The sequence below is a fragment of the Carettochelys insculpta genome, chromosome 7, assembly GCF_033958435.1.
Source record: "Carettochelys insculpta isolate YL-2023 chromosome 7, ASM3395843v1, whole genome shotgun sequence".
NCBI lineage: Eukaryota > Metazoa > Chordata > Testudines > Carettochelyidae > Carettochelys > Carettochelys insculpta.
Window position 1 is genome coordinate 39025805 of NC_134143.1, and position 144179 is coordinate 39169983.

The window sequence follows — 144179 nt, forward strand, 5'->3', positions numbered from 1 at the left end:
GGCCACCGCAAGCAAAGAAGGGCCCTCACCAGATCCACGTGACTCCAAAGGGAAGTAGCTCCGTCATGGCGGTAAAGTGACATATGCTTCCGCCACCCTGGGGCCTGCTCGCCGTTTGCTCCCGGGGTCGGCTCTCCCAGCCCCCCAACACAGCCGCCGCGTTTTCCAGGGGTGCAGGAGCGAGCCGACGAGCAGGCAGCGCCGGCGAAGGAAGGATCGGCGGTAATGGCGGCAGCGGGACGCTGATGTGGCGGAACTATTTCTCCTCGGCGGCGGCGGAGGAGGAGACGGGGGGCGGAGCCAGGCCCCTCTCCTTTCGGAAGCTGCAGCCATGATGGAAGTTTGAGGCGCTCAGTGTCGCTGGGGCGCGGAGGAGGTCGGGGCCGATGAGAGCGGGCCGCCTGCAGCCCCGCACCGCTTGAGCCCGCGCGTGTTCGCTTCTCTGAGCTAGCCACGTCCGGGCGCGCTGTCTTCTTCTCCCGGGAGGCAGGGAGCGCCCGCCCGCTCGGCTGCGCGGCCCCATCGCGCGGGCTCCGCCGCCGCCCCGGGCGGGGAGCTGAGCGGGACGGGGGGGCCCGAGCCGCTGTCACCATTTCTGGGGCCCGGCGCGCTGGAGAGTTCCCCTCTCCGCCTTCATCGCCTCAAAGACGGCGGCGGCGGCGGCGGCACATTCAGGGACCTGGGCCGACTCTAAACCCTTCCTTCGCCGCCGCCGCCGCGGCTCCGGCGCCACTCCGGGCTGTTGGGGACAGAGGGAGCCGCCGCCGGGAGCAGCCGCCGCCGCCGCCGCAGGGGGAAGCGGGTTTGCCGTTTTCGCCATCCTCGGCCGCCACTCGCGCTGAGCCGCAGAGGCAGGCCCTGTCCACGGTGCCATCCAGCAACAGCCATTACCCGGTCGCCGTCCAGAGCCCAGCGGCCGCCGCTGCAGCAGTGGGGACAAGGGAAGCAATCTCAGGTGAGCCCAGGGCCACCTGCATCCCGCAGCCGCAGAAGCCGTCTCCGCTGCCGTGCTTGTCCTCGCTGTTCCTGAGCAGCCCCCGGCTCCCAGACATGACCGCCATCATCAAAGAGATCGTCAGCAGGAACAAAAGGCGATACCAGGAGGATGGCTTCGATTTAGATCTGACCTGTATCCTCAGCCGTGCCGCTCCGGCGCTTGGCTCGCCGTTTCTCTGGGAGGTGTGATCATCTCCCCAGCGAGCTGTCGTCTTAGAGCTGAGCAGGGATACGTGTCTGGTCTTCCCTCATTCCCTGGGGCTGCCATGTTCCTGATTGAATCTGCTGTAGTCGCCAGTACAGTCTGAGCCCCGTCGGGCAGGCTGAGCGTTTGGCCTAGGCCCTGCACCCAGGATAGAGATGAGATTAAAATGAAAACGAGTACTGCACGTACAGCTATTGCATCAGACCCTGAGAGCAATTACCTGATGTGCCTGCTGGTGTTATCTGTGTAGCTGTGGCCATCATAATTATTTTGAGCAAAATCAAGTTAAAAAGTCAAATGTGTGGTTAGGTTGGAAGTTGGTCAGTGTTTAGCAACCATATTGCTTTGTTTTGTGAGGCAGTATGTTGTAGAAAAAGCATATCCTAGGTTAAACGTTGTCTTGTTCTTGATTGGTGTAGGATTGGGCATGAACATTAGAAAGCCTACGGTTGTGTTGGGGGTGTGTGTGTGTGTGTGTGTGTGTGTGTGTGTGTGTGTGTATCTCGAAATAGAGGTTGAGTAGCTTTTTGTTCCCAAGTGATGGTGTCATGCATATTATTGTATTTTATATTTAGCAAATGGTGGTTGCAGACATTAACACTGGTGTTCCTTTGAAATTGAAGCATTCTAGTATGGCTCTTTTTGACACTTCTCTTATTTAGGTGTCTTGTCCTACTTACAGTGATGTCATTGCTCGTGTTCAGAACCATGCCTCTTGATGTTTGATTTTGGTTTTGGTGTAAAAGATAAGTGTTCTGCTGTGCTGCATGTAGTTGTCCTTTTTTCAATTAGTAACTCAGCTATTTGAATTGCACACGGTTTGTTGTTTTAACTTGCTATTGCCTGGGTTTTTGTATAGATAGCTTGTTCTCTGTCAGTACATATGCTGTATCTATTTCCAGTTTTAATTAAAATATTTCACTTTTGAACATAAACCAGACAAGAATATAAGAAAATAACTATTCGTATGAATTTTAAAATAGGTCTCTTAAAGATCAGTTTACTTATTCAATGATATTTTACATTGGTAAATCATACGTGCATTAATATACCTATGGTTAAGGATGTTAAGATGTTTCACAAACACAAATAGGGGATGAGGTTCTTGTATGCTGCCTGATATTTTAGGAACTCTTGAGAAACGTTGCGTTGAAGAACGTATAATCTGGATCCGTTAGGGCAAACTGTAAAGCATCAGAAGAACTGTGTAGTCCTTTGAACAGATGTAAAATATAGCAAAAGCAGAAGACAGATACGGGATTTTTAATATATGATGCAAATAATATATAAGGTTGGATTGTAACAATCAGAATACAGATTCTGTTAACTAAACAGAATTATCTGTTTTATAAAGTAGTTTTAGTGCATAAGTAGTGGAAAAGGTATCGCTTTTCTGAAAGAGGTTCTGATTCAGAATAAGTTTACAGTAAGGTCAAGATCCACTTACTGCTCTTGAGAATGAGCAGAATTGCATCATAGGTACCAGATTTCTTGTGTATGGAGAGAAGTGTCTAGTACAGAATGTTTGTATTGATTTGGATCTCAGCCTAAAAATTTGAAGACTGAAACAAAATGTGTGATTCCAGGAAGTGGACATTTATTTTTTTTTAAAACACTAGTTACTACTTAAAGTATTCATGGTTTTCAGTAAATATTTTTTATTCTATTTTTAAAAAATATTGATCAGTTATAGGTTGCTCTCATTTCAGAATTTCATTTTTTTTAAACTTCTTGTTTCTTTAAGATGTGTATAGTAATATCAACAAACATGCATTTGTTAAGATGTAGGCTAGTATTTTAGAACCTGGAAGGTGAATTTCCTGCTCTAAAATATAGCTTCCAGACTTCACCTTTATTGCTATTCTAAATGTGTACTTGAGTGACAACTTTCCTAATGTTGGTACAAGTGGAAAACCAATAGAAATAAAGCTAATTTCATACTTTCGAGTTCTAGGGTTTGTCCGTAAAATATTTTTTTCTAAAACAATGTTGTAAGCACATGCTATAACAAACATTTTCTGTATATTTTTGGCTTCTTAGTGCGAAGATTCTTGAATTACAGTTAGTGATTATTTTTTCCCTTACCCAGCTCAGAGTTTTGAATGATGCATTGAATATTGTAAAATTTGTCTGTTTTATAGTTTGTGGATTTAAGTCTATGAATTTTTTTTTCTTTACAGGTTTGTGGTAAGGGAAAATAATTCCGATTTAGCCAATTTCTGGTTTTAATTAGCTTAAATTTATAGGAAAGATTATGAACTATTGGTAAAAACAATATTTCATGGAGGAGTGAATGATCAAATAATATGAAATGTTCTTCTATTATGTTCTATATTTAACGGTAGCAGATTCTGAACAAAGGAAGAAAGCTCCACGTATTAAATGACAACGCGTAACTAGATGTATTAGAATACTAAACCTGATAAATTGGCGAGGTAACTTTTGTGAAGGCTGCACAAGGAGGCCCTTTGACAAAGTTGCTAGTGGGGTAGTTGGTCCTGTCTGGCACCCAACATTTTATATTAAGTTTTCCCTTTAAGTTAATCATTCTTTATACATGTAGTCTGGGGGCTCATCTTCTTGGAGCTGACTTCTTTGTGGTTAGAGAGACTGGTCGTAAGTTCCACAAGTGAAGACTAGACTTCTAAGAGTAGCACAGGTGGTGTATGAGCAAACATTTTGGAGTTTGATTGTTGTTTTTAATATGTATAGTTATTTTAAAAGTAATGTAGGCTGCACGTTCCTAAACACATTTTAAAAACAAGTTCTTTTGCACTACAACCTTTTTAAATGGTCTTTTGGATGTGGGTTGGAATTGTCGAGATAGTGGTCACATCCTAGGATGAATACAAGAGATGCTTTTGTATGTTCGTCTTATGTTACATCTTGAAAACATTATAAACTAGTCACTTGAGTGTGGATGAAATCAGTTTAAATTATTTATGCAGAAAAAAGAATCTAACATGACTACGCTGATTTGCTTTAAAAAAAATAAAGGAACGGCTAAGCAAGTTTCTTGTATGTCACATTTCGTGCACCATTTGTAACAGTTCTGTACATCCTTGGAATGGCTCTAGTAGGGGATTCCTTCAGCATTATATCCAACCATTTTGATAAAATTAAATGTAATATCAAATATTTCACTTGCCATTTATGTATACTTCAGTGGGAATAGTGTTAAATATGCTTTGTGAAAATAACAGGTAGAGGTGGGGCCAAGGGCAAACATAACTTTTTTTATATTACTGGTGTCCCTAAAAGGTGCAGTGATGCCTTAACTATACTTCTGAATAATTTTACAATACTTGAATACCCAGTATATTTAAAATTTATGTACTTTTTTGTTTGTCGTGGTTGATGACAGTTAAGTGGTAGCAACTGCATACTGTAATCTCATGTAAATTGGATTGAATGCGCATGTTTTATATGTAGGCCGTAGAAAGGTACTTAAATATTTTGTGGAACTTTCAGTCAATTAAAAAATGAAAATAGATACCTTTCTTATACACCAGTTCACAGCTTCAGTGAGGCATACCAGAGTTCTTCCTTGCATTGAAATCAGCTAGTAAGGACAACTGGAATGATCCTGAAGCAGAGCTAGGACCCTGGTATTATGAATAGTGACTTCTATCAATATTAAGGTCAATGAACTATACATGTTGACTTACTATTACGTTTTGATTTAAATAACCAATACATGTGCAATTATTTTCAAAACTCTGAAGTTTTACAATATATAATAATTTTTCTTGAAAGTACCATCAGATCGTTGTGCATTTTTCAGTGGAATCTTTAAATGATTATATAACTTTACTTTCTCTGTTTTAGGAAAATAAATCTGAAGTAATCATGTCATATTAACCATTGAAAAATCTAATAGTTTACTAAAAAATAGAACTGATATTTAAGGTTGCCTCTAGTTAGACATTCAGTCTAACAGAAGTATAACCTAGTGATTTTCACTAAATATTTTGTAATGGAAGGTTTTAATTGATCTACAGGTACAAAAAATCCTCATTATTTAGGATTCTGTAATCTACTAGTAAACCATTGCATTTGCTAAATTTACTGGTGAAAAATATTCCAGTGTTTAGGTATTCGTTGTGTTTCTTTGAAATATTTAAAGCCTGACAGGGTGAAATAGCTCTTGGAGAGTTGTCTAGGAAGTTACATTTGGTCATGAAAGATCAGTGTACTCAGGAAACCTAGGTTTAGTTTTCTGGTCCACCAGATCTTTTGCCTGACTTTGGGCAAATCACTGCAGCATTTTCTTTTATCTGTAAAATGTGTTAGTAGTACTTCTTACTTCACAGTAGCATGTGGATGGTGAAAAAGGCAAGCACTATGGTAATTTGGACACACTACTTAAAATAGGAAGTAAGGCACATAGATGTAGATGTTTGTGCTTTAAAAAACACCCCCCTGCACTGATGAAGTGAGTTTTCTGTAAGAAAGATTATTTAACTTTGATGCTTTTGATGCTGTTTTGGCATCAAATCCATAAAAATATGCTTTTCGTTAGTTTTTGCTTGTGCAAAAAATACACTTTTGAGGTCAGAATTTTTGTGCTTTATTAGTCAAAAGCGAGACAGAATATTTTCATTAAATAGCTTGAGATAGTTCCAGCCTTATGAGGGACTACTTGATCTCTGCATTGTTTAGCTGTTTTAGTCAGTATGTGCAGCGTTGCTTAAGGCTATTTGCACAAGCTAGACATAAAGTTAAAAATTAACAAATTACTTGTGTACATTTTTAAATAGACAGAAGCTGCCAGCTTTTCTTTCATACATTCACTTGTAGCTACTAGTCAAGGGATGGCTAGATGTTATGTTTGAATTCTCTTGTTCAAGTAGAAAAGAAATAAGTACTGAAAAACAGTGAATAAATTGTAGATCTCACTCAAAAGGAATTGTGATTTTACTTAAAGTATAGAAATTCAAATCACTTGTCCAATGAAATTTTTGTATGCTCTTAAATAATTAAAATGGAATCTTAGCTGGACAAGTAGTTTTGGAATATGTAAGGGGTTTTTATTATAATGAGTACTGCTCTGTAATGTGCAAAATATTTTGGGGTTTTGTAGAGCAAATGTACACTAAAATTAGGATATGATTTAAATAGATTAAGGAAACTTAAGGTCAAGGCTGTGACTGTTAAACATTAACTGTATATTCTAGCACACAGCAGAATCTTGAACTTCTGGCAAATAACTGCAATACTGTCTGAGTTGTGCTATTAGTTGTCTTAATTCTGACTTGACTTGCTTTTGAAAGGTTAATAAAACCATTTTATTACATAGTGGAATTTTCAGAAGTGCTGAGTATTGGTGTTGCATCAGTGCCTTCAGTGGGAGTGGGGTCAGACCTATGCTGAGTAAGACTGAAAATCCCACCTTTTATACCTGTGCTTTTTAAGGTCGATTTCAGTCTAGAACGTCAATGGGTTGGGTCAACATTATCCTTTGATAATGCCATCATTATGGATGAACCTGTCTAGCAATTTGTGCTCATCACACTAATGTCTGAACCTTAAAGCCTTAGTGCTGTCCTGAAATGGTCACATGCAACTACTATTATTGATTTCAGTGAGCACATATTAACCATGTGTTTTGGAAAAGATTATAGGCCTGTATGGAGCTTGTGAAACATTTGAGCTGGTTAGTATTGCTGCAGCATGGCATACATAGAAATATGAGCTTCGTAGTTGTCAATCATTGGTAAAGAGATTTTACTTAAAGATTTTTTATCTTTGCATTGTTGTGTATTTTCAGTATACTAAATGATCTTGTAGAAACTCTATTGCAAGTTACCAATGTGTAATATTTGCAGTGTGGGTAGCAGTTATTTAGAAAAATGTGTAACTTTTGTTGCATGCTAAATGCATTTTAGAAACTGAAGTACGTTTTGATTTATTGTTGAGTAAGACATAATTTATATGTATTTCTGTATTATCTTGGTCTGTGGCAATTTTGGTGCAGAAATTCCTCTATCTTTATGAGCAATTTGTGGGAGTGACCTCTGTGACAATGTTGTCTTTGAGAAAGCAAAAATACTCGAAAGGGAAATTTTCAGCATATATGCTTATATCACACCTTTCACAACATTATAAATTAATATTATTCTCAGGTACAACTTTTGTACATGAAGTTTCTGCCTAGACTGTTTTGGTACATGCTGATGAACTTATTGTCTATAGTGGAATTATGGACTTTTCCTGAATAAGAGCTGTCAGGCACCACATGAATTCAGCTGGGTGGTGGTGGGGAATCAAATTAAACTTGCTGCTAAAAAAACTCACGTTAATGTTTTTGAACTGTATAGTTCCTTTGCACTATCTGTAAAGTTACCACACATACTTTAACAGACTGCATCCCTGACCAATGCAAGCCATAAAAAGCAAGGCCATAACCTTACATATGTTCCTTTTGAGTTTGTCGTCTAAACCGTCACTTTTTTCTATCTAGTATATGTTGGTAGCTCAGTACAGTAATCTTGTTCAACTACTGGTGTATAGATTTGCTTTCACATAGATTTGGTGTTATGTAGTTATACTGTGTGTAGTTCTTTTCAATTTGTGTAAATCATACTGTAATGAATTGCAAATAAGACTGGCAAGATGCCTTTCTGTAATGTTTAGGAAGTGATGTTGGGGCACTCAACTCTATTTTGGTATATATACATAGAAATTGCAGAATTGAAATCAGTTTGTATGCAAATAGAATGAAGTTTGAAGCTTAGGATCGAGATGTGGACTATGCAGAAGTAGTAGTTGAGATCAAGAAGAGGAACTAGTGAGTAGCATGTACCTGAGATATTGAATGATTTGATTTTCTCTTTTTATGGTGTGCATGGGTTCAATATGCAGTATACAGGAAAAAACAAACTTAGATTACTTTTTTTTGGGAGCGGGGCGGGGGGATTTTCCAGTTTTTAATCTATATATCAATGTGGCTATTTATGTAGTTTGGCCTCAACATTAATAGGTATTGCAGAACCCACCATATGTGACAGGATTAAGGTTGCTTTTTCCTTTTCACTTTTCTGTCCCCTTGTGTGCATGATTATCAGGCACCTGATGGGGAGTGGGTTACAGCCCACAAAATCTTATGCCCAAATAAATCTGTTAGTTTTTAAGGAGCCACAGGACTCCTTGTTCTGTTGAAACAGATGGACGTGACTTTCATTGTGAAACTCATTACCCTTGTGCTGTCTACAGGTTGAACCTCTCTAGTCTGGCACCCTTGGGACCTGACCAGTGCCAGATGAGAGAATTTGTCTAACTACAGGAGGTGAGTATTGTCTAGCAGCATTACCAAGATTTCCAGTGCTTACTGGGCTCCTAAAAAAACTTTTGGGGTAAATTAGAGCTAAAGAACAGAACTCTGATAGCCAGGTCTGGTGTCTGTAAATAAACTTTATGGGACTGCAGAAAAACTTAGTCATCCAGCTGACTACAATCATGCTGAATTATGGATGTTGCTGGAGGGGAGTGTACTCGATTAGAGAAGTTCAACTATAGTATTCCATATGGAGACCTGAGGAAAAGCCAGCAATAGAATCCATTTCTGCTGGGTTTTACAGCTTGTTTGTGGCCTGATGTGCCGTGGGAAAATTGGTCAATATAACATAATTTAGGTATGAAAAAAGTTTACCCTCTTGAGTGTCGCAGATAACAGCCTCTTCACCAGTACAGCACAAGTTTAACAGGAAGATTCTCCCCTTTATCTGGCGACCACCTTTTGTAGAGGGGGAATAATACATAGACTATCAGGAGGCCTCTTAGCATAGGTAGCATACCTAGCATGGGTAGCATCTTCACTGAAGAACTGTGTAGTGGTGCTTCTGCAGTATTTAAAGTGTACATACATTTTCCTGAGGAGTTTGTTCCAGAGTAGCTATTCTGCAATAGCTCCATGTGTAGGCATGCTTTTACTTGGCAATCTGTGTATCTTGTTCTGCTTTATTTTAATATGCTTTGGTAGAGGATTCATGAATAGCTTCTGTGCTTTAAATTCATTCCCTACCTTAATCTGGTATTAATTTCCAAGGGTAGACAGTTTTCTAATATAGATAGTTATCAAATGGTAGAAATCTGTGCTGTGATGTGAAGATTCATTATTCAGATACTAGTATGATGGAGGGGGCAATGGCATACTTTTTTCATCTTCCCTTTAAAACAAAAAAATCTAGGAAATTGCATATGGAAACTGTTAGAAGAATATTATTTAGTTTTCAAAAAAAGTAGAAAAACTTAAGTACCAGAGTTTATAGTAGCTCAAGCAATCTTAATTTTACTGTTTGGAACATATGCAATATAATATAGTTTTAAATTATAAGGTTGCATACGTTTTTATCACAAGACCCCTGCATCATTTAATACATGAAATGGATGCATAAAGTTGCCTAGAGTTGTAAATCATGCCTTTCCTAAACTGAGTGGGTGATTCAGCAGCTGACATAGTTTGTTTTTGATCTAGTATTACTAATATTATATAAAAAAAACTATAAATCATTGTACTTTATTAGAATCATAGAATGCTAGGACTGGAAGGGACCTTGAGAGGTCGAGTCCAGCCCCTTGCCCTCGTAGAAGAAAGCAAGTGTGTTGCACCCCAAATCTGGTATTGCAGATAGCTTATGTTTTTTGGATTCCTCCTTCCATCTAAGTATTCACAATCTACCAGAGAAGGTTATGGTTTAGGATGTTAATAGTAGGAGGTTACAAGAATTTTCAATTTTTTAATTTGGATTTCACAGAACTCTTTAATACAAAATGTGTGTATCCTCCAGGCTTATACGCTTTTATGTTTCTCCCTGTTTATGCACATCTTGGGTAGCTCTTGGGAGTCTATAAAACTTATTCTAGTCCTTGCTAAGAATAGTGATGCAAAGTGTGGATGCATTAACTTGAAAGCAGCCATCAGAAAGATGCAAGTCTACAACTTAAATTCTTTTTGGCTAACAAGAAATAGAATGTAGCTCATTCTTAGCTGTACTGGTCTTGCAGGATAAAATGAGTAAATATTAGAACATACTGTTCTTGAATATGACCCAAAGAGATTCAGATTCTTGACTGTACATATGTGCTCAGTGTCTGCCAGAAATGTCTACACAGGCTTTGCATAGTTCCTTGTGGACCTGAACAGTTGGACCTGAAGTTACATAAGAAATTTAGGCTCTACATTTCTTTCCAGGTATTTCAGTATTTAGTTAAATCCTTCTAGCAGCTTTTATCTTGGCCATTTTTCTTAGTGAAACTATGGCTTATTACAGTTTTAAATAGTGTAGTCATGCTTTTGTTTGATTTGTTGGATTTTATTTTCTTACTGTTCATTTATCTTGGTGGTATATTTTTAATGTCCATGAATCTGTACATGATGATACAAGTAGAAATTCAGCACATCTTTAATTTTTCTTCAGATTTATTCTGAAGCATTTCTTCTGGAGTAAACTTGACCCAATGCATGTGAAATGAAGAAATTGTTGAAATAACTGTTTCTGACATTACTATCAAATAGAACTTTTTGTAGTCTTTTTCTCTTAGATGTTTTTGTTTTCATGACATTTTGTTAATATAGGATTTTCTCCCCTGCTCCTAGCATAAACAAACAGAAATGCTTGCTGTGCTTAAATTACATGTTATAAACTTCAGTTTAAAATTTACGATAGATGGGAACCGAAAGCATAAGACACTATAAGCTTAAAACATGTTAGGACAATTCTAGTGTTTTAGGGGTATCTCTAACCTGCATCTGAGACTCCTTGTCCTCTAAGTAACAGATGGTAGAGCTTACCAAGTATAGCTGGCTGCCTACATGGAATTCTCCTTTACTATCTGAAGAACTATTTTTCCTCTTCACTTCCTGAAGAACCAAATTCTCAGAAAAATAGCACCTGATGGTATCCCAGCCCAACTAATGGTAAAGCAACGTGTATATAAATAGGGAGTGTGTGTACAAGGTAGTACTTACTAACTGACAGATGTCATGTATTATCAGGCTTCTGTAGAGATACACACCCAGTGTATTTTTTTATTAGGAATGGCAAAGAAAACAAAAGTTAGTTGGCTTGTGAGGTTTGGCTAAACTTCTTAAAATCTGCTTTGGAGAATGCTTGTGGACGTCAGTATAGGGGTAAATTCTGTGCTCCTACCACCCCTGTAACTGAATCAGTGGGATTTAGTGGAGCAGAGTTTGGTTATAAAATTATGGTAGCTCATGTACAAGATTTTCACACTTCGTGTTCTGTTGAGGTCCCGCTATGCAACCCTGTGTACCTCATGCAGCAAGAAGTTGGTGGTAATCAGGTGTACATTTCCTTTAGAGTTGAGCAAAAGAGAGATGGAGAATATTCCAGCAAATGAGGAATGGTGACTGCTGCTGAAGAGGGGTAGCATGGGGATTGACTCCTGCCACATTTGATTTGATTAGGAGATGCACTCTAAGACTGGGTGTTTGGCAGATTATTGCTTTATCTGCAGACTTAAGACCACCCATGAAAGCCAAAAATACAGACCACCTCCATCCACCCAAATAGAAGCTTAAGATGTAAAAAGCTTAGTGAGATGTCTTTCACTTGTGAGGAAGATGACTAGTGTCCTTTGAAATGCTAGGGTCTTAAGGTATGTGTGCCCAGCAGCTGGGAGGCGTAATGCTCAATACATATACCCATGTTAGAGCTTTGCAGCCTAGTGTCCAGAAATACCCGTTTGGCAGCAACAGCACAGGTAGCACAGCTCAAGCACCTCCCCTGGATTACATGTTTGGCTCAGCTCTTGTGTTAGATGGACCTTTAATTTGAAAGGTTGTGCTGCCTGTCTATATAGAGACTAAACGAAACTTAAGAATTTTGCTTTTCCTCCTTATCCTATATTCTAAGGAAAAGTTGCATTGATATGTTAGAGGATTTTCTATATCTGGATATTTGTAAACTGACAATTTAAAAAAAAGTCAATTGAGAGAGTAAACTTTCTGAGATCTCTGGAGTGGTTTATAAATACCATACAAAACTTGTTTGCCACTTGTTGCATAGCTAATTGTTACTGCCTGTGAAAGAAAAGGTTTAATAGTGTGTATTGTACAAGAATGATCCTCCATAATTTTTAGATAAGCTAGTGGTTTTAAACCTGTGGTTTTGTTGATTTTTTGAGAATGTTCTCTGTTAGACAAGTTTTAGTTGTGTATATGTTTCTAACTCATCTGGGAGTGGATTTAAGAGCAGCTTAATCATTGGAAAATATTTCAGGGTAACTTACTAAATCTATTTACATTTATTGTTCATAACAAAAATTCTATTCAGTAATTTACCTTTTTTTCTGACCTGACTTGTAGTAAAACATGTGTACATGCTAACTAGAGTCTCTCAAACAAATGTATTAAATACTTGAAAACAAAAGTGTACCACACATCCTTTAATTGTTAACTTAAATGTAACCACAAAGGAATACATGACCACTCTTCTTGAATTGATTATATCTGTTCCTGATTGGTATATTTGTTTTGTTCTTCTAGAAATAACATACGTTAACTTTCTAAAAATAAGAGTGATCTTTTGTTTTGGGGGTTAACTTCAGGGTTAGAGAAAAGAGAAATCTACATGCTGTCAAATCCAGAAATACCATTACAGACTAGTACTCTGATGTACAAATATCTGACTTGTTTCTGTTTTACATTTTATCTTGTCTGCCTTCACGATCAAGGAGTCTATGTTCCGTTTAATTCTATTGTGCTGTTTGATTTACATATATTAAGTTTTCTCCTGTTCATTCAGGTGATACGGTTGCACATTTTGAACTTGCAGTAAATTTCGGAGGTTTTTTAATCCAAAGAAATATGTAAATTATAAGGCTGTCAAATGATTAAAACTAATTAATCAGTTCTAATTGTATTGTTAAACCATAATGGAATGCCATTTATATCAGTTTTTTGGAGACACTTTTTTTTTTAATATTTTTAAATATAGGATCAGCACTCAGAGCTCTGGGTTCTGGAAAATGTTGCTCAGCATTGGCCCTTGCTGCTCATAGAGATCTTGAGCTGGGGACGCATCTGATGTCTGTGTCTCTCTCTCTCTCTCTATGTCCATCTCTGTTCGGATTTTTGTTGTTGGGTGGAGGAGGAAGGGGGGAGGAGTAAAGCTCTGCCAAATGGTACAAAACCAGAATTTCCCTAAAAGCTAACTTCAGCTGTTGTTTTAAGGCACGTTATTTGCCTTCCTGTTTGTGTTTAAATAAAGTTCCCTAGCTCACAGTTAAAAAGATTGTTCATCTTGTAGATTCAGTAGTTTTGCTTTGCAAAGTGGTAATGTTTTCTTTCTGTTCTAAAAATGCATTTAAGCTGGTTAGGCCTTGAACTTAGAATTTTGCATTGACGCCAACTCCCCCCCCCAGTCACCTTAGGAATAAGTATCGTGGGTTCAGGAGAGATTTTTGGAAAATTCAAAACAAATTGGATGTGTGTCTATTAGTGACTGCATGCAATTTGTTTAATTTTATGAGATTCCTTTGCAAAAGTGTTAAGTTGCTTTGTATATTACTATAAGCAAGTACATGAAATTTTGTCTCTTCTCATTACTTCAGAAAAATCCCTTGTAATAGGAGTATGCATGTGTCCAAAGTTATTTGACTGTAACTTTCACCAGATTTATTTAGTTCCTACTTCTCACGTTAGAGTTCTTCAGTACGATTGTTTACTGAAAGGCATTTCCAGGAATAATAATCAATATTTGAAATGTATGAAAGCTAAGTTTTTACATCTTTAGATTGATAGTTTCTCTTAGTTTCTTAAGAGAGCTTCAAAATTCAGATAGAACTTGGATTGCAATGAATTTCACTAATTCTAAGATTTTTAGATTAATTGTTAAATCAGTTTGGCATGGAAATCTGGCACAGGTTTCTTGCAGTGCTGTGGTTGTAAAAGTGTCCAAGCAGTATGAAGATTTAGTAAAATCATATGATCAGTAATAACACTGCTCATATGGGAAAAATTCAAATACTTAGGTTGATCCTCATGTAACCCACTTAGTTTCCATGGGGCTACTTGCAGAGTGAAGTACATTTAGCGTGACTAAAAATGATGGTATTCAGCCTAGAGATGGAAAAACTCTACTGTAATGTATGAAACCTCAGTCAGCGTTCTTTGCTGCTTAAAAATTGGTTTATGGCATTAGTCTTAAGATAACAAAGTAGTTTTAAATTTAATCGTAGTTAATATTGTACACATCTACAACTATCTTGGATATTGACGAAACTCGTGCTGCTTGGATTCTATAAGGTCAGTCTCGCCACTTGGGCTGGTTGTTAAAGTAATGGTATAAGGCAGTGGGGGCAGAATAGGTCTAAATTGGAAATCTGTAAATGGTCTAATTCAGTTACAACTTTCCTTCCTGTACCTGTGGTTTTTAAGACCCTAAGATTGGTTGAAACAATATATTTATTAGCTTGCACATTTTAAATACTGTTGCTTGTTTGGTCTGTTCTCTTTAAGGCCTGTAATCTGTTTTTATCTGTAAATTATTCTATATTGAAATTATGGAAAGTATTGGCTTTAATATAATTAAGAGAACAGAACGGAAGCTTCTAATGGTTGGGATATTTTTCCTTCTGTAGACATATAGCTGAGAATAGTGGCATTGTGATTCTGTGGATGAATATTGTCATGTGTTTTTTAGAGTAGCAGAAACTGGATTTAACTGAATTTGCTAATTTTCTGAAGTGTGTTTATTAGGATGTGTTAATTACCTGTTGTAGAGGAATTACTGTGTATAAGATTGTTGCATGCAATATACTGCCACACTGAATTTACTAAATATTTTTTTAATTTTTATCAAATGTTTTATATATGCTCTTGAGATGGAGAAAGGAATTGATTAATAGAAAGCCTGTTATGTAGCAAAATGGCATACTAATAATTTGATTTAGCAGGTGTTGCTAGTGCAATTGCTTACTCTTTTTATAAAGGCAGCTGTGTTATACATTTACTCATCATCTTGTTTTGGAACAGTCACTTGGAACAGAACTTTTTAGTGCAGGATGTCCTATAAATGTTTTTCTGAGCAAAAGCATAATTCTGGAGCAGGAATCTGGTTTTATCAGATGCTTCTGAATCCTAGGAATACAATTTTCAAAGAATTTGAATACAATAAAATGAAGTAAAATGTAGTACAAAGGTATTACTGTTCTGCAGAGAGACCTGGTTTCATGAAGGACTTAGTGCATACAGGTCAAGGTTTCTGTGCAGTAGAGTACTTTACTGCACAGCATATCACTAGGGGCAGTGTTCGTCCTACAATTAAATTGAAGTATACAAAATATAATTTAATCTTTGATTCAGAAGGCATGTGAGGATTTTGCAGTGCCTCAGAGTCGTCATAATCAACATTAGTTATCATTGTAGATGTGGAAGGTGAGGGAGGTCGGTCTGAAATCTGCAATGACATTGACCCAACATGGAATAGATTTTAAAATAAATCCCTGATTTCAGCTTTCTTGTTTTCTGCCTCTTAGCAGTTGCATAACATGCTGGGCAGTATACTAGTCCTGGTTACTCAACTGAAGGTTTTATACTGGGAAATATCGGAAAAGTCAGTTAATTGAGTGCTAGATAACTGACCTTTTACTGTGTTTTTGGAGTGCCATATAATATCAAAAAATATAAATCGCTGGTCTGAAAGTAAAACAGCTTAATGATTTAAATAATTATTTTGTAACTTTGGCTAAAACTAGAGATTTAATAAAAGAAATAGCTAATAATTACCCATTATAAGAGATTGAGGAATGCCAGACTAAAATTAGCACTGATTTTAAAAACTGTTGTGTATATATTTAACAATAATATTGGTGATCAACTTGTTTTGAATAATTAAAATAGATATTGCTCTATAATAGGATAACTGTGTATGAAATGTTTGATTTTTGTTGATTGTTTAATATATTGAATTCTTATAAACTGTTTTAATGCTTCATTGTACTTTCTGGAACTTGTTAAATAGCTTAGTTAACACAGTTTGTAACTACACAGATGTCTAATTTATTACTTCTGTACAAGCAACATGTGTGGCAAACAGACTTACGTGGAGTTGGGTATGGTTAACTGCTTAACTGTTATCTCTTGACAATCTGATATTGGAGTATTACTGGGTAACTTACATAAACTGACTACATTTTTAGAAGATATGACAAATCATTTCTATCTAAGGTTTGGTCTACACTAGAGAGGTATGTTGAGTGCTGGTACGCAGTTCTAGCTACTGCAGTTGTCACTAGAATGGACTATCTGCAGTCAACTTACCTGCCATCTACACAGAGGGAGGTCGACGGGAGAAACTCTCCCATTGACCTCCCTTATTCGTTATGATACTTAGGGGTACAGGGGTCAACGCTGGACCCCAAATAGTTCGATTTCATGCATTTCCACTATGCACTCTAAATCGGACTCCAGAAGATTGACCCTGAGTGGGCTGATCTTCCTAGTAGTGCAGATGTACTTTTGGGGATTACTTTAACTTTTTTTTTTTTCTTTGTATAGTGAGGGTAATTTTTTTAGCTTTGAACGAATTAATTTATTGTATTTATAGTTCATTTATCTTCATGTAATCTCATCTTTCTATATGTAGTGTAATAACTGAAGGACTGCAGTATTACATTCAGAAGTGAAGAAAATGGAAAGATAAATCTTTGAAATTAATGGTTTCAGTTGCAGTAAAGTTTCTTTAGTAGATTGCTGTATAACCCTATGTTTATCTAACCTGGGTTGGGCAATAGTTTTTGATGGAAAGGGCCACTCCAAGAATTTGTAAGTGATCAAGAGTAGCACTCTTCTGTATTATTAAGAGGGAGGTCTGGGAAGGGGATTGGAGTGCAGGGGTGGGTGTGGGGTCTGGTGGAGAGCTTGGGTGAAGGAAGGGGCTGTGATCTGGGGCAAGGGACTGGGATATGGAAGGAGGTGCAGGGTCCAGGAGTGGGTATGGATGTAGCAAAGGATGCTGACCTTGGGAAGGGGAAGACATAGGTGGTCCAGGGTCAAGGAGGATGATGTGACCTGGGGCACAAGTGCAGGAGGGGATGCAGGGATTTGGGCTGTGACTTAGTGTGGGGGGTGCGGTGTTTCGGTTTTGACCTGGGCAGGGGGTTGGTGGTGTAGAGGTGGGATGCCAGGTGCAGGCTTCAATTAGGAGGTGCTTACCCCATGTGGCTCCCAACTGGGAGTCCAGGGACCCTCAAGCAGGCTCCCTGTCTGCTGTGTCCCACATGTCACTCAAAGCAGCTGGCATGAGGGCTATATATGATTTACCTTCTGTGTGCTGTGTGTGCCTGTTGGGCCCTCTGAGTGCTGCCTGCACTGGAAGCACAGCCCAGGTAGCTGTCTTTGGCTGGTTTCCAAGCTGGAAGCTGTGAGATTGTGCCAGAGACAGGGGCAGCATGTAAAGCCCTCTCCCAAGGGGAGGCTGTTTTGCAGAGGTGGACATGGCCTGCCACAGCTGGCTGCTTTGGGCGGTGTGAAGGTGCAGTAGACAAGGATGCCTGTGCAAGGGTCCTGCTGGGTTGTGGAATCATGGGTGGGCCGGATCCCAAGGTTTTGGGCCTGAATGCTATGGATGTAGAAAAGTATAGCACTCTTCCGTACCGGGTTCCATTTCTGATGAGTGTTAGTATTTTGTCCAACTGATGGATTGTCTGAATTTGCAGCAAGTTTTGTGTGAGAGAGACATTCAGAGCACTCTGGCATCAATCTAGTATACAGAATTTCTCCTCCCTCCCCCATCTCCCGCACCCCAAAATAGTCTGGAAAGAATCATCACTTTAATTTATTGCTGAATTTAATTTGTGCCTTAAGTCGTGGTTCCTAATTAATTTTGAACTGTTACATTTAATTCTGGTAGGTAAAGAAGTGGTTTGGACATTTCTCTTTACCTTCATTAACCTATTTAATATTAATATTATGTTGGAATTTTTCTTATTTTACGTCATTTTTCAAATGGTTCCTTAACTTGAATATTCAGATATTTATCCAAACATAATTGCAATGGGTTTTCCTGCTGAGAGACTTGAAGGAGTATACCGAAACAACATTGATGATGTAGTAAGGTAAGATTTATATTTTTGCTGATTCTCCAAATTATTTACTTTCCTTTTTTTTTTTTTTTTTGGTACCACTAATTCAATCTGTATTTTTGAAACTTTAAAGCCTGTTATAAGTAGATTGACTAGGGGCACACATTTTGTTCTGCTTAGATGTACGTGGGGAGGGGAAGTTTGGTGTAAAAGTGGTGTTTCAGACTATTTCTATAAAAAGATGTATTCTTAGGGATTGTATACCAGGCCAGGGTTTATGAATAGGATGTGTACATATAGTGCAGTCATGTTCATAACATGGAAAAGTGATTTGGGATAGTTGATTTGGGATAATTGTGTAGAAAAGAGAGGTTTTTGAGATTTAAGAAGTGTGAAGCAGTGGCTTTTGTACCCATAGTGTCAAGATTTTTATCAGCTAGACATTTCAGAATAGATGTTAACTTGTAGTTTCTCTTACTCAAATGAGTGCCTAAGTGTAAAGATAAGTGAATGTTGATTTCAGGTATTGAGCAGTAAGAAATTTCTGGATGAGCAGTTTACATCTTGCATAAAACATGAACAGAGAAGGAATGAAAGGGAGCTTTAAGCTCTTCAAAGCTATTTCATGTTATGTTTTTGTAAGTTTTCTCTTTTGTATTTTTACGTTAAAAATGTCAGGTTAGCTGCTCTGGAATATTGTGTGTGAGAATTTCAGAGGTGCCTAAATAACTGAAGAGCATATATTTGAAAATCCCATTGATTTTTTTTTTTTTTTTTTTTTTACAAAGCTAAGAGCACAAGTTGTGTTTAAAAGTTGATGGAACTCATGTTCATAAATCACTTCAGCTGGTTTTGAAAATTCCACTTTGTGGCAACTGGAGAATAAGTGAAATTATGTCACACGAGTTAAATCAAGAAATTTACAGGGAAGCACAATTAGTTACTTAGAATATTTATTTTTCCTCTCTGTTTAATTCCAGTGTCTAAAAACCACTTTGTTTAAAAAAAGTCTTAATTAAAAACTTTGTATGATCATTTCCTGTTTGTCTGAGCTGGGGTGGGTGGGGTTTTTCAGCAGAATCATGGGAGACCTGGTTAGATAATGTGGTATTTCCAAAATGTAAAAGGCATTAACCACCTAAAGTCCTCAGTATCTTTGGATGGGTGGGGAAGACAGGATGAGAAACTTGTGACTGTTTTGCAACTTTTCAGAGATATGTAGGATGGACAAAATTAAAAATTCCTCATTGATATTAAAATGGGATTTTTGAAGTATTGGTTCAGAATATTGTCACTCTCTACTAAATAAAAGGCATTGTACTCAATACTTGCATAGTAGTTTGGCCTTGTCTCTGTTACAACATAAATCCATGATGCATACAGTTGTCAGAATTGCATTGATTGAACATTTACGGAGGTAAGCTTGAGCTTTAAGTGTAAAATGGGGACAAATCATGTTCAGCAACATTTAGAAAACCCTTCCTACTTAAAGAATAAACTTAAACAATCATGGCTGAACTAAACTGAAAATAAATCCAGATCTCATGCCCAATCTCAGATTTTAACAAAGCTGTCCTCCCTATTTTAGAGCTCCTTTTAAGTAAGCATTCTGCTTCTGGACTACTAAATACTTTCTCTCAATATTCTGTTTTTGATTTACCATTGTGGATATTTCCTATTCTGCTTGATGATTGAGCCTGGATAGTTGGGCTAAACTCATATTGCATGTAGTTATCTATGAAAGGCTTCCGTCTGAAAGACCAAGCTACCAAAAACTCATCCCAAGATTGTGGTCTAATTTGCTTGAATCTCTGTTAATGAGAGGCCTTTTCAAGCTCTCTGTCTCAAGTGGTGTTACGAGCAGGGACTTCAGTCTCATGTTCCTGTTTCATGGCACAGATTCCAGGAGATGTTCTCTGAAACCAGTCTCTGCTGAAATCTGGGACTTCCATTGGTAAGGAGTTGGCTTACTACTTCAGTACTAACTGTGGTATTGAGTCATCAAGGTAGGTCATCTAGGCTACGGCCACAAAGCCAAGTTATTTTGTGATAACTTTGCTGTCATCTGCACTATGCAAATGCTATTTCGAAATAAACGTAAAATAGTAGCTGTGGTGTTTCAGACCCGGGAAACCACGTTGCAGGAGGAACAGTGTCTATTTTGAAATTTTGATTTAAAAATAGGTGCTGTTAAGATGCAGGATAAAGCTTATTTTGAAATAGTTATTTCAAAATAAGCACTATTCCCTGTCTTTACAGCACCTGTTTAGAAACAGCACTTATTTTGAAATAGCACCTCTGTGTGCAGACAAGCTATTTCAAAATAGCTGAGTGCTATTATGAAATACATTTTATGTGTAGCAGCCCTATTTAGAAATAGCTATCCTGGAATAGCTTATTTCAAAAGAGGGCTGCTGTGTAGACCTAGCCATAGAAACTGCCAATAGCTTTAGGGGACAAGTGACTTTCCTTGGAGCTATAACTGCCTTGACAAGTTCAAGCCATCAAGAGAACTAGTGGAATCTCCATGTGAATGTTCAGATCCAATTAGGATGTTTTTCTGGGTGACATGCTTTAGGCTATTTTGTGTTTTGTTTTAAAATTAGGCTTAGTGCAGAGGTAAATGGACAAAATTTTTGTGATATCCAGAAGAACAGAGTAGATGATCTAATAGTCCTATTTAGCCTTAATCGGAATCTGGGGAGTTAAAAGTTCCTTGAAGTCTGTGCTTTAGATCATGGGCCCAAGGATCAGTCAGTATCTGTGGCAACTGCACCCTGTTGGTAGTAGTAACATCTGCAGTAGCTTTAGTACTATTCTTCACTGGGAGGCTGCTGCTTCTAAGACTGAGAAGCTATTTCTCTGCTCAGCAAAGGTGAAAAAGCACTAACTTCCCTCACTGTTTCTGACCTCAACCAGATGTAACAGTAGTTTAAGGGAATGCCAGTCAGCATGCTACTAGGGATGTCTTTTACAGGTGCCTTTCTGGGGCTGGTCATTCCAGGAATCCCGTATTTATCCTGTCTCAGCAGCTTTCTTGTTGCCTCCATTTCCTGAGCTCTGCTAGGTTTTATTTCCCTTTATTCTTAAGGGTATCTTGACTACAGCTTGCAGGACTCCTCTGGTAAATGCACCAATTGAAGACATTCCTTTTTCAGGGACCAGAATTGAGCTTCACCACACTATTTGCCTTCCTGATAGGAAATAATCTGTTTTCTGGGAAGGTGGAAATAAAAACGAATGCATGGCCTGTTCGCTCTCCTCTTCAGGAGGATTGCAGGGAGCAGCAGAGTTGCAGCCTGAGAACTCTCTCTCAAGCTCACTAGTAGTGCTGCAGCAGGATACGTTCTGTTTTCTACTCTGTAAGTCGAGAAAAGGCATGACTGGGAGGTACATTGCTTTTGGAGAATCCAAAAAAAAAGCAGCAGAGCTAGAATACAAAGTGTGAAGTGATGTTCTCTCTACTCTCTGGTCCTTCCAGGTGTGGAATAAATTTTATATGCATTAAGGCATGTGTGAATGTACACCAGCAGGATAAACGCAAGCCTAGCTGTGAGTGCTCTGCTAATCGGCTGGGCAATATTGAAGTTTTTCTGGAGGGGCTGCACAGTAGCAAAGCTTATTGACAACAGTGGTATGAAGTAGATGGATTTACAGTGGGTTAGCTGGAAGTATGGGCAACAGTTGGCAACCCTGGTTGGAAAAACACAGAAGTTTGGACTCTAGAATTACCCTACTGAGGATGGACAGAGAGGGTCAGGAGGAGAAATGTATGACCATAGAGTTGCCTCTGAAAACATTGACTGAAAAGGCAGAAGATTTGGAAAATGGGGAACTTTTGGGGAACATACTAGGATTCTAGTGTTACTTGAAAGATCAAAACAAGTAACCTATAAATACTTCGAAACATGGACTCTGTGAAAGTCTTGAATCTGTTTAGTCAGGTTACAGAAAATTGAGATGGAAATGGAGCATTAGATTGAGGTATCACTGCACTATAGAAACTTGCCGTGTGTCTACACGAGCCCCTTCCTTTCAGAAGGGGCATGTTAATGAGCGGGTTTGAAAGATGCTAATGAGGTGTTGCAATGAATATGCTGCACCTGATTAGCATAATGACGGCTGCAGTGATTCAAAAGTGCAGCTTTTCAAATTGCACGCCGCCCATGGAGACGGGACCTTCCGAAAGGACCCCTCCCCAGTTTTCGAAAGCCCTTCTTCCTATCTGGTGTTAGGAAAAAAGAAGGGTTTTCGAAAACTGGCGGGGGCGGGGTGTTCCTTTCGGAAGGTCCTGCGTCCACGGCCGGTGTGTGATTCAAAAAGCCGCACTTCCGAATTGCTGCGACTGCCATTATGTTAATCAGGCGCTGCATATTCATTGCAGCACCTCATTAGCATCTTTCAAACCCGCTCATTAACATGCTTCTTCCTAAAGGATGGGGCTCATGTAGATCCAGCCTTGATGTTGTCACACTACAGCTTCACTACTTTAGAAAATGGTTATTTTCTTCTCAGCATAGGTGGGAAGTTTAAAACCCTTCATACCCCTTCGTGCTTCAGGTACCATTTGGGAGGACATATTTCAAACGTGTGGGGGGAGGGTGTTTATAATTGTGACTGAACTCCCTGGGGGAGAATTGTATGTTTCCTGTTCTGTTTTATCTGCATTCTGCCATATATTTCATGTTGTAGTGATCTTTGATGATGACCCAGCGTGTGTTCATTTTAAGAACAATTTCAGTGCAGATTTGACGAAATGCGTTTTCTGAAAAACGGCTACAACACTTGATCCATGGTTTGTAAGTGTCAACCAAAATCTGAAAAGATGAGGTGTGCAGCATACTTTCAGAAGCTTAAAAGACAGCACTCTGATTACAGAAACTGTGGAATCCAAACTACCAAAATCAGCTTTCTGCTAGGGCTCTGTGGCAATGAGTATGCATTGGTCTGCTCTTCTTCGGTGTGCTGAAGCATAAAGGGACATGGAATTCTTTGGAACATCGGGCATATAAATATTTTGTGATGCTGGCTGCAAAGGTGCCATGCAAATGCCTGTTCTCCCTTTCAGGTGATATTGTAAATAAGAGGTGGGCAGCATTATCTCTTACCAGTTGTAACTAGAATTATTTTTTGCTGAAGAAGAAATAGGGCTTTTTTATTTTTGTATGCAGTTTTTTTGTACATTTGCAAGCTCTGTATTCATGAGTTCAAATTTCATGATGGTGATGGCACTACGCTATTTGCATCAGATGAACTGATAACTTAAGCAAATAGCATAACATCCAGTGTTTAATAGATCTAGCCCATTAGGCCTCAATAGTTAGTAAGGCTTTTACTACCATAGGCTGTGTCTACACTAGCCCCCTTCTTTGAAGGGGGCGTGGAAATGACATAGACTGGGAAATATCAATGAGGTACTGCCATGCATATATAGCACATTATTAGTATAATGGCAGCCATGCGAATTTTGAAGCTGCTAACTTCGAAGTGCTGACAGGCAGTCTAGACGTGGACACTTCAAAATATGCACCCAACTTCGAAATTCCCTAACTCATAAAACGAATAGGCCAAGACCGTTCCACAGTGAAGAATGGTAATCTGTGAGGGGTGGCACAATTTGAAAGGTCCTGCTGCAGTTCAGATGAGAGGTGGAGAAGAAAAGAGCATCAAACTGTCCTGTGCCCATCCTACACCTACAACACCTGCCCCTTCTGTGATAAGATCTGCAGCTCCAGAATCAAGCTGATCAGCTATCAACAACTCACAAGTAGGAGGGTCATCTGAAGATATCCTACTCATTATGGAGTGACTGCCAAGAGTTGCTGGATTTACAGGTCCCACTACTTGGCCTTGCAGACTGGAAATCAGAGTTGAAACAGGATTCTTCTTTCTGAGTTTCTGTTTGACAGCTTGAATGTGATTCTCGTTGAAAATAGAAAATCTTTTGCTATGAAACAGTTTTTTCTGTTTGGTCACAATAAAGTAAATATCTTTTTAAATGTATCCTTTTCATTGTATTTTCTGTATTTAAAGCAGAGAAATCTTCCCTCTGCTCAGTGAGTTCAACTTAAAAAGCCTGTGCTTTCAACTCCCTAATGTTAAATTCTTTTCTGACACTCTTTGTTGTTACTAAAATAATTATTCTGTAGAGTGTCTTTGTCACCTTCACCTGAAGTTTTCAATATTGTGCTCGTAGTTTTTGTATATCACCTCTCACCAGTTACTTTTGTGGCCATTTCTGCATTCTGCAGTGACAGAAATACAGGTGCCACTTGCTGATTCATTTTACACTGTTCCATGGAACTGTGCTGGTGCTTTATGCTTGCTCCCATATTCTTGTTCTAATTTATTTCTGGCATCTAGTTGAGTTGGCCTGCCCATGTTTTCACCCTAAGACCCACTTACATACCTTGTTTAGTATGCGTTTTACAAATGAAGGGAGCCGAGTGACAGCGTGTGTGTGAATTCTTACCCAACATAGTGGTCCAACCCAGTTTAATATTGTGAGTGTAGCTTTGGCTTTCCTCCACACTTCCAAATATTAATTGTAATTGCTTTAGAATATAGGAAAGATCTACTTTGGTTTTGAGAATACACACTGTGCAATAGCTCAATCATATATTTGAAATAAAAGATAGATGAGCAAAATTAGCATTTCCATATCGTTAGAGTAGGGGAGAAATCTTCATTTTGCAGAGCAGTATCATAGGAACATAATCTGTGACACTCTGATAATCGAAAACACCAATTGAACGATTGCAGAAGATATGAGTATGACTTGGGTTAAAATCTCTTGATGACTCATAGCATAAGCATGCAGTACTTCATGAGTGGTAACAGTTTGACTCCATGAAAATTTTGTTTACTAATGCTTTACACACAATCCATGTAGATATATTCAAGGTCCAGGATAAGTTGATATCTGGTTCTTGAGATAAAACGTATTTCTTGAATAGTGTGAACATGGTATCAAATTAACTAATGACATGGTATAGTAAATATTGGCTGTGGCCACACTTGGCCAAAACTTCGAAGTGGACCTGCAAATAGCCATTTTGAAGATTACTAATGAGGTGTTGAATTGAATAGTCAGCGCCTCATTAGCATTAGAATGCTTCTGGCTCTGGTGCTTCAAAACCGCCACTTTTGAACATGCACGGCTACATGGGGTCCTTTTTGAAAGGACCCCGCATGTTTTGAAATCCCCTTAGTCCTCTCAGCTGAAGGAAATAAGGGGATTTTGAAATGTGCAGGGTCCTTTTGGAAAAGGACCCCTGTGTACCCACTCCAAGCCGTGTGCTTTTGAAAGCAGCGCTTTCAAAGTGCAGCGGCCGGATGCATCCTAATGCTAATGAGGCACTGAATATTCAATTCAACGCCTCATTAGTAATCTTCAAAATGGCTATTTGCATGTCCACTTTGAAGTTTTGGCCAAGTGTGACCACAGCCATTCTGTTTTTAGAAAGCTGCTATTGCTCTTCAAGGTATTCCCTTTAAGCATGCTAGCAATTACTTTTAAGTTTGTTGTAGTGCTGCATTGCACCTCAGTAACATTGTGAATTTGGGTGGGCAGTAACTTTTGATGGGGGAAGGGGGCCTCTCCAAGATTTCAGTAAGTTGCCAAGGGCTGCACTTTTCTGTAAAAGTGTTGCAGGGTCTGGGATGGAGGATATATGCAGAAGGGAATTCTGAGCAGGGAGCTGGGGTGCTGGATAAGTTGTGGGGGCTGGGAGCAAGTTTGAGTGAAGGAAGGGGTTGTGACCATGGGCAGGGTATTGGGGTGCAGAGACTGGGAGGGTAATATGGAATCAGGAGAAGATTTTGGTCGGGGAGCGGGATGTAGGAGTGACTGCAGGGTATGAGAAGTAGTGACCTAGGGCTGAAGGAAGGAGGGTGCAGAGGGTTTGGATAGTGACCTGGGGTGGGGGGTAGGATGCAGGGTCGGGAGGGAGTATGGATGCAGGAGAGGATTCTGGTTTGGGGGAGGGTTGTAGGACAGATGCAGGATCTGGGAGGGAGTTGAGGTGTACTGCCAGAGGTGGGCTCTGGTCAGGAGGCGCATACATAAGCAGCCCCTAGCCAGCTGCCCCTTCAGGTAGTGCCTATGTAAGCAGCTCCCAGCCAGCAAGTCCTCACAGGCAGGTCATTCTGCCAGTGTCCCAGCCCACTGGTTGTTCCATGTGGCTTTCTGTGCTTGGGGGTGGGAAGGATGGGATTTGTACGTGTCTTTCCACCACTTCCCCTATCAAAAACACTCAGCTCCTTTTGGCTGGAAACCAACTAGTGGGAGTGGAGTAATTGTGCCGCACTGCAGCTGCCCCCAGCAAAATTTCTGATTTCCCATTGGCCAGTTTGGAGCTGATTTTGCTATGGGGTAGGGGCAGCATGCGAGGCTCTCCCTCCTCTGCAGTGCAGAGAGCCACAGAGAGTAGCTAGTTGCTTTGAGTGGTACTTCTGTCTGCTGCAAGGGCAGGCTGCAAGCCTGGTTAAAAGGCTTGGCAAGCTGCATGTGGCCTGCGGGTTGTATCTTGTTCACCCCTGATTTAGTGCTTAGAAAAATGTCTTATTTGATAACCCTGTAAATTGAAAGCCATCCACAGAGCCAGTAAACTACTGTCAGAGTGCCAGCTTCTCCTTTATCACCTCCACCAGTGTTCCCTCTTTTTTCCATCCATAGGCAGAGTAAATGTTATGTGCACCAAGGCAAGTGTGTCAGTGCATCAGCAATAGAAACAAATGCTGCCCACCTGGGTGCCTGAGGGTGATCAGCTGGGTGGCCACCCAAGTGCTTAGTTTACAGTGGACACTGCCCCCCCCCAAACCACGTATTTCCAATTCTAAACTCGTGGAACTTTCTCTAGGGGTGAGCCTCTGGTCACGAAGGTTCCCCCTGCCCCGAAACTATACAAGGATGCCCGTATACTTGTGTTATAACATTTTTCTGTAGGTGAAATCGTGGTCTAGGATTTACTGCTGTATTCACATCTGTTCATATCGTAACACATCAGTTTAACCACAGAGGTTCTTCTGGAGTATTATGACTGATAACTAGAGCTTGTTTTTTGCTTGAGCTTTCCAGGATTTTAGCAGCTCATGTTTCTTTTCAGCTTGAGCAGCATGTACTGCCGTGGCTAATTTAATTCCTTCTGGCTGATGTGCAAACACTTTAAGTGTGAACACTTGCATGTTTCTTATTGAACGTTACCAGGTGACACATCATATATAATCATGGAACTCTTGGAGTATCATGGTTACATTTCACATCTTAAAGCTGTGATATAAAGTGTGTTATGTCACTGTAGAAAAGAGACTTTCCTCTTCCCCTTCCCCTGAATGGTTTTGGGACAGTGTTTTTAGCTGACTTGAACAAAACAGGGAACTTGTTCCTACATAGGTCAGAAAATGTAAACTTTAAAATTTTTTGCAGTTTCTTCCTTGTTTTGCTCTGGACCTACTTTATATCTATGGTAAATGAAGGGTACTTAGATGCAAACTACTGAACTGAAGTTCACCTCAGTTAGTCTTAATTTAAATGTTTACAAAATCTAAGATTAATAGGAGAAAATGCCAATACTGTTGTAAAAGCAGGTCAAAATTTCCCTTTCAGTTTTGGAGTTCAGACCTACCAAACTTGGCTTTGTGCATAAAAAGATGAAAATTGACTAGTCTATTAAAACTGTGAGCTGTGAAAAGTATATTGGTGGTTTGTTTTTTTAATTTTCAGTTTCGTTAATTTATGGTGAGTTCTGTAATAGAGGTACAAACTCTTAAAAACAAAAACGAGAAAATAAAAAGCTGTATTTGTTCTGATGGTGTGCCTCTTAACATCTATGCCTTGTTTATCTTCAACATGAGTGTATTCTCCACTTCGAGGGTATGTGATGAAATCAGTTTGAAGGGCTTTGAGAATTTCTTTGTAGCCCATTATTCAAACATGTTCTGAGAGTGACACTCATTTTGAAGATGTAAGTATCAACTTTAGGCCACAATATTCTTGTCTTCATGCTGTCAGTAACATTAGTAACTTGGTAAAGGATTATATTGTAAAATGGTCACTAGAATTGTAACATGTATTTTAAAAAAAACACAGTCTAGTTTGAGAGATTAAGTGATGCTTGCTTAGATAATTCGAAATTAATTTCTCTTTGTGCCCAAAGTACTGATTGGGACTCCTTCTGCAGTATGTTAATGGCTATTTAGATTCATTTTGGTGTTCATTTGCACTGGTGGAATGAGAGTGAGACACAATAACACAAGTACAAAATATGTCATAAGGCAGGAATAGTGACCCTTTTGCCGGTTGGGGAGTGGCACTTAAATGAAGAAAACATAGTCAAATGAAGTAAAAATCTTAAACTATCCAAGCTAACCCACAGAATCTCATTTGGTGCTTGAAATAAGAATGTAGCAATAGGGATATACTATAGAAACACCTGATCAGGATGGTGGCAGTGACAATGAAATACTCAAGTAGATGAGAGACTATAAAACTTCATAATAATGGGGGATTTCAGCTGTACCTGTATTGACTGGGTACATGTCATCTCACGGTGAGATACAGAGGTAGTTTTTTGACTCCTTGACCGACTGGTTCTTGGACTAGTCCTGAAAATTTCTAAGAGGTGGCAATTCTTGACTTAGTCCTAAGTGGAACACAGGGTCTTGTTCAAGAAGTGAATAGAGTTGAACGGATGACAAAGCATAAAATTTCAACACCCTTGTGGAGGAGAGTACATGAAAGGAGGCCAGTGTGGAGGCATTTCATTTAATTAATGGGAACTATACAAAAATAAGGAACTTAAATGGCAATTAAAGTTACAGTGTTAAGGATGAAATCTTCGCAGACTGCATGAAAACTTCTTAAAGACAGCATAAGGGAGGCTGAATTTAACTGTCTACTTCAAATTAAAAATTTTAGTAAGAGGACCAAAAAAGCTAGACATCAGAAGCCTACTGAACAATCGGAGAGAGGCCACTGGATGATGGAGTTGCTTTCATTGTATATACAGTCTTTAGGCTGAGAGTGTGAGGGAGCTTATGAAACCTGAGCTCTTCTTTGTAGGTGACAGATCTAAGGAACTGATCCAGATTTAAGTTTCATTAGAGGAGGTTTTGGAATAAATTGATAAACAGTCATAAATCACCAGGACCAGATGGTATTCAGCCAAGAGTTCTGATGGAACTCAAATGTGAAATTGCAGAACTGCTAACTAATTTGTAACTTTTTTTAAAATCAGCTTGTGTACTGAGGTCTGGATGACAGCTAATGTGGGACAGTGGGCAACAAAATGGCAGATAAATTTCAATTTTTAGAGCCCTTCAGATCTGTGTGTACCTGCTTTGTATCTGTAGGTATCTACATCCATGGGAGCGGATAGCTACAGCTCATTTTTGTGCATACAGGTGCAGATACAAATTGTGTCTGTGTTGTATCCATTTTGATAAATGCCAAGTAATACATTCTGAAAGGTAGAATTAGAACAAAGAATGTAAAATGATGGGATGTAGATGAGTTATCACTTAAGATTATTTGGAGTCGTAGATAGTTCTCTGAATACATTTACTTAACATGCAGTGGAAGTCAAAAAAAAAAAGCTAACAATGTTAAGAATCGTTAGAAAAGGGGTAGACCAAAAATATATAGCTTCTTTTTATATGTATATATGTAAAATGTATGTTATGCTCACATCTTGAATACTGTGTGCCAATCTGGTCTGTCATCTCAAAAAGGTATTTTGTAAAAGGTTCAAAAAAGGGCAATGCAAACTATAGGGGAATAGTTTCATAGGAGATGAATAAAACTGGCACTATTCAGCTTGGAAAAGAGACAGCTATGAGAGGTCTGTAAAATCATGAATAATGTGGGGAAGGTGAACAAGTAGGTGTTACTTAATTGATGATCCCTGTGTCTTGCGTTATCTGAAGTTAGTAGGCAGCAGATTGATTAAATTTGTGCAACTCTTTGCTAGAGGATATAGTGAAGGTGAAGAGTATAACAGGATTCAGAAGAGAACTAGATAAACTCATGGAGGGTAGGTACATGAGCTTTTATAATCCAGGATGGGAAGGAATGCAAGCTTATGATCTGAATTGTCCATACCCATTTGCCAAAGGCTGGGAATAGGTGATGGGATATTTATCTGTTGTGTTTATTTCCCTCTGAAGCACATGGCATTGGCCACTGTCGGAACACAAGATACTGGATGAATGGACCATTTGTCTGGCCAGTATGATTGTTCTAGTGTTTTATAATATTCTATTTGATGTGTATAGCAATACAGGTGCATCAGTAAACTTAAAGAAGCTCATGAGAGAGTGTTTTCTGATAAATATTCTGTGTACATGATTACATTGAAGATAATTGTAGCAGTTTTTTATTGAATTAGTTAACTTGACATTCTTTTGGTAAAGCAAAACTAAAACCCTGTAATACTCATTTATAAATAATTTCTGCAGTTGACAAATGGAGCGTGAATGCTAAAATTGCAATTTGTAGTTAACTGAAGGCAGCAGGTTGTAGGTCCATACCCTTAGACAAATAGTTCTGTTGGTGATTGTTTGGCTACTTGTGTGGGGCATGGGGTGCAGGATTGGACTGCATGACAGTCTATGAAGAGATACCATGCGGGGAGTAGCCTAAATTTTAAACTCAAAACTTAGTTTGAATTTCATATGAAAGCGTTTTTTGTACTGTAAATATATTAAAATATTTTGGAAACAGTCTTAACCAAAATACATTCATGTAAATTGCCTTCTTTCTTTAAGGTTTTTGGATTCAAAACATAAAAACCATTACAAGATATACAATCTGTAAGTATACTTTTTATATTTTACCTTTCAAAATCCTGTTAGAAACATAGCACAATGAAAGCAATTTAGTCATACTTGAATAGAGCTGAATATATTTAACAGATTTCTTAAAACAGTTATTTCAGGAAAACTGATTGAAAGCACTATTACTTCATTTGTTATAGTGTAATGAAGTTAAATAGAATGTTGATACAGGCTCTTGTTACTTGATGTACTTTAAATTATATGGCGTACAGCCCATTTTAGACTCTTGTAACCCTGTGGTAAACTAAAAGAAAATAAAAGTCCAGGTTTTTTTAATGTATTAATGATACCTTCGGTGATGAACTTGCAAAATAGGTATTTTCTTGTTCCGCATATATAGCACTGTATCAGTAGTACATCTTTTATTTAAACAGTTCTGTTTTAAATCTCTGTGAACTCTTTGCTATTCCCAGCTACAGTTTTGAAAAAGTTATTGCAACAGTGGAGCTGAAGTTGCCTTATTTTCATAGGTGTAATGTTTGTAGTTTATTATAAAAATATTTTATAAGCTTTTGCTATACTTTTGTCTTCATTTTCTTTGTTTTATTTTGCTTAATCACACACATGACAAATCAAAAAAGCAGTCCAGTAGCACTTTAACGACTAACAAAATTTATTGGTGGTGAGCTTTCGTGCGATAGACCCACTTGTTCAGGCTACGGTCTGAAGAAGTGGGTCTGTCGCACGAAAGCTCACCACCCAATAAATTATTTTGTTAGTCTTTAAAGTGTTACTGGACTGCTTTTTTGTTTTTATAGTATATAGACTAACACGGTTATCTCTGTTATGTGAAAAATCAGTCCAGTAACTACATCACACTGTAAAAAGTAAATAATGAAAAATAATAGAACAAGTTGAACCTCTGTAGTCCAGCACACTCTCATCCAGCAACATCCATAATGTGACATTATTTTAGTTAGCTGGATGGCCAGCCAAGTTCTGGGGGTTCCATAAAGTTTTACAGCCACCAGTCCTGGCTCTCAATGTTCTGTGCATTGTTTAGCTCTAATTAACCCCCCTAAATGTCTTCTAAAAGCCAAGTAAGCATTGGAAATATTGGTAATACTAGGAGACACACATTGATATCTTGTAGTCTGGCAAATTGTGCTGAACTTGAGAGATTCAACCTATATAGAAGTGCCTCATCTAAGAAAAATAGATCCCTGTTTTAATCGTGTTTGACACACACAAAATCGTTTGACCATCAATATAATACTATTAAAATGAATAAGAAATTTTAATGTTTATTTTAAAGTTGATGTTAGGGTATCCTTAAAAGATGACGAGGGAAGTTTATTAATAACTGGACTATATACCTTGTGCCTGTAAGTTGTTCAGAAGGCAACCTTAATGGTCACAGTTAAGCGATTGACAGTATTTGTGAAAACACTTGGCAAGACATTTGAATATACATTTACCTCCTTAAAGCAAAATTGGTATTTATTGGGTGTCTGTCATGATTTCAGTCCTACTGTAGTACAACCAGTCCCCAAAGCCAGATCTACGTTCTGATATTTTAAAAATATAATTATCAAGTCGAGGGCTTGCCATAGGTTGACGTTTTTTGTCTAATTATTTTAAAATGCTTATTTGTTCAATAGCTCTTGACCCAGAATGGTCAAGGTTAAGTGAAGGATATTTTTATCCTCCGTCCCACCAAGCCCTGTTTTGCAGGAAACAGTTTGTTTTCTGGAAAAATTTGCAATGGGATAGCTAACTTACTGTTTTCTGTTCCTTAGGATTGTCTGTTTCAGTGATGTATGCAGTGGATGTTGATATTGTGCACAAGATAGGGATTGTAGCACTGCTCAGTACTGAGCTTGTAATTTTAAACTAGCACAAAGAGTGACATGTTAAAAACATGATTAAACACTAAATATGTTTTAATTTCTAAATCAGGTCAGGATATAAGAATTTGTAAGGAAGAGGTGGGAAAAACGTTTTTGTAAATGGCTGTAAATAGAGGTAGAGGTACAAATATAGTTAGATGGTAAAGAAGAGGAAATAAGATTCAGTGTTAAAAATTAGAGCATGGTGAGCCATTATTTTTTCTTATTAAGCACGTGATCCTTCCTGCCAGCCGTTGAATCAATTAAATTGAATTCCATTATTTCAGTGCGACAGGGCAGGGAACTGGGAGCTGGAGTAGGAGTCAGCGGCAGCAGCATCCAGACCTGCAGTGTGGCTCCTGAAAGAGTCACATGCATCTCCAGCACTGCAGATTGCCGACCCCATTCCTATTATCAAAATGGCACTGCTACCTGCTTTGTGGGCCAGAAAAAAAGGCTCCATGGAATGGATTCTGGCCCGTGAGCCATGTGTTGGCCACCCCTGCTCTACAGCCACTGTAAACATAACTTGTGAATGCCACTCAGTTATGTAGAAGAATCCAGACAAAATCTGTACAATGTCTTACCTTGAGTAGTCGTAACTTCAAGTAAGATTATAATGGGGTAATTCAGCACAGCTATTGGATGCAAAAGGGAATAAATGCTAGCTTTTGGGCACCATTTAGGGGCATGTTAGTTATGGCTTCTAACTAGATCAGTCCCCAAAACATTCCTTCCTGTTGTAGATGCTAACTTCTTAAATTAAAAAGTTAGCAAGTTATTGACTGACTGTACAAATTTTTTTTCCATGTGTTAAAAGAAATGAGCTCAAGTTCTGCAGAAAAAATCAAATAATGTAATTAGACTATTATCACACAGGACTGGTGTATCTTGACTTCTGAATGTGTGTGTGAAATCTTTAATAGTATCCCCCTTAGACCATTGTAGTGTTCAAAGGTTATAGTTAAAGTGTACTGTAACAATATGGCATTTTACTTCCTAGAAAATACTTGTAAATGTAACTGTTTCCTTCATTTTATCCTTTTCTGTCCTTCACTCTTGTATTGTACATCTTACGCCACTTGATCTGAGTTTTCAGAATTGCTATTTAACCCATTTTGTTTGTCGTCTGTTTTCATACACCCAAAAACTTATCCTTTTATTACCACTCTCCTTTATTCACCATCATTTTTGTACTTATACACAACTTTTTACATCTTCTTTCTCCTTTTGAGTAATTAGTTGTGTGGCTGTGCTTTTGTATGTCATCTTATTTCTGTGCAAAGTTCCGTACAGGATGGTTAGTTGCCTCTGTCATGAAGCTACATGCTGCAAACAGGCTATTGCCTTTTCTTTGGCTTTGAGACCCAGCAGCCAAGTTGATGGGTGATATTTCATGCTTGTTTGACAGCCAGGAAAGTGACAAATTGGTTACAGGTTAAATCATGACCATTTTAACACTTAAGTGGCTTTTCAAAATTTTGAAGCCACTGAAGCAGCAAAGGATTCCTGAAGGCTGGATTGGGTACAAAAATACATCTGCAGCGTGGGTGAATAAAAAGTTGCAGGAGCACGTTTAATATTTTAAAATTCAGATAGAACTGTAATAGTATTTAAATGGAAATGTGTAAACTTCCAAGTGAGGAAAGAATAGGTCAAGTTTATTACTTTGAGTGTCTGTGTGCTTCATGCATGAGTTAATCTTGTCTAGCAGTGCCTGTTGGGGAGGTGCATGTGCTTGGATTTTTTGTATTTCTGTGCAAGGTGATGAAAAGGGGGAACAGCCATGGCTCTGCCAGCTTCCCTCTTATCGTAGGCAACAGTGAGATGGAATACAGCAGATGCCCAACCCACAACTCTGGGAGCTTCTAAACTTGTGTTTTTAACAAGAAACAGTACAAGACTTGGTCATCTCCACTTCTTCAAATTGGATGTTTGGTGGCATTAGCAGGCTACTCACTTCAGTGTCAAACTTGGATCTCCAGGAGCATGCAACAGTGAAGGTACCACAGCCACCTCAGTCTGCATCTAAGGAATCATCACCACCACTAGTTGGGCTATGGGACTTAAAGGTTTTTCAGCACTTCCTGTTCATGGATACAAAGACCCTGGATACTGGCATCAGAGTAATCCAGTTAAAGTCCCACAAGCTATTTGAAATACTAAGTACTAACCGTTGTTTGGATTGCCCTTCTCAGAGAGTGAGAGCATACATGAGCTGTGAAAGGTACTGTGGCATAGCAGACCCTGTTAACATTCCCCTGTTCTATGTATATGAGTGGTCAAGAGATACTGTGTGACTTAAGAGGGCTTTGAACACTTCTAAATTCTAGGGTCTCTAATATCAGCAGTACAAGAGAAGTCTCATCTTGTAAAATGCACATCAAAGGAAAAGTACTTAAAACCTCCAAAACCAAAAACCTGGACTTCTTCCACCTCATTGCAGCTTTACAACGTGAACTACCAAACCCTGCTGGCAAAATATAATTTTCTCCACTGGGAAAAATAAGTTGCTTGTCTGAAATTCTGCAAGAGAGAGAAGAACTGAAATTGATTATAAAAGAGCTAAGTAGTGGAAGAGCATCGCAAATGATCATGGGTGTGTCCAAATATAGTTGAGATCAGTGTTGGTGGTTGTCACCATGAAGGGAGCCTTAAGATTATTAGTGTCGGTCATCCTGAAATAACTGCTAGCATTGTAGCTGCCTGAAATTGATATAAATCACTGGGGGGTGGGGGTGGGATCTGCCTTTTTGAAGGGAGTGAGCTCTTTTAAATATAGACAAAGAAAGCACTCTATTTACGGAAGGAGGCCTGAGCCAAATTATAGTCTTTTGGAATGGTGTACGTTAGTTTCTGTCAGAAATAATACAAATCGTTAGATCAGGAACAGGCACCTTTCTACTCTTAGTGCGGACAACCTAAGTATCTTCCAAGGAAAAAAACAGAGGACCTGCCTATTATAGTCATTTGGTTTAATTCCATTATAACAGGCAAACAAGCATTGGTATCACCCACAGCTACTCGGTTCATTTCCATGCCATATTCCTTATCTATCCTGTTGCCTGTCTCTAAAGAGACTTTGCATTAGGTCTTCCTTGGGGAAAAAAAGTTAGCCTTGTTGCTTCATCTAGGGGCAGAGGAGAAAGAGACCTCAGAAATTCAGAGAGAGGTTCATTCCTGATTACTTTTGTGTCCTGAAGAGGAAAGGTATCCTGTCGTAGGTCTAATGAGAGTGAATAGATAGACAGGATGGTAACCCCTGCCTCTGTCTTTTTTTTCGGGATCAAAACTAGATATGTCTGTCACCTAACAAGACATACTTCCAAGTAGAACCACTAGGCCCACAGGAAGTACTTGAAGTTCACAATGGGGCCAAATTACTACCAGTTCAAGGTACAGCCATTTGGACTTACCATGGTATCAAGTGTCTCTACAGTATACCTAGTGAGTTGTGATGGTGGCCAAACTCAGAGACAGGATCCACATCTGTCCGAGCACTGGGATCAGAAGCACGTCCCAGCAGGCAACAGCAACAAGCCTAAAATATGGATACATTCAGATGCTTGTTCTCTCACTTTTTGCCTGGCCTAGAGATCCTGGTGAGGGTGGTGGTGGTGGGAATCTTTCATCCATCACAGATAATAGTTTATAGGGGCTATGATGAGTTTCAAGCCAGAGGGAGCATATCTGCACAAAGACAGGTACCTGTTCGTTGAGGGCTGCTCTTGATAGAAACCAGTATTCCCTCTTATTATAGGTGACAGCAAGATGGAATACAGTGCATGCCCAACCCAGTACTCAGACCTCCAAAACCTGACATGCAGGTTTGCCGTGGGCCATTTGAGTACCTGTTGGCATGCACGTGTGTGGCACTGCTTGCCAGATTTCATCTGTGGCCCTTAGAATTCTGGCTCAGGGAAGTTGGGTAGAATCCAAGAATATGTAAGGGCCTAGTACAGATCTTTAGCTCCCTCCTTGACAAGGATGCTAATTGTGGGTATTTAAGCATCCATTTGAGGAATCCATCAGGGCCCTGATGTTGGACTCCAGAAGACACTCTGGAATTCAGAGGCATCATATTAGGTGGCAGTGACGTACAAGCTGTCCTCCAGAATTCCAGTACAGCTCCTGATGAACTGTGCCAGAGCTATGTAATATAAACAAGCCATGAATTGCTCACTCATCACTACTCTGTAAGCCAAGACACTTTAGACACAAACCTATCAATACAGGATCATCTAGATGCCTTTCCTGCTCCAAGGTGTCCACAGCAGTCAAGTGGACGACTTGAGCAGACAGGTAGCAATCATAAGTAGTTGATGGAGAATTCCCTCATAGAACAGATACTCTGCTGTTGGGGGGAGCGGGGATGGAGGGGAAAGAAGACTTTCTGCTATCAAGGACAACACCAAGTGTCAGAACTTTTGGTCCAGAGGGGCTGTGAGCTTTACTGGAATTGAGGTGTGCCTTTGATTTGAATATCCTGGTCCACCAAAGTGATATCTGAAATCAACTGAGACAGCCATGATCATTTCCATAGGTCCTTACTGACCAGAGTAGTTTTGGCTGACAGACCTACCATAGATGTCTATGGTGGTGGTTGGTTGTTTAGCTCCCAGACTGGCTAGACCTGCTGTCACAGTGCTGTATTTGTGTACTTCAGACCTGAAGTTATTGTATCCAACAGGCTGGATGCTGGCTGGCTGAGTATCATGGGTTGTAAGCTCTGGGTATCCTTTTTATAAAGCAGGGTTACATCTGTTAGGAACGCTTACTTGTATTAATGAAATTGGTTTTTGACGCGTGGCCCAATATAACTTGTATCTTCCAGGCTATGCCATCAAAGATCCTCAACTCCTTGTCCTCTGCTTTTAAAATGTTCTTGACTTTTACTTCTGTTGCATTAAGGGCACCTACACAGCAATCTCTGCTACACCTCCCCTGGTACAGTCATGTTTGGTTTTCTCTCACCTTGTAATATTGAAGTTCCCTAAGGACTGTTACATCTTCTTGCATCAGAGAATCTCCTCCTGTCTGGTGTGATGTCTTCATCCACTTGAGCCTTGGCATCTCTTTGAACTTGTCAGAATGTTCTTTTCTTCGTCTCCCTCTGAAGACTGTATTTCTAGTTGCTACTGCTTTGGTTAGGAGACCATCTCTGAGCTCTTATGGCTGATATACAACCTTTTAAGTGGTGTTGAAATCTTACGTAAAGCTCATCTCCAAAGTGGCCTCCAGTTCAGATGGAACTCTAACTTAATCTTCTTTCCAAAGTCCCATTCTGTTCTTTGGTGTAGAAGTTGTCACACAGTGGGTTTCCAGATCATTGCTTTACTGTGTTGATGAAACCAACCAGTCTGCCTACTTATTTCTGACAATACCTGGCTCGTTCAAAAGCCAGGCTATCTCATCTGAAAGTATTTATATGGATAACACAGTATATCTTGTTTCCATTTAGCTGGTGTGTACATCTCTCTGTGTCAGGGCTGGAAGTGAAAGTGGTGAGAATCAGTAAGAATTGGCTGCTCCACCAGCCTGCGTATAGTTGACTTTTATGTTGACTTCTGTTGGCGGCCCAGCTGGTAGGGTCTGGCAGCTATGACTGCATTCCCAGTTCCGACTGGCAGGGCTGCTACCCGTGCTAACCCAAAGGGGCAGGTGCCCTTGGGCCTGGAGATAAAAAGGACCAGACACTGCCACAATGGTAGGGTGCTTAAGTCCTTCAGATTGTCTCTGGAGCCCTGGGTCTCCAAGCTTCCACTGCTGCAGCCTCAGGGCTCTCAGCTGTCAGCCATGGAGAATTGGCTGAGAGTCTGTGCCATGCCCTCCAGAAGGGGTGTCCCACCTGCCACCCTCTCCCTATTAGGGACACCAGGCCCAGAGCAGGGATCACTGATAAGTTCTGGCATCTGCTTTCTCTCCAGTTAGGGCTCACCAAAGCTTGGGTGAGATCCTACACCTGCTTCAGAAGTGCCAGTTTCTGAAATGTACAAAGCAGTGGCAGAGTAACCACTAATATCCACCCCAGTTACTGTAGGCTAACCTTTATTTTTCGGCAAAAATCTTTTGAGTTTTCCATAGTAATTTAACCGATGTATTTTAAAGCAAAAATTTCTGAATTGCATGGGCAAAGTCTAGTTGTAGTGTTGTGCTATAAAAGTGATGTGAACTTAAGGTTTTTTTTCTTTGCTTTCATATGCTGATTATTTCATAAGAAGGTATTAGACACCTTATACTTACCTGAAGTACTTACGTTGAACTTTAATCTTTTCTTTTTAGATGTGCTGAAAGACATTATGACACCACCAAATTTAACTGCAGAGGTATGTTTTTGCTACTTAGAGTCTAGGCTATTAGCTTTTATCCCCTCCCAATTTCTCCTTTTATTTTTCTGAACTAAGGAACAAAGTAAAACTGTCAAATATGAATGTAGTGCTTGGTGGGAGAAGAATGGTGTTAACGTAACTTAAGAGTCCTTCATGAAAAGTTTACTGTGGTGCTTGACACTGTGTAGAAATTATGTTCTTAGCAATTGCCTATCATGGGCTAAGGGCGCAACTAGATGAAGTTTGTGGATAAATCTAAAGTTAGGACTTGAAGTTGTTTTTTAAAACAAATTTTGAAGCACTCCATCTAGTAAAATGGAGACTTTTACTGAAACTGTGGGACAAAGGTCCTTTTTATATTCAACAATCCATAGAATGAAAACAAAGAATTCTAGGTTAAGCCATCCCTTAATTGGTCAGAGGGTCCACTTGCACTGCATTTAAAACAAAACAAAACCTGTGGCCCCAAGAGCCCAGGTCAGCTGATCTGGATTTGTAGAATTTGGTTTATGGGGCTAAACATCAGTCTTTCTGCTTGGGCTAGAGCCTCCAGAATGCCTATGCAGTAATTCTTAACCTTGCAACAGAAGCCTCATAAGTCTAAGTCAGCTGTCCTGGGGCAAGCCATAGCCATATCATGAGTCTTTTATTGTAAAGTAGATGTACCCAGAGGCAATTCTGCCAGAAAGTTCTGGAATCAAGGCTTTTCCCAAGGTAAGGAAGTAAAACTACATCACAGCTTCAGTGTTGTGCCTTTTGTTTAAATAGAGCAGTTCTCTGTTCTGATATAAAGCTTTTCCAGCTACTTAAGAGATGTTTTGGGTTATACTGAGAACAAGTATTCCTATTCTGACTCTCAGTTAAGCAGTCTTTTGGCAGGGCATGTAGTGAAAATAAACTAATATTACTTCATGTCAGCTCTCATGTGTAGGAGTTGTTTTAGTAGTACAGGTTGAATCTTTCTAGTCTGACACCCTCAGAACCTGACCAGTGCCAAGCAAGCAAATTTGCCAGACCACAGGAGGTCAGTATTGTCTAGCAGCATTACCAACATTTCCACTGCTTACTGGGCTTTTAGAAGAAGTTTAGTGGTAAATCAGAGCTAAATAACAGCACAGAACACTGAGAGCCGGGACTGGTAACTATAAAACTTCATGGGGCCATGGGAAACTTGGCTATGCCCATAAGTGGTTGTCCAGCTAATTAAAATCATGTCGGATTACAGGTGTTGCTGGATGCGAGAGTGCCAGACTAGAGAGGTTCAACTTGTAATAATAGTGGTTCTAGATTCTTCTATGGTGGCCTTGGCAGCAGAATCTCTTTGCACACAGTGCATTAGTAGCTCACTTTCACATCAGGATTCAGAATGTGTGGATAGATAAATAGAAACTCTTCAGTGTGGGTATCATTGCCAAAGCCAGGATTGTCCTGGAAACTCCAGGAATTAAGATTAAATTTTCAAGATTGTCATTTCATAAAATCTGAAGGAATACATGCAACTGAAATTGGCAACTCAAGTGTGGATGACCCTAAATACTTTTGAAGGAGCTTACTTAACTTCAGGAGGAGCTCTAAAGGGAATCACCTCTGGCATGTTAGATAACAGGACACCAGTTCATTTGGATTTCAAGTACTCTTTATCTATTCAGTAGTGTAGTCTCCTTGAGTGTTTTGTTCCAATATTTTCCAAAGTATGTGTGGGAGTGCTGCAACTGAGGACTGTGGACAGAACTCATATTGTTTTCCAGGGTCTGTTTTCATTGTTTAGTAGACACTAAATCTCTAGCTGCTATGGGTGCAGAAGAAATCTTCAAAACATTATCAGAGTTTAACTGATTCTGCGGTGCCTGCCTCTGTTTATAGAGAGGCAGGTAACAACAGACCAGAAGTTTGAACTACAGTAAGGTCTCAGAATATGTAACTCTGCTCTTACGTGGCTGACCTCGGATTCCTACAGCAAACCCTGGAAATGCACGACTTCCAGTTGTACTTAACTCACTCTCCCCCGCCCCCAGCTCTGCATGGCCCCAGCTCCACTCACCACCTATGCATAGCTCCTGCTCAGGCGCTGCCTCTGGCTCTAGCTCACCACCCCTCAGGCACGACTCTGGCTCAACCTTCCCGGCTCTAGTTCAACCCACCCTGCCAGCTCACCACCCACGCAGGGCTCCAGCTAACACCCCATCCCCATGCCTGGCTCCAGCTCACTGCCCCGAAGCATGGCTCAAAACCCTCCCCCATCCTGTGACTTAAACCCACAGCGCGCTGCCCCACTTTCATCCTCTTATCCTGGCTCACCCCCCCCCCCCCCATGCGTGGCTCCAGTTCAAACCCCTGCCCCCAGCATGTGGCTCTAGTTCAAAGCCCCGCAGCCTGGCTCACCACCCCTGTGCACAGCTCCAGCTCAACTCCACCTTTTGCCCTCCAGCAGCCTTAACCCACCCTATACTTAGCCCCTCCCCCGCTCTGCCTCCCACAGCCCCAACCCACCACCAGGCTTAACCCTTCCCGACTGCCCCTCCGCCCCAGGGCTTACCTCTCTACTGCTTTTCTGGCTACAGAATGCATATTCTGCCAGGGAAAAACCCAGACCCCCAATTGCGCGAAATCCGGGTTACGCAAGTATGTGTAGAATGGAACCCTCGCGTAACTTGAGGGTCTGCTGTACCCAGTGCGTTTCAGTAAGTGCTTATGTGATACTTTAAATACCATTCTTTAAAAATTTTACTGATTGTCAAAGTATCTAAGTAAGGAGAGTAAGCACCCTATTAAGATTTATTCCAGGACTTGCAAAAGTCAGAGGGAGATGCACATAAATGAAGTTGGGTGAGCCTTTAACACATGACTAATTTTATTTTGTATTACGAAGCAGCTTACGTTTTAGAAAACAGATTTACTGAAGTCCTTTTATTTTAGAACATTACAAAGAATCCTTAATACAGTTGAATGTGTATGCCTTATTCCATTTGCTCTGTTGTGCCTGAGCTGAAATTCTGGTAGAGAGCTGCATTATTTTTTTGTATCTGTCTTTTTTTGTCACAAAAATAACCCACCTTTGATATCCAAGAAGGTGACTCTTAGACTGTGCTTTTCCCACACACCTTGCCTGCTCCTAGGAGAAGAGCTTTAGTAATTAAGGTACTCTAAATGAGAAGTGATGGTTGGGTGCTCTAATGAAGCATCTTAGAGTGGTCTGATATTTATAGTGTGGTTTGTCAGCCAAATCAAGTGTCTTCATAGTGGAGCAAACTAAATCCAAAAAACTGAAAAGCTACTCGGAATAAGGCCTTCAGCCTCCGTGGTCCATAGCCCCTTTGTCAAGGGTTTGTGTAATCTTTTAGCCCTTTCCACTGGGGAATGTGTTTCCTTATTTCAAGGATCAAGCTGTCTCTCACCCATCTTATGTCTCAATTTTCCTCCGTTCTTTCCCAGGTGTTGGGATTTTCCCACCATTTTTAGGTGTGTTGTATAGCAGAGCCTGACCCTCCAAGTTACTTCAGGATCTGGCACTAGCCCAGGGTCCATGAACTGGGAATTACTTATCCATCTGAAACTCCAGACTGTCTTGATCCAGTTTTCCCAGGTCCATTTCATACATTTGCCTAACTCACTTAAGCTTCTCTGGAGCTTTCAGTTGAACTCGTCCTAGGCCCTGTGCTACTCAGCAAGCAATCATGCTGGCTTTGATTCACATTTAGCCCATGGAGAGCTCCCCCAACAAGCTGCTCTTCTCTTGGTACTTGCTTTTCCAAGATCACCTCTGTGATTTTGCTTTGGGGTGGGGTGTGGGGGAGGAAACCTTGGCTAGGTCTTATTTAAAATGAATCTACATCAAAATGTTGTTAGCAATGTTCTGAGCTATATCTAAAAATATTGTCTCCTTTACCAATGCCATGCCTGTAGTGGCTAAAGGACTGCTTCATTTTCTTTCCATGTGTCTGTCTGAAAAGCCCAAGTCTGTAATCTTCATATGGAGGTGGCCATTTTAGGAATATTCAGACTCTTCCATGTGAGAGGAAATAGGATGCAGTTTTACCTTGGAGTAAGTTGCAAGACTAGCAATTGTTTTTCCTGCCTTGATGGAATCTGCATATAGTTGTGAAGTGTCATGGATCCTTCCTTAAACGCAGGTCCAACTTGTTTCATTTTTGTCGGTTATTTGTTTTTTTTCTCTTCCAGAAGAACAAGCCTGCACTGTGAGTGAATAAGCTGCCCTTGCAGTTTATTCCAGACAAAATGGTACTCTGCACCAAAATTTTCTACTAAAATAATATTGTAGTTTGAAATATCTTTTCTGCTCTGAGATCTAAGATGCCTCTACCAAAGAAATTTACATAGCCTGAATTAAGATAAATGAGAGTTGCCCAAAATTGAATGCTTTATGCATTCTTTTGGTCCAAACTACAGAGGGCTTCTAAGGTGGCAGTTTCCAACTGGATGAGAGTGGCAATTCTGCTAATGCCTGTCTGCTCCCAAAGTCAGTGAAGCAACCGATTGGGCAGAGAAAATAATGCTTTAAGACTAAATGTACTGAGCGGTATTATCTGTTTGATACTACAAAATAGGTGTGTGTTTGAGCACTGCAATCTTGTGGTTATTTCTCACTTCTGTTTTTGGATTCTTTTTTTTTCCTCTACTTGCTAATTCCAAGTAGTTACCACTTCTTGTTTGATGGCTTGTGAACTATGAGGGAAGAAAAGAATTGTTGTAACTGTAAAACTCAATGGTTACGGCTACACTTACAAAAAAAAAACTTTGAAATGGCCATGCTAATGGCCAAATCAAAGACCACTAATGAGGCACTCAAATGAATATTCAGTGCCTCAGTAGCATGCTGCAAGCCGCGGTCCTTCGAAAGTGCCATGGTTCACTTGCCTGCGGCTCATTTACACGGGAGTCCTTTTCGAAAGGACCCTATCAGCTGATAGGAATAAGGGGATTTTGATGTTGGCAGGGTCCTTTTGAAAAGGACCCCCATGTAGATGAGCCGCAGGTGAACGAACCATAGCACTTGCAAAGTGCCACGGCTGGGAGCATGCTAGTGAGGCGCTGAATATTCATTTGAGTGCCTCGTTAGTATTCTTCGACTTGGCCATTAGCATGTCTGATTTGAAGATTTTTGTAAGTGTAGACATGGCCAACATGTTTCAGTGCTGTTGGGGGTGGGGTGTTTGGAGAATATAATTGTAAAAGTTATGGCTACATATTACACATGTATTTTAGAGCCTTTTGGAATTAATTATTTGCAAACATGACTAGTTTGTTCCCTGAAAGAGGGTAAACCTTAACCTTTGAACTCTTGGGCAGAATTGCCTCTTCATTAGTGGGTATGGCTTAACCCTGTATTCTTGGAACATTAGGTTCTGGTAAGAGCATTTCTTTGGGGTGTTGCTTGTCAGATGAAAGCAAAACTGTCCTATTGAGTAAGACATTAATAGTGTATTTATATTTGGGAATTTGCTAGAATCTTAGGGGCCAAGCTGTTGGTCTGTGCTCCATCTTTTATGCCACCTTTCTGGAATCCATCATTACTGTGCTTGTGTCAGATCATTTAACAGTCTGAAGATGTAATTGTGTAAGTTAATAGTATGATATATGTTTGTCAGCTTAGCCTGTCTGATTGAAAAACATGTACAATGAAATCTCAAATTTGAATGTATCTTCCTATCACAGTTGCACAGTACCCTTTTGAAGACCATAACCCACCACAGCTAGAGCTTATCAAACCTTTTTGTGAAGATCTTGACCAATGGCTAAGTGAAGACGACAATCATGTTGCAGCAATCCACTGTAAAGCTGGAAAGGGACGAACTGGTGTAATGATTTGTGCATATTTGTTACATCGAGGCAAGTTTTTAAAGGCACAAGAAGCTCTAGATTTCTATGGGGAAGTAAGGACCAGAGACAAGAAGGTGAGTTATTGTACTTTGCTTTTTTCTACACTTGCAACTGTTCCTTGATGCTTATTCTAATTATGAGATAAATTCAGAAAATAAGCCTTCAGCAGAAGACTTGTTTGTTTGACTTTAAACCAAAAGTGAAAATAGTAACAGCAGCATTAGTATTCTTGGTAATAAAATACTATTGACAGCAAAATGCTGAAGCTGTCTTTTTTCTTTTGTGTCCAAAAGATTCTTGATGTTTATGCTAGCCATAGGAGTATCAGACTACCTCTTCAAAGGGTGTTTTGCATACCATTATATCAAGTTGATGGTAGATGGTGAACTTTCCTATTCAGTTATACAGGCACCAGCTTGAAACAGTTGAAAGACAAGACTATTACGTGGTGGTTCTCAAGCTGGGGATCGTGACCCCTCAGAGTTGCAAGGTTATTACATGGGAGTGGGTTTGGTTTGTGAATTGTCAGCCCACACCCCAAGCCCTTCTTCACCTCCAGTATTTATACATCTTAAATATTAAAAAAGTGTGTTTAATGTAAGGTGGCAGGGGACACACTAAAAGGCCTGCTGTGTAGATAGTTAACCAGTACCAAAGTCTGAGAACCACCGCTTTATTGGATGCGTTCTCCAGTTTTTCTGTATTCTTCTGAGGTATTTGGCTACTACGTTAGTTCAGGTGCTCGTTATGACTGAAATGTGATGGACCATCATAATGTATCTTGTTTGCTTTGGCTTTTTACTTTTCTTCTGTTCTGTAGGGATGAAACTTTCAGAGTAATAGACCAAGACAGAGTCTTTAGCTTGCCTCTATAGCAGCCTCTCAATGAGAGGAATCTCTGTTTAGGACATAACAATGTTGAGGCCCTTGTGACTTTTAAGCCTTTGCTGATAGACTTAGGTCAGATGTACGCTAGGGGATTGAGTTAGTTTCAGATACTCAGTTCTAGCTATAGCAATTGCATAGCTAGATTTGATCTACTGGAAATAAACTTACCAGACTGTCTTCACTGAGAGAGGTCGGTGGGAGTGTTTCTCCCGTCAACTTTCCTTCGCTAGGAGTACAGATATTGACTGTGGAACCTAGACAGATCGATTTCATGCATCTCTACCTGATGTGCAAAATCACACTCTGGAACATAGAAGATTGACCCAATCAGAGTCAGTGTGGTATATAGGTACGCTGCACTGGCAGCCCTATCTAAGGCTGTGTGGCATAGGCAGATCTTTGCTTGCATTCTGTGACTACAGCTTGCTGATGGTAATCTCCAGTGCCTTGGGACTGCAGAATATTTTTTCTTATTTTTATATCCTGTTCAAAATATTTTCCAGCTACATTGGAGATTTTTTTCAAATTTAGATCTCTCCTTTTTCCTCGTTATAGCAATTCAGACACCTACACCGGAAGAGATTGGAGTTGATGTGTACGTATATTAGTTCCAGTCCTTTCCTGTTAGGTATCTCTGAATTGCTCTACTGCTGCATAAAAATTTCATGAGAGAGATTTGGACTGCAATTAGATTTCTGTGCACTTCAGTTCAAAGGTTTTTGGTTATGGATGCATGAACTGAACAACTGAAGAGGATACCTGCTGATCTGTTGCTGGGAGCCAATTTAAATTGTCTTATGCAGATAGCCACTTCAGCCAGTCATAAGAGATGGGAGACAGTTGGTCCAACTGTGTATCTACTCATGTAATAATGTACAGGAAGAATGCGAACAATGATTAGATATCTGTTCTGACAACCAGATTTTGAAAAAAACTTACTGTTAAAAAACAAATTGGACTGAGATGAGGAGGCAGTTTTCTGCCTGAGCAAGATTGTTGTTTCTCTAGAACAGTGGTGTCCAAAACAAAATGTAATAATTGCCACAGGTCCCCTCTCCACCCCGTCTGGCACTGCCCCTGAGCCAGGCACCCTACCCTCGCCCCTGAGCAAGCCACTGGTAACTCACCGGAGCCAGGCTGAGCCACCCTGCAGCCCTGTGGGGGCCTCAGGAGGAGCCTCCTTCACCATTGCTACCATGCACTTGCCCCACCAAGAGGTGGGGCATGTGTGCGGAAGGGTGCTCCACGCGCACAGCTCTAATGAGCTGCTTCGCCACACCATAATGTTCAGTTGGCCACATATGGCCAACAGACAGCGTATTGGACACCACAGCTCTAGAGCAGGGGTGAGCAAACTTTTTGTTGGGCTCCACTTTTTGTCCCTGCAGTTACCAGCCCTCCCCACAACCTGTGTAAAGTAATCCAAACTCATGGCAATTTTGGATAGGTCCATATGGGGAAAAACCTTTCGGCACTAGTAAGAAAACAAGTATGTAGAATGCAGAAACTTTACTAATCAGTATATAAATGTGAGGACACAGACATAAACACAAGAAATCTTGTGGCACATTATGGACTAACAGGTATTTTGGAGCGTAAGCTTTTGTGGGCAAAGACCTGCTTCATCAGGCGCATCTGATGAAGCGGGTCTTTGCCCACGAAAGCTTATGCTCCGAAATGTCTGTTAGTCGGTAAGGTGCCACGAGACTTCTTGTTGTTCTCGAAGCTACAGACTAACACGGCTACCTCTCTGCTACTAGACATAAAGACAATAACATATTTCAACATTTTTAATGAGGTGGATGAGCCTGAGACCTAGCAGCTGAGCATGCTTCACCCCCATTAAAATATTCCTTCCCCCCCAAAGGGGCCTGCCCCCCACAATCTTGCTCTAGGGTACCCAAGAACAGAACAATGTTTGAACTTCTAAACCTACTCTTAAGACTGTGCCATAATTATAGCACTAGAAGGAACCATGAGAGGTTTTCTAGTCTGCTCCCTCACACTTAAGGCAGGGATTAAGTATTACCTAAACTGTCCCTTTTAGGTGTGTGTCTAACCTGCTTTTAAAAATTTCCAGTGACCTATATTGTACGGTGCCCCTACATGGTTATTCTAGTGCTTAACCATCCTGGCAGGATTTTTCCCCCCCGGTCTCCAACCAAAACTGCCCTTGTAACTTAAGTCCACTATTGTTTCTCATGTGCTCAGGGGTTAAGGAGAACATTTTTTTTTCTCCCTTCTCCTTGTTAGCACCTGTCTATCTTGTTTAAAACTGTTATGTCTCATTTGTCTTCTCTTCTTCAGACTAAACAAGCCCATTTTTTTCAAATCTACCCTTACAGGCCATATTTTCTAAACCTTTAAATCATTTTTGTTGCTCTTCTCTGGACTGTGTCCACTTTGCCCTAGTCTTTCCTGCAATGTGGCTCCTTGAACTGGACACAGTGCTTCAGTTGAGGCCCAAACAGCACAGGGTAGAGTAGAAGAATTACTTCAAGTCTTACCCTTGCTAATACAGTAAACCCTCACTTTGCACTGCTTCACGTTGCATGAAACTCACTTTAACATGAGTTTGGCACAATGTGAAGCTGCTGGACTTCCACTCTGCTTAGCTGCCCACAGCTGCAGGAAGCTGAGCAGGCTAAGAGCCTCTTCCCCCGGCCTTCCCAGAGTGGTGCTAGGCACTGCCCTGAGAAGGCAGGGGAAAGACTTTTAGCCCACCTAGCTGCCTGCCCCTGTGCCAGCTGACAGCCATGCTGGTTCACACCCATTACATCCCCTGCCAGCTCAACTGCCCCTGTGGTCCCAGCTCACTGCCCCCACACAGCTGACTCAGCATGTGTGGGGCTCCAAAACCCTCTGCTCTAACACCCCTGCCCCAGTGCACCACTGTTGAACCCCCTCCCCTGTGTGGCTCAGCCCCCCTACAACCCCACCCTCACCACCCTGTGTATGGGGCTCCAGCTTCAAAGCATGCGTGGGGTTCTGGCTCCCAGCCCCTGGTGCACTGTGTGGAGCTCCAGCATCCCCCACTCTCAACCACCCCACCCTGGCACACCCCCCCCACAGTTCTTCCTCGAGTGTCCCCGTGGGTGCTCCACGATAGGTGTCGGGCTCGCCCCGGCGCTGCAGGTCGGATCTTTTCAGCAGTTTCTGCTGGACCGCGCGTGCGCTGGCGCGCCGCTCCCTTCCACACTCCCGGCCACGTGCACGATCCGGTCCCCGCCAGTTCCTCTTTAACCGCCATCGACTGCAGACGGAATCCGCTCAGGCTACGGCCAGAGGTAGCGTATTTAATGTTTTTAAAGTGTTTAGAGCTTCTTTTTCAGTCTTTAGCTTAAGTTAGCTTGTTATTGTTTTCAAAAAAAAAAAAGAAAAGAGAGTAAAAAGTAAAGTTTTACAGCCTTAGTAGCGAGCGGAGCAGCAGAGGCCTGGGGACGTAAGGCCATTAGGCTTCCTGCCGAGGCAGGCTGAGTCCGAGGGGGGAACAGGCACAGAGAAGGTGCTAAGTACCCTATTAAGAACTCAAAGACTCACCACAATGTCCTCTTCAGGATTCAAAAAGTGTGAGTCATGCCGCACAGCGATGCCAGCCTCTGATGGGCACAGAAATGCTCCTTCTGCGCAAAGCTCACAGCCAGAGCAAGGAAGGACAGAAAGATGCGGCTGAAAATGTTGCTGTTTGACAAGGCCCTCTAGCCAGACACGCCGGAGCGGCCTCAGCAGGAGGGACCCACAGGGGCCCATAAAAGCAAAGCTGCTTCCCTAACCCCATCAGCGCAAAAATGGAGGAAGCTTTCACCAACCCGATCCCTGCCGGCAGCCACAGCGAGCGGGACGGGTGGAGCGCATAGCCCCCAGCCGCAGTCACAGCTGAGCGGCGGAGGCACGGAGACGCACATGGCAGAGGCTGAGCCTCCGATAATCAAACAGCCGCCCTGCACCATGGGCAGGGCGGCAGCCAGGCAAGCGCCGGAACCAGCGGCACCAACCCCCCGGGAACCGGCAGTGCAGAGCTCGCAGGCACGCGGCCTGCAGGCACCAGGGGAGACCACCCGCGCGGCACCGCAGCGGAGCGTGCCGAGCATGGCGCAGACAGCGGGGCCGAGATCCCTGATGTGGAAAGGGGCGGAGCCAGCCCCACAGGGGAGGGGAAAGGCAGCACAGAAAACACGGCACCGCAGCCCTTCTTCAGAGAGGGCTGCAGGGCTACTCGCTCTAAGCCCTCCACTTATGCTGCAGACTCCAACAAGGCGGCAGGGGTCACCTGCAGTATACCCTGAGCCCCCATCCCCGTTCCTACAGCCAGCATCACCATGGCTCGGACCACCATCGCCCTTCCTCGGCTTTGAACCCCTGGAGTACTGCCATAAATCGGTCTCTCCATTATCTCAATCACCCAGACAATCTCGCTCCCCCAGACGCAGGGGGCATGCGCCTCCAGAGTGGTTCAGGTCTCCATCTCCGGAACAGTGCCGGTGTTGCCATGGTCGCCCCTATCACGCGGGGCATAGACACCATAGGCATACTCCCAGGGACAGATCCCCCCAGACGTTTCAATATCTCCGAGGGCAATCGCTGATGGGGACGGAAACGCAGATGTCTCAGGGGGAGTTGATTCTGGAACCCCGAGATTTTCCCTCGCAAGTATCTAGCGAGAGGATGTATCGCCGTCAACAGGACCCAGAGGGGTCCAGAGAGGCTTACCCTAGCGGTTCCTCGCTATCTTCCCCTGACGAGGCCACGGCCCCAGGGGACGTCCATCCCCTGGACGATCTCAAACAGTTCCAAGAGCTGTTTAAAAGGGTGGCCTTCACGCAAGGCATCCAAACAGCAGAGGTGCAGGAGAAACACCATAAGCTCCTTAAAAACCTGAGACCTCCAGCCTCTTCCAAAATAGCTATTCTGCTGATGAAGCAATCATGGAGTCCGCCACCACAATATGGCAGACCCCTGCGTCCACTCCGCCTGTAAACAAGAGAGCGGGTAAGAAGTACTTCATCCCGACGAAGGGCATGGAGTTCCTGTTCAGCCACCTGCAACCAAATTCTCTGGTGGTGGAATCGTCTCAACAGAGGTCGAAAACTTCTCAGTACAAGACAGGGGGAACCGACAAGATGCCAAGAAACTAGAGTTGTTCGGCAGAAAGGTCTACTCCTCCTCTACCCTACTGTTGAGAATGGCGAATTACGCAGCGCATCTAGCGAACCATAATTTCGACAACTACTCCAGGCTGACTTCCTTCATGGACTCGCTTCCAGAGGACACGAAGCCGGTGCTCAAGGCCATCGTGCAGGAAGGCTACGCAGCCTCGAGGACAGGAGTTCAGATCACCCTAGTCGCGGCAGATACGGCAGCACGCTCAACAGCCACGGCAGTGGTCATGAGCTGGGAGTCCTGGCTCCAGACATCGGGTATCCCGAGGGATCTGCAGGCGAAGATCGTTGATCTCCCCTTTGACACGCAGAAGCTGTTTACAGGATCAACCACAGCGTCCCCAGTACCACAGGGGCTACAAGCAAGAACGACATCAACAGCACCAACAGTACAGAACTCCCAGGCGACGTTCTCAACAGAGCCGTGCGTCCTCGGGGCAGGGCCAAAGGCCACAAGTTTGACACACAGATTGAGGGCTGCACTATCGCTACCATCACGCAATGTCATCCGAAGCTACTGTTCCACCATCGCCTCCGACCATTCTACGACCAGTGGCAAAAGATCACCACAGACAAATGGGTACTGGAGATCATAGCCACGGGTTACGCGATTCCCTTCCAGTCGCTCCCACCGCCACGACCTCCACCCAGACCCCACCTAAAGGACGCCTCCCACGAAGCAAGACTCAAGCAGGAGGTAGGCCATCTTATGCTTATAGGGGCAGTGGAAAGAGTGCCAGAGCAACTCCGAGGCAAAGGGTTCTACTTAAGATACTTCCTCACAGAGAAAAAGACGGGAGGCTGGAGGCCCAGCCTAGATCTTCGAGGCCTCAACCGGTACCTGCGCAAGCAACACTTTCGGATGATCACAATCGCCTCCATCCTTACGGCACTGGACGATGGAGATTGGTTCGCAGCCCTCGACTTACAAGACGCGTATTTCCACATAACTATTCACCCGGCTCACAGGTGTTTTTTTCCGGGTTATGGTAGGCAAAGAACATTTTCAGTACAAGGTTCTGCCGTTCGGCCTCTCCTCGGCCACCAGAGTCTTCACCAAGACCTGGGCAGTGGTTTCAGCCTACCTGCGCAGACAGGGGGTGTTTATATTCCCATATCTGAAAGAAAAAAAAAAAAAAGACTGCCTACTGAAAGGGGCTTCGAAGGAGGAGGTACTTCGCATGATACTCATCACAGCAGACATGTTCTCTTTGCTGGGCCTGGTCATCAATCTGGCAAAATCAAAGATAGACCCTGCACAGGACATAGAGTTCATAGAGGCACATATAAATTCCATCACAGCAAGGGTTTATCTACCAGATACCCGCTTTCGCGCCATTGGTTCCCTCGTGCAAGTCATCACCTTCAGCCCTGCGGTGCCGGTTCTGACGTGCTTACAGCTGCTGGGCCACATGGCAGCAGCAACGTTTGTGGTACAGAATGCCCGATTGCATAGGCGCAGCATGCAGCACTGGCTGGCGAGCGTCTACAAACCGGCAGCACACACTGTCCACAGGGTGGTGTCGCCCATGACAGAGGTGCGCAGATCCCTGCAATGGTGGGTGAACCCCAAGAACATGCTAACAGGGGTGCCCTTTCACCAACCACAAATATCTTTTTTTCTCACTACCGACGCCTCCCATATAGGGTGGGGAGCACATATGGGCGCAAAGGTGACGCAAAGACTGTTTTCCTCCACGGAACAGTCACTGCACATAAATATATTGGAGCTGAGAGCAGTGTTCAACACCTGCAAACACTTTTGAGACCATATACAAGGCAAGTAGTCAGGATCAGTACAGACAATACCTCCACCATGTTTTATATAAATCGGCAAGGAGGAGCTCGGTCCCATGCCTTATGTGCGGAAGCAGTCCGGTTATGGAACTGGTGCATCGCCAACAATATAACCTTGAAAGCCTCGTATTTACCAGGCGCTCACAATGTGAAGGCAGACCAGCTGAGCAGGTGCTTCGCACTCACACACGAGCGGCAGATCCGTTCTGATCTGCTACGACCGATTTTTCACACATGGGGATTTCCCCAGGTAGACCTGTTTGCCACTCAACACAACAAGAAGTGCCCACAATACTGCTCCAGGGCAGGACTGGGACGGGGGTCCCTGGGGGAGGCATTCGCGATCTCGTGGAGGGGCCCCTTGCTTTTCCCCTTTACTCCCACAGTGCTTATCCACAAAGACTTGCAGAAAGCCAGGAGAGAGAGAGAGCCCGAATGATCCTAGTAGTCCCAACGTGGGATCGACAGCAATGGTTCCCCTTACTCCTGCGCATGTCGGACCGTCCACCGATGCCCCTCCCGGTGGCGCCGGATCTGCTCACGCAAGCCCAGGGGTCCATAGTGCATCCACACCCCCGAAGCCTGCGACTGCAAGCATGGTTAATCCATGGCTCAGCTCCCTAGAGAGCACGTGTACGGAGGGAGTGCAACAAGTCCTAGAAAGTAGCAGGAGGACTTCCACCAGGAAGCCCTATAAGCAAAAATGGGCTCGATTCACTGCATGGTGTTCTACCAAGCAATTAGCCGCCCTTGCTGCGCATATACCTGTAATACTAGAGTATTTACTGGACCTCAAGAGAGGCGGACTCTCCTTATCCTCGTTGAAGGTCCACCTTGCCGCTATGTCGGCTTTCAGACATGAAGAGGAAGGACACACGGTGTTTGCCCATCCCATGGTTACCAGGTTCCTCAAAGGGCTGGTAAACCTATACCCCCCTCGGAAACCGCTTCCGCCTTCGTGGAGCTTGGACCTGGTGCTTAATGCGCTAACGGGACCACCGTTTGAACACTTAGCCACGGTTTCCCTCCGTCTCCTTACGACAAAGACGACCTTCCTTCTTGCAATCACGTCAGCTCGCAGGGTGAGCGAGCTTGCGGCAGTTATGGCAACGCCACCCTGCACAGTAATTTCCAAGGAGGCGGCAACCTTACGGCTGCATCCAGCCTTTGTTCCCAAAGTTTCTTCAGAGTTTCATATTAACGAACCTATAGTTTTACCCTCGTTTATCCAAAGCCTCATAACTCCAACAAAGAGGTGCGCCTACACCTCCTGGATGTGAGGAGGGCTCTGGCTTTCTATATAGACAGGACTAAGTCCTTCCGGAAAATGGATAGACTCTTAGTCTCTCTCGCTCCCAAATAAAAAGGAGAAGGTCTCTCTTCGCAGAGAATCTCGAAGCACATCGTATCCTGCATAAAAATGTGCTACGAACTTAGACTCCTTTACTGGCCCTGCCTAGGGCTCACTCCACTAGGGCGGTGGCAGCATCAACAACCTTTTTCAAGGGCGTTGCGCTAAAAGACAGTTGTAGAGCGGTGACCTGGTCATCCTATGACACCTTCACCAAGCATTATGCCTTTCACAGGGTATTCCAAGAGGATACCCATCTCTCGACAGTGGTCCTCTCGGGGACAAGCTGCACATAAACCGATTATCCACCTCCTATCTTGGGTTACTGCTGGGTAGTCACCTATCGTGGAGCACCCACGGGGACACTCGAGGAAGAAGGAGAAGTTACTCACCGTAGTAACAATGGTTCTTCGAGATGTGTCCCCATGGGTGCTCCACCACCCGTCCATCCTCCCAGCTTCGGATCTCTGTTTAGTATTTTTCAGGAGCATCTGAGGCGGTTGGTCAAGGAACTGGTGGGGACCGGATCGCGCACGCGGCCGGGAGTGCGCAAGGGAGCGGCGCGCGCCGGCGCATGCGCGGTCCGGCAGAAACTGCTAAAAAGATCCGACACCTATCGTGGAGCAGCCACGGGGACACATCTCGAAGAACCATCGTTACTAGGGTGAGTAACTTCTCTTTCCAGCTCAACGCCCTCCATGTGTGGGGCTCCAGCTGTCAGCTGCCACCAGTGGTGTGCCCAGGGGCTCTAACCCCCTCCAGCTCAACCACCCCACCCTGGTTCACCCCGTCCAGTCCTCCCTCTGCCCCGGCTCAACCCAACTTCCATCCCGAGCTCACCCCACCCCCACCCCACCCCAGATGCACGCTGGGCTGTTAGCTGTCAGCACTCATGCATGGGGATCCAGCTGTCAGCTGCTGCTGATGCATGAGGTTCTACACCTCTCAGCTAACCCCCCCTGCCCCAGTTCACTCCATTCAACCCGCCCCCCCGCAGCTCCAGCTCATACCCCCAGCATGCAGGGCTCCCAATTCCTGGCATGTGCAGCTCCAGCTCCCACCCTGCTACCCACCACCCCTGTGGCCCCAACCCCCTGCTGCCTAGCTCCAACCCTCTGCATGCCCCGCATCAACTGTGCTCTCCCCGCCCACCCCCAACCAATGCAGCCTTAATCCATCTCAGGCTTGACCTCCACGCCCCCTCCCAGGCCCCAGCCCATCCTGCAAGCCCTCCCCAACTTACACAAAACTCCACACAACCCTTGTGTGCCTTGGAGGATTACTGTACATCCTAAAATGGTGTTTTTTTTCTGGTTTGGCAACAGTGTTACACTGGTGACTCATCTTTAGCTTGTGATCCACTTTGACCTCCCCCCCAATCCCTTTCTGCAGTTGTCCTTCCTAGGCATTTCCATTTTGTTTGTGTGCAGTTGATTGCCCCTTCATAAGTGGGGAACTTTGCATTTGTTCGTGCTGAATTTAGACCTGTTTTCTTCAGACCATTTTTCCAGCTTGTCCACATAATTTTGAATGCCAATCATATATTCTCCAAATTAACTCCCAACCCCTCCCAGCTTTGTATCTGGAAACTTTATAAGTGTAGGTCGTTGTCTATGTCGTTGCTGAACAGAACTGGACCCTGTATTGATTCCTGCTGACCTCCACTTGATATGCCCTTTTGGCTTGACCAGGAAACCACTGATCACTCTTTGGGAACATTTTTTTTCAGCCATTTATATGCCTGTTTTGCAGTATGGTTGCGTCTTTCAAATCTGGTATTCTGTCGTCTGGCATGACCATGGATGTTGCCAGATGAGAGAGTAGTGTGTAGGTACAGGCACTCTGACTGGGCTGGGTGCCAGAGCCCCTGCCTGCCTCACAGCTGTGGGGCACAAGGCTGCCACGGGTTGGGAACTGGAGCTCCGCAACTGTAGGGGCCAGGAGTTGGAGCCCCTGCCTGCCTTGTGACATCATGAGGTAGGGTTCCTGAGCTCCTACTTGATGTGCAGTGGGGGGGGGGGGGGGGGCTGGGAAGCTGCCACGGTACAAAGCTGGAGCCCCTCCTTGCCCTATGGCAGTGTGGGGCTAGGAGCCTGAGTGCCTGCTTCTCCCACAGCAGCCGGGGCAGGATGCTGACATGGGGCTGAGAATTGGAGCCCTCTGGCAGTGCGGGGCCAGGAGCTGGAGTCTCTGCATGCCCCACAGCAGCCCTGTGCCAGAGGAGGGGGTGGGTAGGGCTGGTTGGAGCTCTGTGGCAGCCCCTGGAAATCTGGGCTGGGGCCAGCATCCCAGAGGAGGGAGGCTGGAGACTGGTGCCTGGACACAGCCCTGCACTTTTCCTTATCTGGCAAATTCTCTAATTCGGTACTGTTAGATCCTGAGCATGCCAGATAAGGAAGGTACAACATGTAACTGCATCTAAATACTATTTCCTTAGTTTGTTTTTGAGGTGGTCTTAGAGACTGTATCAAAAGCTTTACTAAAGTCAAGATATACCACATCTTACAGGTACCCCAAGCCACAAGACTTGTTACTCTGTCAAAACTATGAGGTTGGTTTGAAAATCTGTTAGTTACCACGTTACCATCTCGGTATCTGCAAATTGCTTTATTTTTTGCTCCATTTTCTTTCCGGGTTCTGAAGTTAAGCTGACTGGTCTGTAATTCCATAAGTTGTTTTTATTTCTCTTTCCCTAGATTGGCGCTAATTTGCCCTTTTCCAGTATTCTGGAACCTCACCCATTTTCCATGATTTTTATGATGATAATTGCTGCTGACTCAGATATTTGCCCAGTCCTCTTCTGGAATATTCTAAGATGCACTTCATTAGGTTTTGTTAACTTGAAAACATCTAACAACTTGTCCAGATAGGGCCAGAAGCTAAAATAGGAAATGAAGCTATCTCAATTTCTGTGGCATTCATTAAGTTATATTACCACTTGCTACTAAACTTTTTGGTAAAACTTGAAATAAAATCATTAAGCATTTTTACCACTTTCAGATTTTCTGTTATTTCTCTCCCCTCCCCACTTCATTTGAATAATGGGTCTTTATCTGTTCTTGCTGTTGCTCTTGTGTCTACTGTGTGTTTTCTAGTTCCTTTGTCTCTAGCTAGTTTAGTGTCATTTTGTGCCTTGATTTTCCTTAATATACTCCTACATGCTTGTGTTTGTTTATATTCATCATTTTGTAATTTGACGTATTTTCACCTTTTCATAGGATTGGTTTTTGAGTTTCAGATAATTGAAGATCTCCTCCTGGTCAAGCCCTGTTGGTCTCTTGCCATACTTCTTATCTTTCCTGTGCAGTGGGATAGTTTTGCATTTATGCTCTTGTGTTCTCTCTCCTGGAAAAACTGCAAAGTCTTCTGAATTGTTTTTCCTCATAGGCATGTTTTGCAAGTGATCTTACCTGAGTTGGCTAAAGTCTGCCTTCTTGAAATTCATTTTCTTTGTTGTGCTGTTCACCCCTCCCACCATTCCTTTGAATCACGAACTTCTGATTTCATGATTACTTTCACCCAAGTTGCCTTTCACTTTCAATCCTGTTGGTCAAAATGAAATCTAGAACAGCCCCTTCACTCTATGTATAAAAATGGTCTCCTGTACATTCTTCTCTTCCATATCCCTACTATATCTGTTCATGCTCTCCACAGGTTCTGACCATTCTCTCAGTGCTTCGTAATGATGGTAATGAATAAATGTAGCTCTTTCTCAGTTCAGACTTTCCCTCTAACTGTATTGAAGTTTTTAACATATCAATGAATGCTAGACTTCTTCCCCTCATCCCTACATTTGTTTTGCTTAGCAAAGAGACAAACAGTAATTTAACCATGAGCATTTGGAGAACATAATTAATGGGTACAACATAGATCTTTCTGAATGGGAAGATGAGAGTGACTGATTTATATTCTGCAATAATTCTTAAGAGTGGTCACAATGAGTTGAGGCCCGCTATCCATGGTATGTAATGTTAATGGCAAGAATCAGCAAAGGTGACTGCATAAACATCTAGGAGACTAGAAATGACTCTCTTTTTGGTGGAGGTACATGCTAATACTTCATGCCAACACTTCCTCACCAGCGTTCTCAAAGCTTCGGCTGCTAAAGCTCCTTGCAGCAGTGCACGGGGGCTGGGAGCTAGAGCCCCCACCAGCCCTCCAGCAGCCCAGCCACAGGAAATGGAGGGAGGGGAAGAGGGTGAGGAGCCATACCAGCTCTTCTTTTTACACACACACACTGGGAATAGATAGCTGACAGAAATCATCATTTACAAACACTATCAAAATGTGAATTTTCAGTAGATTAGTAAAAATCTCCATTTATAGACTGATAAGTAGATACTGAATGTTGCAACTGTTATCTTCTAGTATGTATAATAAAGCACTATAAACTAGGAAGGTAATAGATACGTATTTTAGACATACTTAGTGTTATGTTTTGAAGAGAGTAGTTACATCTCTGGAGGTTATAATTTTAGTAAAAGGAAGTGCTTACCAGATAATTTGTATTGATTACTATGGTATTTTGTTTTAATCTGTTAACTTAATATTTTGGTTACCTCAGACTGCTTGTATGATCATCAGTCAGTACCTGAGATACCTGACTGTTCCCCGTTTTCTGGTTTTTTTGGGGTGTATCGACCTCTGGAATGATTTTGATAATAAATGGGGAAGAGTTGCTATGTTTTGAGCCATAAGTACTTATAGGTATTATGAAAATTCTGTATCTTCAAGCAAATGGTCAGTGCCCTATTTAAAGTCTCATCATAAATACCTGAATATTATGTTGATGATGGACAGTGTGTTCTCTAAGATCTGCTTTCTCAACTTGCACTTGGACCTAATTATTTTGCTGAAGGATAATGTGTACTTAGGTTATTAGTTTTAGGAATACTGTTTATAGACAAGTATCAAAAGATACTTTCTAACAGCTTTTATACTTCCCTTCCATTGTACCTCTTTATCTTAATATTGTGTTTCAAGTGATGTTCTTTTGTAGATTTATAGTTCCTGATACATTAAAATCCTGTTTGACTTGCTGAGTTGAAAGTAAAATAGGGCTCTAAAGAACAACCAACTGCTTTTTTCTGTCAGTGCGAGGATCAGGAAATGTATAAATGAAAATTATTTAATTTGATGCTAAATTCTCTCCTTAAAGCAACCCACAACATGTATGTAGTTTGCTTAGAGTGGTTCAGATCCTAGGGGAAAGTAATTAGGGGGAGTTTTGCAGTTAACATGCAAAGCCAAAGTAATTTTCTCAAGGGTCTTGTGGTACTTAGACAATATAGATAGGAAGTATGAATCCAATTTCAAGAGGGAGTATGACTAATTGAAGAGAATAGCCACCAGTATTTCTGTGGCTCACTTTTTCCAGTGTGTCTGAAGTTTTACCAGAGACCTTAGCAACGCTAGTCAAGGATGAGAAGCTGAGGTTGCTTTTGAATTTGTTACACCAAGGAGGACCTTATCTATGTTACTTCTGGTGAAAATAATGGGAAGGCAGGTGCTGCTTTTGGCAGTAATTATTTCAGGTTGCCACATATCTGGGGAAGAACTTTGTTCCTAGATATTTTGACTCCAGAGGTAGCGGAATGTGTCTGAGCCCAGTAAAGAAAACTTGATGCCAGAAGCAGTGTTCACCCCAATTTTTTTTCTATTCATTTGCAGAATAAATTATGTGCACTGAGGCATATGCAACTGTGCACTGCCAATAGAAACACATGCTGTTGTTTTTGGGCAGTCTGGTAATGGGCTGGGTGGTGACTGAATCGCTCCTGCATGGCTGTCCAGGCACACAGGCTAAGGGGAACACTGGCCAGAAGTAAAGGCTACCAACGCTTTTCACTTAGAAGTCAGTCTGACTTCCTGGCAAAAGATTAGAAGTCAGTGTTCACATTAGTGGATAGAAGGTAGCATATGAGTTCTCTTCCCTCAAAAAAGTTTGTCAAGTATTGGCTACTTTTAAACTTTAGGAAGTAGACTACAATGTTTTCTGAAGGTCAGTATATTGTGTTCATATAAATAATACTTTTCAGAGTCTATTGTTTCTCAAGACCAACTGCCACCCTTTTGTGGTTACAAAGTGATCTGGAGTGCTTCCACCAGTGGTTGATCTGGAATGGTTGACTTCATTGCACATGGCTATTTTAAGATAGATATTAAAGCATCATTATGACAGTAAAGCTGGACATCTTTTTTACATGTTCCCATAAGAAGGCACTGGCATGCACATCCATTCTTTCTCATAGATGCTTCTAGTGATAGTTTTGTCCTCGGAAGGCGAATATTTACTGCTTCAGCTGTGGCATTGCTAATAGATGCAGGCTTGGATCCAGATGGAAGCAAGCTTGACATTGTTTGGGATGTTTCCTTTAAGGGACATTTGTTAACATCCATCCACATATTGATATTTCTGTCTTTGGAGGAAGAGCTGTTTGAACCATCAGAGTTGATTCAAGATTGTTGAACATAGTTCTATCTGAATAAATTAATGACTGAATTATGTTCTGAAGTGGTGTATCAGAAGAGCTGTAATGGGAATTTTTTTTTTTTTTTTTGAAACCAGTGTTCATTGAGTCATTTCTAATTTGTGTTTAGCCATAGAGACTGATTTAACACATGTGGTTGGTAGTCTGTGTTATCTGATGTGCTGAATCTGACAATATTGGTAGTTTCTGATGTTGGTAGCATTTCCCTGGTGGAGCATCTTTTAGAGGAGGGTTGGAGAACCTACGGCTCATGGGCCTCATCAAGGCAAGACAAATCTGGAGGTCAGCCGGGGTGGGGGGGATGAGGAGGAGAAGGGGTGGTGCCCACAGAGCTGCACAAACACACTTGGGGTTCTCTCCTCGTCTCCTCTTTCCACCCTCCTCCCCTGACCTGCTCGGTAGGTACCCCGTCTCTCACCCAAACCACACACCCATAGCCTGCCTGTTCCCCAGCAGTATGCTTCTGAAAACTGAACCCCTCATTTTAGGGGGATCCCAGAAGAATTAACCTGGCCCTGGCTAGCTAAGTCCTGAATCTTGGCACCTACCTCCATCCTTATGGAGCTGGAACTTGAGGGGAGTGTCTCCTTTTTTTTTTTTTTTTTTTTTTTTTTTTTTTTTTTTCACCCCTATTTCCCATTTGGAGAACCCAAATGATGCGTTTCCTCTCTGCACTTGAGAGCCCGGTAAGACCCCCCCACAACTGATGTGTTGTTTTTTTTTTTCCTGTGAGTTAGTGGCCACAGACCCAAAAAAGTTTGCTACAGCTATACTAGAGGGACAGTGATTGGTGGTGACAGGATGGGGGAACAACCTTTTACATTATATTTAAATTCAGTTTTATTTTAAAAGCTAACCTATTTATAAATAATTACATTTGAAATGACAGCCTATGTTAAGCTCCAAATTTACTGTTACTTATTTGAATTAAAAATATTTTGTGCCAACCTTTAAAAAAGTCATTCCACTGCAGTAGTGGAAGTCATAAGCAAAGCACTCGGTATCAGGCGGTTGTTGAAATGCCAAACCACCTTTTTGCTGTTAGTAGCCACGTCTGCAGGTGCAAGGAACATTTTCTTAAATTTCAGTTTATTCAACTTAGTTCAGCTTGCTGACTAGTTCATTAAAATTTAAGAAGTGATTTGGGAGTTGGAGAAGGTAGAAAAGCTTGTTTTCTTCTTCCAGGCTGAAGAAAAACTAGGTGTTAGTGCATAAGATCTACTACTTCTAAAACTTTTGAAGGGGATCACAGTGACTAGAAACGGTTCAGTTAATGACAGTTTCTTTTGTTAAATAATTATTTTGAATTCAAAACACACTTTTCGTGTATATTTTCCTTGTGTGTCCAGCACATAAAGTGATATTTAATTTAATAAAAATGCACTTTTAATTTGTCTAAAGAGCGCTTACTACAAAAGACAATAAAAAATCTTATAAATAAGAAACCCTTCATTTACCATTTCTCAACAAAATTAAGTTTAAAAATTAAGAATCTTAAAAAAGGGGAGATTTTTTTTCTTACATACGCACAGAAGCAGTATGTTACGTTGGTAAACAAATAAAAGCTCTAAAGTTAGTATAAAACCTATATGTAGTTGCAAATCAACACATTGCAATGGTCATCAACCTTTCTTTAGGAAAATAAATACAAATTAAAACAGGATTAAAATCTGTTCAAATCGCGGTTTTCCTGTTTTGTTAATTGAAAACTAAACCTGGTTAAAATCAATCATTAAAATCAATCCACCTTAATAGATTTCTCCTGATTTTTGTCATAGCAAAGCAGATATACCATGGACTTGATAAAACTCTGGTAAATCTGATTTTAATTCCTTCTGCTTTAAGTTTTATATCTGTGTGTTAAGCACTTGAGGCACAAGGCCATGTCCTAGGGCAGTAAGATTTTAGGTGTTAACTGCCTTCTGGTCTGAATGAAAATTGTTTTTTGTTCCCAAGATGTGCCATGCTGCCACTTGGCAAGATTGGGGCCCATACCTCACATGCTTGAACCAAGATTATTTGTTCTGAAGTTGATATGGAGTATCAGCTATTATTGTATATCTTTTTCACTTTAGTCTGGTCTTTAACGTTAGCTGTCTTGGTACATGGTGGATTGATATAAATGGTAGTTTAAATCATTCCCCCCCCCACCCCGCAAAGAAAAATTAAATCAAGTTACCAAAATAACAAAGTCTAATTGTGCACACTTAAGTTCATTGGAGCTTACTCCAAAATTGTTGGCACTTCCATTTTTTGAGAAAACAAATACGGAATGTGGTTCCCTTGGAACAGCTGACTTACGTTGAAGTAAAATAGGGAATAGACTTGTGGCATCACCATTATAGGCTGTGGCTACAATGTTCCAAAATAAGGGACATGTATATGAAATATAAAATAACAAAATGACAGTTGCAGCTGGTAACTCTAGTTTTTTCTTACTGCAGTTCCCTGTATTATATACTTGAACGTACCTAAACTTAATTAAAACTAATTAGCTTAGCTAATCCTTATGGTTTGTTTAAAGTCCTTCCCACCCATCCCCTATCCAACATAGGGAAAAGCTTGGAAATTTACTTGTCAAAGCACATTTATGCACTCATCCCTCGTTAAACAAGTACTTTATTTACAAGTATTCACTTAAACAAGGGACACACATACCTTCCCTAGTTCACTCATGAGTGAACTCCCCCGCTGATATGAGCCTAACCCTGCCCCCCCCGACAACCCTGCAGACACCAAACCACCACAACTTAACACCCCCCACCGCCGGTCTCGCACACCAAAACTGCCACAACCTAACCCCCCCCCCACTGCCCCACACACACCCAAACTGCTGCAACCTAAACCGCCTGCTGACCCCCGCACACCTAAACCCCTGCAGCCTGGCCCCGCAGACCCAACCTGTAGCTGCCTGAACCCCGCCCCTGCAGCGGACTCAGCCTGCCACCATGTTTTAACTGTCCCTCCCACTCATGTCCCCAAACTGCCCCCAGCCATAACCCCCTGCAGCCCCAGGTTTACTTAACTTTCCAAAGCAGCACCACCTGCTGCCACTCAGAACCCTGGAACCAATCGGAGACTTTTACAGGTATTTTAGTAGGAATTTAGTGTCTCTCTTACGAGTTTTCACCTACGAGCAAAAAGTTAGGAATCAATTGTGCTTGTATAGTGAGGGATGAGTGTACTAACAAGGCTCAGATATTCTTGAAGACTGATGGATTGCAAAGTGAATTATTTAATTTACTAACCAGTTGATCGACTCAACCATATCCACATCGTCTCCTAATAAGCAGTTTTCCTTATGGGCACTCTTAAGAGCAGTCATTCTTGCGACTAGGCTCTGCGTTGTCATCTTGCGCTGCTTACATTTGACACATTTTGCTTTCTCACCTAGGCAATAAATGTCTGTAAACATTTCCTGAGAGGGTGTCTCGTATACCCAGAAGCTACGATGATTTTTCTGTGGCAAAAGTGGAAGGAATATAGGAAGCTCTGTGTGTTCTGAATGTCTTACCTTTTTCTTTGTAGTCTGTTCCACTGTTCCTTTCTACTCTGCCTCAATCCTTTCATATATATTGTCTCTGTCTTAAGACAATGTCTTACCTTGGGGTGTGCCCCTTTGGGGGGACACAAAATTTTGTAAGGGGTGGCACAGCACGATTCCCCCCAAATTTCTGCTGCCTCCTCCATGGACACTCTGCTCAGGTTATCCTGACCTCTGCTGGGAGCTGTGTCCTTGGCCTTTTTCTTGGCCCAAAGCAGCTGCCTGCACCTGGTGTTTCTCTTGGGAGGAGGGTACAGCCTAGCTGCAGGACAGCAGCTTGATTAATAACCCTCCTGCTGGGAAGTGGCCACAGCTGAGTGTTCAGAAGAACTCTGGCCAAGCTTCCCACTGTATACAGCCCACCTAGCACCTTATGAAGGGCTTTGCTTGCTGCTGCCAGCAAGAGAGGGTGCGGGTCAATGTAGTTAGATGTGTAGAAAGGTTTCATGCTCTATGCAGACTAAACAGTTCTGCTCCCAGGTCATGACAGATGAGCATCTTCCAGCTGCTCATTCCCTGCTCTCACCAAGCAGCTCCAGCAGGAAAGCTCCTGCTTCAGCAGTGTACTGATCTTTCCCAAACACTGGCTCTGGGCTCAAGTTCTGCCAGGGGCTTTGCTTTACAAATGCTGATTCTATTTAGAAGTTTAAAAAAAAAAAAAAAAAAAAAAAAAAAAAAAAGGGCAGTAGAAATGTAGCACTTGAAAGACTAACAAAATTATTTATTCGGCAATGAGCTTTTGTGGGACAGACCCACTTCTTTGGATCATTTTTTTTTTCAGGAAATTGATCTGAAGAAGTGGGTCTGTCCACAAAAGCTCATCACAGAATAAGTCATTGTTAGTCTGTACTCCACCAAAACAAATAAGCAGAAATGTAGCACTTTAAAGACTAACACAGCTACCTGTCTGTTTCTATTTAGCAGTAGTGTTCAGACTTAATTCCTTGAGGCATCCTGTGCTGGACTTGATTTGAAGCTTCTAAGAGTCTGATATCAAACACTATGGCTATATCTACACTAGCCAAAAACTTCGAAATGGCCATGCAAATGGCCATTTCGAAGTTTACTAATGAAGTGCTGAAATACATATTCAGCGCCTCATTAGCATGCGGGTGGCTGCGACACTTCAAAATTGACGCGGCTCACTGCCACGCGGCTTGTCCACACGGGGCTCCTTTTCGAAAGGACCCTGGCTACTTTGAAATCCCCTTATTCCTATGAGCAGACGGGAATAAGGGGAATTTGAAGTAGCCAGGGTCCTTTTGAAAAGGAGCCCCGTCTGGACGAGCCACATGGTGGTGAGCCGCGTTAATTTCGAAGTTCCACGGCCGCCCGCATGCTAATGAGGCGCTGAATATGTATTTCAGCGCTTCATTAGTAAACTTCGAAATGGCCATTTGCATGGCCATTGTGAAGTTTTCGGCTAGTGTAGACACGGCCAATTTGTTTTAAGTTTCATTGCTGCTGTGAATCCCCTACAGTAAGAAGCAGTGTAAGTTACAAGACTAGCTCAGTTGCTGTAACCTCTTCGTTTAGTGCCAGGATCAGAAAAAATGATTGTCAGTCCAGTTGATGATAAAGGAAATGTATAAATATTTTTGCTGCTGTCTGTTCCTTGAATGAACTAAAAAAAAGCAAGCCAAACTTTTCAAGACAGAGTGGCATTCAAAAAGCTCATTTATCTAAGTTGAACCTCTGTTCTGGTCTCTTTGAAAAGTTTCCATGCAGCTTGCAAGGATTTTACTTTTGGCACTGTACTTTTTAATTTCTGTTTTAATTAACCTCATTTTTGTATCTTTCCTATTTCTGAAATTAACTGTCACAGCATTGAGCTGCTGAGGTGTCTTTTCACACTACAGGAATGTTAAATTTTTAATACATTGCGGTCACTATTTCTAAGCGGCCCAGCTATCTTTGCCTGTTAGACTAGTCCTGTGCTCCACTTCAGCCTAAATCAAGAATTGTATCTCCCCTTGTGGGTTCCAGAAGTACCTGCTCCAAGAAGCAGTCATTTAAGGTATCAAGAAATTTTATCTCTGCTTCATATCCTGAGGTGACATGTACCTAGTCAATATGGGGATAGTTGAAATGCCCCACTATTACAGTAGGGTTTCCACATTAAAGAGTGCCACAGTCAGTTATTCGCACGTGGCCTTGCTTCCCCAGTGCTCCGGTGGAGAAGCAGCAGAAGCTACCGTGGCTTTCCCAGGGCTGCAGGAGGGGAGCGCCGGCAGCTACCGTGGCTTCTCTGGGGCCGGGAATCCACCCCCACCCCCCCACACACACACATTCGAGAAAATCAACATTCACAAGGGTTCTGAACACAGAACCCTTGCAAATGTTGAGACTCTACTGTATTAATTTTTTTTTTTAATTATTTTATAGCTTCTCTAATCTCCCTTAGCATTTCATAGTCCTGGTCAGGTGGTCAATAATATATCCCTTCTGTTATATTCTTACTCGAGCGTGGGCTTAGAAGTTAGAGATTCTGTGGAACATTTTGGTTCACTTAAGGTTTTTATTTCATTTGATTCTACATTTTCTCTAACGTTTAGTGCCAGTCCCCCACTAGCAAGATCTGTTCTGTCCTTCGGGTGTATTTTGTATCCTGGTATGAAAGTATTCCATTGGCTGTCAAGCCTACAATTCAGTTCTTCTACTTCTTGTTCAGCCAGTTGCTAAGTCAAACGTGGTGGTGTTTTTGGTTTTTTTTCCATTTTCAGGAGGTAATTCTGCCTGCTCCGTATTTAAAATGTCCCCTGAAAGTATGAACAGATGTTTGCATGGCACTGTTGTAGCCAGTGTTTCAAGTTAAGTGCAAGATATGCTAAACATTTGTATATTCCTTCATGCTTCAACCAGTGTTCCAGAAGTAATGCTTTTGTGTTGATGATGGGTTTGTTCAGTAGTCTGAAGCAGTGTGGACTGATGCGTGTTCATGTTGATCTGGTTCAGATGCCACCAACAGAACGCCTGTAGTTTCTGAATCAGTGGCCCTTTTATGACCCACATGTTCCACATGTTATCCCTCAGAATTTGGAAGGCACTTCAGATTTTTAAACCTTGTATTGATTGCTGTATTTTGTTTTAGAAATCTCATATTGATACTTTCTTTGGTGTTTGTTAAATTTTTAATGAAAGTGTTTTTAAATCAAACGTGCATGTTGCTGGATTGTCATTAAAATATATGGCAGAATGCAGGTAAAACTTGAAGCAGGTGACATGCAGTTCTCCCCTAGGGAGTTCAGTCACAATTTTAATTGTGTTTTTAAATGAGCTTAATCAGCCTGGGAACATGCTTTAGAAAGTAACCAAAGCATGCACAGGAATATTCATATTTAGCATATCAGTACCTTGTAATGCCAGCTATAAAAGTGCCATATGAATGCCTGTTCTTACTTGCAGGAGACATTGTAAATAAGAAGTTGGCATCTCCCTGAAGTATAAATAAATGAGTTTTTAATTTGGTAATTGGGTGAAGCAGAGGTAGGACTGAGTGATCTCGTAGGCTCTAAGTTTTATATAATTTTGGTTTTGAATTCAGTTATGTAACCACAAAAAACCCTATATGTCTGAGTTTCACTTGTATGAGGTAATTTGAAAAAAAACTTTTTTATGGAGCCGATCTTTGTAGTAATATAAAATGAGCACTGTACACTTCGTAATTGAAATGCGTATTTGAAAATGTGGAAAACATTGAGGCCATTTGTACACATGCCACTCCCTCCAGAATGGGCATGGTAATGAACAGCCTGGAAGATGCTATTGAGGCACAGATGTAAATATCCCACACCTCATTAGCATATGGCCTTGTGATTTGGAGTCTACAAAATACATGTGTAGGTATGTGGCCCGTGGGGATCTTCCAGAAGGAAACCCTCCTTCCAGAATTTCTGTCTTCCTCAAAATTTTGCTCCTTGTGCTGTGATCCATCACTACTGAACAGCTTCTCTCCATCCTCTTTAGAATCCTCAAAATTTTGAGGAAGGGGGGCTTCCAGAAGGAGGGTTTTGTTCTGGAAAATCCTCATAGGCCATGCACCTACATGTGTATTTTGGAGTCCAAAAGAGCTTCTTCTGGACTCCAGATCATGTGCCCATATGCTAATGAGGCATGGGAAATTTACATCTGCACTTCATTAGCATCTTCTGGGCTGCTCATTCTGGAGGAAGGGGCATGTGTAGAAATGGCCTGAAAGTGTTCATGCTAATTTAAGTTGGTATTCTATTACTGTTGAACAGCACAATTTAAAACTGATTTGACAGCCCGACAAAAAGTTCTTTCGGGTCAAAGGCAGATGTTTCCTAAATTAACATGTTCATCTGCATGTCAGTTACTAAAACCAAGACATTTTCATTTGTGTGTATGACTTCTCTCAGTAAACAGTTATGCCTAGTTTTCTCTTATTATAATGTGACTTAGGTATTAGCTACACACTCATCCCTCATTAAACGAGTAATTATGTGAGTACTCCCTTATACGGGACACACATACCTCCCTTAGTTCACTCTACGAGTGAACTCTCCCCTGCTAATGTGAGCCTTACCCCCTCTCCACAGCTCCAAAGCCCCTAGTCTGACTCTCTCTCTCACGCAGACAGACAGAGCGAGCGAGAGAGCCCCAAAACGTGGATGCCCTTGCTGGCCCTGCAGTCAGACCCCCACGCGCCGCTTGACTCCCCTCGCCTGCAGCCCTAAACTGCAGCAGTCAGACCCCCTTACCAACCCCACAGCCTGAACCCACTGCCGCCTTTTAACCCCTGCAGCCCGACACTCCCCCGCGCACACACTGCCTGTAACCCCCGTGGTCCTGCAGCGCAAGACCCCCCTCTGGCCCGGCAGACAGACCCCGCTGCTGCCTGTAACCCCTGCGGCCAGACCCCCCCTGCCACCTGTAACCCCCATGGCGGCCCGGTGGCCAGACCCCCCCCCCACAGGCTGACACCCCTCCTGGTCCCACAGGCAGACCCCGCTGCTGCCTGTAACCCCCACCCCCCACCGTCTGTAACCCTGGGGCCTGATGGCCACACTGCCCCCCTCTGCAGCCCCCAAACCACAGCAGCCTGAACCCCCCCCAGCCCGTCATCAGATTTTAACCCTCCCTCCGCTCACAGCCCCAAACTACCCCTAACCTTTAACCCTCCCCAACCCAAGGTTCACTTACCTTTCTAAAGCAGCACCACCTGCTGCCACTCCTTCCCCAAGTTAGGAGCTCTAAGAAGTAATCAGAAACTTTTACATGTAATTTAATAGGAATTTAGTGTTCCTCTTACGAGTTTCTGCCTATGAGCAGAAAGTTGAGAACCCAGTGTGCTCCTATAGTGAGGGATGAGTGTATTTGAATCTGTATGTAATGTACTATGTTGTAGGTTGTTTTGAGCTGTTTTCTTCTCTTTTTTTAAGAAAAAAGTCCATGTTTGTCACTAATTTTGTTCTGAAAGTACCAAAAATGAAGAAACCAGGATATTTTTGTTTAACTTACACCTGCAAATTTGAAAATAGTCGAATCAGTTTAAAAATGTTATTCACCAAATGTAGTTTCTCAAAACAAACATTTAATGTGGAGTTATAAAATAAAGTATAGTTGAACAATCCTGTAGTGACGGGGAGTTGGACTACCTGGCGTAATCTAATCAGTCTTTTCACTTTTGATTCACCAAGGACAAGTCATGTCTGACCAATCTGATGAGCTTCTATGATGTGGTAACTGGCTCTGTGGACATGGAGAAGCCAATGGATGTGATGTAGCGTGACTTGAGTAAAGCTTTTGATAGTCTCCCAGAAAATTCTTGCCTGCAATTGAGGAAGTATGGATTGGATAAATGGACTGTAAGGTGGATAGACAATTGGCTAGATCAGCAGTGTCCAAGAGAAATTCAAAGATCACCACACTTGTAGTTGTCGTCTTTCCATATTCACCACGTTTGCCCCCCCCCCCCCCCCAATGACTGCCTCCCCAAGTCAGGCATCCCCATTCCCCCCATTCTAATTCAGTGCCTGCAACTCACCAGAGCAACCGTAGTTGCATCACATACTTCTCCCACCAAGTGCTGGGGCACGTGTGCGGAGTTTTTGGACAGGACTCCTCATATGTGGTTCTCAGAAGGATTTTCATTTAAAGTGTCCAAGAGCTGCATATGTCTCATGAGCCATGTTCGCCACAAGGCAGTGTCCTATTTGCCACATGTGGTGAATGGCAAACACATTGGACACAAAGGAGCTGGAGATTGGGCCCAATGGTTAGTGATCAATGGCTCAATGTCTGGCTGGCAGTTAGTTTCAAGGGTTGTGCCCCAGAGATCGATCGGTTCTAGGGTTGGTATTAATGACCTGGAGGACAGGATGGATTGCACCCTGAACATACTTGTGGGTGACACTAAGCTAGGGGGAAAGGTAAATACATTGGAGGGTAGGGATAGGATCCAGAGTGACCTAGACAAATTGGAGGATTGGGCCGAAAGAACAAGGACAAGTGCAGAGTCCTGCACTTAGGATGGAAGAATCCGCAAGCATTGTTCAAGGCTGGGGACTGACTGGCTAGTAGCAGTGCAGCAGAAAAGGACCCAGGGACTACAGTGGATGAGAGACTGGATCTAGGTCAATAGTGTGCCCTTGTAGCCAAAAAGGTTAATGGCATATTTGGGTGCATTAGAGGAGCATTTCCAGCAGATAAAGAAGTTATTTCCCTCTATTCAGCACAGGTGAGGCCATAGCTGGAATATTTCCAGTTCTGCCCCATCTCTCCCCTACGCCCTGTATGAAAAGGATGTGGATACCTTGGAAAGGATCCAGTGGAAAATTATTAGGGGGCTTGAGCACATGACCTGTGAGGGAAGGCTGAGGGATTTGGGCTTTTTTAGTTTGTAGAAGAGAAGTTTGAGGGGTGCTTTGGTTGCAGCCTTCAACTGCCTTAAGGGGGCTTCTAAAGAGGATGGAGAGAGGCTGTTCTCAGTAGTGTTGGATCGCAAAACAAGGAGCAGTGGCCTCAAGTTACAGACGAGGAGGTCTGGTTTGGACATGAGGAAAATGTTTTTCACTAGGAGGGTGGTAAAGCACTGGAATGTTTTACTTAGAGGTGGTGGAATCTCCATCCCTAGAGGTTTTTAAATCCTGGCTTCACAAAGTCCTGATCTTGGATGATTAAGTTAATGTTGGCCCTGCTTTGTGCAGGGCATTGGACTCTGTGACCTCCTGAGGCCTCTTCCAGCCCTAGAATTCTATTATTTCTGTGAAACCTCTCACAAATGGGTTTCATAGAGGAAATAGTAGTGACACTAATTTTATAGGTAGTGATAGCAAGCATAGCTAAAACTTAGTTAAATCTTCTAGGAGCATAAATCCTGTAAACTTCTTAAAAATATAGGTGGTCCATGTGGCCTTCCCACTAAATGTATGTTGCTACTAATTGAAATCTATTTTTCTAAAAATCAACATCATGCTTAGATTGCTTTGTGAACCTCTTACAGCCTTTTGAGTTTATATTGATTTAGTGTATATAACACTGTGGGTAGCATTTCATATTTTTTGTCATCTCACCCGTGGAACTTACATTACTAAATATGTATATGAATTGATAGTAAGCAGAACTTGAAAAATTGTCTAGTACTGTATAAGAGAAGCTGGGCCCTGTACTGTTTATGCTATTTCACTGCTGCTCATCCCATGTGGCGTGCTGCATTTGAAGATTTTGCAGGAAAGATAAAGCAAATATGGAACAAGGGAAAAGTGTACTGTACAGAAGACCCCTTCAGCTCTTTCCTCCTCTCGTTTTTCCCCCTGTCTCCCAAAATCAGGAAACTGGTTTGGAGGCAGTTTTTCCCCTGGTCTAGTGGGTTTAATCTTTGAACTAAGAGTTTTGTGTTACCTGTTTTTAGCCCCTGATTTCCAGCAGTGATGATACCATTACCGCTAAGAATCATGAATACTGAACTTGTATCCACTGTGACTTTTTATACTTAGAACAGGTGTTAGTAGTATGGTTTTTTAATTAATTCATGCCTGTTAATTAATCTCAAGTGTAAATAGTTTGGATTGTTTTTGAAGTTTGATTTCTCTTTCTTTAGGGAGTAACTATTCCCAGTCAGAGACGCTACGTGTATTATTATAGTTACCTGTTAAAGAATCACCTGGATTATAGACCAGTGGCACTGCTGTTTCACAAGATGATGTTTGAAACAATTCCAATGTACAGTGGCGGAACTTGCAGTAAGTACCCGTTATTCCATATTAATCAACCTTACCTGCTAAAATGTATAGGTATTTGTGTATAGTTGTGCAGCCCCTTGTGGCTGAGGCAACATTCTAATGCCATTATATCACAGGACCAATTTACCTTTTTATGCAGTAGGATGTCTTAGTGGTATAAAGAATCCTGTTTAAAGACTTGGAATCTGTTGGACTCCAATCCTGGCAGGAGGGGCTATGCCCTCCTTCATCCTTGCAAGAGTTTTGTGTAGGCTGCCTGGGATGTGTTTGCACCACCTTACAAACAGGTGTTTCATTCAACTTTAGATTTGGAGACATTGTAAGTGGTTGATAAGCTTGTCTAGGTTTTTGCTTTTTCAAAAGTTAATTCAAAAACACAGCAACATTTTGGAAATAGTGGCGCGTAAAAGTGAAGGTTTGGTTCTAAGAGTAGTAGTAGTATGTAGACTCTCAAATGCAACAAAATCCCCGTGATTGTTTAAGCAACTTGTGACATTTTTCTTCTCAGTGGACTGTAAAATGTGTGATTCTGCTGGATATATGTCATACCTATTAGCTTCTTTCAGAAGGAAGGACTTTCTTTCAGAGGCGTACAGAGTAACACATCTAGCCGGATGTAATATTTTTTTTTTCTGGTTTGGGATCATACTGCGTATTGGAAAGGAAACTGTCATATGACTTGAGTTGTTCTCTAACTGGAAAATCTCTGTTCATCTTTGTGTTTGAGGCAAAGGATTTCAGAGTTGTAACTGCATAGTAGCAACCATTCATTTTTAATTAATGTACAAAAATATTGCTTACCATCACTTCAGTATTGGAATTACAGTGATGGACAGTATACTGAAACTAATGAAACATTACATCACACAGTACGAACATACGTAGACTTAAAAAGTAGTCAACTGCAATTTTTAGAGTTACATAAAAACTAGCTTGATTTGCAGAACAGGAAGGGAGGAGGGTGTCTGCAAACAAAAAAGAGAAACCACCAAAATGGTAAAGTGCAGATTGCACAGATACATTTGCAAATATTTGTTTCTTCAGCAAAATTCAGGCCTCATCATATAAAAAGTTTAATGCCATGGTTTTCTCCATTATCAATCTGCATAAGTTTAAACTTGTACTCTCTGAGCTTCTCTATTCTACTTCTGATGAGTTAAAATTATTAGACAAATATATTAATAACACTGCTTCTCACATAAGAGGAATTTCTGTGAGGTTTTACATACAAATGCAGGTAACAAGCTTCTAATTGACTACTTCTTGAATCTCTCTATGTTCAGTTTATACCTGTTGTGATGGCTTTAACAAGAGCAAGCCTAAAGAACTAAATCTAAACATTCTTTGCATGAGTTCTGAGACCCTGGTATGCCAAGTTCAATGCCTTTTTTACAGAAAGAGGAGTGGTGTTAAGATTTGAAAACTGCAAAAGAAGGTTTGAGTGAGTTTCAGCCCTGTGGATAGCAAGCATGATTGTTGACTCCGTGGTTGAGGCTGCAGTAATAGATTCAAGGTGGCTTCACAGTCAAGGGCAAGAGTAATTTCCCAGTCCCTTAGATGCCGAGTGAACATCCTTAAGGATTTGACCTGAAATGTACTTAGTCTTAAAAGTGATTGTGGTAAAAGTTGTTTCATTTCATTTTCTTTTGGTGATTTCTAGATCAAATATGTTTAGTTTGCAAGTAAAAAAGGTTTTCTAATGCCTGTCTTTGGAGACTTGAGCTAAAAGTTAAATTCATAATGACTGATGGATCATCACTAGCAGTAGTAAAGTTTGTGGGCTAGATGTGTTCGTATTTCATAGCTCTATTGTCAGTGTCTGTTTTGTTGAGTTTAACATTTATGGCATAGTAGTTGGAATTTAGTTATCAGTTTTCTTTACAACCAAGTCAGAATAGAACCCAGTACATTCTGGAACAGATAGCTGTATTGGCTCTGCTGTGCAAACACGTAAAAAGTAGAAAACATATTTGTCCATTAAAATAATCAAACACTCTTATACATGTTTCAAATACACAAAAGGATCAAATCTGAAGAAGATGCCATTTTTACATAATTGTATAATAAATTAGAATGTAGAATGAACCTCTGAGCCTCTTACTATATTACAGTACCTCCTATAACAAGGGTGGGGGGGGTGAAGGACACTGCTAAGAGTATCAATTAAGGGTAAACTTCCTGGAGACAGGGCTGCTTACAGCCCAAGGCTGGTTTTTCTCCACTGTAAGGCACAAAACCAAAGCAGTGAAAAAGAGAACTGCTTCAGTGTACTGGCTGGTGAGAAGTCATACAAACCAGTTCCTTCAGACACTCCAGTTTTTATGTCACTCCTCCCAAAAACTCTTCATACAGGTGAGAGGCTATGAAGATCATTCTCCTCAAATAAAAAAATGTTCTTCTGATCCCAAAGGACAGGCCACATTTCCAGGTCAATTTACAGCACAATTTAACTTCTTACCCCAAAAGCATGCTGTTGCTAATCTTTTTAATAACTGAAATTTAAAGGTTTATTATAAAAAGAAAAAGGGTGAGAGTTAAAATGTTGAAGAACCAAAAAAAATAACTTACAACACTTGCAAAGTTCTTGGTTAAGGCTTATAGCAGTGATAGAATAAACTGTTGGCTGAACTCAAATACATTCACAGCTTGGATGGGACATTCAACCCTATTTTTAGAGCTTCAGTTTGCGTCAACTACTCTCCAGAGGTAGGAACAGGATTGAAGATAAAGTGGAGGTGTTGCAGTGGTAGTCTATGTACTCTTCCATGTAGAGAGAATCCCATTGTTCTTGCTGTGGAAAAGTTACAGCTATAACAGGGATAAATAAACTTTTTACGCTGGAACCTGCTCTTTGTCCCTCATAATAGCAGGGACACCCTGCCCCCATCCCCTCTCTAGTGCAATCCAAAGCAATGGAAATTTGTTCCATTCATTTAAAACAAACAAACGGGAACAAAAACCTTTCAGCATGTGTAAGGAAATAAGTTATGTAGACTATAAAAACTTAATTGGCATATAAATGTGAATTCATATGCTTTAAAACAATAACATTTCAACATTTTTAATGATAGATGAGCCTGAAACCCAGCAGCAGATTGTGCTGCACCCTCCTTGGCTCAGTGGTTTGAGTATTGGCCTGCTAAACGTAGGGTTGTGAGTACAATCCTTCAGAGGGCCACTTAGGGGTCTGGAGCAAATTTAAAAAAAAAATCTCTCTCTCAGGGATGGCGCTAAGTCCTGCTGTGAATGCAGGAGACTGGATTCCATGAACTCTGAAGGTCCCTTCCAGTTCTATGAGATATAAGTATATCTCCTTAAGAAATTTCACTCACCCCCTAAGGTAAGTGCACACCCCACCCTGTACCCCTGAGCTACAAGATAGTTTGTCACATTAGCAAGTCCTGTCCATGCATGGCTGATCTTTATAGGTAGAAGCCATTGGTGCTCTGCTAGTCTGAATAGTCACGGGAGAGTTCATTAGATGTGCATTGGCACCTCTCAGAGCCCTTTGTCAGTCAAGTAGTTGTATTCAGCCTTCACAATAGGCTGGCCAAAGCTCCTTTTGTTGTCTTCTGGAAGCAGACATTTCAAATAGAAATAAATAGCTGTACTCATAACACCATAGAAAAATCATACATACATACAAATGGCATAATCGTAACCAGGGAATTAGAAGCTTTTTATGGACATCTCACTTGGCACATTGTGTGAAAATTTTCTTCCAACATACAAGAGTGCTTGCAACAGGGATCTTTGTAGTCATATTTCAATCAAATAATGTCATACTATGTATCATAGTTGGAAATTCTGACATGTTGTCATCTGCTCAGCAATGTTTCTGTGTTTTAAGCTTCGAAAGAGCTTTCAGAAGAGTGGTGGTTTATTTTCTTGTTTGCCATTTACATTGGATAGTTCTAAATACATAGTTTAAAAATCTGTTTTTATGTATTGAGAATAACCTTCTGAGTCTGTTAACCCAGGTCTTGATATTTAAAATGTATTACTTGTGCATTGATACTCTTCCATGTTTTACTGTGCAGATCCTCAGTTTGTGGTGTACCAGCTAAAGGTAAAGATATTCACCTCCCCTTCCGGACCCCAAAGACGAGAAGACAAATACATGTACTTTGAATTCCCTCAACCATTGCCAGTGTGTGGTGATATCAAAGTGGAATTCTTCCACAAACAGAACAAGATGTTGAAAAAGGTTTGTCATCTCCATGGAGGGAAATAATGTAAAGCAAGTGCAGGGCAATAGGAACTGGGTGCTTTTCCTGCAGGGCTTGGGACTATTAGGAGTTATTTTCAGCATTGAGGGTAGCTGCAGAGCTTAAGCCTTTGCCATCTTTCCATATTCTGATTTCTGACCCAAAATTAATAGGCTATGTCTACACTAGAGTGATCTTTCAAAACAAGGGCTTCTGGAATACCTCTTCTGAAAAAAAATTCTTTTGAAAGAGCGTATCCACACACAAAAAAGCATCTCAAAAGATCAATCTGCTCTTTCAGTACAGCGTGTCCATACAGACCCTGCTTTTTCGAAAGCATAGGCCAAGGATCAAAAGAATCTGGCACCACATGACTGCTCTCTTTGGAAAAAAGGGCCTGCAGAGTCCAGGAGTGGAAGAGGAGCCTAGTTCTTATGCTTTCAAATAAAAAAGAGCACATTATATGCATTGATGCTCCACGTGTTCTTTTGAAAAAGGACCAGATTTTTCCAAAAGACCTTGCTAGGGTAGACACGGCCATAGTGGCTAGTCCGAGAACCTGGTTGAAAGAATGGTAATTGTCTGTGGAAGGTAGGTAAAAATTACTCTTGTGAGAGATGCATATATTAGCCTAGATATGCAGATATCCAACTGAAAGAGGAACTCATATTCTTAAAAGGAAAAAAGAAGTGCCTTGCCACTCTTATGGTGGATTAACTTTTGGATAATTTTGTGGAGAAGCCTCTGAAATGCTAACAGGCACCTGAGAGTTTAACTATGGTCCTCAGGAGTGAGAGGTACAATAATGATTTTTTTGACTAGGGTAGAGGAGAGAGAAGGTAAGGGTGAAAGGTAGTTTAGCTTAATTTGGAACACTTGGTTTTCACTCTTCTATAACTTATTCTAAATTTAATTGGCAGACATTATTACAGCTTATTGGAGGGGTAGCCGTGTTAGTCTGGATCTGTAACAGCAACGAAGGGTCCTGTGGCACCTTATAGACTAACAGAAAAGTTTTGAGCATGAGCTTTCGTAAGCACAGACTCACATCTGTGAGTTTGTGCTTACGAAAGCTCATGCTCAAAACTTTTCTGTTAGTCTATAACGTGCCACAGGACCCTTCGTTGCTATTACAACTTAATACACAGGCAGGTTTTGCTACCTAGAGGAGCAGAGATTCTGAGTTAAGACAAAAGTATAAGGTAGAAAGGCGAAACACAAAGATACTGGGGTAGTTAGGAGACAAGAGACTGTAAAGCAAATACATCATTTAAATTATTTTACAGCCAAATGCATGTATCTGATGTTTGAATGTGTATACAGTACATTGTGGAATTTAAAGGTTTTATCAGCTGAATTTGTGAATGGCTAGATTACTGACAGTTGGCAAGGCTATGAACTAACTGTGCATATAATTTCAAACAAATATTGTTAAACTGTGTATTAGTCCTCCATGCATCCTGTAGTCACTCTTACGCCTATGTGTAAAACAGTAATAAGTTAAATCTTTTTTTATTCCTCACTTGTTAAACCACGTACCTTAGTTCAGGAGCGGCTGAACAGGGCACAGAGGGCTATTAGAATTTTTTAGAAATGTTTAAAATTCCTTTTCTGAAAGACCTAATGGATATAAGGAACACTACTAGGTGTGGAGAAAGGAACATCATGACTGCTTCTAGTTGTGTAGCTTAGACTACAAAAGTGGACATATGGGAAGTAAAAGAAGAAAAGAACAGTATTCTTGTCTTATTAGATTTTATCTCGATTTCCTCTTAGGAAAATCTCAGTATCAGGAAACGTATTTTAAAAAAGCTCTTACAATATTATGTACACACTTCCCTTAAAATATTATGTACACACTAGATTCTTAGCTCTTTAGTGCAAACCAGGGACTTGTCCTTCTTTGAGTGATTGCTCATGTATATTCCAGTGTAGGTGTGCATGCTTGCACATGCCCAGTTGCCAGAAAATTTTTCCCCTAGCCAGTAGCTGTTGGGTTGGTATGGTGCCCCTTGGAGTGGCACCAATATAGCAACCAGTATAGGCGCCACCAGCCCCACCCCCAGCTCAGTTACTTCTTGCCATAGTATTGGTTGCTAGAACTCCCCTTTGCTCATGTATGCTGTTGTATCAGTATCTGGTAGGTCAGAATGGTTGAAGCTAAGATTCTTCTTTGAGTGGTCCCCATGGGTGCTCCACCGTAGGTGTCGGGCTTGCCCTGGCGCTGCAGATTGGAGATTTCCAAGTTGTATCTCGTTGGATTGCGCATGTGTAGAAACACGCTGGCCCTTCACGTGCTTTTGGTCACGTGCACGATCCGGTCCATGCCAGTTGCTTTCAACTGCCAGCGTCTGCAGATGGACTTCGCTTCGGCTGCAATGTCTGAAAAGATAAAAACCCTTCATTTGTTTTACTGATTGCTAGTTTTGAAGAACTGTTCCTTAAAATCTTTTACTGTATATAGTTTCTACTTTAAAAAAAAAAAAAAGAGAGAGACGGTAGTAGTAGTAGTAAGAAGAGAGTAGGGGGAAAAGCTCTGCCACCAGAGTTTTCTTATCTTTAGCATAGCCCTGTTAACAGTTATTTACAGACTGTTTTGTTGTTCTTAGTATCTGTTAGTACCCTGGTTAAAGTTAAGCTACATTAAGTTATTCAGGAAAAAAAAAGTCTCTGACAGGCTTCAAGAAGTGCGAGTCATGCTGTGAGGCTGTGTCAGCCTCTGACGGCCACAGAAGGCCACAGCAAATGTATTCACTGTCTGGGCAAGGCCCGTGTGCCTCAAAAGTGTCTTCATTGCTCTAAATTCACTGCTAGAGTGAGGAAGGACAGAGAAATGAGGCTGAAGATGATTTTATTTGATAAGGCTCTTCAGCCTGAAACAACTGAGCTGCCTCCCTCAGAAGGCCTGTCAGTGCCTCAAAAGTGGAAGGTGACTTCTCTGTCTTCCACGGGTCATAAGAGAAAGAAAACGTCTCCTCCTCGATCCTTGCCTTTACTATTCACGAGCAGGACGAGTGAGACATAGAGCTGGCCCGCATATATATCTAAAGGAGATGCTTGGCCCAGGGAACAAAAGACATTGCCCGGGTCTCAGACTTCCAAAGACGCGGCACTGAAGATCCCACAGGCATCTAAGCAGCAGATGCCGGAGACTACAGCACCGAGACAAATAACCCCGGCACGGAGAGCATCGGAACCGGAGGCCCCAGAACAGGGACTTGCGGTGCTGAAGACCTCTGGTAGTGCAGAACTGCAGGCCACGGCACCTAGCATGGAACTGGCAGCACCAATACCCGCGCCGAAACCTTCAGCACCAGGCATGGCACCATCCGTATCAGCACTGGGGAAAGTATGTTCTGAGACATGGCACTGAAGCCCCTCCCCGGACCTCTTTATTATACCATCCCCTCTGTCTCCAAGCTCTCCTCCTGAATCATAGATACAGGAAAGACCCTTGACACCACTATCACCTTTCCTTAGACCACCATCTCCATTTCTGCCCTGCCCCCCCCACCCCCCCCGGCCTCAGGCACCCTTCACCTGACATTCGACAATCACATCAGCTACAAGGATACCCCTACAGGGTATCGCCACCCCCATCTATATCATCTAAGTGGTCTCATTCCTTCCACCATCATAGATACAGGCAACACGCACGTTCCAGATCCTCATCACCAGGCTCGTGTCCCTACCACAACATACACCTGTACTGTCGGGAGGACTATCACTAGTATCGACGTTACGCAAGGTCCAGGACTAGATCCATGCCCCTCATAGAGACAATCCTCATCTCCTCCTCCAAGGAGGCATCATATGTCCCTTCAAAGAGAGGATCCAGCTGTTGATTCCCCCATTGGAACACCTTGGGGAGCTAACACAGGAAGTATCTGAGGAACAGACAGAGGCATATCAGACGGATGCCTCTTCGTCATCTCCAGATGAGGCGGTCGTCCCAGGAGATGTATCCTGACCGGATGACCTTAGTTTCAGGAAATGTTCAGAAGGGTTGCCCAGTCTCAGGATATACAGGTGGTGGGAGGTACAAGAGAGACAGCACAAACTCCTCAAAAATCTGAGACCTCCTATGTCATCAAAGATAGCCGTCCCGTTGGATGAGGCCATCACAGAGGCTGCTACAGACATCTTGCAAACTCTAGCTTCTATTTGCCAACCCATAAGAGGGCGGACAAAAGTACTTTATGCTATCAAAAGGAGTGGAGTTTTTATTTAACCACCCCCAACCAAACTCCCTTGTCGTGGAATCCTGCTAGCAGAGGTCAAAGGCATCACAATATAAATCTACAGTGTCAGATAAGTATGCAAAGAGACTAGATTTATTTGGGTGGAAGGTATATTCATCCTCCACCCTACTGCTACATATGGCTAACTATGCTGCACACCTCTCTAACCATAATTTTGATAGTTCATGAGTGATACCAGTATTGTATAATTATCTCCCAGACAGTAAGAAGCCAATCTTAAAGCCTATAATCCAGGAAGGGTACGCAGCCTCACATATAGGAGTCCAAATTGCACTGGATGTGGCGGACACAGCAGCACATTCCACTGCCACTGCAGTGGTGATGCGATGAGCATCTTGGCTTCAGACATCCGGTGTCCCTAAGGAATTACAAACAAAAGTTGAGGACCTTCCTTTTGATGGATTAAAACTGTTCCCCGAAACCACGGGCATGGTCCTCCAGTCCAGCAAGGACTCGAACTACATTAAGAATGCTGGGTATGCATACTCCTCTTTACAGGACGAAGAGGTGTTACCCATACCAGCGACGCTAAGCGTTCCAACCTCAGTGCCCACAGTACCAACGGGGTTACGACTCGGGGCGACAACTACATCAAAGACCATGTAGGCGACGTATCCAGCAAGGCCCTAACCCTGCACCACAGGCAGCCAGGCAGCAAGTTTGACTCGAATGTCGAGGACTGTGACACCACACCCATCATTCAGTGCCAACAATCACCTCATCCCCTGTTTCACCACCGCCTCAGACCATTCTACCGGCAGTGGGAAAATATCGCCACAGACAAATGGGTACTGGAAATTATTACTGTGGGATACACAATCCCATTCTGCGCACTTCCACCAACAAAACCCCCTACCCAGTCCCTCTTCAGTGACCACTCTCACAAGACCTTGTTAAAACAAGAGGTCGATCACCTCATCTCCATAGGAGTGGTGGAGAGAGTCCTGGACGAGTTCCAGGGGAAGGGTTTCTATTCCTGTTACTGCCTCACAGAAAAGAAGACGGGGCTGGAGACCAATACTAGACTTATGGGCTCTCAATCATTACCTCTGCAAGCAGCATTTCAAGAGGTTACTATTACTTCTGTAGTCACAGCACTGGATGATGGGGATTGGTTCGCAGCCCTCAACTGACAAGATGCGTACTTCCCCATAACCATTCATTCTGCGTGCAGGCATTTTCTCTGTTTCACCGTGGGCACAGAACATTTCCAATACGAAGTTCTGCCCTTTGGCCTGTCTTCAGCGCCCAGAGTCTTTACAAAGACACTCTGTCACTGAGATGGTGGGCGGACCCCAAGAATCTGCTATCAGGGGTCCCTTTTCACCAACTGCAAACTGCGGTTTTTCTTATGATAGGTGCTTCCCACATAGGATGGGGAGCATATATGGGAAACAGATCAGTGCAAGGGCGATGGTCCCACAGAGAGAAGGCAATGCACATAAATGTGCTGGAACTAAGGGCAGTGTTCAATGCATGTAAGCACTTCCTACATACCTACGACACAAAGTAGTCAGAGTCAATACTAACAGCATTTCCATGATGTATTATATACGTTGACAGGGTGGAGCCAGATCTCACTCATTGTGTGCGGAGGCTGTCCACCTGTGGAACTGGTGCATTGCAAATGACATAATCCTGAGAGGTTCATACTTACCAGTCACCAGCAACATGTAGGCTGACCGGCTGAGCAGGCACTTTGCTCTTGATCACGAACGGGAGATCTGTCCTGATCTGCTTCGATGTATCTTCAACATTTGTAGGTTTCCTCAAATAGACCTGTTTGCGACCTCCAACAACAAGAAATGCCCTCAATTTTGTTCCAGAACGGGCATTGGTCCGGGGTCATTGGAGATGCTTTCCTTCTGTCATGGAAGGGCCCCTTACTTTATGCATTCCCTCCTCCAGTAGTCATCCACAAGGTCCTAGAACAGGCAAGGATGGAGAGGGCACGCTTGACACTTATAGTCCCAGCATGGGACCGTCAACATTGGTTTCCCCTGCTACAACGTATGTCGTGCTGCCAACCACTCCCCCTCCCGATTGTTCCAGACCTCCTCACATGGAACCGGGGAGCCCTGAGGCAGCCTCAACCTCAAACATTACACCTCAAGGCACGGTTAATCCTTGGCTCAGCTCAGCCTTGGAGACTTTGTGCTCAGAAAGGGCTAAAGAGGTCCTAGAATGCAGCTGACGGGCCTCCACCTGGAAGACTTATGTGTACAAGTGGAAACACTTTACTTCCTGGTGCTTATCCAAGCACTTGAACCCCCTAAAGGCCCTGGTTCCCACGATGTTGGATTATCTACTGGATCTAAAACAAAGGGGGCTCTCCCTGCCATCACTAAAGGTCCATCTGGCAGCTATATTGGCCTTCTGGCACGCAGTAGACAGGTCAGCTGTCTTGACCCATCCTGTTACAGCACGGTTCCTGAAGGGCCTCATGAATTTATACACTCCTCGCAAGCCAATAGCGCCCTCATGGAGCTTAGATCTGGTTCTGGACAGGCTGTGTAGGCCACCCTTTGAATCCCTAGCCACCGTTTTACTTCACCTACTTACCTTAAAAACAACATTTCTTCTCGCTATCACATCTGCCCATAGAGTAAGCGAGGTGGCTGTGGTAATGGTGACCCCACCCTATACATCTTTCTCCAAAGATGCAATAATACTACGTTTACATCCCGCATTCCTCCAAAAGATCTCCTTGGAGTTCCATATTAATGAGCTGATAATTCTACCATCCTTCTATCCTAAGCCACATATCTCGAATAGGGAGGTACGCCTTCATGCACTTGATGTGAGAAGGGCACTGGCCTTCTCTGTAGACAGAACCAAACTGCTGGTGTCAGTTGCATGCAGATCAAAAGGAGAAGGATTATCCTTGCAAAGAATTTAAAATATTATCACATCGTGCCTAAAGATGTGCTACTTATTACATAAGACCCTTTTACCATTTCTGCCCAAGGCTTACTCCATTAGAGCAATGGTGGCTACGACCGCCTTCTTCAGTGGAGTCCCCTTGAAGGACATTTGCAGAGCAGCAAACGTGGTCGTCCTATGACACATTCACCAAGCACTATACTCTTCATTGGCTACTGGAGGCCTACCGACAGCAGTCCTCTCAGCAGCAAGCCATATGTAATCCGTTTCCCACTCACAGGGACCACTGGAAAGAGAAGTGAGTACGTTGCTGTTGTCAGGAGGGAGGTGCCACGAAAATTTCCACAGTCTGACTTGTCACCCTTCTTGAAGAGACTGACAGTGTGTCTCTGAAATTTCTGCCCATCCCAGATCTTGAGAATCAGGAGTTGTTTGTGGAGCTCTGACTTGCCTTTTTTTTTTTTTTTTGAAGACTTCAGTGGGGATTCCATTTAGTCCAGTTGCCTTGTTGCACTTCATCTCTTTGGCAGCTTGGACCTCATTCAGGGTAGGAAGTGTTGAAAGATCTTTTCTAGGCAGGAGAAAGCAGAGGACTGGTCAGGCAGGGGAAGGTTCAAGATTTGTATCCTCCTTGCCTTTCCTCGTTTTTTTCCCCTACATGTATTTAATGTTTATAAACACACATATGTATGTACAAGACCCTGTAAAGCTAATTAGGATGGTTCTCTTTCTATATATACCAAGAAAAAGAGAAGTTCTCAGATACAAAGAAGATGGGATGGGGGTTTGAGGGAGACAAGCAAAGGGAGAGTAGAGAAGGAGGGTAAGAAAATAATTCTGAATTGCTTATAGCCCGGCTTTCTTGAAACTAAAAACCTTGTATGTTCAGAGGCAAGACACCACCAATGCCTGCTTCAGGGAAGCTTCCATAAATTTTTTGCAAAAGTGCTCTGTGGTCTCTTATGGATTTACAAAGCAGCATTGCTTATAGTTGGACTTCCAGAAAAAAAGAAAATAAATCACGCTGTCCATCCTGTAGATCTTGTTTTCAAGGTAGCAGAGGCACTCAGAAGTTTTTCAAGATATCCATTATTGGTCAACTGGAAATTTTTGTGTGGTGGTGGTTTGCCCTTTGTTTCTGTCAAGTACAATAGCATCTTTGAGTTAGAAATTGGCTAGTCAATGATGCACCTCATTTGGAACCCGAATAACACAGTCAAACAGCAGCAGAGACAAAAACAACCAAATACAGTGCAGTACTGTTATGTGGGGGGAGTAGAGAAAGTAGCATCTTTTTCATAGTAGTTTCAAATCTTTAAGTCAGTGTTTAGTTGTAAAGTTTTGAAGGAACCATAAAAATTTGTTCCAAGTTATGAAGAACCTCCTTTCCTGAGGTGTTCAGAATGTTGAAGTTCTACTGTATGTAGAAGTCTGCAAAAGTTGAATCTGTTGCATCCCAGAGCTCAAATGAGGCAATTAAGGAAGATAAGGACTCTGTGATGGTAAATGGCATCTTTGCATCATTCTTCCTCAGGGGTATTTGGGATCTACCTGGTCTTGTTCGTTTTTCAGTTATATATTTTACTGGCCATCTTGAACTATCTTACTTTTCTGAGAGCATTGTGTTCTGTGCAGTTAAAGAAATTAAAGTGGGTGACATTTGAAGGTCAGTAGGGGATTTGGCTCACGTTCCTCTGCAGTTGCTTTAGTAAAAGTTAAAATAAATTTTATAAATTAAGGCCATTTTACCACGGTAGAGAGATGGTACTATAGCTTGAGAGTCCTGAATGGTATTCTCAAAGAAGCTGAAGTCAAAGGTGAGTAACTTTTTTTTTTCCTTATTTAAACACCATCAGTTACTAAAAATAAGTTTCACTTGCTCTGATGGAGTTATTTAACTTTCTCCTTGGTGTGTTTGAAGAGCATATTCAGTAAGTGGGAAGAGTTAATTTAGCTCCAGAGCTAATGAATGTTGTCTACATCAATGACAAAGTATTTTAATATGAAGTCAAGCTATTTTGTAGGTTTTCCTCTTGAGCTAAGTGATAAATAATCCCTTAAAAGAATAGGGATTGCTACACTACCGTAACTTTAAAAGTGGTGAAGGCATGCCACAGCACTCTCTGTTCTGCCAGATTGTCAACATTTGAAGTATTTTTACATTTGCAGTTCTAGAAAGAAGACTCAACACTTTTCTCTGTATTTTTTTAAAAATGTGTGCCTATTTTAAAAGCTCCAAGTACCTCTTCATGATAAAAAGTTAAAAAAAAAAAATTGAAAACTAACATCAAGTGAACATCTTCCTTGAATAGCCCTATTGTCCACATAAGCAAAGGATTAAAGATATGATTGGAGTTGGCTGTCAGAGCCCTGCAAATCTTCAGCTTTATAGTCATGGATATCTGCAAACCATTTTTGTGGGTTGCAGCTCATATGAGGATATAAAATTTGTATCTGCCAGGGTTCTGCAGCACACACTCAGCGGATTGGAACAGCTGTTAACCAGACTACATGTTCCTGAATTCTGCAAGAGCAGGAATAGCCCAGTGGGCATTCTGAGAGTTGTTAACCTCTCACATCCAAGCAAACTGGGAACTACAACACCCAAAAGGCAATATGACTGTGTGTTTGTGTGGTATGCCAAGCACAGCTATGTTAGAGCCACTGTAGCTGAATAGAGGTGTCTGAGAGGTCCCTGCCCCACACTCTCAGACACTGGGAGGGTGGCACAATACACTGGGGCCCAGGAAACAGCTTCCCTTCCTGGAGCTTGAAAACAGGAACAGCAGAGGTCTCTGGGGAGAAGTGAGTTGTGGTTATAACATGGCTAAGTGCTGTGATTCGGTGTCACCCCTTTATCAAAGGTGCACGGTGACCTGTGGAGCTGTTTGTTAGAGCCGTGCAAATCCATAAATATTCACATCCGTGGGTCATAGATAAGATGTGGATACAGATTTTTGTATTTGTACATGGCTATGCGGTGTGTCTGGAAGGGTTGTGCTTTTTTTGGGTTAAAAATATATCCAATTCCATCATCCTCTGTGGGTACTAATAAAATATATATGGTTTTATTCTGCAGTACCACTGAATGTTTAATTGCTTTATTGTGAGGTCCCTCCCTTCCCCTGTTTAGCCAGATCATTCTTTGGGGTAACTAATGTTAAAAATTGCAAGGTGGTACAAATCCATTTTGAGTGTTATGTCAGGAGGAGAGTGAAAAGGTAAATACATTTAAAATCAAGAGCGTAAATTATTGAAGCTTAATTGTATGTAACATCAGTATTTATAAAATTAGTCTAATGCTTGCGTTAAATATTTACCTGTGTTTGTGTATGCGCACTGGACCATTGCAATGACAGATAACCTGGGTTATACTTTTTTCAGGTAATAACTATACCCTGCTTACTATTAAAAGCTTATAGTTTGGAATGCTTAAGAGAAAATGTTTCTCTCTTGATTTGATCAGTAGAAATGCCAGCAAATATAACTGAACGTCTCTGTAAGGCTATGTCTACACGACAACAATCTTTCGAAAGAAGTTCTTCCAGATGATCTGTTCTGAAAAACTTATTTTGAAAGAGCACGTCCAAACACCAAAAAAAGTGGATTAAAAAATAGGTCCACCCTTTCAATAGAGAGCCTCCACGCAACTCCCGCTCTTTCGAGGGAATGGGCCAGGGATTAAAAAGTCCAGTGCCATGAGGCCTTTTCTTTTTGAAAAAGGACCCTTGGGAGTCTACACGACTCTTTCCTGCAAGAATCTTTCGGACAAAGGTGCACTTCCTCATCTGAGAGAGGAAGAGGACTGCTGGAAAAAGTGCTTTGTTCTTTTGATTTCAGAGCAAAAGAGCACATTTTGTATGGAGATGCTCCTCTGATTCTTCAGAAAAGGTCCGTTTTTTCAAAAGAACTTGCTAGTATAGACACAGCCTTAATGTTTATATTACCTTCCTGACATTGGATGTGCCAATGATACAGTATTGTCTAGATTTTTATGCCTTTGATAGTTTATTGTTAAACTCATTTAAAAAAAGATAATTGCATTCAGATAAGATAAATATACCCCCCTCTAATTACTAACGCAAGGATAAATATACCATCTATAATTACTAATGCAAGCTTACTTTTCCCCCCCCCCCACAGGAAAAAATGTTTCACTTTTGGGTAAATACATTCTTCATAGGACTGGATGAAAATTCAGACAAAGTAGAAAATGGAAGTCTAGTTGGAGATCAGGAACTTGATGGCATTTTCAGCACAGAACGCTCAGATAATGACAAAGAATATCTAATCCTTACGTTAACAAAAAATGATCTAGACAAGGCAAATAAAGACAAAGCCAACAGATATTTCTCTCCAAACTTTAAGGTCAGTATGTTTTGTTTTGTTTTGTTTTTTTTTTGAAAAGCACAGAATAAATAGAACTTTGAAGAATTGTATGCAATTAATGTATGTGCATTATCAAAACATGTTTATCTGGGAACCATTTGTTTCATAACTTTCTAAACTGAGGCAGGTAACTTATCTGCCTATGTCGTATAAGTGTATCTCTGAATTCGATAACTGACACTGGAATTATTCCAAAGGAACGTGGGGGTCGGTTTTTCAAAATCTGGAGAGTCTTTGATAACTTGTACATCATACATTATAAATATGGTCATGATCTGAAAAATTAAAGCATTCCAACCTGACAGCTCCACTCTAGCAGAAAGTAGGATACTTTAGGGAAATAATTAGTCTCTGTGCTGCTTGTATTTCCTGTCTGTGGGACTGACAAGTGGATGTCTGCCCCAGTTATTTGAGTTCCCTAGTGGTGCAGTATTGCATACTTCCTGTTTGCTGTCTTGGTGTTTGTTCCATAATTTGATGCTGTTCATGTCACTGGGATATAAACTCTGAATCTTGTGTCTCCACTAAATTTATGGTTCAAAGAATCCTTGGTTATTCTAACTTGCATATAAAACTTTTGTGCTCACATAGACATTCTGCACGTGCCCCATAAATGAAGGAATGTGAAAAGTATGGGGAGTGGGGTCCACAGGACAATGTGTACCAAATCTTGCTTGGATTAATTTGCTTTTAGTAAACTCTTCTGGGTCTCTGGGAAGTGTTTGAAACCCAGGAGGTATTGCAACTGAAGAGTTCTAAACAATGGTTATGACATGGCTAGTGCAGTAATTCGGAATAGAAATAGTTAATACATATACAGAACCACTTGCGCTTAAATCAAGACTATTAATTCATTCTGTTCCAAAGTGTAAACATAACTCAAACTTAATTAATTCTCAGACTGACAGTTTTAATTTTAAACAAAATACCGAAAAACAGTTTTTTCAAGTGCTTGCTCATGTCGATTCCACATTAGGTGTACTGGTGCTGGATGTTTTTCCTGAAGCAGTATCGGTAGGTGTTCTCAGGAATATTGCCCACGTGGCAGGCTTTGAGAGGCTTTCAGTGTCCTCCAACCTCAGTTCCTTCTTGCCACTAGTTACTTTGCGTAGATTTGCTGTGGCTTTGGATTCTTGCTTCTCTGCTCCATTCTCTGCAAACAGTTCTTCTGTAGTGTATGTAGTTGTCAGTAGAGACTCAAAAATCTGTGGACCTTGCTTTCAATGGTTGTCTGTTTCAGAGCAAATGGACACAGAATTACACAGGCTTAAGGATTCCCACAACATCCTAAAGACACTATGGTTGTATGTTTCTGGCCCTGCCTGCAACACCTTCTGGCTCAAGGGAGGCAGATGTATCAGGAGCTGCCTGACTAGAAAAGCAGGGGTTATAAGCGACAACCAAGTCAGCAGCCCCCACCCTTGTGCTGATTTGGGCTCGACCTGCTTTAAACCGGGAGAAAAAGTTGTTTTGAGGCCGTGTCTGAATGTGATGTCCTGGACTGGCCTCTAGATCCAGTTTCCTCATTTAACAGCCACCTCTCCCTTTTTCTCCCAATTGGGTCCACCATCCTGTCACAGTGCTGGGTCCTCAACATTGCATCATAGGCTTCTGTCCTCCAGCCCTCTCCCCTCATCTCTCTTCAGGAACCCTTCTCAGGAGAGTCTCCTCATGTAAGAGTTTCAGGATCAGCTGTGGGTGAGGGTGGTGAAGTTCCAGCAGAGTATCAGAACAGGGGGTTCTGTTGCCAGTATTTTCTAAGTCTGAAGGCTGAGTGGTCTGCATTCCACCCTAGACCTGCGAGACTTCAGTAGGTACCTAAGGAAGCTCAAATTCGGGATGGTCTTCCTAGACTCTGTTCTTGACTCCCTGGATCCAGGAAACTGGTATGCTGACCTTGACCTGAAGGACACACAATTCCACTGAGCAGTCTTTTCAGATCACAGTTGCTTCCTTCACTTTATGGTCAGTCCTGTCCACTACCAATTTGCAGTCTTCTTCTTCGGCCAGGCTACAGCACCCAAGGTGTCTACCATTAGTAGCATCTACCTCAGGTGTCAGGTAAATGCTACCCATATCTTGTCAGGTAGATGCTACCCAGATGTACCCATAACTTGACAACTGGTAGGTGAAAGGCAGTTATCCAGGGGCTGCATCCAGTATGATGATGCAGTCCTGAAAGTCCTATGCAGCTCACTAAAACTCCTAATTAACAACAAAAAGTTCACATTAGTTTCCATTCAGAGAATAAAATTTATCAGAACAGTTCTTGACTTGGCCACCCAAGGTCTTCTTTTGCTGAAAGATTTCAAGCCCATGTGTCTACTGCAGGGTTGGGCAGTAATTTTTGGTGGGGAGGCCACTCAAAGATTTTGGAAAGGGCAACACTGTTCTGTGGAGGGGATGCAGGATTTGGGACACTGGTTGGGTGCAGAGAGGAACTGGGTATAAGGTGTTGGGGTACAAGAGAGGTTGTGGGATCTGAGAGGGAGTTTGGGTGAAGGAGAGTATTGTGGCTTGGGGCAGAGGATTGGAGTGCTGGGTCCAGGACAGGGCTTGGGTTTGGGAGGAGATTTTGACCTGGAGAAATGGTGTAGGAGGAGGTGCAGAGTCTGGGAGGGAGTTGTGATGTGGGGCAGAGGGGAAAATGGAGTGCAGCCCCTTCCTTGGGGTCCCAGCAGAGTGAGCCAGGTTCTGGCTCGAAAGATTTGTCCGGTCGAAGCCAGCCTGTGGGCTGTATCATGCCCAATCCATGTCTACTGGGTCACATGTCAGCAGGGGCTAGCATCATCTTATTCCCAGTCCAGAGATTACCTGGATGGCATTGTCACCATTTTCTTGGTAGTACTTACCTCACTGCATTGGGGGACACATTGTGGGAAGGTGCTGTAGGCAGCTCCATTTGTCACCTCCCCTACTTCCATAGAGCTGGTGTTTTGGATGGTTTGGACCTTTGCTGGGGGGCCTGCATTGGATATCTCAGGACCCAGGGGATGACATCTCCAAAGGAACTGACATTTCACATAAATATCAAAGAACTCAGAGCTGTCTCTCAGGCATGTGGAGGTCTTCCTACCTCACCTGATGGGCAAAATGGTAAGGATCCTTAGGGACTTCACTGCCTTGATGCCTTACATCCATAGGCAAGGGGAAGTGTAGTCATCTGCTACAAAGCATTCTATATCTGGGAGTTCTGCATAGATCACAACATCCACCTGGAAATGTGCCATTTCCATGGCATCAGGAATACGCTAGTGGATCACCTCCACAGGGACTTCTCCACTCACCATGAATGGTCAGTACTTGCTGAGGTGTCCTACATGATCTCCCAAGGGGGTAGATCCATTGTGCAGAGCTGCTCGCTATCAGTTTTGCTCTTGGCAAAGGTACCACTGCCACCAAAAGTCAAGAACCTATTCAACTATAGTGCAGGCATCTTTTGTAGTCTTCCTGGTGCACATTCTGATCCAGGACATAAAGCTGCGATGTGGTCCTCAAGGCATGTGTTCACATCTCATTACATAACTCAGTAAGTTAGAAACTGTTGGGTTTGGTAGAGCTGTGCTTTCATCTACAGCTTTGAACTCCTATCTGCCTCCGCAGGTACTGTTTGGAGTCACCTAATATGGAATGGATGAGCAAGAGGCAAGGGGGAGTGAGGAAGACAGTTATTTGTTTCTTAAATGGTTTTCTTTGAAATGTGGTGCTCATGTCCATTCAACAACCTGGAACTGAGGATGGGGGATCTGGCGCTGCCCCTTATACCACCCCATGTGGGTGCTGGGTTCTTTACTGATACTGCTGAGGGACAAACTTCCATCACTGGAGCATGTGGCAAGCACGCAGTGTGGACGTGGGCAATACATCTCAAATACTAGTCGTGAAACAGGCAGGTAACTTTTTTCTTAATGTGAGCAGACATGAATCCATATGGGGAGTGTATTTGTGGAAGTAGGTGCCATTTTTATATCCTATTTTCTAGCTGTTTGAAAACATCACTACAATAACCATCTGTTTCAACCAGTATTTAACGCCCACTGATACATAAATTGTGTAAAGATGGGTAAAGGAAAAAGGATAATTGGTAGAAAGTAATTAATAGTGCCACCAAGAGGCACAACAGTGATTTGTAATTGGGTGTTTTAGTGCATATGATGAGGGTGGGAGCTCTAGAGAGTCCCTTCCTAGGTACTTTTTTTTTTTTTTTTTTTTTTTTTTTTTAATCGGGGTAAGTTTATCATGCTTGTGATTTGTGCTACTAAAAATGTGTGCTTTAAATTTGGGAATTGGAATTTTTTTGATTTTCAAGGACCTGTGATTTGGCAATCTCTAAAGCCAATGCTGTCATCAAGTTTACACTACAAACTTGTGCCATTTAGCAATAATGTGTGGTTGCTGGTTTAGCTTAGTTCACCAGGCTCATCTGGAATAAGATGTCTGGTGTAAACTATGTCCACACTAGGGCTATGTCTACATGGGCACAAATCTTCAAAATAGCCATATTTCAAAGATTACTAATGAGGCGCTGAATTAAAAATTCAGCGCCTCATTAGCATTAGGATGCTTCCAGCCGAGGCGCTTCGAAAGTGCGTGGCTATACAGGGGCACCTTTCGAAATCCCCTTATTCAGATCAGTGAGCGGGGATAAGGGAATTTGGAAAGGTGCGGGGTCCTTTCGAAAAGGACCCCCGTGTAGCAGCACCAAGCCGCGCACTTTCGAAAGCAAAGCACCGTGGCCAGAAGCGTCCTAATGCTAATGAGGCGCTGAATATTCAGTTGAGCACCTCATTAGTAATCTTCGAAATATGGCTATTTCGAAGATTGGTGCCCGTGTAGACACAGCCTAGGCGTCCTTTACCAGTATAACTATAAAAGCAAAGCTTTCCAAGTAAGAAAAATTCAGACTTAACTTTTTGTTGTCTTCTTTTCCTAGGTGAAGCTATTTTTCACAAAAACAGTAGAGGAGCCATCAAATCCAGAGGCTAGCAGTTCTGCCTCAGTAACACCGGACGTTAGTGACAATGAACCTGATCATTATAGATATTCTGACACCACTGACTCTGATCCAGAGAATGAACCTTTTGATGAAGATCAGCATACGCAGATTACGAAAGTCTGAATATTTTTTTAATCTGGGAATAAAAACCACAAAGAGACAAACTTGAATAAACTGAAAAAGGACCTTTTCAAATGGCAATAGAACATTGTGTCAGATTACCAATTATAGGAACAATTTTTTTCCTGACCAATCTTATTTTGCCCTATAAAGCTAAAGGATTTGACACTTGTTGTCCAGTTGAAAAAGGTTACGTAGCTATGTTATGTATATACCTTTTTGTGTCAAAAGGACATTAAAATTTCAATTAGGAAATATAAAGATGGCACTTTCCCATTTTATTCCAGTTTTATAAAAGTGGAGACAGATCTGATGTGTATGTGTAGGAATTTTTCCTTTTGTGTTCTATCATCAACCGCAGTTTGTGGGGGGAGGGAGGAAGCTTTCTAACATACAGGTTCACATCCTGCCCCTTTATTTGCACTTAAGTGGCAACAGATAAGTCTGCAGTTGGCTAAGAGAAGTTTCTAAAGGTTTGTACTACATTCTAATGCATGTATTCTGGATAGGGGAATGGAAAGAAATGCTCTGAAGGGATGATACTATGCTGGACTCTGGACTATGTACCGTATCCAGCTACTTAACATGCACCTTTCTTTAGCATGCTGCAGTAATTAATCCTGGACATTTGAGAAATTGGTCGCTGTCACTGCTTGTTGTTTGTGCATTTTATTTTTAAGCATAATGGTGCTAGAAAAGGCAGCTAGAGGGAGTGATTCCGTATAGGGGTACAGGAATGAACCTTCCACAAAACCTTAAAGACCCATAAATGAAGGGATATGAAAATAATGGGGTCACAGTAAGAAACACAGCAACAATGACTTAACCATACAAATGTGGAGGCTATCAACCTAAAATGGGCTTGAAACAATTGTTCTAAAACAAGACAATGGTTTATGAAATGTTTTTCTCAGTTGTAATGGCTGTTCCATCTCCTGTGTAATCAAGGCCAGTGCTGAAAGTCAGATGCTATTAGTACACACCAGTCAACATCTTACACTTATTAGTTTTTTCCAATCATATACCTGCTGTGAATGCTTCATGTGCTGCATTGCAAGCTTTTTTCTCGTTACATATAAAATATTTTATAATGGTGTACGGGAAACTTCAGTTTGAGATTCTACAGGCTAGTGTTTATTTTGAAGATTTATGGACGCATTTATTCAAACAGCTGTTAGCCGTTCCACCCCTTGGACCTTACACATTCATTACAATGAATTTTGCAGTTTTGCACACTTTTTTTTTAAATGTCATTAACTGTTAGGGAATTTTACTTGAATACTTAATATCTACAATGTTTAAAAAGAGATGTTACACATGGTATAAATGAAACCAGTCTTGCAATAAAATCTCAACACTGCACAGATACAAAGATGTGTACTTTTTAAAAGTAGAGTTTGTCCCAAATATTCTTTCTGTTGTTTGCTATTAAAAAATTAGATATCTAAACTGGCAGCGTTGTATCATTCCTTCATAGGGATATAGTCAGAACTAGGGTTTGAGCTTCACTTTTTGAATATTATGCTGGATGTGCCCAGACTTCAGATAATTAAACAGTACAACTACAGTAGAGTACAGATGCGAAATTTTTGAAAAATTTGTTCACTATAACATATACCATGATCTTTGAACTTTTGGACTAGCTATCCCAAACTTTACACTTTATGATGTAAAGTTCAATTTTAATTAACTTACTGGTGCCAACATTATTTATTAGCAGTGTTCTTACCTAGTTAACAAATAAATCTGACGTTCATAGGGCCCAATACAACAGCATTAAGGCTTCACCTAAATTTTAGTAAACTGAGTTGTAACATGCTTTTTCAATATTGGTCAATTTTGCTTGTCAAATTAATTCTCTCAAAGTCTAACAAAGGTCATCTCTGACTTGTTTAATAGATTTTAAGGTCTTAACAGAACAAATATGCTCATCCAGCACTCATAATTCCCATTCAACTGATCAGCAGACAATGGCTACCTTAAGACCAGACACCTAATTTTATACCTTGATATGTTTCACCTTATGTCTGTTTTTAGCAATTGGAAGTCATGTTGGCTAACAAATATTCATGCTTTAAAATACTTTGATATTAACACTGTTCTATGTCCCACTTGTGGGCTCAAATCAAAATTTAATTTGTGTGGTTCCAGTATGTAACACTGATGGCCAGAATGGAAATAATGACATTATAATGGGCTTTTGCACTGTTGTTGTTTTTCCTTTGGAATGTGAAGGTCTGAATGAGGGTTTTGATTATGAATGTTTTTGAGAAGCCTTGCTTACATTTTATGGTGTAGTCATTGGAAATGGAAAAATGGCATTATATATATATATATATTATATATATATAAATATATATTATACATACTCTCCTATACTTTATTTCATTTACCATCCCCATAGAACTTGACAAGAATTACTATGACTGAAAGGTTTTTGAGTCCTATTAAAACTTTATTTATGACAGTATTCATAATTAGCTTGAAATGCTTTCGGTAGGTAATCTGAGTTTCCAGACTGTGTGCTTAAACTCTTGGATGTGCAGCAGCTTACATGTCTGAAATTACTTGAAGGCATCACTTTCATAAGAGCTTACTGTTAGGCCTTGTACCATCCCTAGTCATCTGTAGCCCCACTTGAAGTGTTTTGCCACAGTTATTAAAGGGCAATTGTATAAATAGCATCCAGATTCTTTGCTGTGGCACAAATTGTGAACTAAAGTGGAGCTTACATACAGCATCAAACGTTTCAGCTTTAAAAAAAAAAAAATAGGGTGCCAGTGTGCAAGTTCCATGTTTAGTTAGAGCAAATTTGTGCAATATGTTAACGATGCCTGTGGTTGCCACAAAGTGCCTCGTTTATCTTTTAAATACTATTAAAAATGTGTCATGCATGCAGATGGGAGGGGTGGAACTGTGCACTAAAAGGGGGCTTTAACTGCAGTTTGGCAGAGCTGCCTTTTACTCTGCCAGTTCAAATTTTCAGTCTGTTTTCATATAGAGTATATATTATATATATATATATTAAAAAAAAAAATTGAGTCTGTCAAGCAGCCTTACTCTGATTCAGTCTCTTCAGATACTATTGTGCTGTGCAACAGTGGCTCTGTGTGTAATGCTATGCACTGAGGATACACAAAAACAACAAAATGACATGTACAGGATAATGCCTCATACAAATCAGATGTCCGTTTGTTATTGTGTTTAACAACCCTTTATCTCTTAGTGTTAAAACTCCACTTAAAACTGATTAAAGTCTCATTCTTGTCACAGTGTGGGTGTTTTATTAAAGTATTTTGGATGTAGATTGCTCAGATTATATTTTGCTATGAAGTAAAGAATCAAATGTGATTGTGGGAATAAGGGACGTTGTTCTCTAAACAGAGCTCCTTGCGTATCGAAACAAGTTTCAGGAAAACTGCTTTTTAAAATCCCTTGAGACTGAGGCTCAACAAATTTAATTTTGGAATAAGAAATACAGGTTTTGCTTGCACTGGTTTTTGAAAACTGTAGAATTAATAAAAGTAGGTGGCTTTACAGTTTGGCACTGTGCAACCTATATAAATATAATACAGCGCTGTGTTCCTGAGCTAAACTGAATTACTGGATTTCAAGACTACTTGTCTTTTTGCTTTAATTCTTTCTTTCTTTCTTATAACTTTGAGCTACCCATACAAACAAGCTAAACTTTTCAGGAAAATATAATTCAGATAACTGAGATGCAGTTTAATTTTTCTAATCTTAAACGGCCAATGGCTTACTAATGTTTGCCAGACTTTTTTTCCAAATAACACTAGTATAAAATGTATACACACCATAAAATAAGCTTGGATTGTTTCATGCCAGTTGGTCTCTCTTGAAATAGAGTTTGTCTACATCTTAATGTAGAAATATTGTATCTTTTGTTACTATTTCAGCTTGTGTTATTATTTGAGCCTTAAGGAAGAAAGAAGTAACTTGATTTGTGCTTAAATTCAGTGAGGTTGCTACAGGTTCAGGGAAGGGTCTGTAAAAGTGAAAAAAATGTTTTATTTTTCTACATCTGGTGATGGTTTTTAGCAGGATTTTTAATTATGAACATTTACACATCAGACTACTTCATTTCTACATGCTCTGTTCCTTCCCTCCTTATTGTATCTTTTCATTTTAAAATGGCTTAACAGATGTTTGTTTCAGAGAAGTCTTCACAAGGTTACCCACAACTGTTTTGTGAATCAGTTCACAATATGTATACTCAGTGCTATAGCCATCACCTTTTCCATATGGTACTAGAAATGAAAATATTGCTGCTTTAATATTGCGTGATTTCTTCAACTTCGGAATCTTTCTGCTAGGTGTTGTTTGACACAGCTAAATTTAATTTGTTAGAAACATGCACTTTCCTTAACAATAGGACAAATGTCAGAATTAACCTGTACATCTTTCTGCCAGTATTCTTCATTTTTTACGGTAATACTATGTCTGAAAACAAAAAAATTTAAAAGGCATAATTCTTGGGGTTGGGGGCAGGCACTGTTTGTTAGAATATCCATTTAGCAATGTATTCAATGAGAGGATTTAAAAAGAACAGGTGAAAAGATTCTATATGAAGAGGTTCTGGTGTTAGGACACTTGCAATTGTTTCTGTATCTCTGAGCCAAAAGTGTATAGTTTACTTCAGTGCAGAGTAGAATCCTTGTGAATCCCTGTGTAGTTGTGATAGCCTAATAACAGGCTGCTTCAATTGCTTACTTTTTAGTCTCCAGTAGAACTACAAAAAAGTATTTCTTTGTACTTTGAGACCTTCTGTGGGATGTTTGGAATCTGTTCTGGGGCTCATTTGTATATTACAAGCAATTGAAACAATTCTTTTGATACTGCTTTGCTTTATTTACATCCAATTTTTCTAATTTCTGTGACTACTTTTTGTCAGAAGAAACTTTTGGAATGTATTATCATTCACCCTGGCTTATGGGCTGTAACCTCCACCCCCCACTTTAAGCTGTTGCCTACTGAAGCCTAAAGCTGTTTCTTTTCATGAGATGTAGCAGCTTTTGCTAAAATGTCAGTTTCTTCAACTGGGCATTTGGCAGTTAGATTTTACTGCTTGTCCAATTCTGGTCTCATCTGAGCATCCTGTTTGAAAATTCATATGTTTGTGCATGGTGTGTTGTATAGGCAGCAGTAATGCAAACTTTCTGCCCTGTATACTTTTATTGACTTTACTTGTCTCTCTTTTTCTGTGGCCTCTACTTGGCTGCTTTCCCATTGAAGTTTTATCTTGGTTTTATGTGAATGATTTTTCCATGCAAACCTGATCTGGAATATCCACTCAATTTCTGTAGGCCTCTTTCAGCCATAAAGTGGTAGATTAAAACTAAAAATTGTGGCCATAAAACTGACTTAACATAAAAGTGTCTTGCTGAAAATGATGGAATAGGCCATTTCAGAGTAGGAGTTTTGGAAATATTCTTGATGATGATAAACTGTTTTAAGTAGCATGCTGAGAGTTGCATGCTGGGTCTCCCAATAGCATTTGTTGTTGGGTGGGAGCCAATAGCAGAGAAGAGGCTTGGTCAGGCTTCCAGATGGAGTAAATGGAGTGATCGTCATAATGAAGGTACTTGTAGAGAAGAACCCAAGCAAAAATTTTTAAAAAGCATCCTCCAGCTTGAGAAATTTAAGCTGGGATTAAACCATTGTCAGATGGGAAAACTTGTTTTTGCTTTACTTCACCCTTGGCCTAATTCCCTCACTGTCTCATTATTGTGTGTGCACTCTTCGGACAAACTTGAGGATCTCTCATCCATTCACCTATGTATCTTCTCCTCTGAACCTTTTATGCTAGCTAATACAATGGCTAAATGTAGCCTTCCTTTTAGCAGGAGACAAAAGAAAAAAGTTGTAGTTTTAAGCACCTCCCATGCCGCCTCCCAGTATATAAATGGATTGCTGATTCAGATGTGTGTTGTTACAAGAATACCATCTGAATAATAAGTCTTAACCACCTTACTGGAAACTAGGGAGAAAATGTAATGATTGAATCAAGTCTTAAGGAAGGGAACTGTGTGCTTGCACAAATCTAATTGCCATGTAAAATAACATTGGTCTATGCTAGCCCTAGTTGTCAAATCAGAACTGAAATAAAGTGCATAGAACTAGCTAGGGAGCATGAAACACCTGGACAAATTACTGCTGACTGGGCTGGATGCACACAAACCTAAAAATCATGCCATCAAAGTGTGCTATGTACATTGCAGCCAAATAAGAAGAGAAGTTTCCATCCCAGTGGAACTTCCCATTTATCTTGCACACAAATTGTAACTAATTACCATATCTCTATTTTGAACAAGCAATATGTAAAATAAATTTTTTTCCAAAGCCTTCCACTGCCTTTTTTCCCTACAATCATGCATAAATGTGCGCTTTGAAGAAAGAAAAACCAGAGAGGTAACATTTATGTATCCGATTTGCATGGATTTAAATCTGAAGCAAGTATTAATAAAGCTTTACAATGAAAGTCAAAGTTTCATTTTAAAAATGATACAACAGGTGTCAAAAATAGCTCAGAAGTATATATTAATCCATATATAGTGGAAGACAAATGTTCAACACTGGCTTTTGATTTTGTGCGTGAACACCTGAAAAATTGAAAACATGAGATTCTTGAAAACAGTGTGTTAATTTTATTAACATTGACTTCCCTTTCATTTTCATTGTTTGTTGTAATGGAAAATATGCAAAAGCAGCAAAGCAGTTTATTATAAATCTGAGTATTGGAATTAGTCAATGTTCCTTTCTGCCTTTTTGGCATCTTTTCCTGTCTGTTTTCTGTAGATATTCTGATTTGGGGGACTTCTTTATCTTAATTGTTTCTAATGTTTTCTGTCCTCCTTTCACTTGCTGCTTTTGAATAACTGCGAAGAATAACTTTATTTTCTCTTTTCGATTTTAAGTCTTCTGTCTTTTTTTTGTTTAACACGTTCAGATTAAAACCTTTCTGCTGCTCCTCATTCACTCAGCTTTTCCACTCTTTCCCTTGAGAAATGACTTCAGGAAAATGCCTGGGTTTCATGGGTTAAACGATCCAAGCTGCATGTATACATGCTTGAGTTAATTTCTGTTGCACTATAAACATGCTAATGTGTGGACATGGTAATAGAAAATGGTGCACATATGTACTGTTCATTTAGTGAGATGAAGCTAACTTGAACGTTGGTTTTTAACAGGCACAATCTCTTAACCAGGGCCATGTTTTGCAGCAGCACGCTTTGTGGGTTATGCCAGTTTTGTGACACAAAGGAAAGATTACCCCAACCCACCCTTGTTTTTGGAAAAAAAACAACAACAAAAAAAACGATCCTTTGTTCCTGAACAACCCTTGAGTACACTTAAACTCTGTACTTGGTTATGTTGCATATAATTCTCATTAAATCTAGTGGAAGCCAAGCACAAAATGGGCCAGACTGAGTCAGCTCAATGGCCCTCTAGCCCTCTGTCCTGTCTTCTGATGATGATGAGTGACAAATGCTTCAGAAGGGATACACAGAACAGGGAATTTTGGACTGGACAACAGGAGATTAATTACTCAATCTTCTGGTAATCATACACCATCGGCCAAAATTTGGCCCTTAAAAATCCAGTAAATCAAACAATGCAGGCTTTGCTCAAGAGGTCCATTTAGTGCCTTTTGGAGTAATTCTTCTGAGGTACAGTAAGAGAACTTGCTCAGAGAAACTAGCTGAAGTCAGAATCAGGTGGAGCTTGAAAGGTGAAGAAATTGCCCTTGAAGGTCCTGGAAGGAGTAAGGAACTTTATCAGTGAAGAGATTGAAGTAATTAGATATTTAAGCAGTGTCAGATGATGCTGTTTCCATACCTATGGTGGATTAGGTAAAACAGAAGGAGTGGGATCTGGGAAGAAAGGAAGACAGGGAGGAAAGATACACCAATGGAAACTCTATGATCAAAATGCAGACAAGCATCTTCTCCAATGGTGTGTGCAGCAGTGAGGGAAAGAGTGAGTCAGACAACAATTGAATCCTGGTACATGAAGGGTGGAGGAATTGGCCACTGTCCTAGAGAGAGTATGCAAAGGGGCAGGCTTAAGAAGGAAATATTAGTACATTTTTAGCCAGACTGAGGATGAGATGTTGGGAAATATCCAAGTAGATTTTCTTGGGAGACATCTGTAGAGAAGCAGATAAAGGGAAAGTGTTATGGCTACAGGGGTAAACTTGGGAATTATTTGCCTAAGGGTGGTAGTTAGAGCTAAGGAAGTACATGATGGTAAAAGGAGGGAACTGTGGACAGAACAGAGAGATGCCAAGAAAATGTTGGGGGTGGAGGGGGAGGCACAGGGGCAGGATGACAAGCCATTAAACAAAATGCTGAAGTGGTTAGTAAGAGGAGAAAAACCAGCCAAGTACAGTCACAGGAGCCAATAGACAATTACACAAAATTGTTATAAAGTATCGCAAGATAGCCTGACATGTCACACTTCAAATCGCTATGCCACGAGCTGAAAGATGGGGATAGTTCAGTACACATCACTCGTGTCAAGTTTAAGAAGCTGTTTTCTCCAATGCTCAGTAATACTTAGGAGTTGAAAATAATACCAAGTATACATTCGCTATAATTTGATTTGTCTGCTCCAGCAACCGTTTTGTTAGTTTTGCATGTTTACACCTCCATCATGGGAGCTGTTTGCTTATGGAGATCTGTTTCATATTTGTGATTTCAAGCAGCTTTCATTTCTTTAACTGGTCTGTTAGAAGAAACAACTAAGAAGTTTGTTCTAGTTTTCCAAATAACGGTTTCATAAACTTAATTCTTTATTAATTTTCAGTCTCTGAAGCATACAAAATATAACTTACCAACTTTTTAAAATCTCCTGCTATTTTTAATGTTTAAAAATACATTCTGAACTGATTAATACAACTATAGCTAGGTTTGACTCGGATTTTAGTGATAACGTTTCTTTGTTTCTGTGTATGATAAATTGAGCCAGTTAATGATCTTAGCAGGTTGGTTGTGTAGGAAAGTCCTTGTGAGAAGGGAATTTCGATGCTTGACTGAGGTGTTTTAGTAACAAACATGTATCAGGTAGTCCAATAATTTGATCTGCTTCCTGAAACACCTAAGCAGACTGGCCAGGTGTGTTTAATATTGCAGAGAGAGACAGTTGAAAATTAACTGATCTATTTGTATTCCTTACCTTACACAACATATAATTACTAATGTAATTCTTCATGACCCACCTTATACCTACAGTCTTGAAAAATTTCCCAATCTGAAGTTTACTGGTAAAATTGACCCCCCCAAGGAGAAGCTTGGGGCAGAACCTAATGGATGACCCTGTGGCTTTTGAGTTGGTAAAGGTGCCCATCAGCACTGTGTTGAGTATGAGTGTGCCTGTGTTTCTTTCTTTCTTGCATGTGTATAATCAAACTGCAGTGATTATTTTAAATCATATACCCATGACCATAGTGAAGCCTTCAAGCTGCCACCTATCTTCTCCCATGTCCTCGCCATCCAAATTACAGAAATAAAACTTAAACATCCTTCTGGACAAGATATGGCACAGTAATTGAAGTATTTGTCCATAATACATTTGATTAATGGTGTGTGACCTTGCTGTAGATAAAATTGAAGCACTCTTGGCAAAATAGATGGCATGTCGTTGGGTAGAAGGGGAAGGAATGGAAACAAAACAGGTTGTGGAGACAATGAGATGGTGTTAACTACAGGTGACATTGAAAGAGATGAAGATATAATCAGTGCCTAATTTTTGTTTAAAAAGAAAGAGGGAGAGATGGTATGGCTCCTCGCTTGCTGGGTTCCTGTGGCTGGGACACTGAAGGGGCAGTGGGGGCTCCAGCTCCTGGCCCCACTCTGAGAAAATGTGCCAGTATCCTGACCCAGTGCATACAATCCCCCTCTCCCGCAAAAAACAAAACAAAAACAAAAGTGGGTGTAATTAACTACTGTGTAACATTTAAGAAGTGTGGAATAAGGCCTTGGAGAGACAATTTAGAATGAATAGGCTACTTCAGATTTTGGCTGAAGCCAAGTCCAATCTGTCTTAGCGCTTGCAGGGAAGGGAAAGAAAAATGCAGGGAAGGGAGGGGGTTGCAAAAAGGGAAATTTTCTAATACTGAGACGGGGGATGACCGAAAGGTGAATTGTGCCAAGGAGACTCGAGGGAGGAAGGGACCTTTTTGTAATCCATTACAAAAAGCATTGACAGAAAATCATCATCCTGTTGTATTGAGTTGAGGCCATTTTTGTCACTTCTTGTATTGTGTATACTTGTAGTAAAGCTGTACTAACTGGCACGACAGTCTCAAGTTCAAAGTGTATCTTGCCACAGCACCATCACTGACGCTGATGCCCTCTATTCTGGCATGCTAACACAGTCTTGCTAATACAGCATTTGGAGAGGAGCACTCCAATAAATAACTCTTTAATGGAAGTCACTTTCTTCTGTTGGAATCAGTACTCAATCTGAGTCCAACATATGGTGCCAGTGTGCCTTCTTCTAATGAACATAGCCATATTTCATGCAAGCCAGAAAGAGATATTTACTGGAGGTAATTTAAAGATCACCCCCAATATGTTTACAAGCAGGGGGATGATTATAATAGTCTCAGAGGGGTTTGTATCTTTGCAAAACAAAGCAAGCAGTCCTGTAGCACCTTGAAGACTAACCCTTTTCTTTATTGGGTAATGAGCTTTCATGGGTAATTTTGTGGTCTTTCTCATGAAAATAAATAAAATTGTTAGTCTTTAAGGTGCTATAGAACTGCTTGTTTTGTTTTGAGAGCGATAATTAAATTTGGCAAAACAGCTGAATTGCAACATTCATATAACCTAAAGCACTCTGGTGTTTCAACTGCTTAAGGTTTCCTTTGTTTTGTTTTGTTTTGTTTTTTTGGTCCTGTTCTGCTGCTGTACAATTATAAACCCACTGATGGCTTCATTTCACCTCAAGATAATCTGTGCTTCATATTACAGCTTAAATTGTAAAATATTTTGGGCTTCTTTGAGAAGGAAGAGCCTTAGTAGAGGACCTATTATCTGTACCTGCACTCACAAGGAAAGTGGCTTTTAAAGAAAAGAATAAGTTTCATCAAGGTTTTATGGAGAGGTTTGTTTTTTTTTTTCTTGCATCATTTTCTGTGTTTGTCTTTTCCTGCATGTTTATACTGCAGAGTAGCTTCCTAGATTTTTAAGTCCAGGACAGACCACTGCAGTTCCTTAGTCTGACCACCTGTGTAATACACAGAGGGAATGCAATTTCACTCCATGATTCCTAGATCCAGGTTCATTATCTGTGTTTGAACTGTATCATATCTTCTAAAGTGATTACAATTTCCTTCATGCTAACATGATGCACCCCAGCTACACCATCATACTCCAGGTAAGTGGCTGTCTGAATTTCATAGAAGCTTTATCAACAGAGTGTAATTACAACATAGCCTGTGCTAAAATTTCCAGGCTTATGCTCTATGGTAAATATTAGTATACAGGCCCTAGTTTCTCACTTCTTCATCTGGTGCCAGGAATATAATAGATGCGCATTGCTCTATATGGCAAAATACAAACACTGTGAATATTTCTGAGGACTTTTTTTTGACATGCAAGGTTCAGCTGTCTTGAATTTGAATGAAGGAGGAGTCACCGCAGGGATTAGGAGGGGAACCATTCCAACAAGATAACAAGCTTATCTAGCAACATTGTAAAAGAGAGCTGTTGCCAACCTGCACCGGGTACATCCCTGAAATAATATGGCAAGCTTACTGGTGTTTTTGCTTTTCAACACACAGTTTTTTAAACATGTCAGCTGTGCTGCTGTTAAGGAGCCCCGGTAAATGTTTGGTGTAAGTTTATCAATTTTTTTCCCTTATCATTGCCCCATTGGCAGAGTTCCTAGATTCCCCAACTGATATGCTCGGGTTTGTATTATATAAAAATGTTCTTTATCTTTTGTTATGTTGCCAAATTGTTATGCTGCAGACATTTACTATATGAAGATTCATAATAAAGGGAGAAAAAATAAAGGGAGGTGCGCCAGATTGTATAGATGGGACTGGCTGATCCTGACACTTGGAAGGTAAGACAGCTGTGCAAGCTGTGTGTGAGACAGAGAGAAAACAACTCATGCAAGAGACCAAGTCCAAAGGGCTTGTACTGAACCTGGAATTTCATCTGGCAGCCAAGTACTTGGGCCATGGTTTCCAGATGTCTGCTGCAAAAGCAGGTGGAGAAGAAGCATGCAAGAACCAACAGATTTGTGCTGGAATTGTGTAACATTTTTATTGAGATTTTCTGTGCTTGATATTAGTTTTGATGTCTTTATAATGAGAACAGCAGGCAGTTTAGAAGTAAATAAAAGATACTTCAGTTTCTTTGCCTCCTATGTGTAAGACTGAAATGCTTCCTCCCCCACATATAAATAGTGGGATGCTTCTAGTGTGATACTTAAATAAGCTATAGCCATAGCCAGTGTTTCCCTCCCTAGAAGAGTGATGTTTTTAGTTGTCAGCTGTTAATGCTTTGCCTACGAGTGCTTGCCCCCTTTAGTTTTTCTAAGCCAGATGGTTTGCATAACTTTCTCCATAATTCTTCCTATTAATTTTTGGTTTTATAAGATTTTTCTCCTTGCTCAGTCTGAGTCTTGCCCCAAATATGAATCTTTGTATAAAAAAAAAAAAAAAAAAAAAATCAGCACATACATCTACATCAGGGATTCCCAACTTATGGGTTGGGACCCAAACATGGGTCATGATTAGATTTTCTGAGGGTCACCAGCTGGGCTCTTAAGGAGCCATTTGCAGCCACTCGGCTCCCAGTCCCTGCCCTGCGGTGCTGAAATGGAGCTCAATTTAATTGGTTTAACAGCTGGCAGGAAGGGTCCTGCCCTGAAACCAATTAAACTGAATCCCATGTAAGCCTGCAGATCAGGGAAGTACCCCACTTCAGGTGGGGGAAGGGAGTTAGGAGGGCTGGAGGGAGCCAGGTAAAGAAGGATGTGGCCCAAAGAGGGAGCAGCAGGGGATCAGTAGCAGCAGCTTGGAACTCCCCTGTGCTGTAGGTTGGGGCGGGGGGGCGGGGTGCTAAGACAAATTTAAGCCTGTGAACTGAGGGGTAGAAGGGGGCTGAGAGCTGATCAGGGCTCCATGCCCCAGCCAGGTCCTACTGTGCTGCTGCATGGTCCCCCATCCCTGGCCAGAGCTCAACAATCCCAGCTGGCTTCAAGCTGTGGGGCTGCGGGAGTTTCCCCTGTACCGCCCCCTGAGCTGGGGTCCTATGCCTGACACTGCCAGCCGAGGCTAAGTTCCCCCAGCCCCCTTCAAGCAGCGGGGGTTCCCCCCATCCATAAATCTGGTAACCCTAGCAGAGAGGGGTTTAAGCCTGGCAGGGATGAGGGGGCGCAGAGTGAGAGGGTTTTAAGCTGGGGGAGCAGAGGGGTGTGTTTCTCAGGGAACAACCTCCTCTTCCCTCCCCCCGCCCCCCGAGTTTTGAATTGCCTTGGGTCACAATGTCTTCCTGAATTGTCAGAATGGGTCCCTGTCTCAAAAAGGTTGGGAACTGCTGGTCTACATAGTCTGTGCTGCTGAGGGGGGTGCTGGAAAAGGAAGCTGAATATTTGCCATCAGCTTGGCTAGTCCAAAGGTTAGAAGCGCTGCTGCATGTAGTCCAGTGCTTTTATAGATTTTATTCTTGTTTACTAATTTGAGGACTTGGTTAAAATATTCAAAAGTACCTAAGTTCCACTTTTCTAGACTAATGTATGTGATTAGCAGCCTAAATATCACTGGAAGTTAGCAGTGCTGAAAGCCGCCGAAGGCCCTGTGGCAAGGTGGGAAGGGAGCCTGGCTAGGAATCCTGGAAGGGGTGGGGCCTAGGGCATTTAGTATCAGCATCTCCTGCCCCCCCTCCCCCCGCCCCAGAGCAATTCAAAAAGGCCAGAATTCTAACATGCATAGACATTTCAGTGTGGACAATGCAAACTTGCTTCCTGGCAGGATGCTCAGTAATAGTCTAAAAATCCAGGCCTCAGTGAAGAAGATCTATGCTAATTATTACACACATTGACAGCAGAACACAAGGCTTGTGCACAAAGCAGTTTGCAGCATTTGCTTTTTAGAGGAAATGTCTTTACTGTTGTTACTCTAGTGAGCAATAGCTCTTTCCCCAGTGCTGAGAGGTACCCAGGGCTCGCTCACAGTATTGTTTCTATCAATTCCACAAAGTGATTAATGTGTCTTGTAATTTAGTTCGGCTGCAAATTAAAACAGGGACATTCACCATTGATGTGACATCCATTAAACATGGTTTTGTAAGCTTGTAGGAGTATCACAAACTTTCTGGACAGGACATCATTGCCTGAATTCCCATAGATGTTGCTTGTTTCTCCGAATGGAGAAAGTTCTATTTTTGGCCTTGTGATTTTTTTTGGAAAAAAAATAAAGCGTAACAAGAGATGTGCGCAGACTTTCCTAGCGTATTTAGGAGATTGAGACAGGCCTGACAAACGTAACCAATTCAAACAGATAAGAGTTTTTAGAGTTCCGATCCAGATTCAAGGCTGAGAAAATAAATGCATTAACAAAGTGAGCTGATCAAGGGGACATTGAGATAATGGTTTGTAATTGAGGGAGATTTAGGGGTGTGGCAAAATTCCTTTTGGACCAGAGTAGATGAAAACAAATGGATAAATGCTTGAGCCTGTGTCTCAAGACCTTAACAATGTAGATCGAGAAGAGCATCATTCAGGAAAACCAGGAAGTCCCTAGTGAGAAAAGAAGCACGCAACCACCAAACTGACAGGCCCTGAGAGTGAGTCCAAGCTGGTGACTTCTCTGTTTAAATAACCAGTTTTCAGCCTGGAATATGGCTGCCATTGTTCATACCCAGAGGGTGAGAAACAATGTGGCAAACTTCAGTTGTGTCCCACTAAGCTCATTTTTTAAAGAAACCGCCAAATAAAGGGCCAAAGTAGGCATCCTTCAGTCTGCATAGACTGTGGATCGCGCCCTTTAAAGTTTCAATTTAGACGCTGTAAATGAAGTCCTCTTGTGACTATGAAGACCCACACGAGAGTGACAGTCCTTGCTGCATCTCTTGCAGATGTCGTGGGTATCTGGCAAGTCCTTATTGTGCTTTCTGTGCGCTTCCTTCTCCTCTGCTAGCTGTCTGATCTTCATCTCGCCCTTCTGAAGGCCATTGTGTAACCCCTGCCTCCATCTGCTGCGGTCGTCCGCTAGTTCTTCCCAGTTGTCCAGCTCGATGTCTACCTCTCTGAGGTCTCTCTTGCAGACATCTTTGTAGCGCAACTGGGGGCGTCCGGGAGGTCTTTTGCCAGAGGCTAGCTCACCATACAGGATGTCTTTTGGAATCCTTCCATCATTCATCCTGTGGACGTGGCCAAGCCAGGGGAGCCGACGCTGCCTGAGGAGGGTGTGCATGGTTGGGATTCCAGCTTGCTCGAGGACGGCAGTGTTGGTCACTCTGTCCTTCCATGATATTCCAAGGATGCGCCTGAGGCAGCGCAAGTGGAAGACGTTCAGCCTCTTTTCCTGGCGGGCATACAGGGTCCAAGTCTCGCTGCCATAAAGGAGGATGCTGAGGATGCAAGCTCTGTAGACTTGCATTTTGGTGTGAGTGTACAGCTTGTTGTTCCACACTGTCTTGCTGAGTCTGGACAGAGTTGTGGCCGCTTTTCCGATCCTCCTATTTAGCTCAGTGTCCAACGACAGGGTGTCAGTGATGGTGGACCCGAGGTAAATGAACTCGTGGACGACCTCTAACGTATAGTTGTCAATGCTGATTGATGGGGATTCAGCAACATCCTGACCAAGTATGTTTGTCTTCTTTAGGCTGATGGTAAGCCCAAAGTCCTTGCATGCTTTGGAGAACTGATCCAGCAGTTTTTGAAGCTGGTCTTCTGTGTGACACACTACAGCAGCATCGTCTGTGAACAGCATGTCTCTGATGAGGACTTCTCGCACCTTAGCCTTAGCTTTCAGCTTTGCAAGGTTAAACAGTTTCCCATCAGATCTTGTGTGCAGCAAGATGCCCTCTGTTGAAGATTCAAAGGCATGATTCAGGAGGAGTGCGAAGAAGGTCCCGAACAATGTCGGAGCAAGCACGCATCCTTGTTTGACGCCACTTCTGATTCTGAAAGCATCCGATAATGTGCCGTCATATTGGATGGTTCCTCTCATGTCTTTGTGGAACGACTGGATCATCTTGAGTAAACGTGGAGGACAGCCTATCTTGCGGAGCAGTTTGAACAGACCATCCCTGCTGACCAAGTCAAAGGCCTTGGTCAGGTCGATTTGAAGGCTACGTAGAGTGGCTTTCTCTGCTCCCTGCACTTCTCCTGCAGCTGCCTTAGAGAGAAGACCATGTCAACGGTAGACCTCTCTGTGCGGAATCCACACTGTGATTCGGGGTACACCCTCTCAGCAATCTTCTGGAGTCTGCCAGGGATGACGCGAGCGAACAGTTTACCAGTGACGCTTAGGAGGGAGATTCCACGGTAGTTGTTGCAGTCGCTTCTGTCTCCTTTGTTCTTATACAACGTTACAATGTTAGCATTGCGCATATCCTGTGGAACCTCACCCTCTTTCCAGCACAGGCACAGTAGCTCATGTAGGGGTTCCAGGAGTGTGTCCGCAGCACATTTGATTACCTCTGGTGGTATACCATCCTGACCAGGGGCCTTTCCTGCTGCAATGCTGTCGATGGCTGTCTTCAGTTCATCCACAGTCCGTTCTTGATCCAGTTCGTCCATTACTGGTAGGAGCTCGACGGCATCGAGGGCTGCGTCAACCACAATGTTCTCGCGTGAGTACAACTCAGAGTAGTTCTCAACCCAGCGCTCCATCTGTTTGGCTCTGTCAGCAATGACTTCACCAGATTTGGATTTCAGAGGTGCCATCTTGTTCTGTGTGGGTCCTAATGCCTTCCTTATACCCTCGTACATTCCTCTGAGATTACCAAAGTCGGCACAGGTCTGGATGCTGCTGCATAGCTGGAGCCAGTGGTTGTTGGCACAGCGCCTGGCTGTCTGCTGTACTGTTCTTCTGGCCTCTCTAAGTGCTTGTTGGGTACTCTGGCTCGGTGAGCGTTTGTACTCCAGGAGTGCAGGGCGCTTCTTTTCAATGACTGGAATCATCTCATCAGAGTTAGCTTCGAACCAGTCGTTCGTGTTTTTAGCTCTTCTTCCAAACACCGACAAGGCCGTGTTGTAAACTGTATCCCTCAGATGTTGCCATTTGGATGTCACATTGGCGCCCCTAGGGCCGCTGCGCAGATTTTCCTGGAGGGTCTCTCTGAACTTTTCAGCTTTCTCTGAGTTTGCCGTCTTTCTGGCGTCAATGCGGGGCCTTCCAGCAGGAGAAGAGCAGCTTGCAAGGTGTGAATTGGGGGAGTTCCCTGCCAGGTGAGCCTTCAAGGGCTAATCAGACTGGAGGCAAGGCTTTGAGTCAGGCCTGACCAGCCAGCAGCTCTCTCTATAAGAAGGGAGCTCCCAGCGAACAAGGGGTGAGCAGTGAACAGGGGGCAGCAGCTAACAGGGAAGGGAGTTTGCCTCTGGGAGTTCACCGAGGGAGGAGCCCCGTGTTTGTTGTCCTTTTCAGGTATGGTGTTCCACCTGTGCCCTGCAAGGCAGCACTACCAGGAAAAGGAGTCTCAGAAGAGAAGAGCCTGAAGAGCGATGGGGGAAGGTGGACCTGGGGGCACTGAGAGCAGCTGGGGGGAGAGGGGCCAGTGCAGTGAGGAGGGCGGACATGGGAGCAGATGGGGGTAGTGGGTTGGGGAGGGTCCTATGGTGATGATAGCTGGGGGGAGGGGCGGTGAAAGGTGGGGAGGAGGGTCCTGGGGATATGAGGTCATTGATCTGCAGGGAGCTATGGTGACTCTTGGTGACAGAGGCATGAAGTAGTGGGATCCTTAACCACATTCTCCACACCCCACTGCCTTGTGGGTTATCCTGGGAAGGAGAAAGGCTAAGGGAGTAAACCCTGACAGAAAATCCAGAGTGGAGTCCGAAGGCGGTTCGGTGTCAACTTCTGGCACTGTTCCGGCAACTCCTGCAGCTGAGCTGGTACCAGATGTGGAGGTTATCCTCTCCTTTGGCCTATATGAGTAAAGCCGAGAGGGGGACACTGGTGTCTGGCCAGCCCAGAGTCTCCATAATAAGTGCCCAGGCTCGTGCCCGGAGAGGTACTCCGGCATCGCTGAACAGCGTTGCATCGACACGGGAGGCAAAAGGGCCAAACCATCTTTGCTAAATGCACTAATAAGAGACACTAATTGCTTCATGGAACTGGTAGAAACTATATGTGCCACCCCTGTGTCCTCCTCAGCACTGGGGAAAGTGCTATTGCTCACTTTGTTTAATGTATGCTGCTGACGTAAACGTCTGCCCCTGGGGAAATAAGGACAACCACTAAAGGTACTATTAAGTCAATGACCATTCACTAGCATTTAGATCAAATAGTCTATACAATTTGTATCTTCCCTTGAGACAGGTCTAGACCTTGATATCTAATTCAAATATAAATTGTATCTTTTTGTCATTTGGTCACTCATATATTTCCTGCAAAGATATTCCTTCCTCCTGCACCAAAGCTCACTTCAAGTCTCTCCTTTCTCCCATCAGGAGATCACCGTTCCAGTTAACAAACTAGATACAGGCTGGGTTTGAAGTGTGGGACATTCAAGACCTTTCAGTGCTGCTCTTCAAAACTGTTAGTTGTTCTTGTTGCAGTTATGAAGCAGCCTAGGTCAATTCCTGGCCCCACTGAAATCAATGCAGAAGTTTCTTCTGACTTCGTTGAACTAAAGGATTGCATTTTCTGTGTCCAAGAAGCTGAGGATGACATCCTGAGTTTGACAGCAGCAGGATTTCACTTTGAGCACCCCTCATTGCAATCTTCTCTGCCCCAGCAATATGGGCAGCTAAAGACCAAAACCAGGAATTAAGACTGACTGGCTTCAGCAAGTCCACTAGGTAGAGTCCAATGGTTTTTATTTTTATTTTTTTGAAAAAAGTGGTCTTTCGAACAAAACTCTACAGTTAACAGATTTGCTTTCTACAATGAAACAGCCTGGCTGGTATGTGTGCTGTCTTTTACCCTCTAGTGAATTCAGAAAGCTTATATGCTCTCAAAACAGGTCTACTTTGAAAATAAAACTCCACAGAACCAAGCCTCAGAGCCTGGAGCTGTTAACTGGGCCCATGGTGCTCTGGTTTGATATTTTGGGCTCAGGTTCTGCAACCTTTCTGTCCGCATCACCAGCTGTCAGAGCCCTGGCTCCACCCTGAGCCCAACCTTCCATGCTCCTATACTTTATCCCTACATCCCTGACCCCATGAGAATACTGCTGCTACACACACAAAATGCAGTTTGAAATAGTGTCTACACACACACACAGCACATTTTAAAATAGCCATTGGAGGGACTATGGCTTATTTCAAAATAGGCTCTATTCCTTGTCTATACAGCACCAATTTCAAAAAAGCTATTTCACATTAGGCTCTGTTCCTCATGGAATGAGATTTGCCTATTTTGAAATAAGTCAACAATAAGCATTGTGCAGATCCTAGCAAAGTTATTTCGAAATAACTTTGCTGAGTAGCTAGAAAAGCTTGTAGACACACCCAACAGGATCTTGGCTTTTTTTCAAGCAAAGAGTACAACCTTAACTCAATCAGTTTAAAAAACATTGCTCCACTTAAACTGGTGCACACTCTCAATGTAGACTTGCTTAAACTGGTTTAACTATTGCAGGCAAGTTAGACCTGAGCCAATTCAATATAAAATAGAAATAAGATGGCTTAAAGTATTTGCATTATGGTTTTCACAAATTTCAGTAGGTCTCATTAATTCTAGTTTTTATTGGTGCATTTTTTAAAAATAGGTTGTGCCAAAAAGCCAGGAAATTCATTAGGAAAATATGCTATTTACCTTGATTTTTAAATGAAAATGCTAATTTGGGAACTCTAAATATGCATATTTTAAACATCTTGGATAAGCAAGTCTGCAACTATTTTTTTCAACTTTATTACAAAAATACTGTTTAAAATCTTTCGGAAGTACTTTGAAGTACTAGTAAAGCAGGAAGTTAATTAGAGCTGCTTTGATATCTTACAGTGTGTTTTAACAGCTGCTTAAGAGACAGTTTAAACAATAAGAACTCGCATGGTTTAGGAAGTACTTGTGAAAGTTTACATTGTCCACACTGAAATATCCATGCATGTTAAAGCAGCAGCAATTTGAACTGTAAAAAGAATTCAAACTAGCTTGTTATCAAACTTATAGTAAAGGAACAATTTATAACACAGTGGGAAAATGTGAATATAACATTGACTAACGTATCTAATACCTGAATAAAATCCTTTAACATTTAGCCTTGTAGATGCAGTGCTATAGTTAGTTTCAGGCTCTGCTTTTGTACATTAAAAGTTCACAAACTGAGTGACAGCACAGAAGTGGCACTTCCTTGAAAAAAAAGTGAATGAAACCCAAATAGCTTTTAGTTGTAGCTTAGTTTTAGTTGTCTGTTTTTAGTAAGAATTATTCATATTCCTTTTCCGCTTGGAAAATATATATTACAACCTTTATATTACTTTTCAGTTTTTGGTGAGGTTCCTGATATTCATAAGTCCCTTTTTACTTGAATACTGTAGGAACCCTCTGTACCACAGCAAGAAGCACATCTCTGAGAACTTTAATCCTCTTTTGTTTTAATGTGATTGGGGGTTGTTAGATTTCAAGAGAACCAAATAAATTTTACATTTTTGGTTTTGTTGAAGAATGAAATCTATAATCAAACTCTGCAGGCTTGTAATTCTGCTTAGTTAATACAACATGTTTTTTTCTTCAGCTGTGGGTCTCTTGTAAAGTTAATCCTGATGGGTATTTAAAGTGAAGCAAAGTTGAGGACACATGGATGCTTTTTGGTCCAAAATATTGCAGTCAGAGCACAATTTCTTCTATGGAATCTTGTTGGTTTGTCTGCCTACTCTTATGTGTACTGTTTGAGTTAAATGAATGCAGGAAAGTTGAGATTTCAATTGCACAAAAAGTCTGTCCTTGTGCATTACAATAAAGCCTTTCATTATAGTTACACAGAACTGGGCAATGTGACAGTCTTTGTCATAACATAATGGTAAGGGACTGCACATTTTCCTAGAGCTGTGGCTGCTTATGAGTAGTGTTTTTGTAGTACTAGATATGTTGCTCTGCGGATCTTAACTCTGACTTTCCTAATGAGCCTTCAGTGAATTTGTTAGTACATTCTTTGATTATATCCAGTGTAAATTAATAGGTGCCTAAATACTGACTAAATAGGCTAATCCTTGGATGGTTTTGACCATAATAACATGTCTGAATTATTTGCTTTACAGTCCTTCTTCCAAGACAAGGAAAAAAAGCCAACTGCAGGTGAACATATTTCTTATTTTCAGTGATGTAAAAATAACGCTCAACATTTCTCATATGCTTGCAATCTATATGCCATTTACAGAACCTTCAGCTTCGTTTGCAGAAGATGAATACTCGACTTGGAATTCTGCTGAGCCCAGGTTGTCAAGACGCACTTCCATTTTGTATGCAGCTGTACGGTTTTGGATAGGAAGTGATGACTGTAGTTTAACTGTGGAATGAGGAGAATATTGTGGAAGCATTTGGGTTTAACTTCTAGGCAAATTTTGTACTTAACAATATACGGTATCGGTCCTCTGGCCTTTGGCTTCGTATTAGCTACAGCCTTCACTTACCTGTCAGAAAAAAATCCAATCCTGAAAGGTACCAAATTCATGACACATTTAGGGGCAGATATTCAGTATAAAACCTGCATGGATGCCATTTACAGCAACTGCAGAGCTGGTTTGTAGCTGTTTCCCAAAATACTGCAGGTGGAACCTGTCTTGTCCAGCATCCTTAGGACCTAACTGGTGCTAAACAAGAGAATTTGCTGGACCACAGGAGGTTACTATTGTCTAGCAGCATTACCAATACTTCCTCTGCTTACTGTACTCTTAGAAGGTATGTACAGGTTAAGTACAGCTAAATAACATCACAGAATATTGAGAGCCAGGACTGGTGGTTTGTAAACAAGCTTTATGGGACCATGGGAAACTTGGCCACACTTATTATAAGCGGTTGTCTCGATAATTAAAACATGCCAGATTATGGATATTGCTGGATGAGTGTGTACCAGACCAGAGAGGTTCCACCTACACAGAAAAGATGCTGCCGGAGAAGTACAAGTATACATTTGGGAAACAGAACTGTCTGTGTTTAGCTATTGCACTAAATGTCATTAGTAATAAGTACTTTAATGATATGGAAGACATGAATACTGGAAGGAGTGAGCGTTATATTTTTTTCTAGTCAATCTTCTAAAAAATCCAGCTTCGATACCAGTGCTCATTGCATGCCATTCCACTTTTTTTAAAACCTTTTCTGTTTTCTCCATTCAGGAGGCCAGATCAACATCACTCACGCAACCTTTGGCCATCAGCCCATCTAACTTTTGAAATGAGTTTAGCAACATCTGCTTTATCCATTAAAGTGATTTTTCCTTTAACTGGCGTTGCTCAAGCCTGCATGCTTACAGCAATTGATTAATAGCAATTTCTTTCCATACCTGCGAGTTCACTGCACCCCGTTGGATCGTAATCTACTGTTCATCTTTAAATTTCTAGTGTGTGTGTGTGTGTGTGTGCGCGCGCGCGCGCGCATGCACACACAACTTTTACACAGCTGAAAATTGTTTCAGAAATTATTTTAGATATGTCTAAAGTTTCCATAAAATGCTTGTCAGGCTATCTTCCAACTGCATGGATATAGTTTTCTTTAAGCTTCTTGACTTTCAGCCCAGTGCTAATTATGTCATTAACTGACATGTAAGTTAGTTCTTTTTGGGTATGTCTACACAGCAGCAGTATTCTGAAATAAACTATTCCAGAAGAGTTATTCCAGAATAGTTTATTTCAGAATACTGCTGCTACACACACAAAATGCAGTTTGAAATAGTGTTTACACACACAGAGAGCATATTTTAAAATAGCCATTGGAGGGACTATGGCTTATTTCAAAATAGGCTCTATTCCTTGTCTATACAGCACCAATTTTAAAAAAAGCTATTTCACGTTAGGCTCTGTTCCTCATGGAATGAGATTTACCTATTTTGAAATAAGTCAACAATAAGCATTGTGTAGATCCTAGCAAAGTTATTTCGAAATAACTTTGAGTAGCTAGAAAGCATATGACTAAACTTTGAAGAGTTACATAGAACCAAAATGAGTCACTTGACACTTACTGTTGCCTCAAAGGAGTTTGTTGACAATGACAGAAAAGTCTTTTGAGGAATTCACAATTAGCTCACAGGAAGCTATTTTTAATACTGCAAATAATACACAAATGGTGATGTTTCCAGGACATCATAAAGGTGTTGAATTTTGCCAACAGGTGGGTAAGAATTATCAATCTGGAATATGCAGAAATAGAATTGTTATCCTTTGGTACTGCTAACCTTTTGTAAGACAGCAGACTCTCTCTACTTTTCACACTCTGGGTGCCATTTTCAGATAGAAGAGAGGATTTATTTAGGGGAATGAAAAATGACAAGCATTCTTCACCACGTATGTTATTAACAAAATCAAATGGTCCCATTACAGGCCAGACTGCTGGAGATGTGATCCTGTTTTGTGCAGCTGGTAACAAATGCTGTGTGTGAAAATAATAGAAAGGTGATTGACGTGACCAGCTCTTACAGCAAGGTGCTGATTACTTGAAGTAATTTGTTACTGCCTTTTCTATATTTTGGATTATACTTTTACTTCCTAAGGAAAATCCTATTTGTGTTGGCAGGGTTTTCCACATCAATCTGTTGTCATTTCTGAAACTGTTTCTTCTTCTCCAGGGGAGTCTGTTCAATATCCATGTCTATCATGTTGGTTTTAATTGAAGTATTTTTGTTACTTCAAACTCTGACTCTTGAAATTGTCAGTTGCATGAAAAAAGAGCAGCGTGTGAAGTATATCCTTAGTTCTTAGGACTTCCCCATCCGGGGCCCTGGGCCACCTCCTGAAGCACTGTAAGAACTAACAGAATAACTCCCTAGCCCCACAGACATTGCCAGAAGAAGTTCAATAGACTTCAGAGCAAGTGAGAAACTTAAAGATATAAAACTTCATTTCTGGTTGACCATCTTTTCTCACCCTGCCCACCCCCCCCCCCCCAAAAAAAAAAGTCAGTAAGGAAAATACTGGACAAACTTGCACGTGGTTTGCATTTGTTCTTTACAGATTATGAATCAAACACCATTTTAATGTTTCAGCCCCAAAATAAGCAGGAATAATGTGAAGCAATTAACTCTGACTGCAGTGTACTGAAATGAGCTCATTCATTTTGTTTCAGTTCTGCTGCCGGTTCCCCAGTAGCTGGGATTTAAAAAATATTCCTTCCTTTTCCCCATTTTGGTACAACCCCCCAAGTGGATGGCTTTATTGCTGAAGCCTTTTGCAGAGGTCCATCTAATGTTCATATTTTTTTAATCCTTTCCATTGTGCTCTAGACAAGCTATGTAAATTACATGCACTGGACTTTTTTAAAAAAATTAAATTAATAAAATTAATTATTAAATACATAATTAAATTTAATTAATTAATAAAACTGCTCCTTTAATGCACTAACACTGTCTGCACCAAAACAACTACTCAGCAAAGCAGAGAGAGGGGTAGCCTAACAGTTATTCTCAAACTGTGAGTCAGGACGTAAAGTGGAGGGATTAATAAGACTGGACTTTTCAGGTTGGAAAGAAAGATGGCTGAAGTCGATAGGGAATATAGCAGAGGTCTATAAAATCATGGCCGGTGTAGAAAAGGTAGATAAGGACTAGGGGTCATCAAATGTTGATAATAGGTAGGAAACAAAAGGAAGTACTTTACACAATGCATAGTCAATCTGTAGAATGCCTTGTTGGATGATGGTGTCAACGAGACTTTAGCAGGGTTAAAAAAATAGATAAATTCATGGAGTATAGGTCCATCAATGGGTTTTAGCTAGGATGAGCAGGATGATGCCCCTTGCTGTTGTTTTTCAGGGCTGAAAATGGCCAACAGAAAGAGGATTACTTGCCTGTTATCATTCCTTCTGGGGCATCTGGCATTGACCACTGTCAGACCAGATACTGGACTAGATGGACCTTTGTTCTGTCCAGTCTGGCTGTTCTTACAGGTCACAACCTCTATTTTAATGGGGTCACCAGGGGTGGTTTTATGCTTGCTGGAGCCTAGGCCTGAAGCTGAAGCCAGAGCCCCATCACCAGTACTGAAGACCTTGGGCTTCAACTTTGTCTCCTCCTGCCAAGGCAGGGGAGGCTCAGGCTTCACCATATGTCCCCTGCCCAGGTGACAAGGTTTGGGCAAGCTCTGACCTCAGCCTTTCTACTTGGGGTTGTGCAGTAACTTTTGTTTTCCCAATGGGATCACTGTGCAGTGAAGTTTGAGAATACCTCTGCTGTTCAGAAGAGAAGGAAGAACACACACAAAGGCCCCTGATTCTCCATGGCCTGGCAGTCTTGCGTAATTACAATGGGGACCTGAGAGTGTGAATTGCTACTTGTACAGGATGGATAAATATCACAAGGTATAGGGCCAGTGGACAGCAAACTCTTGTTCTACTTTGTGTAAGTATTTGGATTAACCAATTCAGATTATATTAAGATGTTATGAAATGAGGAGTGTTTTCTGAGGATCAGAACAGCTCCCCTTTACAAGTCTGAGAAATATGCCTATCTTCCACAAGAAGAACAATATGCCTACTCTGAACCCTGCTTTTAGTAAGAATTAAGGTTGGTGCTGTAACCACATGGTCTTTAGTCTTCTGAACTTCAAGCCAAAACACAAATTTAGCTCAAATAATTTTTGGGGGTTTGAAGGGTTCAAAGTAATAGCTTCTAATCGTGACAGATATTGCAACCTTATACAATATTGTTGAGGATCACATTTTTATCACTGTTCACCAAAAATTGCATGAAATTTCCCAGCTCCTACAAGAACTAAAAACTGTGGTACTGGGGAGGGAAGTAATGAAGGCAAGTCACTGAGATTAATCCATGTTAGAACATCCTAATCTGCAGAATGCTGTGCACATAATGGTTCAAACTGCATTTTCTGGAGAATAGGAGATTAAAGAAAGGGTATTTGATATAAAAAAAGGTGAGCATGGACTGATGCAGGACCATCTTTCTCATGCAAATGGCCAGGACTTTCTCTCCAATGTTTCCTAGCCCTTGAAGTAGTGTTGGAAAAACTTTGGGATACTAGAGCCCCATTAGACATATGGGTGACTCGTGGTATGACTGGGTGTTTAAAGCTGATTGTTTTCTCTGCAATGCTTTTACCTTAAGAATAAAGGTGCTTGCTTAGGAGTTGTGTGGTAATTTATAATTGCTGGCTACCCACTGGTTATAAATCTTAAAGAGAAAGCAAAGTGCAGGTGCTGGCCTGCTTAGGCAGTCCAGCTTCCTTGGGGATATCTCCATGTAAGGCAGCATGGTATACAACCTTAAAGCCTCAGTAAAGACAGGGGAGATATGTGGTTAGGAGCTGGACACTTAGTGTTTACCTTCAAGGGACAATAGAAGGGCAATAGAAGTGCAATTACCCTGAAACTCACTAATTATTTGTGTTTCTTCATTTTCTGGCTTGGGCTGAAATTTCTGCAGGGCTTTACATTCCTGCAGGGCTGTGCAATTAAGGTTTGTAAAACACTCTGTAGTTAAGTAAGCAGGTATTTATTGTTTCCTATTTCATGCAGCAGGGGCTGCAGTAAGTTTAAATGACTTGCTCAAGTGAGTTAGAGGGTAAAACTGGGATTAGAGTTCAGGAACTCCTCGTTCTCTTCTCAGTCCGCTAGATTGCTTTGTCACGCCTAGTCTCTGAAGCGAGGACTGGCAAATAGCCTCACTCTGCAATTAGTCAAACACTCGAAGGACTAGGACCATTTCCCCCCTATTTTTGAAACATGTCTCTGGTGAAGTAGAGCAGGGATTTGACACCTGTACTTCCCTCACTTCTGTGCTGCAGTGAAGAAGTGGTTTCTAGTCCACCTCTGTTGTGCTTCAGTGCTTATGAGCTCTTCCCATACTGTGAGCTACTGGACCTTGTCCCATGGTAGAAAAAACGTTCTTTTTAAAGTGAGTTTTTATGTAAACATTTAGCCCAATGTTATACAACATTTGCAAGTTGTCTTGTATCACCATTAATAAAAATGGAGTCAGAGGCTCATGTTCCCTGAAGGGACAGTTATTGATGGAACATAAAAAGCAGGGAATGCTGGGAGCGAGGCTGAAAGCAACCCAGTCACATGAAGAGAACAGCGCCCAGCCTTTATTAAAGTTCCTCTTGTTCAACTTAACCTGCATTCGGATTCATTCTTTGCAAATGGAACCAGAGCATCTGCTGCTGGGAATTGCACTTCAAATGTGTTCAAATCATCAGTTCCTTCCTACTTTCAAAGTATGATTAAAATCACATTGGAAAGTGACACTATTTTGGAAGGAAAAATAAAAATGCGCCAGAACATTTACACGTAAATAACGTGTTGAATGTAAATAAGGAGATAATTAAATCCAGGAAGCAAAACAATCCAGTGAACTGCTAATCCTGCTGTAGGCCCATTGGTAGTGCTACAGCTGCCTTAACGGACAGCTGTGAAGCCAAACAGGCCAGGGAAGAGGTCAACTAGTGCTACTCCTAGATAATTATATGATAGAATTTGACATCTGCTAGTGGTCTCAGTATCTTGGTCTGAAGTTAGAGCAGTTACAAGGAATGAAAATTAAGGGCAGAACTTTCACCCTCACAGCCCATAAATACAGTGTGATCCTTACAACTGCTGTTCCATGTCAGCAAACTTTAGAAATGTTTTGCTATTCTGTTTCATGCTATGTACTGCCAGCTCAGGAGTAAGTAATGCCATGGATGCAATGAAAGTTTCAGATCTCATCACTTCTGAGAAATAGTGTTTTATGGTGGTATTCTGGATGGGCTGGAATGAAATAAACAATAAATTGACCGTTATAAAATGAACTAAATAGAAAGATGGGGGAAACTTTGCAAATACAAACAATGAAACTGGACAGCTGCTAGAAGTTGATTTAGGACTGAGCAAAAATTCAATGGGGATGTCTGCTCTTGGAGGGAGGGACAAGTAGCATGTTTGAAAATTTGTTAACTAACCTATTTCACTGATGTTAAATATGACTTACCATCTGGTGTTGAACTGTGGTTCAGTTAGCATGTTTGCAAACAGAACAGCCTCTGTCCGTGCTAAGGGCAAAATCATGTTTAAGAATGCAGAGATCTGACTCTTACCATTGACCCTCGTGGGTAGTCATTCCCAGGAAAAGTCACAACCTGCTAATTTCCCAATCTGTAAAATAAGATAAACCTCATATTTTTGTAAAGTCCATTGAGAGTCTCAGGTGACAAGTGATAAACACTGAACTTTACTACTCGTCCTCCAGGCAGCCAATTAGGAGTTTCTTTCAAATGTTTCCTATTACCAAAGGAGGTTGTGTGTTTTTTGCGTGTGGGGATACATTTGTCTCTGGGGCTTGTCTCCAGTGTCTGACTTGCTGGCTGGCACAAAGGAAAGCTTCTGCTTTTGTTTTTTATATTTTTGCCTTTATGATTGAGAGTTCAGGCTAGGAAAAAGAATTAGGTTTTTTTCGGTCTTTGTAGATAGATGGGTCAGAGGAGCTACCCAGTCCATACTTACCAAGATTTGTCTTGGGAACTTGCTCCCAACTTTTTGTTTTGAACGTGAAGATGCTGCAATATTTGTTCAGGGTATTTCAGTCATGAAGACCTGTCAGTTTCTAATCCAGATTTGATAAAGGAAAGGACTTAAAATATCCAAAGACATTTTCCTCTGAAACTACTTGCTCTCAAGAGAACTTTGGGGGAAGTAAAATCTTGTTATGGGTTAAAAACTGGCTAATGGGTAGGAGGTGACCAAAATAGGAATGCACGCTGGCCAATATTCCAGTATGCAGAAAGAAGTGGAGTATGCAAGTGGTCTGTACTAAATGGAGTGTTAATTGAAATATTAATTCACTAATCTGTCAAAAAGATTAATTATTTTATTATTGTGGTTGGGTCTACTTTAAAGAGCTTATAGAAGAGGCCTGCTTAGTGCAAACTAATGGTTAACAAATGGCCTAAGATACTACATATAATTTGAGGTGGTATGGGGAAGAAAAGAACATGGAAAATGATGCCCTTTTATAAATCAGTGGTGTTCTATTATCACCTTGAATATGCCATTCTGAAAGCCCTTCATTGTTGCTAGATGTCAGAAAGAGAGGCCTGTGTGCAGCATTGTTATTGACTCCAACTGGACTTCCATCAGCTGAAGAGTTTTCCAAGTTCAAAATCCATAACATTAGTGTCAGGAGAATAGTGTACATGTGAAGGGCGCTAATATTCTCAAAATGAGTTTTAATCATATGGGGCCTGCCAAAAGGCTTAAAACCGAACCACTGACTTTCTGCTGGTTGGAACTTTTATCTCTGGGTAGAAAAATTCTCAGTTCTCATTACCCTTACAGAGATTACAGTTTTTCAAAAGTCTTATCTGAGTTTGTCATTTTGAGGCAATATTGCTTTCAACTGCATATTAAATAACTGTCTTCAAATACGTGAAGGGGAATTATATGGAGAGGTGTGATCAGTTATTCTCCATATCCGCTGAAGGTAGGATGGCAAATTATTGGCTTAAGATGCAGCAAGAAAAATTCAGGATGGATACTAGGAAATCCTTTCTAATTATATGGATAAGCAATACCTGCAATAGGCTTCCAAGGGAGCTGGTGGAATCTTCACCATTGGATATACTTAAGAACAGATTGGACGACAAGAGGTCTAGGATTGTCTAAGTTTACTTAATTTTTGCTCTGCACAGAGGGCTGGACTAGATGACTTCTCAAAGTCCCTTCTAGTTTTGTATTTTCATAATTCTGAGGTGAGAAACAAAATTAAAAACTTGTTAGGTTAAGTCCTGTGGCCTGAAGCTACAGAGGGTAGGGAAGCTCTCTGTGGGGTCATGGGGGTGCCCATAGTAGTGCCACTGATTTGAAGGTATAAATTGTCCTCAGATCTGAAATAGTTGTGGGTGAGGACAAAGGTTCAAAGCTCTGCCACCATTTGTGTCTCAGTCTCATCAGAGATAATGTTCCTAACAGCTTGAAGTCCATCTTCATATTGGATATTGCTGTAAAGGGCCTCTACATTCATGGTGGCCAGGATGGTGTTTTCAGGAAAGACACCAGTAAACTGTAGTTTCCTAAGGAAGTTAGTGGTACCTCAACTGTGTTTTCTGTCAGTGTTTTCAGGATCATCTATTTTTCTGTTGTTGGTAGAAGTTGGTATTGCACCTAGTGCAATGTTATGACTCTTACCTGGCTGTTGGAGGCAGATGCTTCTGTAAGCATTGTGATTTTCTTTTTGCTTTAGTACTCAAGCCCTGAAATGTGGTATGGCCCAGAAGAAGAACTTCATAAATGAGCTACGTGGGTGTCTCATTCCAGTTCATTCCTATAACTAATTGGGAGAGAAAACTAATTCCCTTTCCACTGCCTACTCCTACCAATTCACATTTCACAACAATATTTGCAATGTTTTTTCTATGCTATTCCACTACCCCAGCATTTATCAAATGGATAATTCCACATTCAGATACCCACTTCTACATCTGAACATGCTTTGAGTTCCAAAGTTGGAAAAAAGTTCAGCTTGTTGCCTGAAAATACAATAAATGGATCGTCCTAAACTTAGCTAGGAGCTTGTGCTAGTACAGTGTCTAGTGCTGCCTACATTGTAAATATATCACTGGATGTCGGTGTTTTAGAATCACTTAATTTTAAAAACAACACATTTTGATAAACTTCTGATATATTTTTCTTCTTTGTACAACACATTGTAATTGGGTTATTTAACTAATTTAAGGCAGTTTTTTTGCATTTAAAATTGTTTTAATTTCCATCCAAATGTAATGTGACAAATTGTAAGTGTAAAATTAATTGGCCATTTAATAAAAATGCCTCTGTCTATTTTTTAACAATACAAATGTAAAAATTAAGATTCTGTATAAATGTAAGGTAAGCAATCTAATTGCTCTCATGTATATGGGTTTAGTTTAGTCTCTTGGTTAGCAGAAAGAAGCGCTGAATCCATCTTAAGACAACTTAAGATCCAGTTGCAAATCAACATGTTTTAATGATTATCACCTAATCAGCATCAAACTTTCTTTACAAAAATAACTCAAGCACAACTGAAAATCAAAACAGATGCTTTAAATCAAGGTTTCCTGCTTGCTGATTTAAATTATGATTACAATCAATAATTTTAATAACTTAAATTGAAATCAGTCAATCTTGCTTTTAGGATGCACTCAAATTGTGTTTTTAGGATTCTTTTTCTGCAATGAGGAGAGCTAGAAATGTACTTCTTAAAACTGTGGAAGTTGAGCTTCTTACATAGCCAGTTGTTTTCATCAAATATCACAAGACTTGTGATAAAATCGTGAGAGTTGGCAATACTAGCATACCATTCTGGTGTGCCACATATGCTTGGCTTGTCTTCTTAACACTCGGATATTGGTGAGATTGTCTTAGGTTTTTCAGAGAATCCTGAGACACAGAGTTTGAGTTCATGGCCCTAAAATGCACACGAGAAGTATTTCTTCTTGCTGGGTTACTCTGAGAAGCAGAGTTTGAGCAGCATTCCCTTTGACAGGGCGAACGCATCTCCCTGTCCCAAATACGGGACAGGGAGATATGGCGAGGAGGGGTGGCTCCTCCTGGCTCCACCAAACCCCTGGTAGCCAGGAAGGTGGTAGCAGCTGCCGGCGCTCCCTGAGAGACCTGGGAAAGCAGCAGCTGCCAGCCTTCCCCACGAGCCCTGGGGAAGCAGCAGCCCCAGCACTACCCAGGAACCTGAGGCAGCGGCGGACCCTGGCCCTTACCCAGGGCCCTGGGGAAGCAGCAGATTCTCAGCAGCTGCCCACGCTCCCCTTGCTTCCCTGAGGCTCAGGGAATTGACTCCCACCAGCAGCTGTGCCTGTGCAGCTGCTGGTGGAAAAGGTCATTGGGGGATGGCCCAAATATGGGACAGTTAGTCCCTTTTAAAAAATAAGTCCCCAAATATGGGACTGTCTGACCTAATATGGGAGAGGTGGTCACCCCCTCCCTTTGCATTTGCTCTTAGGTCATCAGCCTTTAAGACAGCAGGTTAAGTTCTGTTTATGATCCATTCTGCTGTCTAGGCCAGCCAAATTTTTTTTTTTGTATAATTCAGTGACAAGAAGGTTGGTCTTGTTTTTTAAATGCCACTGCAGGTTGCACAGTGTTTGAAAAGAGCTTGTGGAAGAAAGAAGAGCTTTTTAATTTTTGACTTGTTGCTCGGTGTCTTCTGTTCTATTATCTGGGCCATGTGACAGAGTGCTATGTTAATGATCTTGGATATGAACCTCAAAGAGAGGAAGCGGGGTTATAGTCACTTGACTAGTGAGCACACTCATCTTTTTTGGAATGTATTTTTTTGTTCCAGGTTTAAGATCAAGACAAAAATCCTTAGCACTGATAGAGCTCAAAATGTATCAAACTTAGAACTTGACTTGTCTGGCTGCCCTTCCATCTTTATCTCGAAAGCTCAGCTGATAGTAATGCCCATCCAGTAACATCTTGAAGAATTTTTCTGAGTTGCTCTTAGTGGAAGGGAGAAATAGCTCCCAATTTCATAATTCATTACAGAACAGAAGCAGTAGCAGAGGTTTCAGCTGCTATGGCAGGAGGTGGAAACAATTGTGTGTCTGGGCCCATCATGTGAAATACAGGGAGGAATCTGAGAAAGCAAGCCAACAAATTTAATGCTGCTCATGACGCTGAGCTAGGAGAGGTTAAGCAACCATCCGGCTAAGTAACCCAAGATCAACCTTTAAAAAAATTCAAGTATTGTAAAGGTAAACAGGGCAATTTCTTGTAGAAAGCTATCAATGCCATGTCGGATAGGACATATTTTGAGTAAAGTCCTGAAATAGTCAGAAAATTGATCCTGCCAGCAGTGAGGAACTCTTCAACACCATGGAGGCAGTCTCGTCAACATTGCAGGATGCTCTGCAGTACAGCAATGCTGAAGAGAGCTCTTCTGGTGAGTATTTTTTAAACTGCTACAAGTGGGTTGTAGTGGGATGAGGCGGATCTATGGCATCTGCAGCTCAGGGCCCCTAGAGCACCTTGTTAATATTTCTGGGGATGGGATCCTTTTTGGAGAGCTCCATAAAGGTCTCAGATAGTTCAAGCTGACTTCAATAAATTTAACTTTGTTTTGTACTGTAGATGTAGCCTGACCCTGCTAATCCATCTTCCTGAGTCCATGGAAAAATCCCTTCTGTTGATGTGGGAAGTGTCTATAGTATGCTACAGAAATATAGCTATGGTGTGGCCTGACTCATCCTCTGGCATGGAACCAGTTGAAAATTAGGATCTGGGGGCGTTTGTGGGATTTTTAAATAAGTTTTTTTAACCACAAACTTTAGAAACAATTTGACTGGCTAACTCCGGAGAGATCATCTGGTCTCTTTGTGCCTCCAGAAGTCAACTTAAAAGAATTAGTAAGAAGGGAACCACTCTGAAACTGACATTAATTTCCATGTGCATAGAACATGAGTATTTGAGTTGTAGAAATATATTTCTACTACAATGATTTCAATGCACACATTTAAATATTGATCACTGGATTTATGCTTTTGGCATTATGTATACATTTGAAAGATTCTATGCTAGCAAGCACAATAGATTAGACAATAGATTATTTATCTTAATATGGACTCCTAGTTGCTTAATTAATATGAACTCCTTAGAATATTTTACTTTACCAGAGTGAAAATTTCCTTCCTGTTTGTAGTAGTGGCAAAGGGTAACTTAAGATGTAAATGGCATTTGTCGGAAACTGTCAATTCTTTTATGAAAATCACCATGACAAAATGGAAGAGTGAGGAAAGACACATTTTTTGTGTGTGTCTTTTTCATTTTGTTTCCTTGGTGATTTTGATGACATTTTCTCTCTTGTTGGTTTTGCTGTTTTGTTGATTGTCGGTTGCATTTCCTGTTCCATGCATGCTCTCCTTTAGGCCTGGCTTGTGTATTTTTACTATTAATGCTAGCAGAAAAGTTGCGGCTCTTTGAGGTTGGGAAATGGAAATTATCTGGGGTTTCTGGCCCCATCGTGAACTTGGGGAGTGACAGGAGACAAGAGAAGACTTTAACGTTCAACCAAACTACTACTACTACTTGCTTCTGAGCAAGAATAAGAGGAATGGGAGCCAAAAGGTGGGGGCAGTCCTGCTGATAGAGGGGAGTAAGGGTGACAGCTGCATAAGAGGCTGGTGTTTCAAAGGGCCTGAAACGCCTGTCTGCTCTTGGCCTCTTTGAAATACCATGGGATCATCACTCTGAACGGCTTGTAAGGGGTGGAGGAGGGGCCCAACAGAGTGCTCTGGGTGGCAATAGGGACTGAGTGCCTTTGACCCCGATCTTGCACCCAAGACTCTGCCCCTTCCATGGACATGAAGCCACCCTCCCCCCACTATACCACGTGGCCTGGGGTAGCTGCCAGCCCTGCTCTTTTGGGGGTAAATATGGAAGCTCCTTTCTTTGCTCATCATACACTTGTATCAAGCCAGGAAGTAACAGAATCTTGGGCTCCCTCCTCAGTTAGATCCCACCATAGTTATGGCCCAAAGGGTGAATTCTGCACTCCATAAAATTCCTCTGCAAGTCTCGGAGAGGAGTTGGGAGGTTAGGAGGTTAACTACCTCAGTGTAGTTAAGGCTGGCAAACATTTGCTGACACTAGCAGGCCCAAGCATGTTTGTAGGAGTACCTCAGGTTGACTCCCTCTTGTTGAACAGACTTCTAAAGCTCCTGAACCTGCAAACACTTGAGAGTTTGTACTTTTGTCAGTAGCCTCTTGGTACCGCATCAAGCCACTTCGTCTCTGTGGCACTACTCACGGGGAGGGTGTTAAGCACATGCATAAAAATTTGCAGGGCTGGGGCTTTGAGCATAAATAAAAAAGCAGAAAATCTTATTAAAAATATTGAAAATATAATGTCAAGACATGCTTTTAAAATAGCTTCTATCCGCTGCTTGATTTATTTTCAAAAAGGTTTGTTTTAAGCATGTAGGGGGTAGGGCCTCAGAAGGGGCAGGGCCAGGCAGCCTGTCCTCCAATAATGTCTGAACTGATTTAAAGGCAGTGCTGAGGGCTGGGTGCACCTTTGAATTTCTAGGCCCCAGGGTGGCTGCCCCCTGCCCTCACCCCAGTTTTGCTTTTGAAAGCAATGCTAAATTCTCCTGGAAAGTTTTATGTTGGGATAATTTGTGTATTCAGAAGTTTGTATGAAACATTATTATAGTTTCCTAAAGAGAACAAGTGGAGGCAGATTTTTTCCCCCTTTTGGTGTAGCCTACATACAAACAGATGAAGGACTAAAGGACATGATGATGTCAGAGATGTTCATGCAGTTAAGTGCTTTCTCTCTGTGGCCATATGTGCAGCTGCATTCTTTTTATAGTGCTTCATATGGGTCTGTCTTGATTAAATTTTTCATAATTGATTTGACCTGTATCATTCAGTGAGCTTTAACAAAACTAATACTGACAGGTTTTGAGATTGAGACTAAAAATATGTTCCAACTAGAAGGGGATTCATCAAGCAACTTGAATTGATGATAATAATAATGATAATGAACAATCTGTTTTGAACAATCAAGTGTCCTATTATTTACATGTAGCAATTCAGTCAAGGATGATGTGAATTTTGTCCCTAGCTCCAGTTTTTACTCATCTTCCATAATCTATCATTGAGGCGGTTGGGGGTGGGCAACAAATTGCACTAAAGATCACCTTGATGGTATTATTACAGATTCTAGACCTAAATTTGTAGCCCTTACAGACATGATGACCCCAACTGAACTGTATGGGACTAGTTAGTTTCAGCGAGATCAGTAGTCATGGCTCTTTGAGGGTTGAATGTATTCACTCGTTATACCAACATTAATCTTTTGATAAGCTGTTTCCTGTAGTGTTCTCATATTTAAAGTAGCAGGCAGCAGAAGGTGAGAATTTGGAACATCATTTTTAAAGCTGCTTGATGAATTAAAATGTTTCCTGTAACTTTCGTACCAAAGCAGTCAAACTTGGCGATCGGACCTCCTGGGCCTTCCCTTTACCCTATGATGGTATCTCCCAAGACGTTCTTTGTCAACCCCTAAATAAAGCAAGGGAAAGGGGCAAAAGCATTGCTACACCTCGGTGATCTCAGTGGTTGGAATGGCCTATTGAAGTCGTATGCAGTGGGCACCATGTATAGGTTTCTGTTACAGGTTTAGGGAGCTGCAAACGACCTTAAGTCACCTTTGCCCCCACCCCTTTTGGCTGCCACTGAGAAGCTTAGAACCAGATGTATACTTTGGCAAAACTATGTATTCCTTTTGATGGGCAATCACTCTTACTTGTGCAGAAGCAAAAGTCAACGTCAAAGCCAAGTTATATTTCTTTAGAAAGAAACTCCCCTTTGGGGACCGGTGTTTTCCATTTCACAGTAGTGGCATACATTAAATTTAAATACGCTCACTTTTTATGCTCTTTCTCATCTTTGTGTTACTTTATCAATGAATAAAGGAATTTATTGGTGCATGCTTGTGTGAATACATATGTACAATGTTTCCTCCATCCAAAAAACACTGTGAACAATATTCTTTGCACAGATGTTTACAAAAAGTTTCAGAAGTCCAAGCCTCAGCCCGTATTTGCTTGTCCTAAACTTCTCAGTATGCGGTTAAGTTGGCCAGATGTTTGTTTGGCAGCTTTTCCTAATAGATTGCTTTATGAGCCTATCAAAAATCTTCGTACAAATGTACTCAGGGTACTACTTATGTGATTTTCAAAGATTTGCACATCATTTCAGTCAACACCAAACTTCACCAGAACACTCCAGGGCACTTTTCCTGATATTCATATGCATATTAGGGAGAGGTATTTCCATGTCAAATTTTCACCTTCAGTACTTGTATTAGTGTGTTTCAGCTTTTTAAAGTGGGGAATTATTTTTCTCTTTCCTTAATTATACTCTCAAGGAGCTGACCCGTTTTGATTACTCTTAAATAAATACAGAATATTTGGGCAGAGACCAAAGTGAAAAAGTTTCAGCCTTGTAAGGTGAATATTTCAGAAAGTTGTGACTGAAAACAGATTTTGAACTTACATGTAGTCTGTAAAATAGCATTGATGCTGGCATGAAAAGCGTTAGTGTTTGTCTCTCTCTGTATGTCCATCTGTCCATATATTTGAGTGTCTGTCTGTACTCTATTCTAGAACATCTCCTAAACTGTAAGAGCTGCAATCAGGAAATTTGGTATGCAGCTTTCTCGTACCCAAGGTCAGGGTATGGTTGTGCCTGGAGGTGGAAGTGCCTTAAATCCCATGGTTTTCCAGAACATGGAAAGGGAGGGGTGCTGAGAGGAGGGACAACATGCTTGAGACTCACAACTGAGGGCAGCAAGTGCAGGAAACAGATACTGCAGAGTGACTGCTGAGGCAGCCGCAGCAAAGAAACAGAGCTCTCCACCTGGCTGGCTTCTGGACAATTAAGTGTCCCCCACCCAACACACCCTACAGCACTAGGTCACAGCGCTGCATAGGGGAAGCATTACTGTGCCCTTGAAGCAACCCCCCAGCCTCCCAGTGATGCTGGGGCTAGCAACCCTGCCCTACCCCCCCAGGTCAGGCTGAGGCTGCGGCTGGGGAAAGTGGCCTGGCCCTGGCCACACTCCTGCATCCCTTGCCAGGGCTGGGGACAAGTGGCTAAACCACAGGCCCCAGCTCCCTGCCCCACCACACCTCTTGCTGGGACTGGGGAAAAGCAGCATGGGTCTCACCAGAGCTGGAGTAAAGTGGTGTCACTCTGGCTTGCTCCAGCCTTGCCCAAGGCTATCACCAGGGCTGGAGAATGTGGCCTGGCCCCGGCCTCCCAGCAGAGGTTGGGCGTGGAGTCACAGCCTGACCCTCCCCCAACCCTGATGACAGTGGGCGAGGGGAAGCGATGACCTGACCTGCCCCTCTCCCCTGAGGATAAGGGTTGGGGCCGGGGGGAGGCTGCTAGCCATGGCCTAAACTAGCCTGCTCCCAAGCCCTGTCACTTACAGAAACCATGTGCATTTTCCTTTAAATAATAATAATTTAAAAAAAACCCTCTAGTTAAGGACCCAAACAACACTGGCTACATCTGGGAGTAAGTACATAAGTCAGAAAAGAACTTCTAATATACTATAAATAAGAGAAGAAAGATGCATTATTTCATTGCATATAGACAACTGGTAGGGGTAACTTACTATAAATAAAGCTCTAACAAGTTTCTTTTTTGGAATAAAAGTATCACTTTCAATTTTTGGTTCAGAAAATATAGAGCCACTTACTTTCCCTTGCTGCAGTGTATACTGAAGGATTCTGAGTGATGCATGAGAAGACTGGAGAAAATCACACTTGGATTATATTCCAAAGCTCTTCTGAATACACACTTCATGATTATTGCTTGTGGATTCAACCTACATATACAGCAGATACCGCTCCAGTAAACCTGCATTAAATGCAACTGAACAAAATAAACAGAGAACCTCATCTGGTGTTTGGCTAAACTTGTGAAATTGGAAGGCCGTCTTTCCCCATTGTCTTGCCTTTGAAATCTTTAATAAACAGAAACAGAAATTGTTTCCTCTTTTGTGATGGTCATGCTCATTTTTTTCATCTTGCTTGATGCCACATGTCCTTGCACAGTGCTGTATCTTTGATCTTCCTGCACTCTTTGTGGATCCCAGTCATCTTTCATGCAAGCTTGTGTAACAGACATATTACCACTTCTTTACAGTCACATGCATATTAGGGAGCTGCTCCAGAGTGGTGCCTTTCGCATCTGTGTAAGTTATAGTGCTCAGCACCTTTCAGAACTAGACTATTACATTCTTTCCCTTGAACAATAAAGGAAGAACGTTGTGATGATTTCTTTTCATTGCATTTTTTCTTTTCTCGGTTGTTCATTGTACATTTCTTCTTTGATGTGTGGTTTTCTGTAGCTATCTCTATTTACTTCCCACGCAAACACTCTGACATTAACAAGAGCTCTAGATTGGGATATGAGAGGATAAAACCAGCTGTCTACAATGTGCGTAGTAGAGCTAAATTTTGCCCTGAAAAGAAACATTCTTTTATAAAAGGTTATGTTGCAGGTCCAGAAGCAATGTATTTTCCCTGTCTTTATTAAAAAATAGCATCTGCGCATACTGTCTTCCTCAACTGTCCTTCGGTGAATATCTTTCCTCCGTTTACTTCACACTGAATTTCAGCTTATTTGCTTTGATCCTTTAGAAACTGTGGGCTACATCCTCAGCGGCTGTAAAGTCACATAGTTACAATGAAGTCAACTGGGGTATGCTGACTTAAACCAGCTGAAGATCTGCTGCTGCAGTATTTGTTTCTGATCTCACAGAAGTATAAATCAGAACAGGTTCCATAGTACCTGGCAATACATATGTTTGACTCCCAGTCCCAGCTGATCAATTTAATTCTGTTGCTCATCAGCTGCATTAAATACCTGCAACTTTTGTCCAGGGAGGACAGAGATACCACCGTGGTGTTTCGTATTCCTGTGTGAATGGACTATAAAGCAAAGCAGCTATAATTGCATCATTTTTACCTTTGACTCCAGAGCAAAAAGGAGGAGAAATCTTGCACTGAAGTGGAGTTGCTTCTGATTGGCACTGGTAAGTGAGAGGACAATTGGGCCCCAAGCATTTGCTGCTATTATTATGCTGCTTGTATGAAGGTTCTGACTTACCTACCTGTAGATTTTAAAATAGCCTCCTGAGTCATCAGCTGCATGAAAAAATATTCTAACTATGCCCAGTGAACAGCACTAGGGCTGCGTCTATAGTAGCTCCCAACTTCGAAGGAAGCATGGTAAGAAGGGTGTCGGGAGATTATGAATGAGGTATTGCTCTGTATATGCAGCACTTCATTAAGCTAATTCTCTCCCATGGCAACTTCAAAGTGTTTAAACTTTGAAGTGCTGGCTTGTGTGTAGCCGCGGCTTAGGTGTCCTATCTTCGTTCCCATGCCAGCTACACAACAATTGATCTTACCCTAAGTGAGCTGCTATTACGTATGAATTCCTGCATATTCAAGCTACTGTATTTTGTTTTAATTACTGTTCATCCTATTGACTGTTGGTACTTTTTAACTGTGTTGTAGGTCAAAATGACTTCATATTCTGGCTTTTTTAGGAACGTCCCCATTCACATGCGCGTGTCTTGGGTAGGTGGGTGTGTATTTGCCCAACCTAATAAAGTTCTTTTGCCCTGTAAGAACATGACAGATGTTAGCCACATCACTAAATGCACTGCTAGAAGGCACCCAGATGCTACGAATAATGAGGAAGGTATATGAATCATAGAATCGTAGGAATGGAAGAGAATCTTGTCCTGAGCACTTAAGGCAGGACTAGACTACTCAGAGAGGTGTTTGTCTAATTTGCTCTTTAAAATCTTCACTGATGGAGGTTCTGCAACCTCCCTAGGCAATTTATTCCTGTGGTTAGCCACCTTGCTGGTTACGAAGATTTTCTTAATGTCCAACCTAAACCTCCCTTGCTGCAATTTTTCCCATTGCTTCTTGCTCTATCAGAGAGGTTAAGGAGAACAATTTTCCTCCTTCTTTGTAACAATCTATGTACTTGAAGACAGTTATCACATGCCCACTGTCTTCTCTTCTCCAGACTAAACCAACCAGTTTTTTCCCCCCCAATTTTCCAACATAGTACATGATTCCTAGGCCTTTAATCATTTATGTTGCTCTTCTCTGGATTTTCTCCAATTTGTCATCCTCCTTCCTGAAAAGTGGCCACCGGAACTGGGGACAATGCCCCAAATGAGGTCTAATCAGTGCATATTTCATATAAAATGAACTGTTTTGTGTTGCCCTGCTAATCTGGCGAGACACGTGGTATAGAGTGACTATCCAGAAGCAGACATAAACTCCAGGACAAAGATAAAAAGGAAATAAGTATGGCTGTGATTTTTCTATAAGCCTAAGGGTTTGAGGCACCAGCTTCCATTGACTCACTTTGGGAGCTGGGTATTAGTCTAAAATATCCATCAATAACAGCTCTTACATTATTCAGAAAATACTGAGCCAGATCCTAAATTGCGGCAGAGCTCTGCTCAGCACAGGAAGAGTGGAACAAAATTGACTATGAGCCATATTTGCATTTCCTTCAGTTCTTGGGGTCAGTTTGTTGATAAATATGATTTGCAGCAGACTTAAGCTTTCAGTGCAGCATGCTTTTGCAACATCCCCATCCGTCCCTGACATGCTCCTGACCCTCGCACTATGCTATGTTCACGTCTGTACAAGCGACACCATCAGAGGACCTAATCACATCAGCCACACCATCAGGGGCTCAGGCAGCTGAACATCCACTAACGTGATACGTCAGCAATGCCCCTCTGCTGTGTACATTGGACAAGCTGGACAGTTTCTGCACCAAAGGTTGAATGGACATAAATCTGACATCAGGAATTGGCATGCATGACAACCTATGGGGGGACATTTTAACATCCCTGGACACTCAATAATGGATTTAATAGTAGCTGTTCTTCTACAGAATAGTTTTACCACAAGATTGCAGCTGGAGTTGGAATTTGAAAATTTGACACGTTTAAATTAGGCCTTAACAGAGATTTCAACTATCTTATGTATTACAAAGGGAATTCCCCACCTTTGATATTCACAGGAATGGGACACATCTAACTTAGTTTTATCAGCTGGTCCTTTTAGTGACAGGTAACAGGTAAACCTTTTTTTTTTTCCCTCCTCACACTGCCGCTTCCCTATTTATATAAACCCTGGATTCTATCTGTCCACTCCAATCATCTGACAAAGTGAAACCCATGAAAGCTCCTAACCTAATAAATCTGTTAGTCTTAAGGTGCTAGAGGACTGCTTGTTGGTTGAGAAGCTACAGACTAACACAGCTACTCCTCTGAGGCTATGCCAAAGGGGTTGAGACGATGTAAAATGCCATGATCACTTAATCTGAGTTCTTGGCTTTCATTCTCAGACTATGTAATATTTACTTCAAGCTCAGATAAAAAATTGATTAAATACTAATGCCCCTCTGGTCTGGACTCACTGTGATCATACAGAATAGCATTGTCTTGCATTCCACTCATGCCACCTGCTACTGCGATTGAATGCTGATCTATAGATCAGCTCCTGATCTGTCGGACATGCTGTTTCTGCTGGTCAGATAGTGCAAAGGAGCCAGAAAGACTGATTTTACTGACCGGAGATACTACTGTACTTAGGGTCTGCTGGGGACAGGGAGGGTTGTGTTGGGGCATTGTTGTAGTGTTCTGTTGTCTGGCAACACTCACCTGGAAAACATCCTCTTGGTGGGGAGTGTATGTGTATTACCCCAGACTCTACTCTGAAGTGCTTCAGGGCTGGAGCTGGTGTGGAAATTGCTAGAAGGTCAGGCAGGCCCACCAATGGGGGAGAGGGGCAAAGAGGACAACTGTCCTGGGGGGCCCAGTGATTCAAAAGGGTCCAGGGCTTCCAGACACTACTGCAGTGGTGGTGGTGGTGGCGGCACCCAGAGCCACAAGCCCTTTCAAGCCCCACTGGAGCACTGTGTGGTGTGCCCTTGGCAGCTCTGAAGGGGAGGGGAGAGTGTGCAGTGCTTCAGGCAATGCTGAGGGCCGGCTGCCCTCACCCTGCCCCTTCTGCCAGAGGCCCCGCCCTTTCCAGGAGCACAGAACTACCCCCAGAGTAGCTTGTCCAAGGGCCCCCACTCCTCTGGGCTCGGGGATCCACTCCTGGCTGCTTTGCGATTCTCCCTTATTTGAGGCTCATGGTTTGTGGGAGTGTTAATGACGGGTTTGTTTCTGGTCTCTTCAAGTCAGCAGAGCGTAATCTGACCATGTGAAAATCACCTAAACGTACCCCATTCATTTGTCTCTGCATCAAGTCCTGGAGTGGGCTTTTCTACTTCTGGGTACATCTACACTGCACTTAGGCACCTTTGGCTGACCTCTGCCAGCCAGCCCCTCGATCCCTGTCAGCTTAAGGCCAAAAGTCTAAATTGCAATTAAAGAGCATGGTCAGGGGATTTTGACTGCAGTGTAGATGTGCCCACTATGGACACATGTTCTGATTAAGTTCTTTGGGAAACCCACATTGTGCACCGACAGTGCTGCTTGCCACCGAGAACAATATTTTTGCCAAGAGGTTCAGAGCTTTGTTAAAAGGCCTGTGTGCTCTCCTGGTGTGATTTGATGGTATTTAAACATAACATTGGTGCAACCACTGATGCAAAACCCTTTGCTTTTCTGCCTCCATCCATTCCTGTGTAAAGCTATGGAGCAGTGTCTTTGTACCTCTGGCGTGACTGGCCAGCACTTTTTGTCCCTAGGAAATTAGAGTCAAAGCATGAAGTCTATGTGCATAAGGGTTGTCATAGTGTCACGAATCTGGTAGCTGGATGTTCACTGGCACCTTCCAGCCTGTTGATTTGAGTTTCTCTTGTGTCATTTCTATTCTCCCCATTTGGTTGTGGGAAGAAGGGGCTTTTGATATCTCGGGGGGCAGGAGGGTCCTTTCAAAAAGCCCCTGTCTACACCGGCAGCATGCGTTTTGAAAGTGGCATTTTCGAAACACGTGTGGCTGCTGTTTTGCTAATGTGGCACTGCATATGTTCATTAGCATCCCTCTCTCAAAAGGCAGGAGCTAGTGTAGCCACAACCCCTCTGACTTCTGTTGGGACTTCAGTTGTATCTATTGTTGTAGCTTCTCTGCAGCCTTGATCCTGCAAGCTGCCATTCACTGACAGAAACTTGTACTTATGGGGCATTCCAATGGTAGCAGTGGCATTGCATGCAGGTGTAAAGGTCTGGCCACAGTGCACCCATTGTTTGGTGGCGGGGGATATGTGTAACTCAACTGCTATTTTGCTTCACCCATTCACTGAGATGCTCAAGGATACGCACCGCCTGTTTCTCAAGTAAATTATTGTTAAACAAGCACCAAGAAAAGCAAATCCACAAACGCTGCTTTTTAAAATGTATGTTTTATCAAATATTGGGATGTTTATGGACAGAAAGTTAGGGCTGAAGGTTGGAAGTGAGATGTTTGCTTTAGCAGCCAGACCTTGACAAATCAATGCATGTGTAAAGAATGTAACAGTCAGATACACTGACAATGGAGAAATCCGAGTCTCGGTATTGAACATTACACTGTTTCATTCAAGGTGTTAGTAAAGGGAATGTAAGCATAGCTTATTTTTTATTTGCAGTCATATCGGAGCTAGTGAGCCCAAGTCTCAGCGCTCTCATCTCAAAATGCACTGCACTTTGCAGATTTTAGATTTCATTCAGCACTTCTGCTTCCACAGAGAGGCTAGTAATTGCTTAATATCCATGCTAGTCAGAGCCACAGAAAAGAGATCACATTACAGGAACACTTCATGCTGTAGTTTGTGCAATAATATTGTAACAGTTTTTATGGCTGGTACATGCTGTGGAAATTTGAAGTACATTTCAGCCTGCTGCATGCAGGGCTTGAGGCCTGTCTGCATTAAAATTGGCACATTGTGTAATTACATTTATCTGCTTAATCTTTTTACAGACTGAAATAAGCTTCACCCGTATACCCCTAACTTGGCACTGGAGCAACACACCTAGTTTAAAGATTTGCATGGGTATAATGACACCAATGTAGCTACATGAGTACAAATTTCCTTCAAGTGGACGAGACCTAGATCTGTAGCTTTTATTTACAAAACTCCTGAGTAGCTAGTTCCTTAGGAAACTGTATTTAAGATACTTAGAATGACCTTTATGGATAAGCACATTTTCTTTATGCTTTAATAGTTATGAGAACACTTGAAAATGGGAGCAAATACATAGGAAACTGAAAAGAAAACATGAGCAGATGTTGGATATAGGTGAAGGAAAGGGAGAAACATTTTGGTATTTTAAAAAAAAACAAAACAAAACAAAACAAAACAAAAAACACCCTGTGGAAGTAAGCTCGTGACATAGCAGTGCTGTTTTCCAAAAGGCAAGGACATTTCTCCTACTTAGCTTTGAAATGTATAATTGCAAAACAAAATTGAACTGTGGTTTTCAACTTGTCAATGCCTGCAGGAAAGTTCACAAAAGTGTTACATTGTTCTAATCATGCGATAAAACACAGTTTTGGAACAAAAGCTTGTGAAATGTCAGACACCAGCAATGGAGCCTGTTAAAAGCCATAATAACACAGAAAAGGACTAAATATCATTCCAAAGACGCGGGTGACTAACACATTAAAGTTATAATTGAAACCATGTTTCTAACGCTCTTTTTATCCTTGATATTTAAATTGTCACGAATAGCGCCCCATGTGCATACAAAATTGGTATCCGCATCGGCAGATCTCCACAGCCACATCCATGGATACTGATATAAAGGAGATATGAGGACTTGCAGGGTGCTAATCAGGGAGTCCAGTCGTACCTACCTGCCACTGACTTTTTTGGCCAAATTAATCTCTGGTGTCATTGTACTGAATCCATTGTGTTTATAGGAGTGTGTGTGTTGCGGGGGGACACAGGGTTAGGAAGATACTTGCTAAATTTTGAGGTGATGAAGAACCATATCAATTGTATCTATCTGTATTGACATGGATCAAGTTCTGAGCTTCAACCTGTAGCATGGATCACTTGTCATTGCTGGATTTAAGCCAGATCTATTGCACTATTTAATACAAAGGAAGTTTTAGTACATTTTCATGAGGAACTTAAGTTGCTTTTAGATAAGTTTATTGCCCCCCCACAAAGTCAGCATGTATGTCTCCAAAGGCAGATTTTGACCAAAAGAGGTTCCTGCTGCCAGTTTTTGTTAAATGAAATTCCTCCAGTATTAAATCTTTCCTTTGACTAGGGTCCTGGACAGGGCAGAGGTAATAACCTGCATTGTCAACCTGCTGTGATATGGAGGCAGTAGCAACGAATTTCGGTTGGCTCCATTTCCCATGAATAAATCATAACTATCCTGTTTGTTCCCCCACTCTTGGCCTCTGAACAATATGCTTGACACTCAGATTATTTCTTCATTAAAATGTAGACTTAAAATAAAGCAATGAGTTCCCCCCCCCACAACCCAAAAGGAGCTTAGTAAAAACATCTCTTCTACTCTGCTTGCTTCTGCAATCTCTCTGCTGTCGGCCTAGAGCATTTTTGTTTGACTGTTATCAGCATGGGACATGTCTAACAAAAGATACTTACATTAACAGTGCTTTTATCAACAAAGGCCTCATACGGGGCTGTTGCACTGATGCTAAACTATTAATGAACATCTGATCAAAGAATATAGGTCTTCACTTTTCATTTGCTGGTGAAGAATTATTGCATGCTCGATTTTTAATTTTTTTAAATGGTGTGGTTAGTTCTTCCATTTGGTGCTGAGTGCAGCCTGAAAGCTGCACTTTGAGTCTATGCACAGAATGTAGAGAATACTCCAGCTGCCTCAATACCAGCCTCCCTGCCCTGTTCCATCCATTTTTCTTGCGTTTGTTATACACAGATGATCTCTCAGGGACACAGGCTTAATCCTCAAGGTTTTGGTCTTTGATTTCTTTAAGTTATAGCCCATTGTGATGATGGGTTTTGTGATGTGGATATTTGTTCTTTATAAATGCTTCCACAATGTCCAATTTGCTGCATATAAGGCATCAAACAGCCATTAGATGGCCATGTCTGGTGGTTACAGCTTCCCTGGTTTGGATTAAAAGCAGTGACCTAGAGGCACAGGACACTGTCTCGTGGCCACTTCCCTTCCTAAGCCTGGCCATCGGAAATCCCTTTCCTACATTTCCCAAGCTGTGTCATGTAGGCAATGGAGCATTAGATGCTGGTTGGTGCCAATGGTGTTAAACATGTACTGAACCTGCTGCTTCACTTGCCGCTGCCATCTTCATCATCAGAGCTGTAAAAGAATGCAAAGCCCCAGCGTGTCATTGAGAGTCTTTCCACTGAGTTAGTGCACTGGGCTCAGACCCATACTATTATTTGAATGAGAACTAGACCAGAGCTATGAAGCTCAGAACCAAACTCTTACAGTTCCCGGGACTCATATTTTTGGTTTTGGTTGGGCCTGTTACAGAACAGTGACAAAGACAATGCTTGGATCTAGGTTAGGGTTTGAGCTTTGCTGACGTTCACAGGCTGGATATCTGTTCAGGTCTGTTTTTTGCTTTGTTTAAACCTCTTGAATGTTGCCACTCTCATTCCAGTGCAAATGACAAATGGCATTAAATATTTTGGAAACAAAAGGACTCAGATAACCTACCCTATTTTAAGGGCAAATCATCATAACATTGGAGAAACTCCTGGATGGAGCCATTAAAAAATATTTGCACTGAAGCATGGCAACTTTATTTTCTCACCAGTTCATTAAAGCCTAGCAAACCTGGGTTAGTTTGTGAGGAGTTAAACAAAAAATGTGAGTTTCAACTATGGGTGCGATATGAAACTTTGGAGTTTCAACTAAGTTTTGTTTTGAAATACTGGATTATTTGAACCCAAAACTCGAGGAAAATGAAGTTAACATTTTTACCTATCACTGCATAACACTACCCTCAGTCATCCTACAGAGGAAGGAAACCATGCTGGACTTGGAACCATTCTAATTAATTTTGCCTCAAAAATCTGTAGTGCTTATAATGCAACAAGTTCCATAAGCATAATTTTTTTCACTGACCTTTACTGGGGAAAGTTCTTGGACAATATCCATGCTAGTTTGTTTTGCCTGCAGCTGTAGACTATTACTCCTCATTTTGAGGCTAGTGAATATTTTGACCAGTATTTCTTAGTCGTCCATATTACTTCCCTTTGGGTATTTAAAGGCTTTGATAAGGATCCCACCCCCCAATGATTCTATCAGCTTTAAGCCTCCTGGCTTTGCATGTGTACCTAACACATGGCTATATGAGTCACCTGGGCCTTTGTTAGCTTGGCTTTCTCCAGAAGGATACGAGGTGAATTATCAGCCAAGAAAGAATCGGGGAGCGAAGCTATGGATTCATTGAATGCATTTGACTTCCACAGTGAGGAGGCAAATTGATGCAAAAGCATTCACTGATGTGTGTTCACTCTGCCTGAGTGTCCTGGGATTATATTAAGATGAGAATAGATAGAAGACAAAATATATGGTTGCACCATGTACTCTCAACCAGACTGGTACAGAATTAAAACATCCACATGCCTATTCCAGGTTTTTTCATGTTCCCAGCCCTCTAGCTAGCGGTTTCCAGCTTTTTCTATATGAGGATTCCTCCTGATAAGCCACAGTGTGTTGGGGAGGGTTAGCAGAGAGTCTTATTCCAGAAAGGACAAATCACATCCCACGATGGAAAAAAATCTGTGGGGAATTTCCTTGTGGAGTTTCTTTACACAAACTCTTCCCACTGGTTGTATTCAGTGGGAGCTGACGTGGTCTCTCAAGTCTTTAAGTAGTCATGTGTTTAATTCCATCACTAGATACTGGGTGGCCCCATAGGAGTTGGGAGAAGAGGCTCACAGGTGGTCGCTTTGCCTATCTTCAAGAGATACTGAAAGTATTTTTAAAGAATGTTATGGAAGGAAAGCAGCATTGTAACTTCAAATAAGGAAAAATGGCCATTGTGCTAATACATCACTAATATTGCTTCATTATCAAGGCAGAGCTGAAGCAATTCAGATTCAGGCCGTCACTCGATTATCATCAAAATCCTCCTCCCTGAAATGAACAGCTTTATTCTTCTATCTTAACTTTCAAAATAGCTGGTTAATTGATTTAATGACCCCCAAACCCTTTTCCTCCAAAAAAGACCAATAGCAATAAAAATGCCTTCATCCAACCTCCTGCTTTCCTGGCTAGAAATTCGTTTTCATGATTGGACTCAAGTCCAGAAATATACATTTTTCTTTACCCTCAGAGTATGCCCTGTGTTTTTAACCTTGTTGCCTTAATACTTGAAATCTGAGAAAGATGGAGTTCTAGATTGTCCAGCAGCTGCAAACTTACCCGTTGATATAAGAGCATTTGTGCAAATAATGAGGGTCCAATTCAGGGTTCAGTTTTATTCCATGCAAACATGAGGGTGAAGAGGTTTGTACAGACCATCTGCTCCCTCTAGGCTTGGAGGTCGCTCTCTAATGTCTTAACTTTAGATCCCAGAACTAGGTTGAGCTTCAGTGTTTTACAGTGAGAGGAGTTTTCTTCAATGGGTGCTAAATCTTTGTGAGACTCCTTCTCTGTGCTCTGCTTGCTTCTTCAGCTCACCTATGAGGAGCAATACATTTGGTATATAAGCCTGAGTTAGGATGGCCTGCAAAAAAAAATCATTGTTGCTTTAAATAGATTTCTTCTGCCCACTATTAATCCCAAATTGCCTTTCACCCATCTGCTCTCGTAAGAGGATGTCAGCATGCCACATGTGGCTTGCAGTCTCGGCAATTGCCACTCACCCGAATCCAAGGGAGTTTGTGGTTTAAAGAACTTTTTCCATTTCAGTGTTACTTTATTTTTACTTTAATTTGGCAAAATGGTCACTGTTTGGATCTGTGATCTTTCCCACACAAGAAGAATGTTTGTCTGAACAAATGATATTTGACAAAATATCCAAGTTTTAGATTAAAACCAGTGGGCTCTGAGAGCAAACAGAAAATGGGACCTTAATGTAACCATTACAGCTGCAAACTTGGCAGCTTGCTCCAAACAGCCTTGCGGGATAGGTTTTTCAATACACTCTGTGCGGTTTGGAGTTAGCTGACTTGAATTGCAGGTGTAACTTTCCAGTATTTGGGTATGACTATTTGGTAACCAAATGCTGGTGAAAGAATGCAATGACATTTAAACCCAGACAACATTTAGATATCTCCCTGTGTGCATGTTTAGTACTACTCATTTTGGGGTTGTGAGTGGTACATTGAATACACCACATTATAGAAGCAGTGCTCCAGTCCTTTTATGTGGAGCCATCCCTCCCCACATCAAGCAGATACACATCTATGTGAATAAGGCTTTAACATTAGGCTGTAGAGTAGAGTTGGGGCTTATGACTATTCATAGGATTTTTTCTAGCCTGTGGCTTTCAAAAGAGTATGAGATCAGGTCCTTGTATAGTGATAAAGTGGAATTGCTGTCGGCTCTGCAAAGAGCTGTTACCTTTGATGTCAGAATAATGTTCCCTTGGCAAAGAATCATAGCAGCAAGTTTGAGAACTACCCAATATGCTTTCTGTCCAAGAAGACACAAAATTTCTCAACCAGAATGTAATGAAGAGACACCTGTCTTCTCAAAAGGGCCAGCTAAGCCTAAACTTTGCTAGCTGAGAAATAAAAATTCAGTGCCCTTCAACATCTTACTGTTTGAAGTGTTGAGGCTGATTCCTATTTCAATAGATGCTGTACTCACAAAATGCTATGTACTGTATGCAGTTGCCTCACATTCCTTCCATTCTTTTTTCTCTGTGAGTCAGAGCACAGAGATTCTTGGAGAGACTGAAAAGAAAGAAAACAGTCTAATTTCCATGGGCACACAGAGTACCAGCATCTGGACAGAGTTACAGTGAGCAGAAATTATATGCAGTCTCTGAGCATG

The 144179-nt window shown here is 41.7% G+C and overlaps 1 protein-coding gene across 1 annotated transcript; it reads left to right on the plus strand.

Moving 5' to 3' along the window:
* Positions 1 to 395: 395 nt before the first annotated feature.
* PTEN (phosphatase and tensin homolog) lies at positions 396 to 97308 on the plus strand. The gene is made up of 8 exons (XM_075000348.1): positions 396 to 1129; positions 18199 to 18283; positions 39196 to 39239; positions 44916 to 45154; positions 72373 to 72514; positions 76555 to 76721; positions 88011 to 88235; positions 93190 to 97308. The coding sequence occupies exons 1-8, from the start codon at positions 1051 to 1053 to the stop codon at positions 93373 to 93375; spliced, it is 1167 nt and encodes a 388-aa protein (XP_074856449.1). The 5' UTR covers positions 396 to 1050; the 3' UTR covers positions 93376 to 97308.
* The last annotated feature ends 46871 nt before the right edge of the window (positions 97309 to 144179 follow it).

Excerpts from the sequence above, each read along its gene's own strand:
- PTEN (XM_075000348.1), top strand. The coding sequence starts at position 1,051 with ATGACCGCCATCATCAAAGAGATCGTCAGCAGGAACAAAAGGCGATAC. Across the intron at positions 1,130-18,198 it reads CTTCGATTTAGATCTGACCT|ATATTTATCCAAACATAATT; the intron begins GTATCCTCAGCC and ends TTGAATATTCAG. Across the intron at positions 76,722-88,010 it reads AGAACAAGATGTTGAAAAAG|GAAAAAATGTTTCACTTTTG; the intron begins GTTTGTCATCTC and ends CCCCCCCCACAG.